At 34.7% G+C, this 144,179-nt stretch overlaps 4 protein-coding genes and 3 non-coding genes across 7 annotated transcripts in view; 2 read left to right on the top strand and 5 right to left on the bottom strand.

The window, feature by feature from the left end:
* The window catches only part of Smp_139720 (putative zinc transporter), a gene marked incomplete at its 5' end in the record, with an annotated part of 9,691 nt that extends 1,303 nt beyond the window's left edge, over positions 1 to 8,388 (top strand). Inside the window, 4 exons of the mRNA XM_018790078.1 lie at positions 1,594 to 2,072; positions 2,598 to 2,675; positions 5,220 to 5,344; positions 7,381 to 8,388. Of these exons, the coding sequence (XP_018655457.1) occupies positions 1,594 to 2,072; positions 2,598 to 2,675; positions 5,220 to 5,344; positions 7,381 to 7,731 (1,033 nt within the window). The 3' untranslated portion in view covers positions 7,732 to 8,388. The remainder of the gene's footprint in view (positions 1 to 1,593; positions 2,073 to 2,597; positions 2,676 to 5,219; positions 5,345 to 7,380) is intronic.
* Positions 8,389 to 15,236: 6,848 nt separating this feature from the next.
* Smp_139730 (putative intraflagellar transport 81 (Carnitine deficiency-associated protein expressed in ventricle 1) (CDV-1 protein)) lies at positions 15,237 to 64,552 on the bottom strand (the record flags this gene model as incomplete). The annotated part of the gene is made up of 12 exons (XM_018790077.1): positions 15,237 to 15,474; positions 17,201 to 17,466; positions 23,691 to 23,846; positions 30,236 to 30,448; positions 32,502 to 32,798; positions 37,840 to 38,003; positions 45,118 to 45,202; positions 48,266 to 48,376; positions 50,536 to 50,691; positions 50,729 to 50,909; positions 50,947 to 51,050; positions 63,974 to 64,552. 12 exons carry the CDS (start codon positions 64,550 to 64,552, stop codon positions 15,237 to 15,239), a joined length of 2,550 nt encoding a protein of 849 aa, XP_018655456.1.
* Positions 64,553 to 68,429: 3,877 nt separating this feature from the next.
* Smp_032420 (Rhomboid-7 peptidase (S54 family)) lies at positions 68,430 to 72,189 on the top strand (the record flags this gene model as incomplete). The annotated part of the gene is made up of 5 exons (XM_018790076.1): positions 68,430 to 68,504; positions 68,546 to 68,638; positions 69,620 to 69,769; positions 70,882 to 71,167; positions 72,084 to 72,189. Exons 3-5 carry the CDS (start codon positions 69,688 to 69,690, stop codon positions 72,187 to 72,189), a joined length of 474 nt encoding a protein of 157 aa, XP_018655455.1. The 5' UTR covers positions 68,430 to 68,504; positions 68,546 to 68,638; positions 69,620 to 69,687.
* A 1,310-nt stretch (positions 72,190 to 73,499) lies between these two features.
* Smp_139740 (putative rap gtpase-activating protein) lies at positions 73,500 to 133,994 on the bottom strand (the record flags this gene model as incomplete). The annotated part of the gene is made up of 16 exons (XM_018790074.1): positions 73,500 to 73,634; positions 74,008 to 74,268; positions 77,796 to 78,066; positions 79,505 to 79,839; positions 83,420 to 83,487; positions 84,963 to 85,053; positions 88,210 to 88,444; positions 92,406 to 92,703; positions 93,157 to 93,373; positions 102,959 to 103,097; positions 106,080 to 106,695; positions 108,510 to 108,641; positions 115,823 to 115,924; positions 120,060 to 120,231; positions 121,887 to 121,990; positions 133,991 to 133,994. The coding sequence occupies 16 exons, from the start codon at positions 133,992 to 133,994 to the stop codon at positions 73,500 to 73,502; spliced, it is 3,180 nt and encodes a 1,059-aa protein (XP_018655454.1).
* Smp_tRNA_01986_Pseudo_TTG.1.1 lies at positions 92,062 to 92,132 on the bottom strand. The gene has a single exon. It is a non-coding gene (tRNA).
* Positions 121,614 to 121,679, bottom strand: Smp_tRNA_01805_Gln_TTG.1.1. Its single transcript has one exon. It is a non-coding gene (tRNA).
* On the bottom strand, positions 130,220 to 130,291 carry Smp_tRNA_01591_Pseudo_TTG.1.1. Its single transcript has one exon. It is a non-coding gene (tRNA).
* Positions 133,995 to 144,179: the final 10,185 nt, after the last annotated feature.

Genomic DNA, 144,179 nt, shown 5'->3' with positions numbered 1-144,179 from the left:
CTGTACCATGGCTTTTGGGGCAAAAGTTGTGATGGAGGTGGGATCCGAATCTACGCTTTTTCGGACTGGTTATGCACGATATAATAATGACCTCGTTCCTTCCTTGCCATACCGTAGGAGGACAAAGTGCACCAGACAGCTGTCTCCCTTCGTATTCGTAATGGCAATAAAAAGGTGAACACTTCATCAAACCGGACGCTGAAAATATAAGGGTTTAGTGGTGCTAACACAACAAGTTCCATATTGATAGTAAGCAAATGTAATTGGTTTTATGCCAGTATTATTTGTTTAAACGACATTTTAGAACTAACTAGGACTTAAATTCGACATATTTGTTACTTAATTATTACAGAAATGTCATAAAATTTCAAGGAGCTCTCCGTCGTTGAAATAAGATATTTGTGAATTACCAGATATCAAGAGATCATTTGAACGACATTTCTTAAAGTCCTATTGCTCTGGAGCATAGTGGCCAAGATAATGTCACCTACGTAATAGACGTAAATGTAACTGGTCTGATATAATTTAATCTTAGTGAACACGAACTGGTGAAATCTGTACATTAGTAGACTTGGCAATTTACGTGATGTGACACTTTTGTGATTGAGATTTGCAAATGAAGTGGATGCTTTTAGTGTTGAGTTCTATGAGCTAGCTGACTTGATTGTAGAGCCTTGGATGTCGTTCTGGAGAGCATCATCGGCTTCTACTAAATGTAGGAATGACGTTTAATTTCCTCCTAATGGCCCTGTTTGTAATCGATTTTCTTTGTAAGTTTGGTTGTCTTCATTTGTCCGCGTATTCTTGTTGATTGTCTTGTTCGGTTGACCTCTAACTATTTAATCGATTGATCTTTTTCGGATAGACTGATAGATCGAATCGGCATCAATATGTTTATTGGTTGCCAAACAGTTTAATTGGCATATCTCTAGGAATTCTAAGATACTCAGAATTTTATCAATCTAAAGTTGTTACACTTTTCCAATCGAATTCGTATTCGTAGTTATCCACATGTATTTATATCGCTGATCATGTGTCGTTTCACTGGTAGTCTGTATTCGTGTACGGGCAAATGAAGGAAGCGCCCATTTTTTTCACTGTATTTCTCACAGTCGGTATAATTTCTGTTGATCATGTTGTACTTGTCTTTCTCTGTTGTGTCTTAAGATCCGCATTAAATAGAGTGAAAGGATTGTACTAATTTGTAGAAGACATTTGTTTTAGAATTCTTCAAAATCCTCCCAGTAGTTTCTGAGATGTTTTTCACATATAGTAGGATGATCCGTTTCCTGGTTCATGAGGTTAATTTCATTGTATTGAGTCGATTTGGCAGGCATCTTTTGACAGTTGCTGAGCTAACCACTTTTTGTCTAAGACAAAATGAGTTTCTTCATTTTTCGTCTAATTGTAATACTGGAGTAGGTTTCGATTCTTTTGAATAGTACTTGCCTGGTCCTACGTTGTAGCTGACTGACTGAATAGTACTTGTACCCTGTTGGCTTGTTACTGTTGTAATTTGGTATTTTATCTGTGTGACTTAGCTTCCTGTAATTTGAGAATGCACTCCTTGTATATGGTTTTGTTTTTTTCTAGGTACAAGCAGAATCATGAACGGGAAACACGTAAAGATTCCTCTGAGCAACTGTGGGTCGAAGTATTCGGAGCTGTGTTACTCATTAGTATCGCTCCTTTTATCATATTGTGCCTGATACCAGATTTGAACAAACACCGTGGCTTCCTCAAGGTTCTTCTCGCATTTGCAGCTGGCGGTTTACTGGGAGATGCATTTCTTCACTTGATTCCTCATGCACTGGAGAGTGGACATTCTAATCCTAACCACACTCACGAGGAAAATATTAAAGACGAACATGGTCACAAGCGTCACTCCTACGTTGGGCTTTATGTTGTTGGTGGAATTTTCGCGTTCTTGTGTGTCGAAAAATGTATCCGACTTTTTAGAAATGACCATTGTGGAGGGCACACTCATCATGCAGTGTCTAATGTTGATGGTGAAAATAAAGGAAAGAATAAGAAAAAAGGGGAAGATAACAAAAGTGGAGCTAAAACTAAACGTAAGTTGTGCATAGGATTACATATTAAGTCATCAGGGTTACAGTATCCATTGTAATTATTTAAGTAACTGCATTACTTTCGAATAGAAAATAGAGTCATCATCTAACATAAATAAATTTGTTGGTTGGAAATAGTATGAAGAAGCGAAGCTTTCGTTCCTTATAAAGTTAGTGATAATTAGCAATGGTTACCATTAAGACTGATATATAAATCATGATGTCTGGCTGATCACATGTACCTCAACTGAGCTGTTTCCGAAAAAAGCTTTCAGCGATAGTTAATAGGGCAGTCTTAAAAATGTGTATTATTTCAAGGAAACCTGCTACAATTTCTTATCATCAGTGGCACTAACGTAAGCATCAAGATGACACAGTAGTTGTTTAAAGATGAAATTGAATTTTGAAATATTTTCGATAATATACTGAACACTTATAATTAGATTTTCTCGTATTAAAACATATTGATCGTCTACTGAAGTGACATTATACATAGTTTATAGTTTCCATTATCATTCTTTTTTACAGCTACTGACTTCAAAGTCACTGGATATCTTAACTTGGCAGCAGATTTTACGCACAATTTTACTGATGGGTTAGCTATTGGTAAGTTTTATTTATACTACTTTTTTTACACTGTAATTGATATTACATTAAACCGCGTATTTCTTTAGTGTTTTGAAACTGTCTACATCTGGTGAGCCAAGACTATTTTTTACTAAAGCAATTGAGTATAGCTGTTGATGTGTTGCCTGACTATAGTCTCTTACACTTGTTACAAACCAGCAAGATGTCCTCCTGTCTATCATTGATAGGCGAGTTTACTGTACAACACTTGTGTGTTTAACGTACTCTATGGAATTATTCTTTAATCATACGCGTATGGTGGAATCATCAAGTGAGTTATACAAAAGTCAGGTATTAACATTAAGTTAATGAGGCTCCAAATCTTCATTAACTGTGTTGGTTGGAGAATGTTTCATGGATCTTTAATCACTACATACATCGTCGTACAATGTTAGCTAGCAAAATAGTATATCAAAATATAATAAAGGTGACCAAATCAAAGAGTTACATCATTCCAAAGTGTTGATCTGTGTCATGTCTGTAGGTGCTTGTTTCCTGGTTAAGTTCTGCGTGCTAATCGTAATCAGTGATTAGAGACGTTGGATGACTTAGTTTAAAATCAGTCGCACTAACAGAGATGCATTCGTTATGGATTTTCCTTTAAATCAAATTCATTAAATTAACTCGTTCACCGGTTGCTTGAGTATGAGCCACATCCTAAGTGTGAGGGTTAATTATGCTACCCGGTTGTCCGAGCCAGAGTAGGTGGAGCGGTGTTAGAACCAGGGACTTAATGGTTAAAAATTGAATACCTTAACCACTAGAGCATTACTCTAAGTAGGAAGGACTAACTTTGTTTCATTCCTCATATCCCCTTATTTGTCCTTTTCTAATTACGTTTTGCTGGGTTTTCACTATAATTGCCATCAGTATTGTTTTGACTAGCTTTGCTTTCTACTCGGTGCTCATGCAGAATGTAACAACTTGAACGGATGGATATTTTTGGCAGGTTTTATTTTGCTTTGCGGTTGTGATAATGTTACAACGTGTTACCCATTTATTGGCGATAAATCGTAGTGACGTGAGAAAAAGATCTATTCAGTAGCCGGTAAGGATTACCAAGCTAATTCGTTAAGTGGAGATTATTGGCATATCCTCATATATGTCTTACCTTTGGAAAATATTTGTTACCTGTTTTTCTGAACAGTTAGTCCCTTTGATAAATTTGGATATGGTGGTGAGAAGGGGAAGGTTATCAGAATTACGTGATATATTTGCGCAATACATTCTAAACAATCTGATCACACATACTTGTTACGACATTATACATGAGAAAATAGGTCTATTAGACAAATCAAAAGGTAAATCAAAACAAAGGTGATAGTAAAGTACACAAAAATGATGTGAAAAGTATGCTGTATAATAAATCAGTATCACCAGGGTAGGTTAAGGGTAAGAACAAATTGTTTGTGGACACATGAAGGGGGTTTCAGTTTTCGTATAAATAAGACTTCAACAAACATTAGTATACGCCCTTGATAACGTCTTACTAAAATAAAAAAGTTGACTTGATATAAACATTGTGACCGATATCAATCAATTGTTTCTCAATGAAGGAAGATATTTGTCCACCCGGTGATGTTATTTGACCATTGGAATTCATTTGTTTTTGTTGCTACTTAGGTATATGTTCAGCCACTCTTACTTGCAGCTCACGATTGCTCCTCTCTATGTATGTGTTTCCGTACATCTAAATTGATAGACCTGTTTTTTGTCGCTTTGCTGCCGATTTATTAACTTCAAAACTAATGGCACTCAAAATTTTGAATACCACATATTTTCATCAGTCAGTCAGTCAACTATAACATAGGACCAGGCACACATATGCATTGGTCTAAGTTGCCATACTTCGTTAACACAACAAGATGAACACCGAATTCATAGAATTAGTTAATTTAGTGGTGGTAATATATAAAAGAAAGGTTGTATGTAAGGATATAGTACAGGAAGGACGACAGATATGAAGCAATTTTAATCACAAGGTTTAAGGGAAGATAAAGAGTGTATACACCTGCGACATTGTGGTCGATTCTGAGCCATGTCACACACAGTCTCCAACCATTGGTTACGATAGTCACGCAGACCCCAACCAGGTAATCTGCATCTACCAACATGGCTCAGACTAGGAGTTAGTGACTTCAAGCTCTGATGCCATGCTTTGGTTTGGCCGCCCCTAACTCTCTTCCATCCATCCCCTTCACTAGTCAGCATAGCGCGTCGTGGTAATCGGTGTTCAGTCATACGTAACACGTGGCCCAACCATCTCAGTCGATGGAGATTCATGACATATTTTCATTGTAATTCAGTGTTTTCTTTGGTAATTATTATTGTTATATTTCACCGAAATAAACTGCAGCTCCATACTAATTCTTCTTATGAATTTGCAAAGTCGTTAGTTATAATTATCACTACCTACACTTTGCAATCTTGTTAAATATTTGCTTGAAACTTCGTTTGAAAAATCCTTCAGTTCAAATTTAAGTGGTTGTACTCAATTAAAATATTTTTTCTATACATTTTCAGGCGGATCCTTTCTGGTTAGTAGGAATGTTGGTTTTCTGACCACTTTTACAGTTCTGTTACATGAACTTCCACATGAGATCGGAGACTATGCAATACTTATACAATCCGGATTTTCTTCACGTAAAGTAAGTTTTAGCAAGGCGTTATTGTGATGTGGAATTGTATACACTCACTTTCGTTCTTGGACTTGCAAAAGTTGAAGAGTAGTGGCGAATCGAGCAAAACTGTGTGATTTGAAATATATTTCATGGAGTATTTGTCATTTGACTGAAATCTTGATGTGTTTAGACTTGTGTTTATATTAGAGCAGTGGCCTAGTGGTTAATGAGTTTGGCTTTCAGCTACTCAGTTCCTAGTTTAAACCATTCCATCTACTTCGACTTATGTGACTGGGTATCATTATTATCCCTCACAATTTGGGTGTAGTTTATGCCCATGTACCTGGTGAGAGACATTTCTTCCTGGTTATAAATTAATATTGAAACACATTATGCGGATTCTTGTAAATTGGATAATAAAAACACCAGTTACGCTGGTTTTTGCTTTTGCTAGTGTGACTGAATGTTTTACGATTTAATGGTATGAGTATTACTGAAAGATATTTGCTATAAAGTCGATGAATTTAAATCTTTCATTTGGAGGTGTAAAAATTGGCCTAACCATTGTCAGGAAATGCTAGTGGAGGAAGAAATGCAAATAAAAGGTTGGGTAAATAATAGTTCCTTAAGTCTACTTAGCAGATTTTTGATATTAATGATAAACCACTACTAAAAGGACATTTACGACATTTCAGAAACCTTCAGGTAAGAACGTTGATGTACACTGGAATGTACCCTAATAGGCATCACCTTATACACCGATGACTGGAAGACATACTGGTACCTACAAAAGTTACATTCGCCATGTTGTGATCCACAAAAAGAATTTCGTCAACCCTGGCACTAGAGTGCACACATACAGTATAGAAGCGATTTGGACAAAACTGAAAGAATTCCTCGAACTTTATCATGGCTACAAAGCTCAATTGTTGTCGAGTCACATGGTGGGGATTTCTATACCGCATGTATTATAACTCCAGAACATCAAAACCTAGTTGTAATTTTTAGAGGTTTTCTAACCATATTAAAGCCGTTTATCCATTACAGTTCTCTCAATTTTATATGATGTATAACTGCTTTATATCACCTATTATCTGGCTAGCTGAAATTTCTTAAGGTCTGCTTAGACATCTCATCACATATTTGTGTAGGCATTCGGCTCGTAATTGTTGGATTGTTGGTTGAAATCAGATCCTACCAAATGCTTAGCACACACTGTGGTCTGTGAGTTGTTGTTAGTTTAATCAATCTCATGCCTTCTGTTAAAAATTTATACATATTTTCTTCATGCACACACAAAAGTCGATGAAAAAGATATTTATATCCTGGCTGTATCACAAAAAATATTTTGTTTCACCAATAAAAAAATCATGCTCCAAGATCATTGTGAACACTCACTTTAGGGGTATGTGAATTTATGCACCTTTCTAAAACGAAAATGTTTTAAATGTTATGTTTTCATAGTTCCATGGAATTTCAGATACCTAGGGAGTTGGTTTGGCCTTAGACAAACTGAGTATACTAAATAATGTAGAAAGTAATTCAGTAGTCTGGTATAGGCTTTGTCATTAGATCGTGACAACCCAAACCGATGCACATAACTAACTAATTGATTAATCTGTGAGTCATATTTGTTATCTAAACACTACCAGTATCTGGTTGAGTGTGTAAATTTTGAGAGGAGTAAAATGTAACACATGCTTATCATTCTGATATGTAACTAGAATAATACTTAAAGCAGTACGTCTGTTAATGACCTATTACATAATTTAGGATTGCACAGGCCAGTAGGTATCTGGTCTCAGTCCGAGTCTCAGAGTGAACATCGATTCTGTGATGCAGGTACATTCAGCCGATGAGTCCCAAATAAGATGAAACGCGGGACCTGGATTTCACTACCAGCCACCATCTATCTCTGCTTATAATTTAGAAGAATTTCTTTCCAAATTTACTTTAGTTCTTACATTTTGGAAGAGGGTTTTTATTAAAGTCATTTAATTGAATCTTTTGTTTCTAAATATCCTCAATTTTTGTATGGATTTTGTTCGTTTTCTATTATCTAGGCTATGCTTCTTCAGTTGGTCACTGCTGTTGGTGCACTTCTGGGTTCATCTGTCAGCTTACTTGCTGCACGTGTTAGTATTGGTCCTATTGTTTTTGATGCTAATATACTACCAGTTGTAACAGATGATATTGTTATTGGTTGCATTTTACCATTTACTGCCGGTGGTTTTATCTACATAGCTATGACTTCTGTGTTACCCGACCTGTTGGCAGCTAATAATAACACCAGTACTACTAATACACCAAAAACACGAAACAATGGATTCAAATCATTCGTCCAAAGTTTACTTGAAATAATTTCTTTAATTGGCGGCGTTGCAATGATGGCTGCTATCGGAACATTGGAATAAAATGTGAACAAGTATATAATTTATCTCTGTAGAGAAAAAAAAACTAGGTTGATATGACTAATGTATTATAGTTCATCTTTCTGTTTGTGCATGCTGGTACTTTTTTGCTGCAATCTAGTCCTCGTATCCTGTTCTCTTTTCGTTTGTTTGTTCATATTCGTAAAAAATCTACTTGTAAGTGAGGTAATGAATTCAGAAAAGCATTTTCAGAGTAAAAACGTAACTATTAGAGTGCTATTTGAAGAAAAAAAATTATAATTCCCTTTGCTTTCATATTTTCTGTCTCCCTTCACACACACACACACACACTTTTTTTGTTCAATGTTAATTATGTTTTTCCAGTTAAGTTTGATCTTGTTTCAATCGTTTTCATTTTATTATTGTTTAATCATACTTTCATTGTCCTATTTATTGTTGTAAAATGATTAATATTTGTATAGTTTTCTTTTATTGTTCATCTTGTTGGTTGAATGGTTCTAAATAATTCTTTTCCCCTTTCATATTGTTATTGTTCTTATCATCGAACCTAATTATTCGAAAAAAAGGAACTTCTGAAGTTAACCAAAAAGTCTACATTTCTACCATCGATTTCCTTCTTCTTATTCTTTGGTATAGTATATTTGTATTTAATAATAATAATAATAATAATCGAAAGCAGTTTACCATGTAAACACCATTGTACATCGACCAGAACTTCCGTTTTGAGTTGGTATTTTTTATGATTCATAACTTTATATTAGTTTGATCATTTCATTTTGTTTTCTTTTCACCGGTATATTTGACTTATTATCTTGGTAAAATAATTTTGTTTTTTTTCTACGAACTATTGCAGTTGGATGAAGGAAAAATTTATTGTTCAATGTAGCATATAATTGTTTTATTTATTAATTAATCTCAAACATTGGGGAACCCTGGAGGGTTCCAAATTTCATTCGGATATTCAACGTAATCACAAGGCTGTATCGTATTGCTATTTAATCTAAAGGAAATGTCGACCGTAAAAGTGTCATACCTCACCTTATCCCACGGATTTCCGTATCCGGCTTTTTAAGTGCGGAGCTAACATACCAAAAAATTCCCATAAAAAAAGCCGTGCGCGACTGGCCTTGAACAGTTGTCCCTTGTGGTCTTTAGTCACGCTTCCAGGCTTCTAAGACCACTACTAATTCACCTTCCTTTTCAGGTCCCAAAAGAAGAAATATCTCTCTACAGTGTGAGCAGCCGGGAAGTACCAACTAGCGTCATACGTCTTTCAGCACCGTAGGTCATCTTGTTGACAATGAAGTCCCTCCCTCACCTCTTAATAATTTTGCCATCCTCACGAATAACCCTTCTCATTCATCTTTATCTCCATGCCCCACCAATGAAGACATGAACAGGGAGATAGGACAAGTCTATTTCCGCAAACAGCGAGTATTTTGGGTAGGAATGAAATCGTTATACCATAAAGTTCTTGATAACATTCATTCTCATGTATCGGGGATATTGGATCCGTAAATCCTACATTTAAGAAGAATTTAATTTTAAAATCCACATTATAATTTGAAGCAAATCCGATTCACTCTTTGTCAGTGTGTTTTTATTTGGATCGATTTACTTAGTATGAGGTTATTTTAGTTTATTTTCAGCACATCTTAATTGTATTCATAAGTACTCTGTCATTTTGTGTTTAACTGAAGATGAATCAGTTTGACAGACTTTGTAATTAATCGTCATCGAATCTAGCTGACATGTGACTGTTATAAATTTAATATAATCCAATCTTTCTGAAGTCTTCACCGCTAATATTATTTTCTTTTACAGGATTTCTCTTGATTTAATCGAGCGGAAGATTATCGTTGAAATATTCCTTGTTAGTCATTCGATCTATTCGATTCATATAGATTCTATTTCATATTAGAAGAATCACTCAGTCTTTTTCACCGGAAAATCACAGAACTTACGCCTGTTATCCCTCGTGGAGGGGCATAGGCCTCCCATCAGCATTTTCCATTCGACCCTGTTCTGGGCAAACCTTTTCAGTTCTTTCCAGTTAACATTCATCCTTTTCATATCTGCTTCTATTTCCCCACGTAACGTGTTCTTTGGCCTTCCACTTTTCCGCTTCCCTTCAGGAGTCCAAGTTAGGGATTGCCTCGTGATACACATTGGTGATTTCCTTAATGTATGTCCGATCCACTTCCAACGTCTTTTCCTAATTTCCTCTTCAGCTGGAAGCTGGTTTGTCAGCCAGTCAGCTACAACGTAGGACCAGGCACATATATGCATCGGTCCAAGTTGCCATACCTCGTTAGCAAAACAAGATCACCGGATTCACAGTAGTTAATTTAGTGGTGGTAGTAGTATATAAATTATAGGTTGTATATAAGGATATAGTATAGTAAGGAAGAAAGTTATGAAGCAATTTTAATCACAAGGTTTAAGGGAAGATAAAGAGTGTATACACCTGCGACATTGTGATCGATTCTGAGCCATGTCACACACAGTCTCCAACTATTGGTTACGATAGTCACGCGGACCCCAACCAAGTAGTCTGCATCTACCAACATGGCTCAGACTAGGAGTTAGTGACTTCAAGCTCTGATGCCAGGTTTTGGTTTGGCCGCCCCTAGCTCTTTTCCAACCATCGCCAATACTAGTCAGCATAGCGCGTCGTGGTAATCGGTGTTCAGTCATATGTAACACGTGGCCCAACCATCTCAGTCGATGGAGATTCATTACCTCATCAACCGATTTACCATCATTCCCTAATACCCTGTGTCTAACCTCACTATTACTTACCCGGTGATCCCAGAAGATGCGAGCAATATTTCTAAGACATCTGTGGTCAAATACTAGTAACTTGCGAGTATCTTCTACTCTTAATGGCCATGTTTCACAGCCGTAAAGTAGAACAGAGCGAACTGCTGCGCAGTATACTCTTCCCTTAATTGATAGACGGATATCTCGTCTTCGCCATAGGTGACGTAAGTTGGCAAAAGCCAAACGAGCTTTTTGAATCCGTGCTGAGATTTCGTCAGACACCAACCCATTAGGACTGATCAGACTTCCAAGATAAGTGAAGTTGTCAACGCGTTCGACTACTTCACTCCCTATCCTTAGTTCGGGTGTTGACGCAGGCCAGTCTTGGAGTAACAATTTACATTTGGATGGGGAGAAACGCATCCCAAACATCCTGGCATTATTACTGAGTTCCAACAGAAGACTCTGCATTTTGTCAGCGTCTTCACCAAACAGGACTATGTCATCTGCGTATTCTAAGTCGATAAGTGAACCTCCTGGTAGAAGATCAATTCCTGAAAATTCAGTCGACGAGAGTGTTATTTCCAGCAATAGATATATAATGAAGTTGAACAAAAATAGGGATAGTGGACAGCCTTGACGGACACCACTTGAGGTTGTAAAATCATATGACAGTTCGCCATAAGCTCTCACTCGACTGGTAGTGTTCGAGTAAGGAGCCTTCACAAGGTTTATGTACTTCTCAGGTACACCTTTCAATGATAGACACTGCCACAGAACCTCTCGGTCTACAGAGTCAAATGCTGCTTTCAAGTCAAGAAAAACTATCATTGTCGGACGCCGATAAGCATGTCTGTGCTCTAAAACTTGACGAATGGTGAATATGTGGTCGATACAGCCACGACCAGGTCTGAAGCCAGCCTGATTTCCTCGTGTTCGCAGTTCACGAGTCTTAGTTAGGTGCCCGATAATTATTGAGTCTAGTATTTTAGATGCTATGTTAGTCAGACTAATCCCTCTATGGTTATCACAGGATGATTTTGGCCCCTTCTTATATATTGGGACAATCAGAGATTGTTACCAGTCAGATGGGATTACGTCCGTCTCCCAGATTTTAGCCAGAATATTAGTCAACCTAATCGCTAAAATTGGACCACCATATTTAAAGACCTCTGGAGCCAATCCATCTGGACCAGCTGCTCTTCCTCGTTTCAGATTACTTATAGCCTTTTGAACTTCAAGTAGGGTCGGGGGGCCTACTTCAATGTTCCATTCAGGTTTTCTGGGAATAGTGGGTAGTTGTGCAGTAGCTGAAGGCCAGCTAAACTGCTCCTTAAAGTGTTCCGCCCATCGTTCTAAACGTTTGGGTTGAGAGCAGATAAGGGTTCCATCTTTTTCCGAGATTGTCTCACTTACACTTGACTTCTTAATTCCGGTTTCTTTTATTAGTCTGAATAGTTGCCTGGTGTTGCCTACAGCCGCTGCCTTTTCCATCTCTTTTGCTTTCGTTGCCCACCACTGCTCACGATCGTTCCTTAGACTTTTAGTTAACCTAGATCTAATTTGTTTACGCTCTTCGTCGTGTTCAGAGCCTGATGGGATGAGTTTACGCGAATCCATCAGTGAAATAGACTTAGAAGAAATCCACTGGTTTTTTGGAGCCCTATGGTTTAAATGACTAATAGATGTTACTGCTGTTTCCACAGCTGTTCGTATGTCTTTCCAAGCAGCATCTGGGTCAGTCTCGTTTACAGAACTGCCTAGATGTGAACTCAGTTGTTTCTGGAATTCGCATTTGGCTTTCTCGTCCTCCAGTTCAATCCTAATGGGTCTTCTTAGTGTACTTTTCCTGCGTCCATTGAGGCGCAGACAAATGCGCGCTCGTATTAAAGCGTGATCAGAGTCTAAACAAGTATTCCAATACGAGCGACAATCTTCTATTGAGCCTCTCCAACGATGACTGATGACAATATGGTCTATTTGAGTCCATCGTTGGTTTGGTGCAGGTGGTCGCCATGTTAGACGATGTCTCTCCTTATGTTTAAAATTAGCGCTTGCTAAAAATAAACGATTGTCTGAGCATAGTTGCAATAGACGATCACCATTATCGGTTCGTTGAGCCGGAATACTAAAACACCCACCTAAATGTCTTTCTGTTTGATTTAAGCTGCCTACCTGGGCATTAAAGTCACCCGCTACGACTACTATGTCTGAGCGCTTAGCTTTCTGAAGAAGCTCAGAGAGCTTTCTGTAAAAGTCATCTTTCACTTCATCATGGCTGCAGTCAGTAGGAGCGTAGGCAGAAACGACGAAAAGGCAACAACATGTGTCTCTATCCTTCCGAGTTCTTACGGATCCATTTAGCCGGACAGCACACAGGCGACTGCTAACGGGGATCCATTCTAGTAGTGCCTGTTCTGCCCTTGTACTTAATGCTATGCCTACACCTGTAAGTCCGCGAGAACTAGCCAACGGGTCGCCAGATACACGGAGGATGTATTTCGTTGGCTGTCCGTTTTGGAGAGGTGAGGTCAAGTGAATGACCACACTAGGATCCTGTATGCGTGTTTCGGAGACACAGCATACATCAATGGTACGAGATTCTAGGGTTTTAGCTAAGGAGGCCTGTTGACCGATTTGGCATACGGTGCGTACGTTGAAGGCTCCAATGTGTAGTTTGGAGCGAGGTTTTAGTAGACCTGGGACAGTGTTTCGCGCACTAGAATCGTTGGCCATGGTGACACTTGAGGAGGAAACCGGAACAGGAAGTTTAGTGTTGAAAGTCAAGGTAGAAGGAATAGTAAGAATTGAAGAAGGAGATTGATTGTGAATACAGTGGTCTTGAGTGCTGTTAGAGGTATGAGGGCAGTTATCACTTCCCGGTTGCCCACACCGTGGAAGGGTTCTTCTAGGGGTACCTGAAAAAAAGTTGGATTAGCGTTGGTCTTAACGACCTGGGAGCGTGACCGCAGTGCCCAAGGGACAACTGCTTGAGGTCGGTCACACACGACCCTTTTGTGGGTAGTTTTTGTGTTAGCTCCGTTCTTCAAAGGACCTTACCGCCGGAGACGGAAATCCGTGGGATAAAGCGAGGTGTGCATTTTTAGGGTCGACCTTTTCTAATCCCACCCCTCCTTGTGGGAAGGCAACATCGCTGTCACGCTGGTTGTCTGAAGGAAACACCTTACTGCTGTCACACCTCTGTACAGTCAGCAGTCCGACTTCGCCTTCGGACCTTGGGTTTGCTGCTTTTAGTCTCACCGCTCTTCAAACGACCTGCCTGGCATGGTAGGACCTTGAGGAACGATTGTTCCAGCCAGTATAGCTCGATTGAATCATCACGATAAGCAAGCCCGACCACCACGTCAAGGTAGCAGCAACGGTCGGGAGCTGGTTTGTCCTCTCCCATAAAACGCTGTTGCTGATAGTATCCGGCCAATGTATGTTGAGTATTTTACGTAGACAACTTTATAAATAGTTGTACGGTTTTGATGATGGTTGTAGTAGTTCTCCACGTTTCAGCTCCATGCAATAGAACTGTCTCGACGTTCGTATTGAAGATTGTGACTTTGATAATGGTTGACAAATGTTTTGGGTTCCATATGTTCTTCAATTGTAGGAATGCGGTCCTTGCTTTGCCAATCCTCGCCTGTGCATCAGATCCTCCTTGTTCATCAGTGATGCTTCGCAGGTACCTGAATGTTTCCACCCCTTTCAGAGTTTCTCCATCAAGTGTGACTGAGTTAGTGTTCTCCATGTTGTATTTGGTAATCTTGCTTTTTCCTTTGTGTATGTTGAGGTCTATTGATGAAGACCAGTCAAATAGCAAATTTAAATTCCACCTGTAGCTCTTCTAAGGCTACTGCCGGCCCCAAGCCCGGGTAAAGGAGGACGGTTGCGCATTGGGTCGGCAAGTCCATGCCGTAGAAAAAATCTTGCCAGATTTGTTTAATCTGGTTGCTAAAAAAACGCCAACTAGATTAAACAAATTAAACCATTTAAACTATTCCCTCCAAGTTGAAGGAAGAATTATGACGCCTCAGAATGTAAGCCAAGATTCTTCGGAAGTCACAAAGCTGATGTCCCTTCTAACAACCAGGGCAATAATTTTTATAGGTACATTGAACGTTCGGACAATGTAAGAGACCGGGAAGACCAATCAAATAGCAAAATTACGGAACCTAATTTATCATTCAAAATAGGCATGCTTATAGGACAGATTAAGTATTCTTGTTTGTCTGCCTGATACAATAGATTATAAAACTCTAGTCACTAATGAATATTATTATATTGGAACAATCAGACCATGAATAATATGTCACAATTTTCAAGATTAGTAAATAATACTTTTATGTTATATAGTTGAAATCATGAGTCAATTGAAGCTAGATCACTATGGAAAACCTGGAAGGAATGGATGGCCATTTCGTCCTATTGTGAGGCTTACTCCTCAGCAGTGCGCATCCACGACCTCACCTCGCGAGATTCAAACCAAGGACCTATCAGTCTCGCACGCTAGCGCTTAACCACTAGATCACTGAGCTGGTATCCAACGGTGTTAATATCTAACTTCAACCATTCCACGACATTGAGCAACCATTCACCTATGTCTTCAGTGAGTTGATATCTCCCAACAGACGTAGTTGAACTCCACTGGTTACTGCTTCTCACTAGAACTTTTATTTTTTAAAAACAACTTGTCCATAATAATATTATCAAAATTTATTTACAATTAAAGAGTTAATATATGATCTAATCCTCTTTTATAATAACATTCTATCTTTTTCAATCTTAGTAACATTTGCATATTCACCACCAAATTTTTCACGTTCATTATTCATTTCTCTTGTCATTTGTTTAATTTCTAATAGACGTAATAAATCTATCCATAAACTGACTTGTTTTAAACCAAATTTTTCATTTTCTATTAAACGTTTCTGTTCTTGTTTTAATGTTTTTGTTAAAGCTTCTTGTTCAGCTATTTTACGTGTATAAATTTCTCTAGTGATGGGAAAAAAAGAAAAGACAAGGAAATAAAAAACTGACATAAATAATATTTCTAATTTGCTGTTAGCCAATTATTTACAGTCCCGCTTATTCACAACCACTTTTACCTTATTTATATATAATTTTTATTTTCCATTTAATGGTGTGATGTGGTCTGGTCTGTTTTTGAAATATAATATAGTAGAGGTTGGCTGCTGACTTAAGGGCAGGGAAGAGAGAAGCTAGAGAATCGTCAGCCGGCAGAAACTAAACGTTAACTCAATGGTTGATAGTGCGATGAAACTGTACTTCAAGGAAGACCTTTGAGCAACTTTAAAATAACCCTGAGACGAATTATCTCTTCACTGTAGTCAAAAGAGGATTATAAGCTAGTATTAGGAATGGGGATTGGGATTTAGTTAGAATTAAGGGTTAGGAATTAAATCAAGTGTTTTCATCACAAATTGACATTAACCATGGTGCTGGTCGGATATGTATTAGCAAAAGCTGAAACGCTAAGACATAAAGGAAATAGTGAACTGTAAGTAGACCAAATTGCAATTAGGATTCTGTTAAGTGATTTGTTATGTGATATTGGTCAGCGACCACATGACATAATCTACCTGGTGTTAGTTTACGATGAAAATGATCTTTAGCTTACAGAAAATCTCTGCACATATCATTCAACTCGGAATCGATAGCTTTATGTTAAACTCTTCATATTATAGACTTTCGAAGTGTTTTGTACGATCTGTGTACAAATCTTTGTCATAACACATTCCATTGAAAGCTCTTTAGAAGTTGTTAATAATGTTGACAGTGTAAGCATTAAGAAGTTCATGGATGAAAGTGATATAGAATGCTTCTTTATTGACAATCAAGTGAACAGAGTACAATTGAACCAATAAATAAATAATAACGATCATAAATCAGACACACCTAAAATGTATATTTCATAGTAAAACAATTTCAGCTTATCTTCAGGGATTTATTTATCTTGATTGTAACGAATTATACTTGCTCTTCAAAACTTTAATAAAACTTCTAATGTAATAATATATATTCGATTGTAATCGATTAGTAGTCGTTTTAACATTCAAATAGTTTAAAACACGATATTGTTAATGTGGTTTTTCATAGTTGAAATTATGAGTCAATTGAAGCTAGACCACTATGGAAAAACTGGACAGCCGTGAGAAGCACTGACCAGTGGAGTTCAACCAGGTCTGTAGGGAGATATCAATTCACTGAAGGCAATCGGTGAACGGTTGCTCAATTTCGTGGATTGGTTGAAGTTAGACATTAACACCATCGAATGCCGGCTCAGTGGTTCTAGAGGTTAAGTGCTTGCGCGCGAGACTCATAGGTCCTGGGTTCGAGTCTCGCGAGGCGGGATCGTGGGTGTTCACTGCTGAGGAGCCCCACAATAGGACGAGGTGGCCGTCAAGTGATTCCAAGTTTTCCATGGTGGTCTACCTTCAATTGACTCATGATTTGAACTATGAAAAATACTGAAATCTCCACAAAATCCCTTCTGGTTAATGTGATTGTTATTTAGCCTGAAGGTTACAATCCACTTCTTCTAAAGTGATAGGTTTCTATGGCTACTATTGAATATACTTATTTTATAGTGATAATTTAAGTGAATCTTAAGAATATGGAGTTTTTTTATCGTTTTATAAAATTGATCGGATAATTTGACAAACATTTATACAATTCTAAAGCAAGATGAATCACTTACCTGTAACTTTTTCTTTTCTCCACAGTTTCCGTTTTACTTTCATTTTTATTAGATGATAAAGCAACATGACTACTATCAGTTACATAACCACGTATTTCATCTTGTAAACGTTTTTGTTGAATATGTAATAACTCTAGATTAGCAGTTAAATAATGAAATTTTGATTCTTCATTTTTTTCCGCTTCACGTATTGTTCTTACTTCTTGTTCTAAACGAATAGATTGAGATTCTTGACCAGCTGTTAATGCATCATAAGCGGATTTTTTCTCAATATGTATTTGACTAAGTTCCTATGTAATTTATTCAATAAAAAAATTATTAAAGGGGGGGTTTGTGGAGATTTTTAGTAATTTTTTATATAGTTGAAATCATGAGTCAATTGAAGATAGACCACCATGGAAAACCTGGAAGCACTGGACGGCCGTTTCTTCGTATTGTGGGACTCCTCAGCAGTGCGCATTCCATGATGGTCTAGCTTCAATTGACTCATTATTTCAACTATTTCAAATACAATGGGAAACTCAAATTTGTAGATTTCTGTTGACTTAAATCACTTAATATTAGTAGTCAAAGTAATTATAAGGATACTATTATAATCTTGAATAAATGATGTTTATTTATTTAATTGTATGAGCACATTTTATTCATTAAACGATAAATGTAGATTAGAATTTAGTGACTCGGTATATCTAACTCCAGTTAAATCGGATGAATGATTGTTATTGAAATAGATATATCGTCAATCTTCATACATAATTATCGGCTTAACTCGCATTAGCGTATAACGGAATTGAATAAGTTAAATACGAGAGTAGATTTCGGACACGTGATCAGAGAAGGGAAGTGAGATAACACACAGTGTAGAATGCGTGTGGACCAACTCGACTTAATCAAGCATGAATCGATATTTATAGTCACAGAAAAATAAGTTTCAAACATGTGATGAATAGAATAAGAAGTGAACACTCATGTAAAAACAGTCAAGATTCATAAGTGAATAATTAACAAGGTCAAAATGTAGCTTGAGGAGAATGGATAAATTGTCTTGTTCAAAAGCTAGAATTAAGCTATAAGGATTCGACATAATGCCAGTCACTAAATGTACAAATAGTTGAAAAGTAGAGAATCAATGACTATCCATGGATCAGTACATAAATTTAGTTTGATGACATAAGAAATTAATTCCAGCTTAGAGAATGACTTAATAGAATATAACCAATATGAAACTAAGAATAAGTTTTATTATTATTATTATAGCCTGTAGATCTAATTTAATATAGTCAGTCAGTCAGCTACAACATAGAACCAGGCACATATATGCATTGGTCCAAGTTGACATACTTCATTAGCACATCAAGATGAACACCGAATTCATGGAAGTAGTTAATTTAGTGGTGGTAGTATATGAAAGATAGGTTGTATATAAAAATATAGTATAGGAAGAAAGACAGATATGAAGCAATTTTAATCACAAGGTTTAAGGGAAGATAAAGAGTGTATACACCTGCGACATTGTGATCGATTCTGAGCCATGTCACACACAGTCTCCAACCATTGGTTACGATAGTCACACAGACCCCAACCAAGTAGTCTGCATCTACCAACATGGCTCAGACTAGAAGTTAGTGACTTCAAGCTCTGATGCCAGGTTTTGGTTTGGCCGCCCCTAGCTCTTTTCCAACCATCGTCAATACTAGTCAGCATAGCGCGTCGTGGTAATCGGTGTTCAGGCATACGTAACATGTGGCCCAACCATCTCAGTCGATGGAGATTCATTACCTCATCAACCAATTTACCATCATTCCCTAATACCCTGCGTCGAACCTCACTATTACTTACCCGGTGATCCCAGAAGATGCGAGCAATATTTCTAAGACATCTGTGGTCAAATACTAGTAACTTGCGAGTATCTTCTACTCTTAATGGCCATGTTTCACAGCCGTAAAGTAGAACAGAGCGAACTGCTGCTCAGTATACTCGTCCCTTAATTGATAGACGGATTTCTTGTCTTCGCCATAGGTGACGTAGGTTGGCAAAAGCCAAACGAGCTTTTTGAATCCGTGCTGAGATAATGAATAAAAAAACCAGTATAAAATTGTCCAACAAATTACATAAAACGCTTTTATTATTTAGTTTCATAACAGTAGCACATATTTTAATCGATAGATGTAAAAATGTAACTGTAGAGAGAGTGAGTGAGTGAGACAGAGAGAGGGAATCATACTATTTGCTTATTACATAGAAAATAAGAATGGTGTATCTATTAGGTGTACTTATTTTGTATTCTATATCTACTAACTGAAAGGTCATTTATTCATCTACTCATTAAAATTTGGAATTTCATTATTAAATACAGAAAAAAACTAAATATAATAAACGTAATTTAAAATGAACGAATTAATTATGAATATTACAAGTTTAAAATTCTATCAGAAATTATAATTCCTAAAAAAAACGATAAAGAATGAATGAAAGGGTTGTGTTAAGATTTCAGTATTTTCATAGTTGAAAGCATGAGTCAATTGAAACCAGACCATCAAGGCCGTTTCGTCCTATTGTGGGGCTCCTCAGAAGTGCGCACCCACGACCTCGCCTCGCGAGATATCAACTCACTGGGGACAATTGGTGAACGGTTGCTCAAAATTCGTGGATTGGTTGAAGTTAGACATTAAAACCGTTGGATGCCGGCCGGCTCAGTGGTCTATCGGCTAAGTGCTCTGGCACGAGACTGCTAGGTCCTGGGTTCGAATCTCGTGAGGCGAGGTCGTGGATGCACACTGCTGAGGAGTGAGTTCCACAATAGGACGAGGTGGACGTCCAGTGCTTCCAGGTTTTCTTTGGTGGTCTAGCCTCAATTGACTCATGCTTTCAACTATGAAAAGGATGAATGAAACTACTCCATTAATTCCCATCACTGTCACCTACGGTTTACAAGTATAGGATACAATTAACTAGTAGATTCCAACTAGATCAATAGGATTGTCTAATAGAATTTAGACTAATAGTTAGTGATTATGAAGTCTTCAGTTGTATCTCAATTTAAACATTCAAGCTTATTTCCGCTTATTCCAATGTTCGGTAGTACAATACTTCATTGTAAGGAGTGAATGAACATGTCTAGTATATGTTCTAGCCATCTGAGTCGACGATTGTTTACAACCTCACTAAATAATTCTCCAATTATGTATGGTATTTTACACTTAACTTCAGCATTACTGATTGACTAATATTACCACATGTGAGCGATTTTTTGTAGATGAATATGGTCAAGGACAAATCATGTGCTTCAAAGTCAACTTTTATCACTTACAAAGTGATTTAGAGCGAACGTCTACGAAATTCACTCGCCTGAGTCAAGCTGTTCTGAAAGTACTGTCACATCCAAGTACTAGAAAGTTTCAAATATTTTTGTTTCTTCATTCTGAAGCCCCTTCTTTTGCTTTGTATAGGATTTTTTGTTTCTCGTTTAATTTGCTGTAACTCATTTATCGGAATTTATGGATTATTTATGTCAATGTTTTGAAACATTCAAGGAAGCTGCAATGTTATTCATACTTAGAGGGTTACTACTGAAATATTAGGTTGTTAGAAGGTATTTGGAAGAAGCAATAAATATAAGATTTGTGCCAATCATGACTCATCAGCAAGGGATATTTATAATCTTGAAAGAATCAATGTACCTAGTAGGATTGGAACTTGCATTATCGACTTTAACAATCAACGCATTACGAATGATCTATCTAAACTTTAACAAACATGTAGGAATGGGATGTGTAGGCTAATTGATTACGTCATATTGACCAATGTGATTTTACCTAGCCTTTTGTATTGATTAATTTTTTCAAACTGGTAACAATTTGGCCAGTAGTCGAACTGACTCGACATTATATCATAAATTTTTTTTATGCTAAGTGGTTAAAAGAAGTCAGGAAGGAACGATAAGATTAACTTTCGTGCAGGTTGACTACCAAAATCATTTTTATTTAAAGTATGAAACATTTTGTTCTACGTATTTTTGTAAATATACAAACATTTATCGACAAATGCTTACAACTAGATGACAAGCGTTTTTTCGGCATAATTAAGTACTTTTCGTCTTGTTCAACATTAACTAACAACTAAATAATATAACGTTTGGTATCATTTTATATTATAGTCTGAATCCATGTATGGAACTCCTTAGCAGAACGCGACCCCATCCGTGCCAGAGAACGGACTTGAGATGGACGTTGATTAACATTTCATAATTTACATTTTTAACACTAGCTACTTAGCGATTTAATATTCTACTCATTTGTCCTATTTGAGAGTGAAACAACTATCCGATACTTCCTGATTTCAGATGATTGTGCGTATAAAGTTAGTCCCAAAACGTTGACTGTCATGAAATAAAATGATCTTCACTAACATGCTATTCTGATATACTACTTATTTGTTGTTGTTTGTCCTTAAACAAAAATCGTAAACATCCGAAGAATGTATATTTGTACTCTACTCTAACATACTGAATAGATTAAATATTTGTCTAATCAATAAAATAATGATAATTTGTACGTTTATTTTTGTACGTATACAGTGCATCAAATCGATTATTCCAGAAAAAACAAATTTTATTCTCACAAAATGAAAAAAAATAGTTTTCTATCCATGTGGGTGCACTAAAAATTATTACGTTTTAAAGGTGCATGTAATAAGTAATATGTTTTATGAGATCAGTTAAGTTGTACATAGTGACATTTTATAGTTGACGAGATTATGATTACAATTATATGTTAAATGAACTCAACATGAATCGTAAGACAATATCAGTTGAATAACTACTGTGAGTCATTATTTACTTACACCTGTTATTCCTTATGGAAGAGCATAGGCTGACCACCAGCATTGCTCATCCAACTCGGTCATGGACAATCCTTTCCAGTTGTTGATATTCATCCTTTTGGTTTCTGATTCAAATTCTTGACTCAGTGTGTGGTGATCTTCCTCTTTCTTGTTTCCTTTCAAGATTCAAGTTAGCACATACATTGTGATGTAATTTGATGATTTATGTAATGTGTGTCCTATCCAATTCCATAATCTTTCCCTAATTTTCTCTTCAGTTGTATTTTTTTAACGATGGTTGTGGTAGTAGTTCTCCGAGTCTCAGCTCCCTGCAGTAGAACTGTGTTGATGTTCGTATTGAATATTGTGACTTTGTTGTTGGTTGACAGTTGTTTTGAGTTACATACGTCGTTCAACTGCAGAAATGTTGTCCTTGCTTTGTCGATCATTGCCATTACATCTGCATCAGATCTTCCTTGTTCATCGATAATGCTACTGATCAGGTACATGAAAGTTTCGACCTCTTTCAGAGATTCTCCATGAAGTATGATGGCATTGGTGTTCTCCGTGTTTATTTGAGGATATTGCTTTTTCCCTTGTGTATGTTGAGGCGTACTGATGCAGAGGCTGCTGCTACATTGTTTGTCTTGAACTGCATTTGCTGATGTGTATTGGATCGAAGACTCAGGTCATCTTCGAAGTTCAAATTGTCTAGTTGCATCCAACCTATTTATTGTATTCCGTGCTTCACCTCAGATGTGAATCCTGGTAAACTAAAAAGCTGTTAGGTGTTATTCATGAACTACTTTCTGCATTTAATGACTATTACACAGTGTCTAATCTGCAAGCCACTTATTTTGGTATAATTGACTTCTTGGAACAACCGATGAACTGAAGTTACAGTTTTTCTTAAGTAGACCTTACTGATTCAGAAGATTTCGATAATGCAATGAGAAGACGAAGGTTGTCAGAATTATTTGATATATTTGTGTAATGCATTTCGAACAATCTGATCACACATATAGAAGAAGTCAATAGTTTGCCAAAACATGAAGTTCATCACTTCGTCATATTACTATAAGTGACATAATGATAATAATGAAGCTGACTTGAGTCATATATTTACGTGTTAGGAAGAAAACGATTACAGATTTCATTCTTTCAATTCATATATTTAAACAAAGATCTATTAACGATTTTCATAAGGTAGTCTTCGTCACAGATTGACGTCAGTTTATATGATCAATGCAAACCTGAAAATATTGAAATATGCTTCTTCCTAGTGAGAAAATTTTGATAAATTTAGACAACATGAACTAGCTAAGGTTCGAATCTACGGATGAAATAGAAGAATCATACAGAATCTAAAGGCCAGTTGGTGGAATATTTGAAAATGAAGTATTTAATGTATAGTTCTCATATTTTACGAAGATATTCTATAATTTTGTATTAAACATAAATTGGTTATCCCCCACTTGAGTGTTCGTGTATTACATGGATTTAAGACAACGTAGACAATCAGTAGACAATGAACCATTGTGTTTGCATAGACTTACCAGTATTCCCAGCTGATGTCAATCCCTAATGAATACCAATATTAAAATTTAAATAAACTCCAAAAACGTCTCAACTAAAATACTACAAGAATTATTAGTATGTATGAAATTACCTGAGCTCTTTGTCTTAAATGTCGAAGTTCTCGGATGATTGGAGCTAGTTGTGTACGTTTAGCATTGATTCGATTATTTAATTGTTGAATGATTTTTGACATCTCTTCTAGTGTAGTACCTTTATGTTCATTTAACATTGACATTTGTTCAGAAATCTTGTATAGGTAAATAAAGAAGAAAAAATCAATGAAAACTGTTGTATCCCGAAGAGAATTGTGAATGGTAACTTTTGAGGACTATTTGTGGAATAATGTAATATGTATATTTTCTATTGTATAATTGTTAAGTAACTAACCTAATCATATTCGTGTTCCTCTTATCATTAGTTTTATTTTGACCTTTGAACTGTTATTATACGATTCTTGAGTTATCATCAGTTTATTGATTACTTTCCCCCCTATTCACAGCCACATTTGGCCAATTATTGTACAAATGTTATTTTCTATTTTATGGTATGATGTGGTCTGTTTGATTGGTAATATAAACCTAGTATGTTTGTGAATAATTAATCATATTGCAGAGGCTGTTATTGGTGTTTTGGACTTAACTGGTCGTGCTAGGCAGATCTCAGGATCGGTTAGCACTCTAGACTGCTCTAGTGGTTTTTGTGTATCACTGTTCCAGTCGATAATTCGCTGCTCTCTGATTGGCGGTTTCATCAAGTCACACATTAACTAGGCATCCACTCGGCCACAAGATATAACAAAAGCAAATGGTGTAAGCTATAACAACAAAGTTGTTTCATTGTGATCTTTGATTTCTCCAAAGTATAAATGATGGTATTATTAAGATATCAAATTGCTAATGTGATTTCAACCCTTTTCTATCCTTGAAATTAATGTTAGGATGTGTTGTGAGTTAGAATAATAAAACCGTAGGGTTTTTTGGGCTAACATACTGGTTATTTGAATGAAATAATAGATCTTAATTACAGAATGTCTACCAGTTCTTTATGGGGAAAAAACTCAAACATTACTTAAATAAAACTTTCCTGCTAGGTTTAAAATAAGGAATTCGAGTAAAAACATAATTTAATGGTCGATATGTGAAAGGTTAACGTAAACGCTGAGTTAATGATATATTTATAAAAATCCGATAGTGACCACTCCTCACCTTCCCATGGTTTCCATTGGTTCCTGAGCCGATATTAGTTCTTGATAAAAATTAGCTTTCGAAAATTGTTGGTTTATACGCTTTTGAGGATACATTGTTCGGGTTAGTAAAAAAGAACAATTAAACTAGACAGCAGTTTCCTATATGCCATTTTAAAGCATGAACTACGGGCCCTGAAAGTAAAAGACTTATTTATTATTCTATCGTTACACTAGAAATATGTTTGAAGTAATGATCGTGTATGATGAATTCTCCATGAGAGTAGTGCTGATGTTAACCTTGCAGTATTGCAAGTCGGTTAATGAAGTTGTGAACCAGCATCGAGGGAAGATATTAAAATGATTATCTGTTAACACCTAGTTACTACCTATCATGATGTCCTACGTTGACCAGTATAGTAATAATACGTAATAATGCTACAAGTGCTCAGAAAAAGATATGATAGCATTCTATTGTGGTGTGGGCTACTTATGTTCACAATAGTAGTATATAATGATGGTCGGGTATTGAATGTACTTCAGTAGAAGGTGGATAATGAAAGAATACGAACGAAACGCAATTGGTATGAAAATGCATGAACAATAATCGGAGACGATAGACTGATATTTACAGAATGAACAGTCAAGATTGAGACAATTGATTGATAGTTTGCAAATTCACTATTTACTATTTACATATTATTTTAATGATATTCTGTAATTTTGTGCTAACATACATTCGATTATCCCCATTCGTCTTCTTGTTCACTACACTATGAAATAACTATCTGGTGGTCTGAATTATGAAAGGATACTTCTGTTTGTTTAAGAAATTATCATAATCTATAACATAATTAGAAACTTTAATTGACAAGGTTTACAATCAAATGTAGTGAAGCATATGAATTTAATTTTTATTCATGTTAAAAATTAAATGTTTTATTATGATCAAATAGTTTTTATTCTTTATTTTTAGTTAATATGTTAAAATTATCTTTCGTACATTTAGTTCTTCACCCATAATTCATGTTATAAACAAAGATGGATAGTGGCTAGCAGTGGAATCGAGGACGAGCGTTTCGTCCCACTTTAGACTCGTCAGCTGGATGTAACTGCATCTCAGAGTTGATGTTCATTATGAGACTCAAACCCAGTACGTTTCGCTTCAAACGTCATCGCGTTATGCACTTAGCTACTGAGTCCTGATAGCCACCTGTTTGTGCGATGGGGTGAAGCAAACGGTACTGGGTTCGAGTCCCAGAGTGAACATCAATTCTGAGATGCAGTTACATCCATCTGATGAGCCACAAATAGGACGAAACGCGCGTCGTGGATTCCACTGCTAGCCACTATCCATCTTTGCATATAAAGCTTGTGACTTCAGACTATATCGAGGCAATACACACAGTATGCACATATGACCAAGAAGTGGCTGATCAATTGCAGTCCTGAACATCAATGGGAAGATTCCACCAAACAATACCAAGCTTAATTTATATTCTTGTTTAAATATTGTTTCTTTTTTTGTTTAGTCAAACTTCTCTTCATCAGTGATAATAAAAAATTATGGTACCTTTGTCTAGTTATCATATTTTAGCCTTGTTCCATATTGTCTATAATCAATTGATCTATTTGCAAGAGTATAAAAGTAGGACTGATTTATTACAAGGTATATTTTTATCTAAATAATAATAAGACTTTAGTTAATTAACATACAAATGAAAACAAAATGGTGTAGAGATGTCAACAAAAGTTTCATATATCAACTTGGTACAAGTTTATACTTGTAAACATAATAAAAACATTGAAGTGGAAGTGTATGACACAATTAAGTTGAAAGTTATTCAAAACTTAATAAGACAGAGTAAATCATTAATAGATAACATTGTAATTATCAGAAGGGGTTTTGTAGAGATTTTAATAACTATATAGAGTTGAGATCATGAGCCAATTGAAGCTAGACCACCATAGAAAACCTGGAAGCACTGGACGACCGTTTCGTCCTATTGTGGGACTCCTCAGCAGTGCGAATACACGATCCCGCCTCGTGAGATTCGAAACCAGGACCCACCATTCTCGCTCGGTGGTCTATCGGTTAAGTTCTCTGACGCGAGACTGGCAGGTCCTGGGTTCGAATCTCGCGGGGGGGGATCGTGGAGTCCCACAATAGGACGGAACGGCCGTCCAGTGCTTCCAGGTTTTCCATAGTGGTCTAGCTTCAATTGACTCATGACCTCAACTCTATAACATTGTAATTAGTTTAGATTCATGTATGTTGTAATCTTTAATCAACGATTCTAAGTATCATAATAAGGTGGCTCTAAACATTATCTAATATTGTGACTTAATTCTAATTCATGTAGAAATCTACGTATGGGCAGATAGTTCTTAATCGTTTCTAATCAAAATATCTTCTTTATTATTGAGGATTATGTTTTAGAGCATTATAAATATAGATACTAAGAGAATAGTTAGATACCAAACTACTTATACGGAATCAAATACTTGATTGATGACTATAATTAAACTATTTTGATTATAAAATCATCAAGGATACATTAATCTGAAAGTTAGGTGATAGAAAGAAATGAATTTATAAGTAACACTCTTGTTAATTCTTAACAATGATTCAAACTGTTATATCCCGAAGAGAATCAGGAATGGTAAATTTTGAGGACTATTTATGGACCAATACTATGTGTATATTTTTATTGTATAGTTGTTATGTAACTGAACTATTCATATTCGTATCCCTCCTAATATAAACTTTGTTTTGGCCTATGAACTATTACTATACGATTTACCATTATTGAGTTATCTCTAATCTATTATTTACTGTCCCACACATTCACAGCCACATTTGGTTGAATCTTGTACAAATGTTATTTTCTATTTTATGGTACGATATGGTCTGTTTGATAGATATATAAACTCGGTATGTTTGAAATATAACGATTCATATTGTAGAGGTTGTTATTGGTGTTCTGGACTTAACAGGCTGGACTAGGCAGATCGCAGGACACGACAAGTGCTCAAGACTACTCGTTCGGGTTTCATTTGTCATTGGTCCGATCGATAAATCACTGTTCTCTAATAGGCAGGTACAAGATAATATTAATTGTTGGCACACATTATAACACAAACAACTGGAAAAGTTATCTTATATACTATGATTAGAATGTTGTATTGTATAAGAATAAAATCTATGTTGACTAATCTAGAATAAACATTTTCATATATAAACACAAGTTATAAATGAAGTGTTGGTACCATTAAAATGGTATGGCAAACAAAATATGTTCATATAAACGTATATTAGAGTGCAATCATAATAATAATACATTTTATCATATACTATCAATTACTCAATGATTACGTCAATCTACCTTGTTTTTAGAATAAACTAGAATACATTGATTTTATATGTTATTACCCATTGAATAAATTAAATTTATATTAAGCATGGTATTACTTGCTTCTGATTAAATAAATACACGAATGTTCATTAGTTTAATGGAGTTGACAAGAAATCTTGTCAGAAGGGGTTTTTTGTGAAGATTTCAGTCGTTTTATAGTTGAAATCATGAGTCAATTGAAGCTAGACTGTCATGGAAAATCTGGAAGCACTGGACGGATGCGCACTGTTGGAGTCCTCCAATAGGACGAAAGGGCTGTCCAGTGCTTAGAGGTTTTCCATGGTGGTCTAGCTTTAATTGACTCATGATTTCAACTATGAGAAATCTTGTATCAAAGTTTTGTATTAGTCGGAAGTTGTTAGCAAGATGTACCTACAATCTAATGACCAATGATAATGTCTGTGATTTAAATTGAACTCAATCAACCTGGTACTTTGGCATTAAGAACTAAACACATATAACTTTGATTATAACTCAGTGAAAGACCAATTTATATGTACAGATATTTGTCAAAAATGTACATTATTAGCGGTATACATTTTTGTTACAGCTGGAATTCGAAGCAGCAAGTTAAATCATTGATTCAAACGATTAATATAAGGTATTTCCAGAGACAGTACAAATCGAAGGACGTTTAGAACACAGACTAACTATAGCTAGGTAAAAATTAACAGAATTAGATAGCTGTTTTGTTAGACTAAGTGACTCCTTAATACTAAGGACCTACAACCCTGTCAATGGATGAATCCGAAGCTTTAAAATCTTAGATCGACTGTGTTATCGTTAGGTAGTGAATTGACATCCAATAGTCAATTTGTGATATTGTGTAACCATCTTCCATTGGTATCAGTAATAACTGCTTCTCTTCTGACCTAGCCCACTTGTATCAGTCATGACTTGTAACTGGAGCTTCTTTGGACTAAGAACAAAATTATCATTTTAGATGGGAAGTTTGCGGACGAACCAGTTGTCCAATACTTTATCGCTTTTAAGCGTTATCTATATAACATTGTTCGCTTACATATGTTGTTCTATATAACATCAGTCCGTAATGTAAACTAAAGAAGTGAGATGGTTAAAGTGATTGGTCTGTAGTTAGTATCATAATATCATAATGTCTACTATTTTCTATTGACTTCTCTCATTGTTCACACAATTCTGTAACTCACAATAACATTATATAGTTCTTCATGTTATTATTTCTTAACAATACACATGTTGTGTATGATGCCTTTTTTCACTTCATAATAAATGTTTTCAAAACAACGTATACCTACATAACTACCATTTCGTTTCAACATGGAAATGTTACAAGAATGATCTGTAATTTTAAACAATTGAGAATGCCAAACATCATGTAGTAATCAATGATTACAATTCTAACAAAAGTTAACATACATAAAGAATTCCATTATCAGGAGCAAGTATAATTCATAATTAATTTTGTTCACAATTTATCCATTTATCAATATGAGGGTTGTACAGATTGTTAAGTTTTTGATTGAGATCATAAGTCGATCGATGTTAGGCCACCATTGAAAAACCAGGAAACACTAGACGGTCATTTCGTCCTAGTATGGGACTCCTCAACAGTGAGCACTCGCGATCCCGCTCGTGCGATTCAAACCTTGAATCTTCAGACTCGCACTTGAACGCTCAACCTCTACACCAATGAGCCGACATCCAACGGTGTTAAAGTCTAACTTCAACCAATCCACGAAATTGAGCAACCGTCCATCATTGTCTTCAGTGAGTTACTATCTTACAACAGACCCGATTGACTCATGATTTCAACAAACAAACATGGAACCTAGATTTTAAATCTTATCCTAACTATTATGTATGTTTTTTTAAGGCTTTTGCCACTTATTATATGTAATACAAATATTTTTCAAATTATTTTATTAGTTGATTTGATAGTAACTGCATTTAAGTACAAAGAAATATAACATTGACTATGACCTAGTTGTCAATCAATTTACTCCAATTTCTTTGCAAGGAAATTAAAAAAATATATAACAATAGTATTTATCTTACTTTGCCTAAATCTGTTTGAGTTTCCCAATAACTACTAATGCCATGTTCAGATTCTGCATTATCCAATGATGTTTTCATTTCATTCTCTTCATTACGTAATATTTCAATAGTTCTTGACAGTATTCCTTTTTCAGCACGTAACTCACTTAATTGGGCACGTTTTTGCTTATATATGGTATTTTTACTACGAAGTTTTGCAACATATCGTTGAAACTAAGTAGGAAAAAAAATTATGGAATTAGGGAAAAAGTCAGTTTTGAAACTATAATCATTTACTACTTAAGTATTATGGCAAAAAATTTCTTATCTATAAGTCAGTAGTAAGCAAGAAAACACTATAAAAATTAATGAATAGGAAACTGTCATGTTGTGCGGTGTTCGAGTCTGATATTTGATACACAAGCTTCCTACTCGCGAGCTCAACTGGCTGCTTTAGTGAGAAGACTGAGAGTAAGGAAGGCTTTTAGTGAACAAGTGAATCGAGCAGTAACTAAACACCCATTCATATATATACCTTTAAAACTGTTAACCATATATTTCAGCCAATGGGGTGTGCTTCATTCTTTGGAAGGGAAAATCAAACTCTTGGTCGATATCTAATTGACCCACTGTATCAAAAATCTAACAGTTTTCGAGACAGTCATCCAGTGTTTCTAGTTTCCCAGTGGTTATATGACATAGATTGGTTTGTGATATTATTAAAATCCAATAATTTTCACAACTGCAAACAGTTAATCGATGAAAGGTTGCGCAAGATCATGGATAAGTTGACATTAGACATTAACACTGTTGAACGCCGGCTCAACGGTCTAGAAGTTAAGCGTTCGCGCGCGAATCCGAGGGTACTGGGCCCAAGTCCTGAGTGCGCGATCGTGGATGTACACTACTGAGTCCCATACTCGAACGAAAAGGCCATACGCTACTTTTACATTTTTAGTGGTTGTCTTGATTAAGTTGGTTCATGACTGCTATAAAATGTCTGGGAATTATTTGACCTCCTTTATCTCTTTAAAGACATTACTAAACTGTTAGCTTAACGATAAGAATATAATGTTTCTGTCATTTTAATTTGGTTACTCATTTGCTCTCTAAAAAAAACGATTTGCAAAAGGTAGCACAACGTCAGAAATCGAACTTTCTACTCATTTGGATATAGCAGGTACACTATTATTTTATTATCGTATTCTTAAGAAACGTTAGTGTCTTATAGTTAAAGGAGTCGGTAGAGATTTTCGCAACTGTTTCGTGATAGATAGCATTCGTTAAATCTATAATATTTAGAGAAGTGATGTTTCACTTAAGATTTGATTTGATCCAAAGGAATATCGCAGACAGAGACACTACTACTGAGTAATGCAAGATACTATCAACTGTAATATATGAAGACTGAAATATTTAAAATGAGTAGCGAATGATGCTATTGTTGTTGATATATTTGCGCTAATTAATCAAAATGCAAAGTAGTTCAGAGTCAAAACTTATTTGACTATGTAAGTATACAAATATAATATAAATAAGCAAAGATACTATCCAGGATAGTTAACATAGGATTTCTCAGTATGATCAATAGTTTCTCTGAACGAGAGTAAAAGTTTAAATACACGTATATACATGTTCAATCGTGTCATTTCACTATCTTTATTGATATATATATATATATATATATATATATATATACCTTGTTAAGGTTATAAATCGGCTGGTGGGATAATGAATGTTTATCGACTGAGGTGATTGAGACATATACTAAGTATATCTATCCACTTCTAACCTCAATGTTCTATGTTGGTTTTTGCATTAATAGGTTGGAAGAAAGTTAAAGGCGACCAAACCAAGACGTTATATCAGTTCATGACTATAGGACTGAGCAGAGCTGGCAGTTGCAGACTGCCAGGTTGAGGTACAGTGGTTAAAGACGTTGGTTGACTTGGCTCGGAATTGGTCTTAATTGCATAAACTGATTCAAACATTACCTCTTGAATCTCCAGTTCTAAAATTACCTTATACTTTAGTCTCAAGAATTTATATTTTCTTCTGGAATCATGTTCTCTATGCCTAATGTCATCTACTTCCACTGATAATGTTTTTAATTCTACTACTTTGATATTTATCTTGATAGTCTTATCCCGTTGTACTGATATGACGTGATAACCTCAACCGATGCATATATGTGGGTTTTGATTTGTTTATAATTGACTAACTGATTGATATACATGAAAAATCTTTATCATGAAAAGAAATTAGAATGAAATCAACTACAGCTTACTTCATCAGTCTTTAAACAAGACAGATCTAACGCCTTATTTGTTGCAATCCCATCGCCATCTTCTCCATTCTGATCAATAGTTGATGATACACCTAATTGACTTTTTATTTCTTCAAGACGATTATTCAATTCAGATAGTCTATCACGTATTGTTGTTAACGTTTCAGCTGCCGCTAATTTTTTACGTCTTACAATAGCAGCTTGTTGACGAAATAATGAAATTTTATCATCAAATGGTTCATTCGAAATCATACGTCTTTCTATTAGTTTATTTAATTCCGAATTTGCATCTCGTAGCTAAATTATATTGAACATACAGAGAAGAAGATGAAAAAAGATATGATAGTTTATCAAGTTTATTATCAGAAAGGGTTTTTTTGTGGAGATTTAGTATTCGCATAGTTGAAAGCATGAGTCAATTGAAGCTAGACCACCAAGGAAAACCTGGAAGCACTAGACGGCCGTTTTGTCCTATTGTGGGACTCCTCAGCAGTGTGCATCCATGATCTCGCCTCGCGAGATTCGAACATATGCTCACTAGTGAGTGGTTTCAAGAGATAATTCCTGGAGTTCTAGTGAAAATCAGTGACCAATGGAGTTCAAACCGCGTCTGTTGTGAGATAGGAACTCACTGAAGACGATTGGTGAACGGTTGCTCAACTTCGTGGATTGGATGAAGTTAGACATTAACACCATCGGATGCCGGCTCAGCGGTCTAGAGTTTAAGTGCTATGGCGCGAAACTGGTAAGTCCTGGGGTCGAATCTCTTGAGGCGAGATCGTGGATGCGCACTGCTGAGGAGTGCCGCAATAGGACGAAACAGCCGTCCAATATTCCTAGATTTTCCATGTTGGTCTAGCTTCGATTGACTCATGCTTTCAACTTATCGAGTTTAGTAAATTATTTGAAAGAGTAAAAATTCCAAAAACGTTTTTACGTAACTCAAGATGTTTTATTCGGTGTTGTCGAGTCTTATACTACCGGTTAACAACAATATATGTACAACAGTAACATTAAATAGATTGGTATCTGAATAACGAGTGAGTTATCTGATCGTCAACGAGCGAAACTACCTTTGCCAACGTACAGTAACAACAACTGCCTGTACGTTCAACTTTAAAATAAAGATGAATTAACTGAAAGACTGCCATGGTCAGGTAAATGTAGGTCAGCTTAGTGCTTATTTTAAACAAAAACGAAACTGATTTATCGATAAAACATAGAAAAGCACAAATAAAAAATAAGTCATTATCACTGGTAAGTCTACAATTAACGAGAAGTAGTGATGCCTCATTATCAACCTTTTTAATTACATAAGTTTACTTTAGACAAATAATTACATCATGAATACAGTTATGAATACAGTTTGTCGATTAAGTGCTCTGGCGCGAGACCGGTAGGTCCTGGGTTCGAATTTCACGAGGCGGGATCGTGGATGTGCACTGCTGAGGATTCCCACAATAAGACTAAATGGTCGTCCAGTGCTTCCAGGTTTTCCATGGTGGTCTAACTTCAATTGATTCATTATCTCAACTATATAAAAATACAGTTAAATATTTAAAAGCATAAATTAGTTGTTCTAAACAAGCTTTAGACAATAAACCAAAGTAGTAAATGACTAATCGACTATTTTATTACATTCTAGAAGAACGAAGCTAACTTGTACGAATTAAACTAAAGATATTCAATGCAAAACTTTCGATCTATCAGAATGCCAAGTCTACACAAGTTTATCAAAACTAAACCGATTAACCAACATTTTTGTACTGTAATCGATACTCGCAAAAAATAAAAACATATTCTATATATTTCTAAGATGGCTGCGCAGTATCACTAACTGTACTAAGCTAAATATTGTAAACCATTAGATGTTGGTTAGGTGGTCTAATGGTTAAGCACATACCACTAGACCTGGAGGTTCTAGGTTTGATAACTGGTGGGGTCGTGGACACTCCCTTAAGGGATCTTCTATTAGGAAGAAACAGATATCCAATGAGTCATAGTTTCTAGTGGACGCCAAACTAGAATCAGTATATAATGTTTATTATGAAAAAGGTTTAAGAAATGTTGGCTTTTTCTCAAGTTTCAAGAAAACCTGTTCATAATAAGAAATATGTTGAAGTGTTATTTTATAATCCGCTTATATATAATCACTTTTAAAGTGAGTAGTATATTTTAGTCATTTTTTTATACATTTAGTCATGCATAACTATATTTTTCATATTATATGTGTACATACCATGATCTTTTAAAAATAAAGTCACTCAGTCAATCAAGCCTTGCTGAAGTGTACTGATTGCTGATATAAAATAACTTAAAGCTTAACTAGTATTCAAAGGCTTGAACAAAGAACTTTTAAGCATACAATTAAACTGTACGTTTTTCATAAGGTCTAAATTTATTCTATTCATGTCACTGAAGTTATAATTTTATTAACCGATTAGCTATAATCAATGAGTTATTCGAAAATGAAACTATGTAGTATTTTATTTTCTTCACTATAGACACATAGTGTTATGTATTCGGAGATACGTTTAAGAAGCAGATGTTGGATGGAGAAAATGTAATAATTCCTGTAGAACCAGGTGAACTGAGAGATTCACACAGTAGTGACCAGTAGAGGACATTATTTAGCAAGTCCGATGTTTTGAGTAGCCATAAAACATAAGTGCACACACTCGTCTACTTCTATGTTACTCTATTAACTCAGTTTTGTTGAATGAAGTTCTTTGACAGTGTTCAGAGTTTAGTTTGTGAAAGCATATTCAAATAAATATCGTGTTTGTTTCATTTTGTGAGAAAATGAAGAAACACATAATCCTATTTCATATTATCTGTTTGTCTTCAAAAATTACACTGACTGAAAATAAGACTTCAGTGTCATTTATAGAATACATTTAAATCTAGTGAGCTAAACATTGTTAAAATGTAGAAAAACAACAGAAATGTCAAGATTGTATTCGTAAAATACGATTAGTATTTCATTTGTTTGAGCTATAACTTTCTGATTCCGGTTTTACAATTCAATACCACTGACAATACATTCTATCTGATTAAACTGTTGTTAGAATACTAACTATTTCTATCACAATACATAACTATATCAAAGGTAGAGAAATAATTTTTATTCTACATGATAGTTGAAAACCCAGAGACTATTCGTTCAAAGAAAGTAAACTGATTAATCCAATAGGGAAAATAACATTTTCATTTATGTATGAGACAAATAACATCGTATAATTAAAGAACAATCGATTATTCAGACATAGTTGCAAAGGTCAGCAAACCTGAAGGTTTGTAGATGTTTAAAAAAAGAATTCGATTGGTCTAATAGCTTATTTATAAAACTTAACTTGATAAATCCTTTCGTTTCTATCAAAATCTTCCCACAAAACAGGCCAGTTTCTTATCATTTAAGGAGGTACAATAACTATAATTTAAGAAGCTAACAGTTTACAGAGGTTCATCAAATGTAAACACTGATATGTACACTAATATTGTGACTAGAACAACAAATGATAGTTTGGGAACGAATCAATAAAGTTCATATTTCTTTTTATTTTATGTAAGAATTTCACCTCTTTTAGACGATATCTGTCAAGATAATGTTGACGAATTTCGGTAACAACATAATGAAATGTTATTGAAACAGTTGACATTGAGATCAGAAAGCCAAGACGCGAGCTTTGTCCTACTTAGGATTCGTCAGGTGGATGCACTTCTATTTCAGAGTTGATGTGAATTTCGGGACTGGGATCAAGTACCATTCACTTCAAACGTCATCGCGTTAGCTACTGAGTTCAGATAGCCTCTGACTTGTGCCATAGGATGAACTTTGGTTAGTATAAATTGGTTGTTTGGATTTTACATCTCCGCTTAAAATGCTTGCGACTTAATGACAAAATCGAGGAAATACTTACAGCGTGCACATATACCAAAAGAGACTGATCAATTTCAGTCCTCAACATGAATGGGAAGATTCATCCAACCAATAATAAAAGGATTATCCAAACGGTTTGTTATTTTACACTGATTTTACTCATTTTGATAAGCAACAAACAATAAATATTCATTGCTTATTGAAAAGTTGACGAAATAACGCAGATATTTTTTCGTTCACAAGTCTTATTCATGTCAAACATATGTAAGTACCAATTGCTCTATATTAATGACGAAATCAGTATAGGATTTTGGAGATTCTTAAGTTTTTAATTACCATCATGAACCGATCACTGTTAGACTATCGCTGAAAACCCGGAAGCACTGGACGATTTTCTAGTCCTAGTATGGGACTCCTTAGCAGTGCGTATCCACTATCCCTCACTCGGGACTTGAACCCAGGATCTTCGGCCTCACGCTAAAGCTTAACCTTTAGACCACAGAGCCGGTATCGAACGGTGTTGATGTCTAACTTCAATCAATCCGTGACATTGTCATTGCATCACAACAGACACCGATGGACTCCATTGGTCACGACTTCTCACTAAAACTCCAGGAAATCCATCCTGAAACTAGTCGCTAGTGCTTCCAATACTTCCAGGTTTTCAAAGGTGGTCTAACATTGAATTGGTCGACATGTGTAAGATTTAGAACATACAAAATGGAATCAATTTATTTTAACCTATAATACTAGATTATTTTTACGTTGCAAAAATTTAAAATCTGTTACGGTTTTTAAAATGAATATAAAATTAGAATTAAACAACAAAATGATCTTAATAATTGGATGGTGACTAACAGTGTAATCCAGAATGTACATTTCGTCCTACTTGGGACTTGTCAACTGGATATACCTGAATCCCAGAGTTGATGACTATCTAGACTCAGTAACTAAATGGATAACGCGATAGCTTTAGAAGCGAATGGTACTGTGTTCGATTCCTGGAGTGAAAATCAACTCTGAAATGCAAGTACATCTATCTGACAAATCTCAAATGAGATGAAACGCATATTCTGGATTTCATTACTAGCCACCATCCATCTTTACTTATAATGATTATGATATAAGGCAATATCTGAACGATCTGCACAGGATACACATATACCAATACGAAACTGATCAATTGCACTCCTAAACATAAGTAGGAAGCAAATATGGATAGTGGCTATCAGTGGAATCCAAGACACGCGTTTCGTCCTATTTGGGATTTGTCAGCTGGATGTAACTGCATCTCAGAGTTGATGTTCACTCCGGGACTCGGATCCAGTACTGTTCGTTTTAAACGCCATAGCGTTATCTACTCAGCTACTGAACAAACAATACTAATTGAATCAATCGGAAGATTTAAAAAACCAAAAAACAACAACACAAAAACTGGATTATAATCCTAATCATTACTTGTTGATTAAGTTGATCAAGAAATGATTGATTCATAGCTGGTTGTAATACAACTTTTGTTACATTTTCAATATATGTCTTTATATTTAATAATTCTTTAGGTAATTTTTCAGATAACATATATTGATTAATTTTTGTTTCTTCTTCAATACGTTGTATTAAAGCTAAAATAATTTGAGTAAAAAATAAGGAACTTAAATAATGCAAATAACAAAAAATGTAAAGTACATGTTAATCAAAAATGGAACACACACATACTTACACACACACACACACACACTCACACACACAAACATTGGACTCATTTCTATTTGGAACTGCTCAGAAAGGTGTTAATCTATATTTATTATTTTTTAAAAAAAAGTAATGTGATATTCAAATGATATTTTATAAGAAATACATTTCTGAATGATTGATTTACTTGCCAAAGTTAAGCACTATTTTAATTGACTTAGGTTACTTATATCCATATAAGTAGTATTTAACGATGGTCAGGCGTTAATTGTATTTCAGTAAAAGATCGATAATGAAAAAAAAACAGGAACGAAACGCAATTGGTATAGAAATGCATGAACAATAATGATAATAATCGGAGATGATGGACTGTTATTCGCAGAAGGAACGTTCAAGATTGAGATAACTGAATAATAGTTTGCAAATTAACTATTTACTATATCAGAAGGGGTTTTGTGGAGATTTAGTATTTCCATAGTTGAAAGTGTGAGTCAATTGAAGCTAGACCACCAGGGAAAACCTGGAAGCACTGGACGGCCGTTTCGTCCTATTGTGGAACTCCTCAGCAGTGCGCATCCACGACCTTGCCTCTCAAGATACGAACCACATTGGTAAACGGTTGCTCGACTTCGTGGATTGATTGGAGTTAGACATAAACACCATAGGATGCCGGCTCAGTGGTCTATCGGTTAAGTGCTCTGGCGCAAGACTGGTAGGTCCTGGATTCGAATCTGGCGAGGCGAGATCGTGGATGCGCACTGCTTAGGAGTCCCACAATAGGACGAAACGGCCGTCCAGTATTTACTATATGGTTCTCATATTTTACTAAAATAATCTGTATTTTGTCCCCACTCGTTGTTTTTGTTCGCTATAATTCGACCGGTTCATAGAGCAGGTATCTGTCATAAAGTAATGATACCGCCAATTAGAGAAAGGTGGTTTATCGACTGGATCAATGACGCATAAACGCGTACAAATAGTCTAGAGTGCTTATCAGTCTTTCTTTCTGCCTAGCCTTGCCTGTTGAGTCCAAAACACAAATCTCAGCCTCCGTGATATGAATCATGTATTTCAAACATACTGGATTTATATAAAAGTCAAAGAGACTAAATCATGCAATAAAATAAGAAATAAAATTTGTAAAAGATCAAACCAAAAAGTGGCTGTGGGGCACTGTAATTAGTAGACTGGGCATAACTTAAGAACAGTAAATCATATAATAATAATCTATAGGTCAAAATAAAACTTATAATAAGCGGGACATGATTATACATAGTTTAGTAACTTAACAATTATACGATAAAAATATATGTATAGTATTAGTTCAGAAATAGGTTCGAACAGTTACCATTCATTATTCTCAACGGGATATATCAAGATCTTTGTAAAGTGATGTGAAAAAGAGTATATTGCATTGTGTTTCAGTAATGAACTACGTATACAATGTTAAATTCTTATACATAGAACAGCTCATCAACGTCATAGTATCAGTAAGATCAAGAACCTTCGTAGATAACTCATTTAGATAATGGAACTTTTATCAAATTAACGTAGGCAAAAGATTTACTGAAAAATTAACTATCAGTGTGATATTCAGTTGTGTAGCTTTGAAATTGTCCATCGACAAATCGATTCACAATTTGTTCATTATGATACATATACAAAAAATTCCCCTTTGTAGATAGTATTGCTTCTAGTACTTGTGGTTCATTATTTGCCTCAGTGTACATAAACGGATGACTTAAATTTGAGTGAGTGGATTTTTTTGTTAGTTAAGTCGTATCTACTCCATCGTACCTTCGAATAATTGAAGATTACTTAGTTTTTGGAATGAATTATGATTATATACTATCTGTGAGTAACTTTCTCGGAAATATAGTTATAGGCATCTGCACTTTTGAAGTTGTATTACATGTAACTTTATTTACTAAATATCTAACAACACAAAAGCACAATATCACACAATGTTTAGCAATCGCTAACTGTTCAGAATTCTCTAGAATGACCTCATTTTCAATAAAACCAGGAATAAGATAATGCCAGATGATATTTACTTGATATATGAAATTCTTAAATCAAACAGAAAGAAATTAGTTTAGATTGAAGTTAATGTGAATAAAGGAAGTATTCAGCGTACTGTATGTTCAGAATAACAAGAACTAATCAAAATATGTAACCCTGATGGATGATCTGATTGTAAAGCCTTCATTTCCATTTGACATAGCAGCATAAACAATTGTTTCACAGGGAAATGAGTAATTCAATATTATTTAACAAAGGCCAAACAAGTCATTTCTGATGACTTTGTGTATGATTAGTTGTTATCAGGTACTGTGTTATTATTAAGTACATTAATATTCTCATTTACTATAATGTGGATGCGCACTGCTGAGAAGTCTCACACTTGAATGAAACGGTTCTCCAGTGCTTCCAGGTTTTCCGTGGTGGTCTAGCTTCAATTTACTCATGAATTCAACCATAAAATACATTTCTATTTGACTAAATTTTGTTTTGTACATCAGTAGATTGAAGTTGTAATGATAAGAAGTCTATCGGCAAATTTTCTCAAATCAGCATTGCGATAATTTAAAAATTTCTAGACATTCAGGTTAATCGACAATTAACTAATACATCCACATAAAAATTGATCTACCAACTTGTGATCCAAAGATCACTCAATCACATGATCATAGATCAATTTAAGAGAATTAGTCAATAAGAATGTAAATGTTTTTGCTAATAACTAATCACAACCAAAGTTATCAAAATGGACTGATTTTGGCAATTATTAATAAATTCTCAGTGGCCGAGTGGATAACGCGATGGCGTTTGAAGCGAAAGGTACTGGGTTCGAGTCCCAGAGGGAACATCAATTCCGAGATGCAGGAACATCTAGTTGACGAGTCCCAAATAGGACGAAACGTGTGTCCTGGATTCCACTGCTAGCCACTATTCATTTTCATCCAATAACATTACTTTGTTAAAGCCCCCAAATGACGGGAGAGTCCACTCTCCCTCTGCAAATGCTCTCACATGGCCATGCGAATATAGCCTCTGACAGGGAAGTCCTACTCACTGCCTTCTCATAGCATTACTGTTGTTTACGAAATTGTGAGGACGAAAGGCGAATGTCCGGCGCTTTAACCGGGTTGGTGGATATGGAGGATCAACCTAGGGGAGTTGGAAAACCCTCATTCCAAACCAATGGTGCACATGAGCTCCATTATCCAGAGGGAACAAATGGCGTATGAACCAATTGTTGGTCACCGGCTACCATGAGAATGCATCTCCTCACGATGCTCCACTGCCTTGTGGATCAGACCTTTAGGTCAAAGGCTCGGGGTGTGGCCCCCTAAGAAAACCATCTGCTTCAGTTTGGGCACCTGAGCAGTATCACAGCCCTCACACAAATAAATGAAATGATGACTCTAAATTGTTTCATTCTATTTTAAGTCTGTACTGACAATCAATTTTATTTGAATAGACATTGATAAGCCTTTAAAATAATTCATCCTGTTCAGATATAAAGCAGAATATAAGATCAGATCAACTACATTCCTAGTTTCTTTACAAATCAGAAATACTGAATATAAGTCATTAATATATAGTTCTAAACATGACATACAGTAAGCATTAATAACAAAAAGAGAAGGAAGGAATTATTAATAAATATATTATTGTTATATCCCAACGAGTAAGAAAAATTGTATTTCCGGTATTTCGTGACCTAATATAAGCCATTTCTTCAGAGTAAATAAATAACCAACAATTAAATTAATTCAAGTTTTAATAGTACAAAGGAAATAATGCAGAATACTCTGACACATAAATTAATACAGTGACAGGTCATACAAAGTCATTTTGATCAAGAAGAATTTGACATTGACATATTCAGACCTGTTATGATTTTGATTTTTTCAAAAATATTCAGTATTGTTTCCTTTATACTATTTAAACTTGTGTTAATTTAATGTTGGTTGTTGATTTACTCTGAAGAAGTGGCCTACATTCAGTTACGAAACATCAGAAATACAATCTTTCTACTTATTGAGATATAACAAAAATATATATTTATTATTCAGTCTCATTCTCTCTACCCAAAGCTCAATTTATTTGGATTGGTTGAAGTTAAACATTAACACCGTTGAATGCCAGCCGGCTCAGTGGTCTATCGGTTAAGTGCTCCGGCGCGAGACTGTTAGGTCCTGGGTTCGAATCTCGCGAAGCGGGATCGTGGATGCGCACTGCTGAGGAGTCCCACAATAGGACAAAACGGCCGTCTAGTGCTTCCAGGTTCTCCATGGTGGTCTACCTTCAATTGACTCATGATTACAACTATGAAAATTATTTGAAATTATCAAGTTCAACATTGTTATGCATATCAATAAAAGAAGGACTTAATCAAATACAAAATTTTATGATACATTATTGTCCATTCAGTAACATTTGACTATTCATTCTATTAACTAACAAGATATAATTAATTCTGTGTTTGTTTGTTTGTTTTTCATCGAAGTGAACTTTCAAACTTAATTTTTCTAATCAATTTTGTTTACTAAACATAAATTGAATTTGAAAAATATTTATGATCAATAGATGTAAATTTATAAGCAAAGATGGATAGTGGCTAACAGTGGAATCCAGGAGGCGCGTTTCGTCCCATTTGGGACTCGTCAACTGGATGTACGTGTATCTCAGAGTTGGTGTTCACTCTGAGACTCGAACCCAGTACCGTCCGCTTCAAACGCCATCGCGTTATTCACTCAGCTACTGAGTCCTGATAGCCACTTGCTTGTGCAATAGGGTGAAGCGAAAGGTACTTGGCTCGAGTCCCAGAGTGAACATCAATTCTGAGATGCAGTTACATCCAGTTGACGAGTCCCAAAGGGAACGAAACGCGCACCCTGGATTTCACTGCTATCCACTATCCATCTTTACTTGTAAAGCTTGTGGCTTCAGACTATATCGAAGCAATACTCACAGTATGCACATATGCCAATAAGAGACTGATCAATTGCAGTCTTAAACGTCAATGGGAAGATTCAATCAAACAATAGCAAGTGAATTCGCAGATGTAGATTTAGTTCCAAATTGATGTTGAATAAGTTCAATTACTATACAATGAAGTAAACATTCCATTTTACGTAGATACGTAAGCATATTTCATATCCGTATTATTTGAAGAATTTTAGAGTGTTCAATCATAAAGATATATAACATTGTTGTTGAAGAGTAGTAAGTATGGAATGTTTGAGATTTACAGGTAACAGATCTTTTCTATGGAGAAATAAAATGACATTTATGGTGAATCATTTACTGAAGTTCTAAATCTTCCTAAGTGATTATGGGTTTTGAATTTGTCTTTTATGAATAACCACCCAGATATTGAAAAATAATTGAAGATAGTGACGATAGTCATTTCCTTGATAAAAACATGAGAGTTACTAGAACTAAAAAAATCAAAGGTTTTTGTTTATAGAAAGTATTTTCATATGCCTTGGAATTCAAAACTGATCAGTTATCTGGCGTACTTAAAAATTGTCTATATGGAAAGATTAGGAGAATACTTAACGCATATAAACCTCAACACACTATTACAAACTAAAATTTGTTTTCCGTATGCGTACAAGATAAGCTTTATCGTACGGTCACTTGTACGTATGTCTTCCAGTTCACTTATTCTCCATGAGCGACGTATATTATATGGTGAGATAAGATGGTGGTTGGAGGTGGTCAACAGGAAACTCTGGACCCGGGTTTCGTGCTACTTGGCACTCCTCAGCAAGGCGTACCTGTACCATCTTATCTCATAATAGTGCACGCATTGTCGAGCCACCTAGACTGATGGACACATTGCGACTTGATCGATAGCATTCGGTCAGCACTAAGAAGGACTTGACACGCATGACATTGATCACCACCCAGTGATCAATCAATTGTGAGTATATTATATGTAATTATTGCTCTACTTCAACAAGTATAAGCGAAAAAAATTCTTTTTCCTACATGTATTAGTTTAAAATGGTTCTTGGACATTTAACTGACTTTGATTCATCAACTAAACGGTAAATTGATTTTACGGTTTTTTGCTGAATCTGTTCAAACAAAAACAACTCCCTAAAACTCAGTATTACTTGTTTGAATCTTCACATTGATGTTTAGGACTGCAACTGGTCAGTCTCTAATTGGTATATTTGCTAACTGTGCGTATTGCCTCTATACAGCCTTATTTCACAAGCATGGTAAGCAAAGATGGATAGTGACTAGCAGTGGAATTCAGGACACGCATTTCGTCCCATTTGGGACTCGTCAGCTGGATGTACCTAAATCTCAGAATTGATGTTCACTCTGGGACTCGACCCAGTACCTCAACAGTTGCAGTCCTAAACATCGATGTGAAGATGCAAACAAGTAATACTAAGTGAATTTAAACTTCACCCCATTGCACAAGCAAGTGGCTATCAGGACTCAGTAGCTGAGTGGATAATGCGATGGCGTTTGAAGCGAAAGGTACTTAGTTAGAGTCCCGGAGTGAACATCAACTACGAGATGCAGTTACATCCAGCTGACGAGTCCCGAATAGGACTAAACGCGCGTCTTGGATTCCACTGCTAGCCACTATCCACCTTTGCTTACAACTCCCTGAAACGTCTGTAGATGTATAACTAATCATAAGATAGAAACCGAACCCTTTCGTTATCGTAACTTGAATATACTACTATCATGAATCTTCTTCTACATAGTTTTGTACCTTTAAATGCACATCCTACAATATTTTTACGTCTTCTGAGTCTACTCACTAATAACTATTTCCACTATCATTCCACCTGTTAAAGTTCTGATTTTCTGGTGTAAAAAAGTTATTCAGAAAGAAATTAAGGTTGTTTATTTCATTTAAACTTTTTGCCTATCTACAACGATCACAGAAACTTAACAGCAGAAAATCTCATTATTTGTGTAATAAACTTAAAAGATTAATTTGTACACAACAGCTGAATTACCAGAATATAATAAAAACAATGTCATATTTTCATGAATTCCTACCTGTTGCTGTCGACCCAGTTGTAGCTTTTCTTAATTCTTTAAGTTGTTGTTGAGTTATTTGAATACGTTGATCTATGTTTGCTATCTTGAAAGCGATTGCAAATAAAATATAAATTTTGATAATAATATTTCAGTAGACAATAACTAATCAACTACAGAAGCAGTTGAGTCGGTTTGATTGATTTGTTTTCATTTTAGAAAAAAAAACAATATTTTTAGGTAGCTACTTATATAAATAATAAGTAGTGTGAATCAATAGAGTTAATTTTGTGACATATGTTCTGTACTTAATTTCTTGAACTCATTTAACACAATGCTACATTTCTCAGTATAGTTTACTGTAAAACCGGATGAACATAAGTGGTGGTAAATACAATGTTTCAGCGCTGCACACAAACTGATGAGCGCTAAGTACTGTCACGCTATAGTTTATTTGAGATCTGACAGTAATATTAGTGGTACGGGCAGAACAAGCGAATTAGCTCTGATAGTCACGTGATTTTCTTCTCTTCAAATATTTTGAAAATTTAAAAATAAATGGACACAGGTAGTTAATGTCAGTTTTTCAAGATTGTTGTTGTGACTGACAATTGAATAACCAAGAGGGAATACATAGAAAGTTTCTCAGTGTCATCTTTTTCATTTCGCACATCTTTCATGTCAGTTTTTTAAGAACTTCTTAATCCTAAGGATTAAACAATCTGTCTTAGCCTTTCTGTTCTCTGATAGATCGCTATTTGTTCACATCAAAAGGTGAGACACAGAAACAATCTAAATTTGTAATGTCTTCTTAATTAATTAGGTTTGCATTCATTCAAAATTGCTCAACAACGATGAAACATTTTTTGAGAAGCTTAAACAACCAACATATTTTAAGTCTTTTTCCGTTAACCAATCAAGATTTTCTACAGGAAACTGCGGCCAGATAATAATTTGAAACTAATAACACTACCGAGCTTTATTAGGTGTAGTCCGACTCACTCCTTGTATTTATCCTTTTGAAGATGTCTTTCAACCACATTCTTTTTGAATACATCTGAACAAATGAGCACTGAAATTTAGGTTGATAAGTGGCATTCAATTAGCGACATACTATATGGTGGGTAGAAACCATTTTTTGAATCGTTCAAAGCGAACAGTTTGGCAGTATCAATGCCGAGACTGGACTTGATGGTTTCAAAAATTGAGCGTTGGGTAAAAAGCTAACAATAAATATATTTTTTGTGATATCCCAATCAGTAGAAAGTTGTATTTCTGACGTTTCGTGACTTAATGTAAGCCATTTTTCAGAGTAAACAATTAATCGAATTAAGATTAACGCAAGTTTGTCCCAAACTTTTCTACTCATCGGAATATCATAAAAGACATATCTATTACAAGCAGTAGATAAAAACTAATACTTTGGAGAGCTGATTTATGAAAAATGGTTCGTTTATTCCAGGAGTAAAACTCATATGATTTTGTACACTGGTGCACAGCATACACAAGTTGTACAATTATGTACAGTGTTATAAAAAAGCAATAATAAATATATTTTTTGTGATATCCCAATCAGTAGAAAAGTTGTATTTCTGGCGTTTTGTGGTCTAATGTAAGCCACTTCTTCAGGGTATTTTGTTTGCTTCTTGCTGTGTGTGTGTCATGTCAATCTTTTGAATAATCCTCGACAAATTGCAGCAAAGCAAAAGACAGAAAAACGGTTCGAACTGGATTCCAGTTGAGAAGTGATACAATCAAATAGTGGGAAAAGGCTTTTTTGACAGTTCAGAGAAAATTTGACAACTTCCTTCTTAACTCAATTAGATTTTGGGGATTGATAACTACAGCCTTAGAAAATTTGATAAAGATGCAGCTGACTTTTTAACAATGTAGGTTAAAAGCGTTTTATGTATCACTGGTATACATGTGATTTTTTCAGACTATGTTTTGATTAGTTGGTTGGTAGAAATAGTCATTTTCTTTGTGCCTCATATTTAATATGATAGTTTCATACTGTGAATGTGTTCATCTGAGTTTGTAGTGATTTCAATAAGAGTTTATTTATCGATATCTAGTTCCTGATTAAATGACTGTATAAGAGTGTTTGTTGTCACGTGATTACACATATTTCAAGTCACAGCAATTTTGAATCAGTCAAACGCCAAGAGGTTTTATCGGTAACCGAATTTATTCCCATGGAATGAAAATATTTCAAAACACACTCAATCTTATCCCATCATTGTGACTGTTGTAACAAATAGATAAATTGATACGAATATGGCAGTAATACCCATCAACTTTCGATCAGTTTAATGTAAGGGTTTTATACAATAGTAATTTAACCCCAAGATAGTCTCTAGGTAATCCTAGCTATATATGTCAAACGAAACCTGTGTTATGTATTTAAAGGGAACGAGTTATTAATTTCGATTTGTTTCTTGCAACAGTAATGGTTGCTTTTTGTTTTCATTACACTGGATCACTTTTCAGTTAAAATATCCATCAGATAATTGTTATTCTTATAACTGATGGATAGAATAGAGTAGATTATTAACCAGTAGTCAGACATCCAATAGAATACGACTCAGAATAAGTGAAATTTGTGTATATTTAGCTGATAGAATATACAAAAGTGCCGTTTCGTAAGTTAAATTTCCAAAGACAATAAACAAACCTTGGGCAAATAAAAGCTTTAACGCCGTTATCTGTAGTGTTATTATTTGGAAATGTATTCCCTCGAGAAAAACTAACGATTTCCCACTTCAGTCACTCCAATAGTCTCACCGAATTGGCAAGTCCACCAATGAAAATCCCCAGCATTTACCTTTCTTCATACCTTGGAGATTTTTATTTAAAACGAAGCAAATAAATATCGTACACTTATATAAAATTCAAATGGTGTTAGATAGAATTCATATAAAGATATCATCAAAGAAACGGTTGTTGTCTTCATCAATTTAGTCTGGTTTAATATAGTAGAGGTGACTTATAGTTTAGGCGGATGCTAAGCTTCAACCAGAAGTTGAAGCCGATGATGTCGTCCGAAAAGAAAACAAAAGATTCGCAACTGTCCATCTTGAAAAATGCAACATGCTAAATGGATATTTATCCATTAAAAACAGTTATGAAATTATTGCACTGAAAAATTGTATCTATAGTTAAAACTCACTAGTGACTTTTGTTCTCTCATTTGTTTAGATATTTTCGTCTCCTTTTCTCGTTCTAGCCGCAACCTTTTCGCCATTTCAAGCATTGTATTACTGGTAGGAAAAGCTTCCAGCTATGGAAACGAACTTGTATTTACTCACAGCATTATTAATGGAAGAAAAAGTAATTCGTTATGTATTTCGAGCGAGTGATTCTTTACTGGACGGTGTTACTGAGAATTAGTTCTTAACTCAGATGCAAGAAGCAACTACTGTGGAAACATTTATTATTAGTTCTGAGGTCATCATTTATTGTCGATAACTGTTATATCAAGTTGATTCACTCCTAGAACAGTAGCATGTAGTGATTGGCAGCAAACACACTTTGTCTTATTTGGGGCTTATCAACTGTATATATATATATATATATATTAGACGTAGGAAAAAGCATCGTAATATGCGCATCTCTACTGGCTTAGAACATCATAGATACAGTTTTTGTAAAACTAGGAATGCTTGTAAAGCGTTGGTAAGTAAAACTAGACAGTCGTATGAAACACAGTTGTTTAGGGATTGTAAAAATAGTCTGAAACGGTTATTCTCGTATATAAAAAGGCGAACTCAGAGAAGTGATGGAATTCCATCACTTTTGGTACAAGAAAATCCCTTAATATTGGAAGAGATGATGCCGAAAAAGCTGAGGTGTTATCGGAATACTTCGGTAAATTGTTTTCTATCAGCAATGAGGAACGACCACTGATTAATTGTGATTGACGTGGCTTTTTGATAGATCCTACAGTTATTGAGTAAAGTACTGTCTTAAGACTAATTCGGCATCTCAAACCTGATGAGTTCAGTGGTCCTGACGATATTCGTCCTAGGATTATGAAAGCCTTGTCGAATGTAATTGCTGAACCTATAGCCATACTGTTTGATATGCCTCTGCGGCAGTTCAGACTGCCAAGAGACTGGAAGGACGCAGTAATTAGTTCGGTGGATAGGAAGAGAGGCAGAAACTTAGTTAGTAGCTATCGACCCTTTAGTCTTACCAGTGAAGTTGTATAAATAATGGAAAATATTATTTGGATGACTTTTATAAACTACCTGGAATGGCGTAATCTTTTATCCATAGAACAACATGGTTTTTGGGAAAGGCCTATCATGCTTGACAAATCTGCTTATTGCAAGAGAAGATTGGGGCGCAGCAAAAGATCGAACTATTCACGTAGATTTAATTTTCATAGAGCCAAGTAAAGCCTTTGATAAGGTCTTCCATTGGGTTCTTAAATTAAAACTGGAAAGTTTTGGAATCCTTTATAAGGTCATGGACTGAATAAATGACTTTCTCAGTGACAGGAGATGGAGGGTAAGGGTAAATGGAGCTCCCTTAGTGTGAGAACCTGTAAAAAGTGGAGTTCCTCAAGGTAAAATCCTCAGTTCTCTTCTCTTTTTACTTTGTGTAAATTAATTGCCAACTGTAACAAAGTCATCCGTTTTACTCTTCGTCTATGACTTAAGGATTTGGAAGCCCACACACAGTGTGCCAGATAGAACAGTATCACAGGATGATCTCAACTTACTGGTGACACGGATGGGTGCATATTCACTAGAAGTAAAATCCAACAAGAGTTTGGTGATGCAATTAACTAACCATGATGATTCATATCACTACACAATACGTGGAGTTGTGTTGCCCCAAAGTGATAGACTATAAAGACTTAGAAGTCATAGTAAGCAACGATCTCAAAACTACAAGCAACTTTAAGGCTGCTTCTGCCAAATACTATAGAATATTATGGGCTATTCGCATATATTTTCATCATAAAGGAACTGAAATAATTTAAAGCTTTTTTTGAGAACAAAGACTGGGATGGTTGATTCGAACGTACATAGCTTCAAGAAACTAAAAGTTGAGATAAAGTTCTACACGTCAAAATCTGACGAGAACTTAAAGTTTGCTACCATAGTACCTATTTTTTATCTATTTCGAACGACTATGAAATCCGAATTATTGTTATCAGTGAATAGCAAACCGCTTAGATTTGTATAGTGTTCCATATATATGTATATAATTTTAACCTCAAATAAAAGCCAAGTCGGAACCTAGAAGGAAGCAATGACACTCGATTATCTAATTTGCAAATTTCTGATACATTGGACTGATATATGGGCTAAATTAATAGATAGAGAATAAACATCTGCACGTAAAAATTAGCAGCATGCACTTAATTAACGGCCTCGATAAGTATATGGTGGGTTTCGGCAATTATAGTAGCCATATTTTCCAGCTCACCTTCTTTTTCATTCTCTCTACTCGTCTGAGTAATTGGTCCTTTTCCTCCTGCATCGCTGATATATCTTTCTTCACTTCTGTAGTTGTTAGTCCGCCATTTTTAACACTTTCAAGCTTTTTGTGAGATTCTTTAAAGTTTTCAATCAAGTTTTCATACTTTAGATGCACTAGCGAGATTTTGTATACAACTTACTAGTTGATAAAGTCCTGATATTTCCTCATCCTGCATAAAATCCACGGGAATAGTTATTTTAACGAGGAATTGTGCTAAATATGCACGCTTTTTCAACTCAGATATTCTACTAAGAAGCCACTCCAAAAGAGGGTATATGATAACCTTATCTCCAGTCACCAAACCCTGGCGAAATAAGCTCCTTTTTAAAAAAGTGACTCATCTATATATAGACCTACAGCTTTTCTGAATCGGCTGGCAATTTATACCTAAATACCCTAAAAGCTTCGAACATTCTTACAGCCATCTTATCAGGTGGCTCTTCCCTGATATCGATTTTGTGCTAGAGAAAAAGTTTAGTAATATGAAAATGCTCAGTACTTTATTATCTATTTCGCCAAGAACATCGTTCAAAACCTGTAGAAGGTGAACAGGTTCAAGTGAATCGAAAGATATCAGGTTAAAAGTCCTGTTAAAAGGCTCGTTATTCAGCTTTTGAATGATTGATCGTAATAGTTCACTCATAATGAGGGTTTCTATGCATTTAAAAATGTCAGTTATTTGCTGTGAGAAACTGGTACGGTTAAACAAGTTTTGAGGTAGAAAAGATATCAGTGGCGAGAGTTCTCCAGTAGCCCATATTCTTGTGACAAATTATCTGAAATAACTCCGCCTCTTGATTCTTAATTGAGCGTAGGAGTTTCAGATCATGGAAAGCACCAATCTATACTATCACAACAGTTTTGATACGGTAAGGGTTGACGTGTTTTAAAGGTAAGCCAAACCTCCTCTAATTTGGTTTACGCCGTCTGTTTGGTATTTTCATGAATACCCTTGACATAGAATATCAGATTCGTTCTCACGTTTTGGGCCCTTACGCACGCACGAGTGTATTTCAACATGATTCTGCACTTCCGTTTTTTATATTCCCGGACATATGAAAAACTGACGAATAATACAATGAATATAGATTTTTTGTACACTTTTTTAATCGATATATTATACTATATCAGTGAAAAGCGGCTGTATGTTGCAGAACTTAGCATGTTATCAGAAGAGTGTGAAGATACTACCAGTATTGTAGTTTGACAACTATTAACCAGTAACACCTTTAAACGAATCGTCCCCCATTCGGTTAAAATCAAAAGTCAGAGGCGAAAAGGTTGGAAAGATAAATTTGATGAGTTATCTATATGTCGAAAAGCGGTTGATCTATTCTGCCTAATGAACGTAGGAGATGTTTCTCACGCTGAGTCGTAACGTGAACTGGTGCGGATGCGTGATCGAACGCCTTCAGTTAAACAAGTCCACCAAAATTATGTGGCCAGCATCCAATGTCGAACACTTAAAAAGCTATTGATTTTGGGGAATTATTTACAGCTACAAGTGTTTACCAAAGACAAGCTCGTTGATTTAAACATCTGACTAGACACGTTTTAGAGTTATTACTACCCCACAAGGGTATGAGTGAACTGTAGAGGTAAATATATTGCCAAAACAAATAGTTCTGTAAGTCTTCCTCATTGATGCTGCCCACATTGGTTTTACACACTCTGGTTGAAGGCGTTCTGTCACTTATCCACACCAGATCACAAGCAGGTACTCTGTGCCACGAACCTACTACAACCATTAGCCAGCTTGGATGAAACCTTTTCTGATATATCGATAACCTTCCATATATATTTCCAAACTACTTCGAATCACTCCAGTTGGCTGTGTTGGAGTACTTCGATTGTAAAGGTGTTTCGAGAAAAGGTGTTGTCAAACTCCAAATAACTGTAGTTTATATAAAATTTAAATATTTCCTCGAAATCCCCCTTTCTTGATCTCAATTAATCTTCCCAAACCAGCCATTGCCGAGCTTGATGAGCTAAAGTTTATCACTCGACTTTAATTGATCACCTTCAGTGAAGTATTCATAAGCATTAATCCATTGCTCTCGAGGGAAGGAAGTAAACGTTATCGAAACGAGATAATGGAATTTTAAGCCAATGCGAGTAGCTTTTCATGTTTTTAGTCACCTTGGGTTCCGGCATGGTAAACAGAATTCCGCTTTTCTATTCGTCTTAAACTGACATAATAGTTGTGCGTTGAATGTTTGGTCATGTTGATAGACAGATCGATCATACGCCAGTAATTATCCACCCAGTTCTAAAGAGCTTCTTCATTTTGTACGGTGATGATAATAAGAGTTTACTGAGTCAAATGAGCCATCGTGGCTGCTGGCTTAAGTAAGTATCAAACATAGTCCGTTGGACAAAAGCACTTAAGAACCACTTATCAGTAGTAACACATAAATGCGTAAGATGTAACTTCACCGAACACGCCACTAGCACAAGTCATGCAATCAAGCGTCCGGACAAGATCACGTTTCGGCCCATCGTGTGACATATCGCTGATGTCTGACCAGCATGGCATTTATATGATACTATAACTCTGTCTGTAAACCAGATGTATTTTTATACTCAATCATTGAGTCTGACGTGACCTCTTTAAGCCCTTATCAAGATCCCGTTTCCATTGCCAGGTTGAAGTATTTTATCATTTCGGGGGACATAAATTCAGTCTTTCCCTGTTGTTGGACAATCATAACGAGGAACCTAGCAATTACAATCCTACCGAGGTGGAACCACCGTGCCGTAGGTCTAGCTGTTTCTATTAACTGGCCTTACTCGCTACAAAAACACACTCATACTCTCATGAATACTTGACTTGCGGATTGAATACACGGGAAGTCGCTTCGTAGGACGGTCAGCTGAACCATCACCCATACGACATTACCAAGGCCCTAGAACCGTAGCGATGCTACGACAGGTGAGCGCAAATAAGTCAGTCGGTTTATATAAACTTGTTACGAGGATGCTGAGCCTACACACTTCTTTTTTTATGTTTCCACTTTGCGAAAGTATCGCTCTCATCCACTGTAATGCAATCCGCTTTGACTTTCCCCCTATTTTTGTCTTATGTCATAAGGGAGTAAAAAAAATAAAGCACAAACTATTAACCAAACAACCAAAGACTGGTTCTAAAACCTGTAATGAGTGTAATCGTTTGTAAAAAAAGTCATTTCGAAGTCAACGTAATTGGATACGGCCGGACTTTAAAACACTGAACCAGGCTCTCTTCTGTCGTGGTGTTTTGGGAACATAAAAAAAGAAGTTGTAGGCTCAGCATCCTCGTAACAAGTTTATATAAACCGACTGACTTATTTGCGCTCACCTGTCGTTGCATCGCTACGGTTCTAGGGCCTTGGTAATGTCGTATGGGTGATGGTTCAGCTGACCGTCCTACGAAGCGACTTCCCGTGTATTCAATCCGCAAGTCAAGTATTCACGAGAGTATGAGTGTGTCTCTGTCGCGACTAAGGGCAGTTAATAGAAACAGCTAGACGTATTGATTTTCCTCAGTACATACATCAAATGGTAGATAGGAAACGAAGAATAACTATCTGATGTGATTTATGAATTCAATCGTGCTTCACTTACAGTTTTGTGTTAATTGTTTTCGACCCTTTTAGAAGTGTATAAATCAGGGTTAGCCAAAAGATAAAAACTAAGAGAAAAAAGGGCATTTTTAAAGACCCCTCATAAAACATAAGGTTAATAGTAACATAAAAGTGAACGAAGTAATAGACATCTGACATAGAGATTAGGACAGATCTTCGCGTTTTCAATTCTTTACGAACGGAAAGTTCAGTCATAATTTGATTTTGATTTTCCAAACTTTTGCTGTGCCCCTACGCAACAAAAGTACGATTACTTATTTACTTACTTACTTACGCCTGTTACTCCCAATGGAGTATAGGCCACCGACCAGCATTCTCCAAACCACTCTGTCCTGGGCCTTCATTCTTCTCATGTCTATCTCCATTTCTCGGCGTAATGTGTTCTTTGGTCTTCCTCTTCTCCTTTGACCTTCAGGATTCCATGTGAGGGCTTGTCTTGTGACACATTTGGGTGATTTCCTCAAAGTGTGCCCACTCCACTTCCAGCGCTTCTTCCTGATTTCCTCCTCCGCTGGAATCTGGTTTGTTGTCTCCCACAGTAACTTGTTGCTGATAGTGTCTGGCCATCTGATCCGAAGTATCTTGCGTAGACGGCTGTTGATAAACACTTGTATCTTCTGGATAATGGCTTTCGTAGTTCTCCGAGTTTTCGCCCCACACAGTAGAACTGTCTTGACATTTGTATTGAAAATTCTAACCTTGGTGTTGGTTGACAATTGTTTTGAGTTCCAGATGTTCTTCAGTTGCAGATATGCTGATCTTGCTTTGCCGATCCGCTCCCTCACATCTGCATCTGATCCACCGTGTTCATCAATGATGCTGTCCAGGTATGTAAAGGTTTCCACATCCTCCAAAGCTTCTCCGTCAAGTGTGATTTGATTGGTGTATTTTGTATTGTATCGGAGAGTCTTGCTTTTCCCTTTGTTTATATTGAGACCTACTGCTGCTGAGGCTGTTGCTACACTGGTTGTCTTCTCCCGCATTCGTTGTTGCGTTTGTGATAGAAGAGCCAGATCATCCGCGAAGTTTAAATCGTCCAGCTTCATCCTACCTGTCTATTATATCCCGTGATTTCCTCCAGATGTTTACCTCTTCACTATCCAGTCAATCACCAGGAGAAAGAGAAAGGGTGAGAGTAAGCAACCTTGCCTTACACCGGTCTTTACTTCAAACGAGTTAGTGAGTTGTTCTCCATGGACGATTTGGCAGTTTAGTCCATCATAGGAGTTCCGTATGATATTGACTATCTTCTCAGGCACGCCGTAGTGTCGAAGAAGCCTCCATAGTGTTGTCCTGTTCACGCTATCAAATGCCTTTTCGTAGTCAATGAAGTTGATGTAGAGTGATGAATTCCATTCGATTGATTGTTCCACAATGATACATAGAGTTGCGATTTGGTCTGTACACGATCTATCCTTACGAAATCCAGCTTGTTGATCTCGAAGTTGGGCGTCTACGGAATCCTTCATCCTGTTTAACAATACTCTGTTGAAGACTTTTCCTGGTATTGAGAGAAGAGTGATGCCCCTGTAGTTATCACGCTTGCTGAGATCGTCTTTCTTTGGTATCTTGATCAGAAGTCCCTTGGCAGTTGCTGTTACATTTGCTTTCAGTGCCTCTGCCGGGATGTTGTCTGGTCCCGCTGCTTTGCCGCTCTCGACTTGTCTAATGGCCATGCTGATCTCCTCAATTGTTGGTGGACCAACATCGATTGTGAGGTCCGTGGGTGCCGCTTCGATGTTGGGTGGGTTCAGTGGAGCTGGTCAATTTAAGAGTTCTTTGAAGTGTTCTACCCACCTGTTTCGTTGTTCTTCAATGTCGGTGATTGCTCTGCCTTCCTTGCTTTTCACTGGCCTTTCTGGCTTACGGTAATTTCCAGCAAGTTTCTTTGTTGTATCATACAGTTGTCTCATGTTTCCCTCTCCTGCAGCCTTTTCCGCTGTCATTGCTAAATCTTCCACATATTTACGTTTGTCGGTTCTGATGCTCCTCTTCACTTGCTTGTTTGCCTCTGTGTATTCGGCTGATATTGATTGCTGCCTTCTTGTTCCTCCGTTCTTCAATTTTATCCAGTGTACCAACAGTGATCCATCCCTTGTGATGGTGCTTCTTTTGGCCCAGAACTTCCTGACATGTTGAAACGACTGCCTCTTTGATACCTTTCCAGTTGCTCTCCATGGTCGTTCCCTCTCCATTGAGTAGATCATGAAAGGCCTGGAACCTGTTTCTGAGGGCTATGTTGAATTTGTTGAGTTTGTCAGCATCTCGAAGAAAGGCCGTATTAAACTTTTGTGATGTTGTCCGCGCCGTTGTCCAGTGCTTCTTGAGTTTTTGTTTCATCTTGGTGACCAGCAAATGATGATCGGATGCTATATCAGCTCCTCTTCTGGTTCTCACATCCTCCATCGTCCTCCTGAACTTTTTGTTGATGCAGATATGGTCGATCTGATTCTGTGTAGTGTGATCCGGTGAAATCCAAGTGGCTTTGTGTATGTTTTTGTGTGGGAATATGGTGCTACCTATGACCAGTTTATTGAAGGCACATAGGTTTGCAAATATCTTACCATTTTCGTCCCTTTCTCCCAGTCCATGTCGTCCCATGACGTCTTCGTATCCAGTGTTGTCCTTTCCAACCTTGGCATTGAAATCTCCCATCAGAATGGTCAGGTCCTTGGTTGGGCACTTCTCGAAGATCGACTGCAGCCTATCGTAGAATTGGTCTTTAGCGTCTTCATCGTAGTCGTTGGTAGGCGCATAACATTGGATGAAGTTCATTGTAATGCCTTCTCTCTTTGTTTTGAAGGAGGCTTTGATGATCCTTGGTCCATGAGATTCCCATCCAATAAGTGCATTTTGTGCTTTTCTGGACAGCATCAATGCAACTCCTTGTGTATGTGGGGCATTTTCTTCTTCATGACCGGAGTATAACAGAAGTTCTCCTGAAGATAGTCGTTGTTGTCCAACCTGCGTCCAATGTGTCTCACTGATTCCAAGCACCTCCAGGTTGTATTTTCTCATTTCTGCAGCAATTTGGAAGACTCTTCCGGTCTCCCACATTGTTCGGACATTCCATGTACCTATAAAAATTGTCGCCTTTTTTGTAAGAAGTACGATATATGACACAAATAATCTTTTCTGAGCTTAAAATTTGATTCATTACCTTGCTTTTTGAGTTTTATACGAGTTAATAGTTAATTGTGGTTTTGCCTCAACTTACTGTTCATATTTTACTGTTTTTCACGTTAAACTTGGTTCTAGTTTATCCTATCGTTTTACGCTACCCGTTTTTATCCGCTTTATTCGTGTTAGGTGTATTGTTTTTTTACGAACGTAAAATTTTGCTTGGGTTTGTTAACAGCTCATGCTTCACCATGGTCCCCACAACCACATGCAGGCTGCTACAATGCCGTCTTGCTGCCAGCTGTGGTATCCTGACAAGCCTATGGAAAAAAGTTTTGACAACCTTGTAAAAAGAGTCTTGAAACGGATAATCAAATAAAGGCGTACAGTGAGGCAAAAAAGAGGGTCTTCAACAACATATGTCTTGATGGAACAAGCATCAACACTAGTGAGGATATGCTGAAACGGCGAGACTAAACTACATGGACGACCTTTGAACGAATCTTAAATGACCTTGAAAAATATTAGCCAATCAGAAGACAATTAGTGTACAGTAAAAATTTATTATACAAAACCAAATAATTAAAGTGGATACACTTCTTTTACATGAGTCAAAAACTTCTCAAGGTCAGATATAGGTTCAGAAGTTCTAAAATCATAGTGCATACGGTACAGGAACACATCCATATGGCTCCATAGTAGTCGACCTCTGAAACCATGATAAAGTCTCAAAAATTCTATTAGCCTCGACCACACAGCTTCAATGTTGTTGGTACATTGGTATGGTTTAGGGTTTAAGGTTAGAGTTAGGGTTTAGGGTTAAGGATGAAACTATATATCATGGACGACCTGTGAGCGACGCTAGAGTGACTCTGAGAGTGTCAACATAATAACTAAGACTAAATGAGGGTTATAAACCTGGGTGAAGAGTTCAAATTATGATTTACAGCTCACGTTTAAGGTTAGGAATTATACTTAAGGTTTTCATCACGAACTGACATCAGCTATAATGCCAAAACTCTATTTATACAAATGGATAATTGAATTTCGCGCCGAAATCTTATGATCACTTCTCTTGTAGACGCTGAATTATCACGTATTCTCTAAAATCCGTTGTAAACCGACCGTATGCAAGCATCAAGTACCGAACTTAGCGCCGTGACCTTGAAAACCCGCGAAAGCTTCCGATTAACTCGTCCATATAGTTTAGTCTCGCCTCTGAAACTTAGTCCCGCCATAATACTTTCATCGACAGAGCTGAAAAGGATCGAGTGTCACCTGGAAAAAAGTTGAACAGCCAAGTCAATGCGTGTAAAAATCGGCCAGTCAACTAGCCACTCAGCTCACCACTAAAATTGCCGAACCAGTTGAAAAAGAGCGTTGGAAACCAAAATTCAGTCCAACTATCAAATAAGAAGACTTCAACCTTAACGTACCCGAAGACCTGGAAAAACGACCATGATTCAAGATGATTCTTTCATAATCATGAACCTGAAGGTCAGCTCTGACCTTTGTCACAGTCTGTATAACGAAAATGTCAGGGTGCTCTTGGAAGAGTTGAACAGGAAAACACAGACTTCTCGAAATCGATGTACTGACGATTAAATGGCCCAAACGAGGAAGGGATTTTAGGCATCAAAATCATCCAAGACTCTTACGTGTAACGTTCACCAACATAATGGATGTTCTGCTAACCAGTTACCTCCCGCGATCAGAAGGGGATGTGGGAATACTGCCTGATATATTATATTTTGAGAGCGATCTCATCAGGAACATCCGTGAAGAATCTCACGAAAGAAATATCGTTGTGCAAGGTGTGGCATACATAGTGTTTAACTTTGCTTTTTCTGAAGTTAGGGAATGTCCTAAAGCAATCCCCCAAGGTTCAATGTTAGGACCTCTTGTTTTCTTAATTTATACAAGCAACCTTCCTTAGCAGTTATTGTCTGATTTATTCCTTTTCGTTGATAGTGTGAAGCTTTGGAGATAGATTTGCAGCCAAAGTGATAATCTGAGACTTCAGAAGGATGTGGATGGGTCTCAAAGTTGGGTGGACAACAACTGGTTTACATTTAACATATTAATGTGTAAAGTAGTATGTCTGAGACATGCTGCTGACTGAGAATACAAATAAAGTGACTCCCCCAGTAAAGGTATTTTCGTGCCTATAGGTAACCCTCGTGCTATTGATAGAAGAAACCAGAGAAGTAGTGAATAGGTCTTTATTTCGATCTTCGCGCAGTCACAGTGGAGCGTGGGATTATCTGTTCAGACAAACAAAGGCTCTCAACATTCCATATAAGATAGTAGGGAATATAACGCTTACAAAAGGTAAGGAAGTGAATGAATACTTGAACAATACTGTTTTAGCATATGCCTGGTTGTTTGGGGTCAACTCTTAACCAACCAACCTGAGCTGTTACATTAGCTTCCCCCTAGAATCGACTTCCGTAGGAACGTCGGTTCGATTAACCTATCTATCGATAACACCTTCGTTCTATTTCTCATCCCAAGGCGAAATTATCAACTCGCTCACTATTTGACTTACAATCAGTTACGACTAACGCTTTCAATGATAGTCCATGGATGTCTCTTCATTTACCAGCTTGTCATCTTTGTAGCATGTGATCTTTTCTACAACTATCGCTGACGGTTTGCTGCGTGCTTTCAAGAGAAAGTGTGAGAATGTGGAATAAGAATATCTGAGGAAGTGCCGCGAGCGGGCTACCCAACACCATGTTGGTGAGGTACGATTTTTCCATGCTCAGACCGGCTATCAGGTGTTTACTCACCTGCCTCTTGAGTCGCCCTCAAGTAAAAAGTAAAGAAGAGTCTACTTCAAAGGTAATGGTGAAAATCAAGCAAACCTGAAGAACTGCTCCACTGCCTGCCTAAAATAATAAGATACAAAATGGAAATACATAAATGCAATTGATAATTGTTCCGTTCATGTAAGTGCTTGGCCTCCAGAACGGATTGGTATTCTGGAAGGAAATAAACATAGTGTAGATATCTTGTGCACGAATAACCATGAAAACAGCAACAAAAAAAAACTCTTTTGTAATGCGTATATGTAAAAGGGTGAACTTGCTAGAAGTTGGGCTCTTTAACAAAATCGATCAAGTGCATGACCTTGAGCCAGTGATGACCGCTTTCTACAACTAGGTGCGTAACCAAGGGTGCATCAGAGTAATCCACAAAACGGAAACGAATATACGGTTAAGAAGCAAAAAAATTGTGTTGAGTATGCGGATCAAGTGCAGTTGTGTCAAATACTCTTTTTACGTTATTATTAAACCGAGAAAAAAAGTATATATATAAGCTATTGACATAACATGTCTTTTTTATAACGCTAGTGTTAAGTTCCAGGGTTTTGTATGGGCCACTAATAATAATTGGTTTAACGTTAACATAGCTACGATAGTCATATCGTCAGTTCAATGTTATGATTACTTAACAGTTCTTTTATACGTTGTGTTTAAAATTAGGTATGTGGAATCAACGCGGCTAAGATAGTATCCTTACAGTAACGTACTGTACCATATCTTCACGGTTATTGATTCTTCAATGTCAGAAATTTAAAAAAAATGAGAACTTTAATAAGTACTTGACCATAGTAATTGTATCAAGCTACTAAACATATCTTCGACCGAAAACTTTTAGAATTAGTTCATATGGTATATATGTATAGCCAGTATAGTTAATTAACCAGAAAAAGAAATTATAAAACTCGCCTGGGTTGCTTTTTGAATTCGTTGTATTTGCCAGTGTAAGTTGTACGAGTTTGAATAAAATCCTCAGCCATCGTTTCGGAATACCTAGCTTATGTGTCCAGTATTTAAAAAAAATATTTAACATAACACTTATATATCAAAGGTAAAAGTTCTGGGGAGTTGTATGTGAGGCGGAATGAAGAAAACAAAATATTTTTAAGTAGATGCAGGGTCTGATTAGCTACGTGGTTAGATTTATCCTGCAGTCGAAACTGTCAACATCCTTGACTGACTAATCGGATGTGCCCAGCGAACCGTTTTAGTCATTTGTAAAGATTTATCATCTTTATATTTTGATTCCGTAATGGATTTGTCAGTTAAACGATCTAACAACACGTATGGTGGTTCATGATCTAGATAAGCCGGCTTTAGCCTATCAATACTTACTGTGTCGATGTTTCCATGTTTTTCTATCACGAAATATTTAGATTTTCTTGAGACGACTTTGAAAGGACCTTCAAATGGAGGGCTGAGTGGTGCTTTTATTTTGTCACATCTTATCCATACGTGCGTGCAATTGCTTAGGTCTTTAGGTATATATACGGCGCGCGATTGTTCACGAGTATTAATCGGCTTAAGTTTAGACATGTGATCTCGTAGTTGATCTACATAATTTTCTATATTAAGTTTTTGACTGTTAGTATTAGGGTTAATAAATTCACCTGGTAGTCTCAGAGTTGTTCCGAAAACCAGTTCCGCAGCTGAACACTGTGCGTCAGTTTTGACAGATGTTCGTATTCCCAACATAACTAACGGTAGGAATTCTGTCCACTGATTGGGGTTTGAGTGAGATATAAGAGCGGTTTTTAGCTGACGGTGAAAACGTTCTACCATCCCATTAGCCTGAGGATGATATGCAGTGCAGCGTATCCTATTGGAGCCTAGAAGTTTAGCCAAGTTATTAAATAGTTCGGATTCGAATTGCGCTCCTCTATCCGTCGTTATTGTTATAGGTGTACCAAAAATGGTTACCCAGTTCTGCATGAAAACTTTGGCTACTGTTTCCGCTGTGATGTCCGCTATCGGGATGGCTATAGGGAATCTGGTAAATCGATCTATGCATGTAAAAAGATAATTAAAACCGTTTGAACGTGGTAAAGGACCTACCAAGTCGATATGCACATGGGCAAAACGTGCATCTGGTTGCGAGAAAACACCTATGGGTGAATTTGTGTGACGATTTATCTTTGATTGTTGACATGCTGAACACTCTCTAACCCATTTGTGTACATTCTTCTGTAAATTCGGCCATATATATCTGGCATTGATTAGTTTTGTTGAAGCTTTTGCGCCAGGATGAGACAAAGAATGAAAGTTATTATATATCAACTTTCGCATACTTTTGGGAACGAAAGGTCGCGGCATTGCCTTGGTCGTGTCACAGTAGATTAGAATACCATCGACAGGTGATGGGAACTGTTTTAAATTAAGACTTGAATTGTTTGTTTTAAGCAGGTTTTGTAATTCTAGATCCTGCTCTTGTTCGTTTCTCAACGTCTCGAAGTTTACTGTAGACTGCTGTAGCACGTTTATTTCTAGCCTAGATAAAGCATCTGCCGCCTGATTGTCCTGACCTTTGACATGTCGGATATCGCTTGTGAACTGTGATATATAGTCAAGGTGTCGGACTTCTCGAGGTGAGTATTTATCAGCTCTTGCTTTTAGTGCATTCGTTAGTGGTTTGTGATCCGTAAAGACTATAAATTCCCTGCCTTCTAACATGTGTCGGAAGTGTTTAATGGTTAGGTAGATTGCAAGAAGTTCTCGCCCGAAGGTAGAATACCTTGTCTCTGCTGGAGCGAGTCTTTTTGAGAAGAAAGCAATTGGTTTCCAGGCGTTTTTAACCAGTTGGTTAAGGGTACCGCCTACTGCCTTATCAGAAGCATCCACCATCAAAGCAAGTGGGGAAAGAGAATTCGGATACATCAACGTAGTTGCTTGAGCTAATTTATCTTTAAGCTGTTTAATAGCTTCGACAGCGTCAGAAGACAGTTTGAATTCTTTTGGTTTTCCTTTTAGTGAATCTGTCAAAGGTTGCATTAATTGTGCACAACCTGGTATGAATCTGCGATAAAAGTTAATTAGACCTAGAAAACTTCTCAGTTGTGTTAGAGAACTAGGTATGGGATATTGTTTAATGGTGTCTACTTCTTTTTTGATCGGTTTAATCCCTTCTGGGCTTATTGTGTGACCGAGAAATTCTAAAGTTTGAACACCGAAAACACACTTACTTTGATGCATGTTTATTCCATGTTCATCCAGTCTTTTTAACACTGTTTTTACATGCTGTTCGTGTGATTGCAAATCGGGGCTGGCAATTAACAAGTCGTCTATATACCCCTGCGAAAATGGCATATCTCGAAGTAGATTGTCTATGAATCTTTGAAATGTCTGTGCCGCATTTCTCAGGCCGAATGGCATGCGTATAAACTCGAATAAGCCAAAGGGTGTTGTAATAGCTGTCTTGGGGATATCTTCATCCGCCACTGGGATATTGTGATATGCCCTGACTAAGTCAATTTTAGTGAATATGTTCATACCCTGTAAACCGTTTGTGAAATCTTGGATATGCGGTATTGGGTACCTATCTGGTACGGTTTGACGGTTGAGGGCTCTGTAATCCCCGCACGGTCGCCAGTCACCTTCATTTTTCTTTGGGACCATATGCAAAGGGGATGCCCATTGGCTATCAGAGGGACGGATAATACCCAGTTGTAGCATTTGTGACCTGTTTTGTGACTTGGATCGTGGTCGTTGTGGTGACCTGCTCCTGTTTCTATGACCCATTTGCATTCTGGTGACAGCCTCAGTGAGACTCTTAACACTCGCAATGAGTCCTTCTATGACGGGGTCTTTTGCTGATTCTACTTTTTGTGTGTGATTTATTGTGCCTGGTCCAGTTGGAGGACCTCTCTCCATTATTCTATCGGCTATACGCGCTAAATGAGATAATGAGGTTTCAGGATCTTGTGCATCCAAACAGTGTCGGACGTAGCATGGGAGAGCTTGTATCCATCCTTGTTTTAGGACTGCTTCACCCACCGTGTTATCACCCATTAACACTTGGAGGTGACGCAAAAACTGTGACGGCGACCGATCACCTAGTGTTTCACCTTGAAAAAGTCTTTGGATTCTTTGACTATCTGATAATGATAAACGGTTTATTATCTCTCGTCTTAAGATGGTGTATGGTTGTGGTGATGGTGGATCTAAAATCAAGTCACGGACTTCTTTGGCAACTGAAGGAGGAAGGATAGAACACAAGTCTCTATAGCGAATCCCTTCAGATTTGATATTGTGTCTTGTGAAATAATGCTCTAGTTGAGCAAACCACAACTCAGGATCACTACGATCAAATTCTGGAAGTAGGGATTTCGTAGTTATAACAGTGTCTATCACCACTGGTGACAAATCCTCCAGATTATGGGTTTCTATTGAGTCTGACATGAGGTATGTGACAAATATAGCAATAAAGTTAGCACGAAAAATGGTTACTATAACACGAATAACTTAAGATAATACGGAATAAACTAGTTATATACTCAACTTAGTTTACGGATAATCCGGTCTACTTTTACGATTAAGTAAAAAAAAAAAAATTAATAACAGAAATGAGGTTAAATTGTGTTCAAAAAGGGCTCACCACTTTCGTGCCTATAGGTAACCCTCGTGCTATTGATAGAAGAAACCAGAGAAGTAGTGAATAGGTCTTTATTTCGATCTTCGCGCAGTCACAGTGGAGCGTGGGATTATCTGTTCAGACAAACAAAGGCTCTCAACATTCCATATAAGATAGTAGGGAATATAACGCTTACAAAAGGTAAGGAAGTGAATGAATACTTGAACAATACTGTTTTAGCATATGCCTGGTTGTTTGGGGTCAACTCTTAACCAACCAACCTGAGCTGTTACAGTATCACAGTTTGAAAAGGATCTGAGAGTGGCAGTTTCGGCTAGTTTGACAGTAGAACTTTCGAATTAATCTTCAACAGTTTTATTCTACCCCGTTTGGAGTATGGAAATATAGTGTTTCCTTCCTCACTCCAAGAAGATAGGATACATCTAAAAGTATCCAACAGCGGGCCACGAACTCGAATTCAAGTCTTATGAAGAGAGCTTTCAATAACTGAACATTTCCTCATCAGAGTACGGGCGTCTTAGAAGTGGTCTAATGACTTACAGAATTCTAAACACTTCTGGATATCCTCTTAAGTATCTGGTTAAGCTCAGCCCCAACAGAAACCGTAAGGGCAACACCCGAAAGCTGGAGACACAATATAGCAGAACGGACCATGGGTACACCTTGTAGGGTAGTTAGATGTTGTAATTTGATGCCTGCTGAACTAGTCCATGTAACTTTCAAAAAAGCCCTTTATGGGAAAAATTGACATATTCTTCTAGATCAAGGCCAGCATCTAGCTATAACTTACTAAATTTTTCTCTTTAATCGTTATATATACCTAGTTTCCTACCTCATGGCACTAGTGATACACTGCAACTTGATGCGGAAGCCAGCTAAGCGAAAGCTTCTTCTATTCAGTCCAGGACCATTTGAAACACTTCCTAATCAGTAAACTGGGATTTTATTACGGAGACACATTCAGTCTTGAGTCGAAAGACGTCACAGGTATTGTAGTTTGACAACACCTTAACCAGCGACACCTATAATTGAATCGTGCTCACCCAGTAGAATCAAAAGTCAGAAGCGAGGAGGTTGGAAGATATATTTCATAGGTTATCAATATATCGAGAAGTGACTGGCTAGTGATCGCAGGAGAAGTTGAGCACGGCGTTCCCACTCGTGATCTGGTGCGGATGAATGACCGAGCGCCTTCAGCTGGGTGAGTCCACTGAAACTAATGTGGTCAACACCCGATGTCGAACACTTACAGAGCCTTTGATCTTACGGATTTATTTACCGCTACAGAGTATTTCACTTTCTAAGAATATATCATGAATCATACTTTTCCATAAGTAAGAGCTTACTCAGACACCCAGATGGTTCAGTAATTGTACCGGACAAGGTTGTAATTCATGTCAGCATTATCCTTGAGATATGTTCCGGACGACCTTGAAGCCTGTACATGATTTATTCGTGCATAAGGTTTTCTCAAAGGATTCGTCCTATATTACGGAGTATGTAAAGATTAAATCTCGGTGTAATATTTAAAAGTATCGTCACACTCTTCTACGTTTGTATAATCTCACAAATTCCAGTTTTAATTGTCCAAAAATTGACATATTTGATTCAACAAGCTATAATTTAACCTATCTTATCTTTGTAAGGGGCACCACACACTTGCTCCCCTGCAATTTTTCGCTTTGTATAGTCAATTAAAAGGATTTTGTAAGGAGGTTTTCGCTACAGTTATTTCGATTGATGCTGATAGTTCAACTACCAGTTTATTCTCTGTAAGCTTTTGAAGTTCGTCTACTTTTAAGGCCCTTACCAACGAACGATTCTACTCACAGTGGTATGTTGTAACGAAGTGGATATATCATGGTAACACTTATTATTGACATATTCCGTCAATTATGTTGATTGTGGATTTCCATAGTGATTGACGTTGAAGTGAACAAACTAAGCCTCTTAGCTTTAATACTAGAAGGTAGATTTGGACCTTAGTCTTGTCAAACATGCCTTCATCTCGCATCGTAAACTCGTGGATCAATAGTGGTCTTTTTCTTATATGCCTTTATGCTTTTTCCACTATGGATATTCCCTTTTGTTTGGAGTTAGCTGTGCTTTCATAGATCCTGGTTTGGTGTCTGACTGAAACGGTAGTCAAACTAACAACGTTTTAAGTATGGATTCTTAGACACAAAAGGTCCGGTTTTAACGTTGTGGAAGAATAGTTTTGGTGTTTGGGGAGTATTTTGAAGGTTATATCGGTCTTATGTTCTTTTCCGTACACACGTCATATCTTAGCCACAGGCTTTTGTCCTAAGCCCTTAATAACTTTTTAATGGTCTACCAGTCACAGCTTAGAACCTGATACATTCGTCTATCCAAGTCACCATTTTATTTGTCTAAATATATTAACATTGGCACAAGGAGGTACCAATAATAAATGCGCCACGCTTCGTCATTCGATTCATGTGAGGACTGGGATACTGCCCGGGCGCCCAAGCCGAAGCAAGTTATCATACTGCGTTGACACAGCGAAATGAAACTATTAAGACACCTCAGATTAGTGAATCAGTAATAAAATCAGTAGTAGAGAATAGACGTAGAAAGAAGGTATAAAGTGATCTTGGGACCCAATTTCTAAAGTCAGACAGTGTGAGTGTACACTTTCCATCGGAAACGGTCTTGAGCCTTGTCACTCAAAGTCATTAACCACTGATTGCGATAATCATGCGGTCCCCGACCAAGTAGTCTACACATTACTATTGCTCATCCCAACAGTCAGTGACTTCACAAACATGCTAAAATTTGGTTTGGGAGCCCCTTTCCTACTCCTGCACAAGAAAACAGTCGCCAATTTAGACAGTAGTTGGGGACGCGCTGCCTATATCTCGACCACCTCAGTTGGTAAAGATTTACTATCCCCACCTTTTCGTGGACTAGGAATATTAGTGTTTTGCCCATATCAGACTCATGATGCAATCTTAGTGTTGGAGTCAACTATTGTATGCACTGTTTTGTCGAAATCAACATAGGGACTTTTAAGTTCACGTTTCGAATTATTCCAAAGTCTCCCTGATGTAAAAGACCTTTCGTTCCCTTCAAACATGATTGGACCACAAAATACTGGTGAGATTACTAAATGTATATTTATATAAGTAGCACTGTTGTCATATGTAAAACCAATCGCCTTAAGTGCACCAGCCATACAATAACAGTCGATTGAGATTTCGTTTGTTTTGTCATTTACGGCAAGAAGTCGCGACAGTATCACTACTGTCTTGGGTTTTGATTAATATCTTTTCGTAGACAGATAGATTTTGTTAAGGCACAATGAACTATTCAGATTGGCACGTAACTTACTTTGTGTCCTGTAAGAGAATCAAATTCTTCATAGCTATGTCTACGTTTCTACTGTTTTGTTTTCGCAATAGATTTTAAATCATCTGCTTTTGGGAAAGTCAATTACTCACGAGAAAACTCACAACTTCGGACACGGGTATCCACCGATGCGGTGCTTAAACCTGGATTAAAATTGGCCTTGAAGTGCGGAGTTTTCACTGTCATATCTACGAATGCAGTTTTTCTGGGATCGCTTATTTTGGGCTTCGAGACTTGGCAAGCTCGTTATTCCAAAGCAAAAAGTGATTACGCCATTAGAAATTTCATTTCCAAGGTATTATAATACAGTAGAGTAACTTGTTTTACAGGTTCGTGGTTGCATAGAGAAGATTTTAGGCAGACCTCTGAAAGCCTTTGATGTTTACTGGGGTAGATTTAAGTTTCTGTACTAAAATTTCTGATTATTTTAGCTATTGTAGCGTGCAATATCCTGGTCTTTCTTGGTCTTAATAGTAAATTTTCCTCCACTCTTCTACCTTATTTCTGCAGCAGTCCATATGGGCGTAAGTATTTCTTTCGTGCCAAGCAGTCACGTTTTATGTATGTGCTGCTTGTCGTTATTTTAAATGCAAACTTTATGCTTATGTTGTATGTAAAGAATTAAGTGATGTAGTATTGGATTGGATTACCACATTAAAATTCGAAAGTCTTTCCTTAATTTTTAGTTCTGAAAATCTGTAAGGTCAATAAGATTCACTTTCATTTCTGATAACTCGTAAACCAAGAAATGGCAACTTAGCACAAATCTTTCACCTTTCGTTGCTTTTCCCTGCAATTAATGCCACCATCAGTTAGCGTTACTTAATGTGAAAGCTATCATGATAATACATGGAAGATCCTGTTACTTCATAGACTGCTGTTCAGTATCTGCTGCCAAACCACATAGTCGTAAGTTGGCATAATTCAGGGTAACATTTCTGACTGATATTGGGCAAAGTTGATTGGAGACTCACAGGAAACATAAGTTGCCCCAGGAATACAGACATTTCCCACTGATGACTACTGAGTAGCACGTGTTCTGTTCCCTGGGCTTCACACTGTTTCATTGAATCATTTGACACTTATTTTTTCAAGACTTGCAAATTCGGTCGGTCGCACCGACATCTATTAGTATCCGGTGATCGAATAGTACTTTTATATGACGGTTATTTTGAAAGATAATTAATTATTGGGTAAGTTAGCAGCTGTCACTTTTCCATTTTGCTAACTTGTCTTGTAAAGGACTTAGATTTTCTCAAGTTTACTGATATATTTTCCCATTAAGTTTGGCCTGGCCAAAACGTAGTCCTTAAAATCTTCAACTACTTGATTACAAGGACAGTATTAAGTCCTGTTCACATTAGTTTTATAGTTATTGGCAATGAGAGATATGAGTTTACTTTTTCAGGATCAAATAGACTACATCTTAATCATGCCACGAGTTTTTTCTACATACATTATTTTCTACCTCATGTTTTTAAAATCCAAAATGTTTTCCTCCCTAGCCACTCCTGTATTATCACTGGTGCTTAGTTTGTTTTCGCACAAAAGTCTATTCCATTTGGGTATCAATATGTATGTTTTGCACAGTTTCGCATCATCAGTTATATCGCTTGTCGGTGTTGAGGATTTTTTCAGTGTTTTTATTGCTGGTGGTGAGTAAGAGCTCATTATTTAATTGATCTATCCAAATATAAACGACTGTAATCATTTTTTATATCCTTTCTACACACTTTTCTTCTCCAACTATACAGTCATGATCACAAGATAATGCTCCTTGTACCTTTTTTAAATCAAAATATTTATAGTTTATAAATGATGAAAGAGATTCTTTGGGAGTATAATGTAAGAGACTATACGAAACTTAAGAAAGTGTATTTTTTTACAAGAATATTATTTCATGTTCTTTAATTCTCTCTAAAAATGTATTTTAGTAACAGCGTACAGATTTACGTGTTAAACTTTAGGCCAGAATTCATGTAATCAGGCTACTATTACTACCCATGTTTCCAAGTAAAGATATAGAAGTCAGGGTTCAAACCTGCTGTTAAGTGGCTTCACAATGAATACCTTATCATAAAAGTGTCTGAAAAAGTTGGTTATGAAGCAAGAATTTTAGGAACCTGATCTATTTTGAGATTACTGGTTTTAAGGTCGTTTTATTTTCTGACTTTGAAGCTGCTGACAAATTGGTTTTTCCCTCCCTACATTTAGGGGTTTAGTCAAAGTAATTCCAAATACTTCATGAGAGGATATGGTTCATTTAAACATATGATCTGTGCTATTTAGTACTGTAGATCGAGTTTTCCCTTTCGTCCGCCAATTAATTAATTAATAGTTTAAAAGTTTCATGTGACTAAAAATTACAATAGATTTAGCGGATTTTCGCCTCGCAGTTAGTCAAGATAGTATTTAACTGGAGGTTTTTTGAGAATGAAGCAAAGCAACTAGTAATTGGGTTTCTACCGTGAAGACTTTACTAATTTTTTGAAATACATAAATTACTGAAATATCTGAACTGTTAATTTGTCTAATTAATCGGTCCCTAAATTCAAACTGGAAGACGTAATGACTAATTATAGTCTTCTAAGTATGTGTGAATATAGATTGTGAAATATAAAAAAGGATTTGTTCTAGGGAAAACTATGTATATAGTCTTTTAGTTTTGTGATATAGGGATATATGATGAAGTGTATAAAATTTCGATCTACTATATTTTTAATTATTGCTATTTACTGTGATATTCTCTTTGGTTTTCTGTATGAAGGAATCTTCTCAAGTTATATCAGTTTGCTGAATAAATTACTGCGGAGATCTACATTTCCATCATTAGGTGCCAGTGGTGGTATATGCGCTATTATTGGTGCACTTTCTATGCTTCAACCAAATGCTAGGTTATGCGTACCATTTGTTGTTGACATTATACCTCATTCATTTCAAGCGAATAGTGCAGTTTGGATTATTCTTAGCATTGAAATATTTGGGCTTGTATTCTTAAGTCGTCGTAGTGCATTAGATCACGCTGCACATGCTGGTGGTTTGGTCTTTGGCATGTAAGTTATAAATGGTGTTACTAAAGTCAATTTCGCACTTTATATTAGTGTTTATTAAATTTTATACTCTTTTGATATTAACTAAAGAAAGTACAAAGATCATGCTAGGTTCAATGTATAGCGTTCGCCAGAGTGATAAGTATACAATTCATTGAATATTGTCGATTTATATTATTTCATGGTGTCTCTTGAACCAAAAAAGTCTGAAATCCAGAAGGAATTGATACAATAAAGATCCACATCCTTTTGCTGAGCGGATGAAAAGTGTTCACATTGTATTTGGTTATTCATTCTCTGAAGAAGTGGCTTACGCTGAGTCACGAAACGTCAGAAAATCTAATTTTTCTACTCATCGGAATATCACAACTATACTATTTATTTATTTATAACAATCTACCCAATGCTCAACTTATTCAAAATTATCAAATCAAAACTGGGTAATGATACATACAAATAACCACCTTACATTTTTCAGGAAACTAATTGATGGTTATCCATTAGTGCCTGTATACTGACCAACTCTTCATTTCGTTTATACATCGCATATGGCAAATATTTTAATGTAATTAAGATATTTTACACTTCATTGCATATACAATAGTGTTAGTGCTGAGTACTTGAACTACGTGGATAAGACTATGTAAATGATATTAATGAACCAATGGTCAGTCACATATAGAATTTAAACACCAAATGTACCACCTGTTCGTTCTTATGGAGGTAGATATGACCATCATCCTACACTAATACTTCATATGTATTAGTTCTATCATACTTATTATGTGTCGGTAAACTATCTTTTTCTGTTGAATTAGTATTCCACAACAGAAGAGTACATATTTGTCTAAATGATGTTTGTTTTTTGTTTTTGAAAATCTCAATTATATTTTATAATTTTATTCAAAAAACAAATTAGGCTGTATGGTATGAATGGTGTCGAATCAATTTGGAAACGACACCGTGATGTATTATCTTGGTGGAAGAGTATTCGTGATCAAAAATTAAAAAAAAGATTACAATGATATCTTTAGGATATTCTCTATAGTTGTAATTCCATAGTAAACATTCAATAAAAAAGATGATTGTATTCTTTGAAGATTATTACGTGTTGTACAGTGAGTATATATATGTATCGTTTGTTTCAGTTATGTACAATATTATTATATTTATATAAAAGCCTTTTACCTACTTGAATTTGTATTCTCATTGATTAGTTAGCTGTTGGGATTATAGTAAAGATGGCTTTTATTTTGTCATTTTTGAAACAATTAGTCGCTTTTATAAATTTCCATAGAACAATGAGATCATTTATCGTGTCGTTTCGCTTTATTTTCACTGGGGTTTTACCTTAATAAGTCCAGTTTTTCTTCTGAGTAATCACACCAGTTACTTACAATCCCTAGTCTTACAACTTTCCACTGTAATACTTCATGACTAAGTTGTATAACTTGTTTGATAGACACTGGACAAAGTGAAACCAGATCACAATATTTATCAACACTTTATGAATTTATTTACATAATATCACTGTCAAGAGGTACATTTGTAGGGAAAAGACTATAACTAAAAGACCTACCACTCTAACCTCTTCACTGACGAGTTTTCGAATTTCAGTGAATGCATATATTTCCTTGTCGTTAAAAATACACGGTTGGTGATAATTATTTCAACGTACTCCAACAGTTCCGAAGGAAGTTTTGTTCTTGGGCATTAAATTCAAATGAGATACAGCAGCTGACGTGTTGAAAATAAGACTATCTAGATCCCTGAGAAAGATGTTTTGTTCAGTAGAGCTCTGAACTGTCTTCTCCATCAAGAAACCCATTCAGGTGTCAAGGAGAAATTGCCACTCTGGGTCACCTCAGTTTACACTTATCAATTTACTTGCTCTTGTGGAACAGTTTATATTGGCCGTAAAAAGAGTGCATTTAGTAGTTGAATATCTGAGCATTACCTTGCATGACCGTCTAAAAGGGAATGCAAATCGATCAACAGCTCAATCCTTGAACATAGTGTCAATTCTGGTCACGCGCCACTACAAGAATTATCGCTTACGATCGTCTACAAAGTGTAAAGAAGTGGCTCAAAAAAGGTTTAGATGAGGGATTCTTCGCACAGCTGAGGCTATAGCGATTCACCATTTTTAACCAGACTTTTATGTACAAAATAGTCATGTTCAATCCCTTATTCTCTCATGGTCTTAGGATCTCTTTGAATTAGATCATCATTAGATTTCTTATCTTTTATTAAAGGAGACAGTTATCTTTCACTTTTATTCTATAAATTATTACTTCCAAAACTATTACATAACCTTAGTCCTTGATAATTTTTATTACTTTGATAAGTGATACGGCTTTAATTTATGCGTCACTTCCTTTTCATCAACTTCCACTTGAATAACTTTGACCATCTTTGAAAATTTTATTCGCTGAAATGTCTTCATCCTTTTCAATGATTCCTTGGGCTCCTGTCGTTGTTTGGAGTTGTGAAAAACAGGGTATTATGCAGACATCTAAAAGTTTAAGTGAACTAACTGACTGGATCTATACTGTGTATTGTTACCGTTTGAATATAATGCTTCCATCGAAATTGTAGATGCACATTTCTGATTCCAGTCATCAGATGAAGATCAATCAACGATTAGGCTGTGGTTAACTGCTTTTATTGGTATATGGTCAATAGTTTATATCTTTGTACATGAAGATAGTGCATAAAGAAGTATGTATATAAATATGTATATTTATTACAGAAAAATACTTTGAATAATTATATGTACATGTATGGTGTGATATATATATCATCTACAAATCTATCTCGTTATTAAAACTATGAGATTTTACCTTAGATTTCCTCCATATGTTTGGATTACTACTTATCTGTTTAATTTTCCCATTGATAAAACTTAACTTGGCTTTCTTACTGTTGTAATTCTTGTAAATCGTTTCATTTGGCTGATTCATCAGTGAAGTAGAAGTATTAGTGGTTACAGTTTGGTGTTCTATTTGCTTATTCATACTGTCCGATTGACCGTTACGAAGTTTACGATTTTCCTCCAGTAGATCAGCACACATATTTGCCAAATGATTTCGACGGGATTGTTCCTAATCGGTAGAAGATTTTCATTATTATTACGATCTGAACATTGATATTTCTAAGTAAAATGATCATTAAGAATAATGTATATAAATTTTGTAGCAGTGAATTGCTCTATGGAGAAGCGAAAGTGATTTAAGAGTTATCGAACTTGGGAATATTTCCTGACTTTCAGTGTTTATATGGCTGAGGTCACTCCATGAGGCTGAGTATCTTCGCAGATTACGCGATATTTACGATACCTTCCCATGTTTTCCCATAATTTCCATTCGACTATTCACAGAATGTAGTGTGCTTGATTTTTTTCTTCATCGTACTTGTTATTTGAAGCAAATAGGTCATAATCAGAGACTAGTAGTCCTACATTGATGCTATCTTCTGGTCTGACTTAATAAAAGTGAGCTTAAAACGACGAATAGCTTTGACCTACAATATGTCGTCTAAGCAGCTATTATACCCGCTTATCTAAAATGTTTGAGCAAGGGTTTTGAAAACTTTGATCATTAACTTATTTTTTTACCAATTGGGTGTTATTTTTCCTTTGATTGTTTCCTTATTAATTCGTGGCATGATATGATTTGTTTGATCATTATTATTATATGATTTTAATTATTTTTGTTGTGTTTGCTTATCTTACCTTGATTTCTTACTTCTCGATAACATATTTGCCGAATTGTACTACTTCAGTAGTGAATTTCACTCTTCATTTTAAGCATATGGTGCATCATATTCCTCTATCGTTAAATGGCGTTACTAAATATTTACATAAATTTGCTACTAATAATTGTAAATTTCTAGCATTTATAACAGTTATTTACAATTTTGACGCATTTACAACGGATCAAAGTTTACTTAAAGCATGTACTTTGTGGATCATAGCTTACAACATCAATGATAGATGTATTTTTATTGAGTTTTTGTTTACTGAACACAGACTGGAGATAAGTAGTATGAATATTTTAACTGTATTTATAATCTTTCTTGTCATTGATTAGTAAGGTATTTCTGTATCTTCATTCAGTTCCCGTTATTTAGTGTTCCCTTTAAAATTATCACTGTTGATATGTCCATTTCACCGCATGTCATGATGCTTTATTAATAGGTTACAATCTTAATTCATTAGTAACAGGATGTTAATTACTGTTATCAATCAACTTTTTGTATTGATACTTTGAAGGATATTTGGTGGTAGTTGTGTTTCTTATAGTTTAACAAGAGGGTTGGTACAGAAATCGCATGTCAATGGTTTATCTTGTCTTGCTTATTCTATAAAATAACCGTGTCTAATATTTTCGACAATCAAAATTCATAACATTAAGTGTTATTGAAATTTGTACAAATATAGACAGGAATGATCAATGCTGTTAAATAAAAATACTTTATCATGTTTTTAGGGCTACTATCCTAAACATAATTGATACGAAGATAAGTGAGTAGTTATTGATCGGCTTGTGGCCTTGACTTTCGTCTTTAATTATTCATTTGTTAGCTGACAAATGAGTTGTAGAAACAATATTGTAGCTGTTTTTTTATATAAATAGCGGTTTCAATTCCTGGAGATTTCGTTTTCTGAACTCTATTCACTTTAAATGTTGATGTTTTTTAGTTTGGACGTTATTATCTCAGAAGTCCAACCATCCTATCATGTCGATTAGGTTGTCACATCAGGAGTCATCAGTGTAAACCTACCGATTGCTATGAATTAACTACATGGAATTATTGTTTGTCTTTCTTCTTGAGGTTGATGTTTATTTGCTGTCTGAATACCTAGAACCACTAAGCGGCTGTTTTGTCCTGGCTTGGGGTTTCTCACAAGTGCTCACTCACAACCCCCACCGGGGGTCAAACCGAGGAGCTTTGGGTCTTACATTGAAGTCCTAACCGTTAGATCTACTGGAGTAGGATTCAGTAGTACAGTTTAATCCTTAAAAAATTTACCATGCGTGTTAACAATTGTGTGAAATCCACTAGTTCAGTGCTCCCTGGCCTTGAAGAAAATCTCATCTGAGATCAACTTGTGGTGAAAGAGACGTACAAATTAAACTACTCTCCATAAAATCTCTTCATATGAACAGGCGAATATGGTTTCGCTCTAAAAAAATGTTTATCATCTCAATTTTTTAAGAAATCTTGAGCAGTCGTCTTTTAATTTGCTTAGGATTAATGAAACAGCACTACCATATGCATAAAATGATTGTTAAAACCATCATTATTTAGATGTCATGCTGTATGAATGTAGTTTTAAACTTCAATACTAGAACCTCAAAAGCGAGGATAGACAATTGCGTCTTTTTAATTATAAATCTTTAATGCCTATACTGAAAAGTTTGAAGACTGAGGATATAAATGAACATATTTTGATGTCATAGAGAAAATAAAATATTGTTTAGTACTGAAGTTGAACACAGTATTTTAGAATACACATAATTTTCATAGTTGAAATCATGAGTCAATTGAAGCTAGACCACCATGGAAAACCTGCAAGTAACGAATTCATGGGACCCCTGGAGCACGATGAATAGCTGTAGCACCCAAGATAAACATTGTAATAAAAAAAAAAAAGAATCAACAAAAAATAAAAAAAAATAAAAAAAAAAACAGAAAATAACAAAAAAAACAAAAAAAAAAACAAAAAAAAAGCGTAAAAAATGTGAAAAAAAAAAAAAAAAGGAGATGAAAAAAAATACAAAAAAAAACCAACAAAAATAAAAAAAAAAAAACAAAAGAAAAAAAAAAAATGAAAAAAGAAAAAAAAAAAAAAAGGGCTAAAAAAAAAAATCAAAAATCTAAAAAAAAAAAAAGTCTAAGAAAAACACAAAATAAAAAAGGAAAAAACAAGGAAAAATCAAAAAAAGGTTAAAAAAGTAAAACACCAATTCGTCATTTGCTCGGGTATGGAAGAAGCCCAGCGAATTCTCATATTATATGAGTAAGACTAATCAATTTTGAAGAGTGGTGTGAGTTATAATCTTACATTTTGTCTGTCATCAAAATTAGGCACGAAATGGAGAATACATACTAAATACCATTTGAGAAAATGTCTATTAATGACTCATTGCTAGTAAGGACGAACGGAATATAAGTACATACTGACCAGATTAGACTAAATAAGACGTGCCGAATAATGATAATAACACAAGTACACAACCAGTTTCCGTCGTAGTACAAACCTGTCGTATCTTCCTACTAAAGGAACTCAAGAACAAGCCTTTTCACGGTTTCTCCTTGGGTGATATCAAGTCCTGAAGACATTAGTGAACGGTTGCTCACTTTGTGGATTGATTGAAGTTAGACATTAACACCATTGCATGCCGGCTCAGTGGTCTATCGGTTAAGCGCTCTGGCGCGAAACTGGTAGGTCCTGGGTTCGAATCTCGCGAGACGAGATCGTGAATGCGCACTGCTGAGGAGTGAGTCCCACAATACGAAGAAACGGCCGTCCAGTGTTTCCAGGTTTCCCATGGTGGTCTAGCTTTAATTGACTCATGATTTCAACTATGAAAATACACATCATTACCATTAAGAGTTAACTTACCATCAATAGTTCCTCATTTATTCTTCTTAAATGATTTCGAAGTTGATTTTCATTTAATTCTGTTAAATCATACAATTGATTCTTTGTTAAATTTTGTTCAATTTCTGTATTATATTTATCCATTGTATCATTATTCAATTCATATATATTTTGAGATTGTGTAAATGTTTCTCTAGTTATTTTTAATCTACTTTTTTGTTTTATTGGTGGTATATAATCTATTGAAGAATTTTTGAATTTCATATTGGTATTCACTGTTAAATGAGTTGGTCTTTAATGAAAACAAACAAACAAACAAAACAGTGATTTACTAAGAATTGTTTATGTTAAGAATGGTTTTTTGGGTTATAGATTGATAAAAAACATGGGAAAAGTTTAATAATATTGGATATGTATTTTATTCTAGTTTGAAGTCAGTCTTTTGAAGGTATCTTAAAAAAAGATATTGGGTTAGAAGTGATCTTGTTGACCTGGGAACAGTTTATCAGAGCTCAAGTAACAACTTCTAGAGGCCAGTAACATAATGTCTTTTTGTAAGTCGTTTTCTCTGTACTTTAAATGTCTTACCGCCAATGATGGAAATCTATGGGGCAAGGTGAGATGTGCTGTTTTTAGAGCTGATACTTTTTAACTCTCTCCTTTCGGTTCAGGAAGGCAGTTTCACTGCATATACTGATTGTCCGAGGAGAATACATTATTGATGTCACATTGTAATATCATCAGTTGCTTTCAATGTTAATATCTCTCTAACATATCAGTTCTTGACAAAGATATCTTTAGCTATATATTCTTACTTAAGACTATCAGTCAATCATAGAGAGTGACCATCTGAAATTGATAAATTCTATATTCATCAACGAATTAATAGAATGACAGCAAACTATGTAATGATTATATTCCCAGCACTTATTCATTGGTCTCGATGTAGAACTATAACAATACAGTGCTACAATAGACAATGAATTGCTTTGTGTTATATCTAGAACCTTGATTCTTAATATGCCGCGAACTACTTGACTACTTGAACGATAGAACCCGCAAACGTCGCAAAAGAGAGAAGACAAAGACTGGTAAGCAGGAAGTTTATTGCCCCAAACAGTGTCAAAATATAGCACAGAAATCTCGTGTATTTATAGTTTTTGGCTGAAAGTAAATTATCATTTAGGTCAACCAATAAGCACATAGGTATCAAACTAATCCATCCAATGGAGAAGCTCCACGTTGGCATTTCCAGAACATTCCCCTAGCCGTGATTGGATGGAATGTCTGCGGCTCTTCCTGGGCTTCTTAGGGCTTCCGAGAGTCTACCGACGGGCCGTCCTTACACTTCGTACATGCTTTTATGTTTCCCACACTGGATATATTAACTAAATAAACGAATGTGGAATCTGATGTACACATTCTAAGATTAGTTTATTTAATTGCTGCAACCCATGATAACTCCTGAGTTTGATACTTAGTGATTAAGACATTTGAATTTTACGGATTCGAATTCTTCATCTAATTCTGTTTGAACAATTGAATGGAATCACTCAGACTCCCACTCACAAACACTGTATCTCTAAAATTGAGTAAATTTAGATCATGTTTGGTTAATCAATTATATTATACTCATATATGTTATAGTCAAATATTTTAGTTTATCAGTTCTCTTATTCATTAGATTGTTATTCTAAGTAGAACTCAATCATAAAATTGTAAAAACTTACCGACTTTGTTCCAATTTACTGGATGTAATATTTTCATGTAATTTCGTATTCCATGTATTTGTTCCAGTTGATTGTAATCGACGACGTATTGTAATAATTCTAGCATCCGTATTATAATGTGAATTAGTTTTTTCAGTTTTAGCTCGTCTCCATTTTACTGGTATATGAGTTGTTGTATCGGCATTTGAATTTGATGAATTATTTATTGATAAATCATTAGTTTTATTCGAATCCGGATTTAATGTAGATAACGAAGATTCACTTAAATTATTTTGGTTTATAGTAGATATTTTAGTGACTTGTATTTTGTCATTTTCTAGAGTTGGAGAGTTATTCTGAAATGATTTAAGGTAGTTCATTTTAGGGAAAAAAAAGAAAAGAAAGATTGTCTGTGAAAATAGATGGAAATTATTTGATTGTTCATTGGATTGAACATTACCCTGTTTTTTTAATGGAAACGATGTAATCATTTTATTTATAAATGATACTGTTGTGTAATAAGTATGTAGTACTGTGATGTGGTCTACTTATATCTATATAAGTAGTATATGGCGATAGTCAGACATAGAATGTATTTTGGCAGAAGACCGATAAGGAAAGAACTGAAATGAAACGCAATTAGCAGGAATATGCACAAACTATGAAATTGAAGAAGATGGATTGATATTTACAGACGTAACCGTGAAGATTGAGACAATGGATTGTTATTTTGCAAATTAACTGTTTGTTGTATGGTTATCAGAATTTAGTGAGATAGTCTGTAATTTGTGCTCAAATGCATTCGATTGTCCCAACCAGTGTTTTGTACACTATAGTACCACTCTAATAATGATTACAAATTCTGTTATGAAATTCATATTACTTTTATAACTGATAAAGATTATTCTTCTCGAGGAATTTACCCCTTAGAACTGATAATTACAACAGTGCCGACTTCTGACTACATTAAAATGCTGTAAACTTCAAGGAGGATAGCATTGTTATATGGAATTAACACATAGATGAACCTTTTGGCACGAAAGGAGCTATTGAACAAACGTCAATATACCTTTATATGCTTATGTCTGTTTATAAATACATTATTTAATCTTTAAGTAGTTCTTATTACTGATCGAATTGACACTAGTTTAAGTCACTCTATAATTCTGTACTATGTGTTGATGTCACGTGGCTGAACGAAGTTAGCAACAAGCCATGGACCTATGTTTCACGCTATTTGGCACTAGTTGAAGAAACATATCTAGAATTGTAGGGGGATTATGGATACACATTGGAAGATGGTTATGAAATATTGTCAGTTAATTGAAGTTAGAAATATAAACTGTTGGAGGCCGATTCAGTACTCTGAAGTTTAAGTGCCTGCTGTAGGACCTGAAGGTTCCGGTTTGGTCTCAAGTGATTGGGGATGAGATCGGCACTATTGAGAAGTGCAATACTAGTATGAAACAACTGTCTGGTTATTTCTATTCTTCTGTGATTGGTTAGCTAAGACCAGTTAATGATGTAAACCATGAAGCTATAGTTTCAAGTTACTCAAATTAGTTTTAAAAGTTGGTTAGACGTAGAGAGAATGATTGTTGAATGATAACCTTGTAATTTTTGAACTAGATGGTCATAAATCCTGTTAAATATGTTATAGTTTCTGATTATATTTATATCAATTATTCTATGATGACAAAATATTTTAAACTATACAATGACGATGTAGTTGATCGTTAACTTGCTATAAATAACAACGATAAAGCGGTGACCTATCTGTTAAAGCAGTTAATATTTATCAAGTAGGTTGTTCCATCTTGAGGGAATGCAAGTAGTGTTATATGATTTCCATCCGAACTATGTGACAAAAAACGAATACTTTAACCTACATTTGATGAATGAATTACTGTTTTGTCTAAAATAGTCCTGAGATAAGTATTGATAACAATGATAAGTTTGGTTAGTTTCCTTCGGTTTGATAGTTATAGTTTAAAACAAGCTAGTAAGTTTGCAATATATATCCCAACACAAATAAATGATCTGAGTCTAATAGAAACAAATATGTATAAAAGCATGCGGTGAAACCCTACACACGAAAGTAAACTCAAATATCAAATAATCATCTTTATAACTGGTTATTTTGTTAAATATCGAATTTTCATTTCTTTTCGATATATAACTTCTGTTCTCCCACTAATTTGAAAATGAACTTATTCAAAATAAAAGGAATATATTAAAGCTTCCATTTTAAATGTTCGTACTATTATCTAAAAAGAGATTGTAGTGGCTTAGCTTCGTTAATCAATCATCTTGATAACCGTTATTATATAAATCCCAACGGTGTTTGAATTCAGAAGGCAATAAGAAACAGCGACTACAATTTATTAGCGGATAGCACAGATAACAAAGTTACAAGTACATCGAGCTAATTTGAATCGGAGAGGCGAATATGTGTATGCGAGCAAATACAGAGGCGAATTTATATTCAAATCGAATAAGATGCAGCTAGGCAAGGCAAATGTAACTAAGAGGATTCGAGTACATATAGACATGCGGAGGAGAAAGATTCATCGAGCGATATTTAAGCTAGAGAGATATGTGAGTAGGCTTTTACATGTGATTAAGCGTACACGTTTATACAGACAAAATAGTGATCATAATAGTAAAAGAAGTATGCAAATTGTTACTGTTCAAATAACACAGTCTGTTAAATAAGTTAATAAAATGGCATGAAGAAAGCTAACCATAATCGAAATTGATTGTAGGAGAGTTGCTATAAGACGGTTTTTAATAGAGAATAGAATTCTTTTTATTAAATGTTCGTATGCTTTCTCTGTTGTTACTCAACTCATTTAGGATATTTTATACTTACAGAATAGTAGAATTTATAGCTTATAGGTAAATCATTCACTGGAAAACGAACACTGTTCTGTTGTCCAATTCTTGATATGAATCACATTTTAACTATCCTGTATCACTGAGTGTTAGTAGCTTGGATCTTTAAGGCAGTAAACGTTTGTTTAAGCTTGTATATAAGCCTTGTTGTTGAATGCTCACAAGTTTATGAAATCGTCACTGGTGTTTTTTGACTGTGTAATTTCTAAGATGATAGCCTATCAAATATAAGACATCGATAAACCAATCTAAAGCACTACAGTAGTTTAGTCATTAATGACGCGACTATTGTTTATTCACCTTAGAATGATGTTAAATTGTAAGAGCGATTTGGGTAAATATGGATTCAAGTTAGGTCAAATAACCTGTGATAAATAATTGTAAAAAATAGGATATTATCACTTCCTTTGAGGTTAGATTGAAAATAATGACTACCATTTTATTTTTTATTTATACACATAAATATTGGTACAAGGGGTACCAGATACATATGCACCGCACAAATCTCATTCGATTTGTGTAAGGGCTGTGATACTGCCCAGGTGCCCAAACTGAAACAGGTCGTTTTCTTAGGAGGCCACACTTGGAGCCTTCGACCTATAGGTCTGATCCACAAGGCAGTGGAGCATCGTAAGGAGATGCAGTCCCATGGTAGCCGGTAAGCAACAATTGATTCATATGCCATTTATTTCCTCAGAATACTGGAGCTCATGTGCACCATTGGTTTGGAATCAGGGTTTTCCAACTCCCCTAGGTGGATTTTCCGTATCCACCAACTCGGTTAAAGCGCCGGACATTCGCTTTTCGTCCTCTCAATTTCGTAAGCAACACCCCCGCCACAAGAAGGCAGTGAGTAGGACTTCCCTGTCAGAGGCTGTATACGCGTGGCCATGTGAGAGCATTTGGAGATGGAGAGCGGACTCTCCCCACTCTCGGCCGTACCAGAGCATATCATTTGAATGGTAACCGTCATCTATCCAAAATTGTTTTTTTCCAGGTATTAATAAAAATTTGCTTAAAGAAATGCTAAGGAAAAATTACCTGATCATTCACGCTCCTTGCATATGTTCCAGATTGATTAGAGATTTCACTGTTAGTTTCATTTTTATCTGAAGACAAAATAGGAACAAAATGTTTGTTAGGGGCTCGTTTTTTGTTTTAGAATTAAATTGATGATTATTACTTAGATACCCCGAAATAACCTCGATTGATCAAAATTTTCTGCATATAGGGATAATAACTATTTGAATAATTAGATCAGTGTAAGGCACAATCTAACTTAATATCTTATATATAGACAATAATTAAGTTTAGCGCTTGATAAATTATAATTGACCATTAGACTGAGTTAGCTATTACGCTTTATAGTTGGAAACGCAGAACATCTCACAGATAATGAATATTTATTAAGATTCTATCACAAACTCGTTTATATTTTTAGTCCTACATTGAATGGAATGAGCAATAAATGAAACCTCCTACTTGAGAGATTAATGTTTCATTTAATAATCTTTTTGAAGATCAACACTAAATTTTTTTTATATGTAAGGCTTTGTTGGTATACAAAAATATGTTTGACCAGTCTCTGTTAGTAACTACATATCCTGAGCTAATACTGCTTTTAGTTACATGATTTTAACAAAGTTAGGTCCTTACATCATACCAGTTGAATACGTTTGTGGAAATCTAGATGTGAGGGCATTACGAGGTTTGAGTTTTGTTGTGAACACCAATACTGGTATGGAGATATACCCAACTAATGAGGCCCAAATAACACGAAACTTTTGTCCTAGATTTCACTGCTAGCTACAATCCCACCTCATTCAATACCTTTCTTCGTTTCTCAAGGTCAAAGAATTACTGGTTAACCTTGATTTTTTTAGCCCTTCTCTACAAAGTATTTCCTAGTTAGTTACTTTTATAGCTGGAGATCTTTTCCCTTCGACTGATCATTTCAAACTTATGTTAAATATATGTTTGCGTACTTTAACTGTTGTTAAGGATATTTAAAATGAAACCATTCTACCCGATTAGTTTCTGTCTAATGCACTGTAATCAAGAATGATTATATCAATAGGAATTATACTGAGACTAACTGTAAGCCAGTTATTTTTGTCTGTAAATCAATTTTATTATCGCAACTGATAATTATTAAGTACATAAAGTTGAATTTTGTAAACTATTCCTGAAATTAGGCATTAGTGTAATTTTTCTGACGAGACTATAATTTACGGACGAACCAATCAGATTTAAGATAGCAGGTTTCAGATTTTGGCGCAAGATTCATCCACTCATTTGGCTAAATACCATTTTGGCATTATAGCTGATATTAGTTCGTGATGAAAACACTAAACATAATTTCTAACCCTAACGTTTAATTAAAAATCCTAATCCTAATTCCTCGTACTAATTCATAATCCTCAGTTAACCCTAGAAAGTAGATGACATTTTCAAGGTTATTTTGCTCAAAGGTCGTCCATAAATTATAATCTCACCATTTTTCTTTTAAAAATAATATTTAAATTGCAAACGACTTTTAGCTGTTTATTAGTAGTATATACATATATGTAAAAAAATTTACTACCTTGATGATTACTGTTGGATATTCTTATTACTGTTTCTTTATTCAAGCATAGTTCTTCGTTTTTTGGTGGACTAACAGTTGATGAATCCATCTGTGATGTGATTAGATCAAAATAGAGGAATAATTTTAATAGTGAATTAGAAATGAATCCATAAAAAATTGTGTTATATCATCTATTTCTTAGGATAACTAAAATATCTCAGTGAATTTTCTTATTTTAGGAATAGATATCCCAGTAACAATTAGAAGTTAATTTTTGTTTGTCAAGTTGTTATGCCCCGATAACAATAGTGAATGGTAATTATGGGATCCATTTATGGATCGTATATTTTCTAAATAATTAAACTACTCATATTCATGTTCCTTTCATTGTGAGCTTTATTTTGACCCTTGAATTATTATTGTACGATTTACCATTCCTGAGTTATACCCAGTCTATTAATTACTGCTCCCCTATTCACAGCCACATTTGGCTAAATCTTGTACAAATGTTATTTTCTATTTTATTGGTACGATGTGGTCAGTCTGTTTGGTATATAAACTCAGTATGTTTGAAATACAATAATTCATATCACAGAGGCTGTTATTGGTGTTCTGGACATAACTGGCTGGGCTAGGTAGAAGCAGGTTCGATAAGCACTCTAGACTGCTCGTACGGTTTTCGTGTGTCACTGTTGCAATCGATAATTCGCTGCTCCCTGATTGGCGGTCTTATGACGCCACACATTAACTGGGCATCCACTTGGCCACAAGATATAACACAGGTCCAAACTATATCTTATCGTTTTTAATTATAATTAATGGGTTTATCAAGAATAATCAAGTTGTCAAATAAATTAATGTATAAGTGAAGTATTTAAGATGGTGGAGAAGATTTGTAACTCAGCTGCATAGTTTGATTGTGAAGCTTTAATTGTCTTTCTAAACAACATCAGCAGAACTCAGTCAGTTAGCAATCAACAAGCATATAAATCGATTCAAATTATCAACCAATCAGAAAAATTATGGACAAATATGTGACCAACAATCAACTCAATGAGAGATACAATCAAAATGAAGAAGTAGGCAAAGGTCAACAATAACCAATAAAGATTGGGGTCGATAGGACAAGTTATGAGTCATATGTGGAGAAATTCGAATGCTTCTCTTTTACCTAAAGTTTGTGCTGATGATATTGTTTAGTAGAACAACCAAAGCTGGACGACCAAACCATTTCGTTCAGAGGAGAAAACTTCACCTAAGTGAAGTATTTAAGATGACTCTATTTCCTAGTTAGTGTGTTTATGAAAGAAATGTATGCATTTAGATACTAATTGACATTGAATTAGAAGTTTTTAAATCCCATTTGAATTAGTTAATTTGAAATGGTATGTTACATTTCATAAATCTATGTATGAACAAAAACCCAACAAGTTGAGTTAAACCATCGTCTGCGAATGCGTCGGTAAATTAAGACGACATCAGCACATAAAGCCATCGAGTTTTAGGATATGCAGACTTCCTGGTTGAGAATCAAACAGTACTCGTGACAAGTGGTTGAAAATCTTCAGTGACATGCTTGAAAACTAGTCACGGTTCTTTATTTAGATTGGATCTCTATCCTTTCCTAAATTTTGATATAACCATCATGGCTAAGAACGCAAACTCCGAATGCACTAGTTCCTTCTAAACTCTCTCTTATGTTCAATCTTCCTTTACGTCCACCATTATTTCTTACAATAAGCCATTTATAATGTTATTTTCCTGTAACATTACTGACATGAATTGTGCGAATTCGGACAGAACGACATTTATCCAAAGTCTCACGTTAATAATGGCTGAAATGTTGGCATACGCTTCATTTATTATCAACAATGAAATAAATAGTAATACAGCAAAATAACTTTTTTCTTTCTCAGCTTCAGAATCAAGATATGACATTGTGATTATAAAAGATAAATTCTCTCAAACATAGAGTACCTTCGGAAATCAAGTATATATAAATTCATGGGATATTTTTTCTAAAATCTCTTTGAATAATAACAAGTCGATCACCAAGAAAGTACCATGTACTTAATTTATTGGCAATGACGAAAACTAGATTCATTTGAGGAGACATATCTGACAAACTTATTTTGTAAATAGTTTTTGATGTTATTTGTATTTATTCTGTCAATTTTTCACTGCATGTACATTTATCATTAAATGATTGTACGTGTTGTTTAAGTGTATGACCTTGAACACCTCCTTCCTTCCGTTTTTGAATCCCACATAGTACGACATTGTTAACTGCTCATAAATAAATACACTCCTACACATACACCTCTCGTACTATCATGCTTGTGGAGATGATAAGCGAACTATTAATTAACTATCATCTATATTTATAGACTGTTGTGACATTCCCATTGTATTCTACGTTTGGTTAACTTACTGGAGCCATCTCAATCTCTAGCCAGCTGTTTTAAGTAACCTCCCTGAATTTTATTTGTGTTAATAACTTATAAGTTGTTTATTATTACATTAACTTTTGGACGTAATAACTTTATTGCTATTTTTGGATTAATATACTTTTTGGTCCTCCACAATCATCTGATGAGCCTCGTGTTCATTCTGATCGTTGTATTGCTTATTTTTCTTTACACGAAACATTGGATTATTTTCCATGTAATGTATTCCCCAAATAAGCTAATCGATATCGATTTTCCTCCAGTAACCACTCTTAATTCATCATCAAACCCTGCTGACAACATTTTAAGTTCAGTCAATGTTATCTCTGAATTTAGACTCCCAACATATGAAGCAAACAACCCAAGAGTCTGGTTTATAAATATAGATGATAGTTAATTAATAGTTCGCTTATCATCTCCACAAGCATGATAGTATGAGAGGTGTATGTGTAGGAGACAGTTTAGAAACAGGCCACTAATTATTGTCAATTTCTTCTACGTTGTTTACTTTCATAAAATTTAATTCCATACTTAGACTTGACATCATTATGGATAGTGCCATAGAAGTTAATCTTTCGCACACTAGGCCGAGGGTCCTGGGTTTGTGTCCCGCGTGCGGGATTGTAGATTCTCACCAGTGAGGACTTCTATACTAGGACGAAACGCCCTCTTATTGCTTCTACATTTTCAGTGGTGGTCTAGATTGGGTCGTCTTGTGATTTTTATTTTAAAAGTACTGCAATCTCCACAAATCCATATCAATTAAGTTTTATTCAGAAAAAAACAATTCCCGGTTTGTATAAAAATAAAAAACATACATGATTTGACTGCTTCATGAAAATTAGCTCAGGTTTACGTGTTCTTCTTCTTGATTGAACACAATTAGCTGTTTCAATTAAATTTATTGTTGGTAAACCATTTGAAGTGAAATCAATAGAAGTTTCATTGTCACTTTTTGTTACTAATTTGTCATCAGTTTTTTGTTGACATTGTGAATTTGTGTACAACTCATTTGAAAGGATTTGTTGAACATCTAATGAATGATACTTTCGACTGGTGTAAAAATGAAAAGTTTATAAAAGCCGATTAATTGATATATGCTTAAAAACCAATACTATTATTAAAAAAAATTCAGTATAAATAAGGCACTGGACGGCCGTTTCGTCCTATTATGGGACTCCTCAGCAGTGCGTATCCACGATCCCGCCTTGCGAGATTTGAACTCAGTGCTTCCAGGTTTTCTATGGTGGTCTAGCTTCAATTGACTCATGATTTCAACTATGAAAATACTGAAATCTCCACAAAACCTCTTCTGATTTATAAATAAAGCGTTTAAAATACTGCTGTTCTTTCCAGAGTTAAAAGTAGAGAGCTGGCTTAGTGACTAAATAGTTTGACATTCAGTCACTGAGTGGCAGGTTTGAACCTTGCTTCATTTACTCAAGTTTCTGAGAGTGGGAGCATCATCAAACCTCATACGTAAGTTGTGATTTGAAATCAAGCACAATAATTTATATCTATTGATGAGTCAATAGTGAAAATAATAAAATTAATGAAAATACAATCACTTTGTAAATAGGTCAGTGGATTTATTTTCTATGAAGATTTTAACTTGCATTTTTCTGCAAAGTTCTTCACTTTACGCGCAGCGGAGAAGGTATATCAGCCAACTCGATTTAATCAAGCGTTAACCGATATCCATCGTCACACAAAAATAAGATACAGACATTTGATGAGTAAGATAAGTTATACACACACATAAGTCCATATAAAGGCAGTCAGGATTGATAAGTGAATAATTAACAAAGTTAAAACGTGACTCAAGAAGAATGGATAAACTGGCCTGTTCAGAAGCTAGAATAAGTTATGTGGGCTTAACACAGTAACTGACGCTACAGATTCTAGGTTAATATTCTGCGTTAACTAATAACAACTCACGACTGAAGGGCCTAACTGGATAATACGCTTACTAAATTAAGTCTGGCGGAAAAAGTTTAACTATGATCCTTATCTTATGAGATGTTATTCATAACGGAACGAAATTTAATGTTAATTTAAACAATGAACTGAATCAATGTGGGGAGTGCAGTCAATGGATAGTGAATCACGAAGACCTCAATGAAAAGATGTTAAAAAAACAAGACAACCAACAATGAAAGACAACTTCCTCCGCAATATGAAATATTTGACGCAGATTGGAATCTTCTAAGGAGCATCATTTCCCTATAGATTGCAGATAACAACTAACACAGAACCTAGGTCTGGGGTTTCTTGTTGACTATCTCCAACCACCCGACATATTTCATGTCAGTTTATACACATAAAAGTTAATCAATTGATAATTTGACCAGAAAAACATCTTAAAGGTTTACTCAGTGTTAAATATATCGGAAGATACTAGCTAGTGTTAATTTTCACCTGTCTATTATCACATTTTTAATATGAATAAATTACTAATTTTACAACTTCATTGTGTAAAGTTGTTAATTTAATTGAAAAAAAATACTAGTCATTCGTTTAGACCTTTCATATAAAGCTGAATGTTCGGGTTGTTATTGGTCAAAGATTGGATCTTTGAAGATAAATGAAGTCTTACATACAACACAAGATATTATTTCCAGAAATTATTGGACTTTTCAAATTGTATAGGAATTTCAAACCTTTATGTGCAAGATTCACTGTAATTTAATGTTATGGCTCAAATCACGGATTTTTCTTGATTAGTCAGCCACTGAAAAATAGGAGGCTTGAACAGCTCTTCCACTTTAGTGTAGGACTCCTCGGTGGTGCTCATTCACATTCTGACTATGGATTGAACCCAGTGGCTTCGGGTCATGTGACTGGTGCTTAATATTTAGACCCCTACTCCGGTATTCGGTAGTTTGCATCCATAACTTCAATCATTTCGCAATCTTACTCACGGATCTTCCAATATCACTCATAAGCAACTATCTCACAGTCGACATAGCTGAGCTGCACAATCCTCGGAAGATCGTGGATCGTGGATGCTCACTTCTATGGAGTCCAGAACAAGAATGAAATAGTTATCGATTCCTTCCAAGGTATTAATGGTTATCTAAATAAGGTCAGTCTGTGATGTAAAATTTGAAATTCAACCACCTCCATGTTACCTTCAGAGTAGTGTGTTGGAAGGCTACTTATTATACATCTGTTAGACTTCTAAAGTACTCCGCTCAATGAAGTCAAATGATGATGTAGAGTAATACAGTTTTTGTCAAAATTAAAAGTCGTAACTTTTTCGGAACCCATTTATTTGAGAAGAATCTGATCATGGAATCCTTTTGTTTCATGTACCAAGGTCAATTGTGTAATTTCAGAAATTTGAATAGACAGTCGATGAGATATATCTATTCATAGAAAATGTTTTGTTGATTAGATTAGTCGACTTTAACACGTATTTTTTTTAAAATATTTAATAATACGAGGAAGTAGTTTTACTTAGATCTACGGAACTGTTGTTCTGGTTATTTCGACCTAGAATACTGAGATACATTTAAGGACCTCAGGTACTCATTTATGTTTTAATAGGTGAGGGTTTTTCTACAAAGAGTAAAATATGACTATTTAGTCGCAAATTTTACTTGAAGTTCGATAGTGGCTAATAATAGAACACCGGACATGTGTTTCTTCTTATTTGCTATTTGTTGGCAAGATATACTTTCATCAAAGTGTTGGTGTTCATATAGGGAGGCATGAAAGTGAAGGTAACGAGTTAAAACGAAGAAAAAAGTGCTCCTTATTGATTCCATTATTAGCCATTATTTAACTTGAACTGAATTGACGATTATTATTTATGTTCCTATTTGAAGATGATTCACTATAAAGGTGATATTATATAAGCTACTTTTGATCTTGATAACTGTTCGTAATTAAATATTTAAAAAAAAGAACAGAAATTCTATATGCAATATGACATTTCAGTAAATTATGATTACTTTTTTTAGTTCTCACCTGATTCATAAATATATAAGTTAGCTTCTTTAGGAGCATGATATTTAAAGTACATTAGACTGTAACATCCAACATAATTCTAGTATGTCTCCAGTTGATACTTGAGAATTAGTAAGGGTTATAATGAAAGGATTTGATTTATAAAAAAAAGATAAGACTTGTTAATTGAACGCTATATTCGGATCTTAAGCTGATCTCGTAACCCCCAAGCTAAATCTAGGACTTCAAATTTATTGATTCACAAAAAGTTTATATGGATATACAAATAATAACTTTTTATATCTTTACATATATTTTCATAAAAAGTAATCTTTATTATTCTTTCACTTTACAAATCTCAAAAGTCGATCTCAAAGACATCATAAAAAAGGTATTGTAACCTCTTAAAATAAATTTAACGTTTGTACATATATGTTATGTTTAATCAGCAGTACATATTTCAACTATTTATGTATACAGAATGGTTAGTTTCATCAAAATTTGCAATTAATGAAAATTAAATAACGAGTTAAAGTTAATTTTAATACAAATCTACCATTGAAACTTAATATTAAGATTTCTAAATTTAGAGTATATAAAAACTGGATTAAAAGTATTTCTAAGCAAAAATGGATAGTGACTAGCAATGAAATCTAGGACGCACGTTTCGTCCTATTTGGGACTCGTCAGCTGGATGTACTTGCATCTCAGAGTTGATATTCACTCTGGGACTCGAACCCCGTACCTATCGCTTCAAACGCCATCGCCTTATCCACATAGCTACTGAGTCCTGATAGCTACCTGTTTGTGCAATTGATCAGTCTCTTGTTGGCATATGTGCATCCTATGCGGACTGCCTCGATATTACCTGAAGTCACAAACTTTAAAAGCAAAGAGACTGATCAATTACAGTCCGAAATAACAATGAGAAGATACAAGTAAACAACAAGTGAATAAAAGTATTTCTGTTTACTTAGTTCATTATATCCCTAGTAACTAAAATGTGTCAAAATGATGAATATTCAATAAAATATTTTTATAATTTTTTATACTTTCTACTTACTTTAACTGTTTCATTTCATCAAAATTTAAAAAATCTTGTGAATTTCTTTTTATTTCTATTTTTCGATTTGAATATACATTTGATACATTAATAATATATGGTAAACTAATTATTGGTAATGATGAATTATCTTTATTTGTTTCATCAAATCTATCATCATGATATTGATGATGGTGATTGATAGGATAGAGTGTTACAGGATATGAAAAACGTATCTCATTTCGACCATTATTATGATTATGTTTAACATATTGATTATGACGGCATCTTATACGTGCACGATTGAATATTTCAATTTCTGGTAAATCACATAAAATTATTTTAATTATATTTTTATTAAATTTTAATTGATTAATTAATGTTAATAAATGTGTTGTAAATTGTATATCATATATTATAGGAAAATAAATATTATAAAATGGTGATATAATATTTAATTTTTGTAAACACCATATTGATTTTTTACTTTGTATTATACGTATTAATTCTGGTAAATGATATGTATTGATTTGTAATAAAATTTGTTTATTGATTTGTTGTTGTTGTTGATTGAATTGAAAATCAATAATATTTTGTAATTTTTTTGAAAAATTGATTATATATGGAAATGGATTTAAACTAAATGATGATAAATTTAAATTAGATAATAATGATAATGAAGATGGTGAAGATGGTGATGATAAGGATAATGAATAAGATGAATTTATATTATTATAATTATCAATAGGACTTAAACAAGATAAACTTAAACCTATATCTGATATGGAATAATAATTATCATTCATTGTTGAATATTTATGATTATTATTAAGATGATGAATGGTTTCCTTGGTTTCTTTTAATTGGTCATTATCATTAGTTTTATGTATATTATCCATATTATGAATAAGAAACTTTTCATTATCATTTATATGATAATCATTATGATGAATTGAATTATTTTTAATTTTCATTATAATTTGACTACACTGAAAATATAAAAAAAAATGGAAAGATTAAATTACAATTGATTGATCACTGGGTGGTGATCAATGTCATGCGTCCTTCTTACTGCTGATCAAATGCTATCGATTAAGTTGCAATGTTGCCACTAGTCTAGGTCGCTCGACATTGCGTGCACTATGTTGAGATAAGATGGTGTTTGGAAGTGGTGAAAGAAATTATTCGATTTGTAGGTTTATACTTATATCGAAATAAGTAGTATATATCGTGAGTCAGGAGTAGAATATCTGACAGCGGAAGATTGAGAAGATCCAGAAGGAAAGAACAGAAACAGAAAGTAATGGGTATGGAAATGAAGGAACAGTGAAGTTTGAGATGAATGATTTGACATTTGCGAAGGAACAGTCAAGTTTGATTAATATTTTGCAAATTAAGTATTTACTGGTTGTTTCTGAGATTTTACTAAGATGTTTTGTAATTTTGTTTAGAAACGTATTCGATCGTCCTCACTGGTGTTTGTATTCACTATATTACTTACTAATCATTGGTGCTAGAGATGTTTTTTTTGAGACAAACTGAAACTTAGCAAGGTGTAGAAGTTTTATCAATCATTATCCATCTTAATATCATCTTTATATTTAAATCATGGATGCGTACTGCTGAGGAGTCCCACAATAGGACGAGGTGGCTGCCCAGTGTTTTCAGGTTTTCCACGGTGGTCTAGCTTTAAATGACTCATGATTTCAACTATATATAAAAAAGTTACTAAAAATCTCCACAAAAACCCCTCATATTTATATGTTTATGTATATGTGAGTCTATGTATTTGTTGTTGTCACAGTTCGTATTCTTATGTGTATATGTAGTATGTTAGCTTTTGTGTGACTTCTAATAATACAATAACCGGAAATGTACTGTTTTCTCTGTGGTCAGAAAAGAGTAAATTGTGGTGTAGTTTGGTAAGTGTGATTAAGTTGATATAAGAGGAAACATATTGCGTAACCATGAAGTGATGTTGTTACTTGAAGTCAGGTAACATAGCTTATAAAGGATAAATTTACTTGAATGAAAGTATTCTTAAGAATTGGTTACTAGAAGATTAATCTTGTACAATTAACAGTTTCTATATATATATATGACAAGATCATAATAAGTAGATTAAAACAAACAACAAGGCAGGAATGAAAACTAAAGGTTTGAAGCCTATTTGGGTAATAAATTTCTCAGAAAGTATATTTTGACTTTTCAAATACATATACTACTTACCATCGTGATTATGATATTTCCTCTAATTGTTTCCCTTATTATAGTTAACTAAACTAAGGATATCAGCATTTAGACAATAAAGTTAATTTACTACAGATTGTATTATTTTCTACAGTGATTATCAAGTTAAAAGAAATAAAACTTTTCACTAAATATTAATATACTCATGAATTAAGAAATGACCTATCGATCAGAGAACAGCAGACAGAAGATGAAATACTAGTGTTATTTATAATATACTTTTAAACGCTTAAAAACTTTCAACATTCATTATGATATTAGATAAGTTTGTCAACTCCTCGATAAGTCGATTTGGTTAATAGTTCACAAAAAGAAGGTTTATTTCAGTTATGTGATTTAAGTTACTAGTCTTTAGGTAGCTTTATTTGTAGAATGTATGATTTAACCTGAACTTACGTTTCGTGCAAATTGATACTCTTTGAAAAGGTGAATGAGGAATCATTAGGGAACTGGTATTCACAAGTGGAACTCAAACTTGTGCTATTCAACATCAAACATATTACTGCTGAGCTAGTTGAGTTTCATTTGATTTTCAGTGGAACTGAATAATCATTACGTAGTTACTAACATAATTTCTATTTAGCCTTTAATGGTAATTGAATTATATCTGGCAAGATTAATTGTGATCACTGCTTGAATTGTAGCGCAAAGACTTCAGGCAACATGCTGACGACTGTTCCAGAAGTTAATGAATGACAAAAACAGATTAGCGGAAAGCTGCAAAAGATGGCTCTCGTTATCTGATATGCTATTGTCTAGTACCGAGTGGGCACCATCGTGACCCTCCTCTATCCTTAGTTTGAATCCAGTGTTTTTTTACATAATTAGGTGAACTCTTCGTACCCATCAACCTGATCTAACTTCCGAACATCCTCATGGGTTCCCTTACATCTTCAAATTGCTGTACGACGTAAAGATAGTGAGCTGAGCTTGTCGAGTAGAGCCCATAAGTGTTTTATCACCTGAGGAAATATGAGTGTGGAGAGCGGGTTCTTCTCTACATCTGCTGTAGTAAAGTATTTAAGAAATGATATATTTACTTGAAACCTAATGAATAATAAAAACCCAGAATTTTGTCATTGAATTACATTAAAGTTCGAAAGAAATGTCTATTAACTGGTTGTGTACAGAAGTTTCAGTTTGCATTTAACTAAATCTTTTTGCTGTAAAATAAAACATTATTGACATTGTGGATAATATAATTTTTGTCCAAAACTCTGTCTCGTAAAATTTGTAAAAGTCTTAGGGTTTTTTAAAGGAGAAAATTGTGCTGGATAGTCACAAAAATCGACAGTTAACGTTTTTAAACAAAGAATTTTATATGAATGCATGAATTTCTGGTTACTACAACAGAAATGAACAATTGAAGAGGTAGTAGTAGACAAAGTAAGGTTTGAAAATAGATGATTGGACAAGACATAAAAAAGTGTCAAATGTAACTGGTATCTAAATGAAGTAGACTAGATGACATTTAATGACAGCTTATTATTTGAATTTTTTTATATAGGAAAGTATATTTTCGAAACGGAGAATTTTAAATGTCACTTACTACTAATTTAAATGGAAATAAAATTAATGGCAGTTGCGATGAGACACTATAGTTGTCTATAACACCACGAAATTTTGGTCTGAGTTGTCTGGGTAAACATGAGATTTAAATTCACTTGGTATTGTTTGGTTGAATCTTCCTATTGATGTTTAGGACTGCAATTGATCTGTCTCTTATTGGCATATGTGCATACTGTGCGTATTGCATCAATATTGCCTTGAAGTAAACAATACCAAGTGAATTTAAACTCCACCTCATTGCAAAAGCAAGTGACTAACAGAACTTAGCAGCTGAGTGGATAATGAGATAGCCTTTGAAGCAAACAGTACTGGATCGGAGTCCAAGAGTGAACCTCAACTCTAAGATGCAGGTACACCCAGCTGATGAGTCTCAAACAGGGCGAAACGCGCGTCCTGGATTCCACTGATAGACACTAAACATGTTTGCTTAAAACGTGTGATTTGTATCCAAGGTCGTTGAACTGATATAGAATATTAATTTGAAGATTAAAATTACATAGCTAAGGATCAAATGAAATGTAACATAGACATTCGTCTTTGGATTTCCTTAGTTTCTCAGCGTATTTATTTATTAGTTATTTTCTAAGTTTATTAGATAAGTGTTCTATCAGCATAGCATACCTGCAATCTTCTGGGAACTGAAATGTTTTGGTGAATTGGAGTATGTATTACTCAAATGTACGGTCTGTGAAGTTGCTACTATGTTATTCGAACTCCGACTGATCTCACATAAAACTGAGGTGTTTACACTTACAGGATATAACTCGGTAATCAATCTTATAGATTCAAAACACTTCCAGCTTAATACTCCTTTATTCAAAAGAAGAATAAGACTTAAAAAAAAACTAAAAAAAAGTCTCATTTGGGAAAATTTATTTTAATAGCGATCAAAATCATTATCCTTAAGCTAAGCCTGGCGGTATTTGATTTCCAGCCGGGCCCTAGTAGAGATCAAATAGTACAAATGGGTTTTAATATAAAGCCTGAATATTAAAATGTCTGAAAATAGGGAATTATACACAAAGTACTTATGTCGTGTTTGTAATATACTTCCTCATCAATTCAACCCTATACTGCATAGTGAATTTCGCTTGTAAGACGGGAATTATCACCATATTTTATCATATACTCTAAACCTACAATTTTATGGCTTCCTGTAAATGACGTAACAATTTAATATCCAAGTAAGTACAGTGGGATGTCAGATCAATAAAAACCCCTACAATCTTATTGATGAAACTAGGCTAACATGAAGGACAAAATAATTAAACCCAAGTTATTCATTCATGATAAGTGAATATGCAGAATAAAAAAATATATTCTTGTTTAATTTTTAAGAATATGTGTTGACTATAAAGTGTGTTAAATGTGACTAATTCTATAAAGTCAAAAAAAAGATGAAATTCTAAATTTATAAGTATCAACACCAAGATTGAACTTGATGACTTCTCAAATAAATTTGAGTATTAGGTAGATAATTATTAATAAATATATTTTTCATAGTTGAAATCATGAGTCAATTGAAGTTAAACCACAATGGAAAACCTGGATGGTCGTTTCGTCCTATTATGGGACTCCTCAGCAGTGCGCATCCACGATCTCGCCTCGTGAGATTCGAACCCAGGACCTACCAGTCTCGCATGCGAGCTCTTAACCACTAGACCACTGAGCCGGCCGGCATCCAATGGTGTTAATATCTAACTTCAAACAATCCACGAAGTTGAGCAACCGTTCACCAATTGCGTTCAGTGAGTTGATATCTCACAACAGACGTGGTTTGAACTCCACTGGTCACCGCTTCTCCACAAAAACCCCTTCTGATAAATATATTTTTGTATTCCTGACATTTCGTGACTTAATGTAAGTTACTTCTTCAGAGTAAATAAAACATTGAATTATGTGTAAATCCTGAAGATTGAGGTTTCTGTTTTTTTTTATTTTTCAAATAACAAAGCAGCTTTATACAAAATTACAATTGAATATTGATAACATTTCAATAAACAAAATTTTCAATATCAGATTATATAAAATCAATTTGAAAACATTTACTCAATTCAACTTTTATTTATGCGGGTTGCATTTGAATGTCTTGAATAGAAACATATAACCTTGAAGTGAGATGACCTATTTTAAATTACACGTACATAGACTTTATGATGAATTAAATTATCTTAATCTTTTTATATATGAACTATGTAATATTCTTGAGTTGTTCCTTGATACTATTTTAAAGGTGGATTAATTTTAATTTGGTTATTTATGCTTTAAAGAAGTGGCTTACATCGAGTCATGAAACATTAGAAAATTTAGTTTTTTTTTTCGAACGCTATCGCGTTATCTACTTAGCTACTGAGTTCTGATAGTCACATGTTTGTACTGGGTTCGAGTCTCGGAGTGACCACCAACTCAGAGATGCAGCTTCATTCGGCTGACGATTCCTAAATAGGATGAAACGTGTATCCTGGATTCCACAGCTAGTCACTATCCATCTTTGCTTATGAAGCTTGTGACGTCAGGCAATATCGAGGCAGTCCGCGAAGGATGCACATATGCCAACTAGAGACTGATCAATTTCAGTTCTAAATAATAATGAGAAGATACAAGTAAACAACACCAAGTGAATATTCAACAGTGTACTTCTTAAATACCAATTAAACCTGAAGTCTAAAATATTCAGTTCTGTTTATTCGTATTGTATTAGTACAGTAGTTAAAAGCAATAACTTTCATCTTGTAGTTAAAAATAGTCATTAGAAATTCTTGGAAGGCAATCCTTTAGTAATTATTCGTTTGCTATTTATTTACTCACTGTTCGGATTTGCATTTCTAATTGGTATCAAATCATTTTAAGACTATTAGAGCAATTTCATACTCTTGGTGAGTAAGGAAATTAAAACAATCAAAAATACTTTAATTCCCCTTAAAATAACTGTAAACTAAGAATCGAAACCATCTTAAACATAATTTCATCTGAGTTTGTTGGTGTCATTACCAAGGTTTGACTTGATAATTTCAAATGAATTTAGCATTAGGTAGATTGTCAATAAGGAATGTAATGTATTTGTGATGTTTCGATGAGTTGAAAAATTAAATTTTTTCGTTTCGTGACTCATTGTATACAACTTCTTCAGAGAATACATTTTTGAAAAAAAGTGGCTTATACTGAGTCACGAAACGTCAGAAAATTTCATTTTTCTACTCTTTGGAATATTATGAGAACAATAGTTTCGCTAAAATTTCAACCGTTTTGTTTCTAAATCTTTCAGTTTTGACGACGTGCTCCTCATTTGTAAAATATTCTCTAAATTAAACTTTCAATTGTTTGATGAAAACCGTTTTTATGAGGTCGACAGTACACTTGAATGTAATTTAGTTGGTTATATTCTCATAAACAGGCTGATAACATCAAAGAATTAATCTTGATTCTCTACTGGTTCTTCATAATTGACACTATCTTGATATCAAATTATTGGACAGAGTAAGAAGTTTGGTTTAATTGATATCACTGAGAGTTTTCTAAGGATTCACATCAAATATTTACCTTTCATCACAGTGATCATATGTGTTTCATGAATAAAATAGATTCTAATTTATTAAAAATACCCTGGTACGGCCGAGAGTGGGGAGATTCCACCCTCCTTCTCGAAATGTTCTCACATGGCAACGCGTAAACAGCCTCCGCCAGAGAAGTCCTACTCACTGCCTTCTCATGGCGTTACTGTTGTTTACGAAATTGAGAGAACGAAAAGCGAATGTCAGGAGCTTTAACCGGGTTGGTGGATACAGAAAGTCCACCTAGAGGATTTGGAAAACCCTGATTCCAAACCAATGGTGTACATGGGCTGTAGTATCCCGAGGGAACAAATGGTGTATGAATCAGTCGTTGGTCACTGGCTACAGTGGGACTGCATCTCCTCACGATGCTCCACTGCCTTGTGGATCAGACTTTAGGTCAAAGGCTCCAGGTTTGGCCCCTTAAGAAAACCAATTGTTTCAGTTTGGGCACCCGGGCAGTATCACAGCCCTGACACAAATCAAATGAGATTTGTGCGGCGCATACATATCTGATGCCCCTTTGTACCAACATTTATGTGTTCAAATGAATAAATAAATAAACAATAATATGATGGTACTTATATAATAGAATGACGATATTACAAACATGATAAATACTTAAATATAGTCGATAGGAAATTTAAAACGTCATTTGCTAATATTTGAGAAGTGTTAAAGGAAATATTATACTTAATGGGATTCAAATCCATGTCATCCAGCGTCATAGACAATGACAGTTTATGTGGTTAAACACTTAAATAATCAATATTTAGAAAACCTGAATTTATTGTATGTTACCAACTCTTAATGAATACTTTTCTGCCTATGCTAATCCAACAAATCTGAACCGGAATTTCTTTTTTCCGTTTGTTTGCATTATCGTTTTACTAAAAAATGATAAGTGGATTAAAGAGTGCATCGTCAATTAAGCGAATCCAAAGTGTTTACAATCTACTTTCATAGCTTTAAAAATAAACATAGAAATTATAAATAAACAGTCCTATGAATGCTTTCATAATTTAGTCACAAAGATTGTCTTTTTATTAAACTTAATCTATATGTCGAATTCGACTCTATTCAATACTTTCCTAACATAAAGGATAAATACTTATCTTTATTTATTAGTTGGATTCATTAGTCGACTAAAGCTATACCGCCATGGAAAGCCTGGAATCAGTGGATGGCTTTTTCATCCTGGTACGAGACTCCTTAGCGGTGCACATTAACGATCCCGACCGCGGGCTTCGAGTTCAGGATCTTGGGTCTCACGCGCAAACGCCGTCCAATGGTTCCAGGTTTTCCAAAGTGGTCTAGCTTCAATCAAATCATGAACTCAAGTAATAAATTACTACAATTTCAACAACAACCCATATACCTCTAGTTTTCTTAATTATTACTGTTTTTAGGCTATATGCAACTTTATTATTATTTATAATGATAAAGTAATATATTCGTATTATCTTAATGAATCGAAAAGAAAAGTGGATTCAATTTTCTTCTCATAGGTATATTGAAATATATATTTTTTATTATCATAAACAATGTACTAAATAGTTATTTTATTTGAAATGTTTGAGTTAAACCTTAGTGGGTTTTATGGCGGTGTGTGTTACTTATGTTTGCAGATAAAAGTAGTAGGTAACACCAGTTGGAATTCGAATGTCTGAGAGAAGAAGGTTGATAAGATTGAAGAGAAGAGATAATGAAACTGAAAGCAATCAAGATAACAAGGATGAAGGAACAATGAAGCTTGTAAGAGACAATTCAAAAATGTGTAAATGATGTGCTTGATGTATGATATTCACATTTTACTAAACCACTGTATGATTGTATAGTATATAATAAATTGGTTCTCCCCACCTGAGTGTTCATTCAAGACACAATGAAAAAGAATTATACAAAGCATAGTCAACTTTGTACAATACCCTTAGTATTGTTTGTTTGAATCTTCCCATCGATGTGTTAGGACTGCAACTGGTCAGTCTCTAATTGGCATATGTACATACTGTGCGTATTGCCTCGATATAGCCTAAATTCACAAGCATGGTAAGCAAAGATAGATCGTAGCTAGCAGTGGAATCCAGGAGGCGCGTTTCGTCCTATTTGGGACTCGTCGGCTGCATGTACCTGCATCTCAGAGTCGATTTCACTCTGGGACTCGAACCCAGTACTGTTCACTTCAAACTCCATCGTGTTATCCACTCGGCCACTGAGTCCTGATAGCTACTTGCTTGTACAATGAGGTGAAGTTTAAATTCACTTAGTATTACTTGTTTGCATCTTCACATTGATGTTTAGGACTGCAACTGGTCAGTCTCTAATTGGCATATAAGACGAAACGCGTGTCCTGAATTCCACTGCTAGCCACTATCCATCTATGCTTACAATGTTTGTACAATACGGTTTCGATATTTGAAAAACATTGAGTTGGTTTTTCTATGCTAGATACTGTATACCAATATATATTTATCAATAAGTTCAGTAAGAGCTTAAAAACATTGGGTATTTAAAAACTCTAATATAAACACTTTTATTGAGTATATCGATAATTGAAACTCATATATAACACTCCCACGGTTGGTTGTTAAAACAAACAAATTGAAGGTTTATTTGATACTTGAAGTAGAATAAAATGAATTCATTCACCTTCTTACTTATAGTAACGAAAAAAAATGACATAAAAATATACAGAAGCTTAATGAATTAAAAACAATGAGAGCTATTCAGAAAAACCAAAGGTTATGTGAAAAAATACAAACAAAAAAATATTTAACATCATTACCAGAATCTGAGTTACCTTACGAGGATTATATCACTTTCATTAAAGTAAACGAAAATCAAGTACAATTAATCAATATGAATATTAATGTAAAAATAATACTTTAGAAATAATGTAATAATTATATATAGTTGAGATCATGAGTCAATTGAAGCTAGACCACCATGGAAAACTTGGAAGCACTAAACTGTCGTTTCGTCCTATTGTGGGACTCCTCGGCAGTGAGCATCCATGATCCTGACTAGCAAGATTCGAACCCAGGACCTATCAGTCTCGCGCGCGAGCGCTTAACCTCTAGACCACTGAGCAGGCATCCAACGATGGTAATGTCTAACTTCAATTGACTCATGATCACAACTACAAATAATTACTAAAATCTTCACAAAACCCTCCTTCTGATAATATAATAAATAAAAGTTTACCTTTTGTAATACTTTTGGATATATACAATAAGAAATAAAGTTGATTAGCTGTTCTAATGTATTTTGTTCATTTGAATGATATGAATTATATATATCTTGTATTTGTACATATTGTCCACAATCAAAATAGATACGTAATCTTTAAATAAATAAACAGAAAAAAGAGAGATTTCTAATGAAGTATGTGTTTTTTTAAATTATTTACTAATCATCATATTTATCGGTTCTAATCTAAATTTCAATAGTATAGTAAGAAGACAAAGATTATCAGAACTATGTGACATATTAACGTAATACATGGTTCAGTAATACCTATTGTAGCCTTGGCGGAATAAGAAGCATATCTTCATCACCTTACCATTTAGAGGTGATTCAAACAGCCATTTATTGAAACAAAGGCTTAAATCAGTCATTAACAAAACGTATTGTGCATCAAAGGTCATTAACAAAGGAACAACAAGGTTCATGGTTCACGCAAAACCTAAAAGACATGAAAACGATTGTGTCACATCCCACAGTCTTTACCAGTTTAAATGTGTGTGATCACACATACATAGGGAGTAGTGATGTGGCTCAGAACCGTTTGCAATGGCGAAGGTGCATCCACTCTTTGTGTTCTACCAAATTCTAATCTTCTGAATTCTTCATGTCTTTATCATTTTTCTCTTTCCAAATTTATTTCACTGGATTATACTCCTTCAATAACATCTTCAAACCCTAATCTTTCGGATTACTGCTTATAATCTTACTACTTCTACCACGATGGGATTTGAATCAACAAAAGCATCTCTGTGGTATGGCAACTCGAACTGATGTAGGTACGTTCGAAGTTCTACGTTGTGACTGACTGACTGACATAGGGAGGAGCAATCATGATCTCACAATTAGGGTGTGTGATCATGTATCAAAATGGTTGCAGAAACAATTAAAATCAGATGATGCAATAAGAGTAGAGGATAAACATGCATCATCCTCTATTGTCAAACACATAATTGAAACAGGTCATAAGATTGATCTTAACTCGGCTTTCGTGGTGTTGTACAGAAGTGTAAAAGGGCATATACTAAGGTATATAGAAGCCTTATACATACGAAAATTCAAACCCCCTTTGTGTATTGAACAACAGTTTGTTCTTACCTTAAACCTACCCTAGTATTATTAGTTTATTATCCACAATGATCAGGTTTCAAATTGCTTTCACATTATTTTCTCTATTATCTTTGTCTCCTCTTACCCGCCATTTCTTGTCTAGTTGACCTTTTATCTTTATTATCATTATTGTTATTATTAGTTTTATATATAAATGTTCTCAACTAGTATATGTGTGATCAGATTGTTCGAAATGTATTGCGCTAATATATCACATATTTCTGATAATCTTCGTCATTTTATTACACCATCGAAATTTATCAAAGGGACTAACTGCTTTAAATTTCTTAAAAGAAGACTCCCGGTACATTCCAATCTAAATTTCTTTAATGTTCGTGTAAGACTATTTCGTTTTTAGAAATGATAATAGTGTAATAAGCAAATGACTGATTACATTTCATTCTTGAATATTAACAATGAGATAATTCAAGCTCTTACTAATAATGTTATAGACAGTACAGATGTTGAGTAACTTAGTGGATATCTAGATACAATAACCTAATGCATAAGTAGTTGCTGTTTAAAATGGGAAGTATTGAATTTGAATTATACTGTGAACATAAACACTAGGATGAAAGTACATCTACCTGACAAGTTTTATCAAATAAGCAGTCAGTAAAATAAATTTAATCGGGAAAGCAACCTAGAGATTACTATCAATGAAGAATGTTAAGGTTTGTATCAGCCGGAATAACAGAAGTACAGATAGACTGAATTTTTAACCATATTGTTAGTAATGGTTCGATAATTCAAACAACGAACTAATTAAATATATAAGAACTCTCGTCTAAATTAGAGCGAATAGTTTCACAGTATTTGAACTAATTAAATATTTGAAATAAAATTTCTACTTCCATTTCAACCGAAATTCACTAATACTTCACAATGCCTTTCACCATCCCTGGAAACATGTTATCTTTCTGTTGGATTGATTAATTTTACAGAGAGTACACCATCGGTTTAAGGTCTTAGTTCATTACTCAATAATTACTAAACTACTCAACTGGGTAATACTCCTAAAAGTTATATATTTACTTCGTATGCAAGAATATCAGTTGAAGAAATGTTATTTTAAAAGTGATTTCATATAACCTTTTGTAATATACTATTGTATCCCGTGGAGAATTATGAATGGTAACTTCAAGGATTATTTATGGACCAATATGATATGTATATTTCCTACCATATAATTTTTAGTAACTAAACTATTCTCATTCGTGTCCTTATTATAAGCTTTATTTCGACCTATGGATTATTATTATACGATTTACCATTCTTGAGTTATTCTTAGTCTATTAATTACTGTTCCCCCTATTCACAGCCACATTTGGCTAAATCTTGTACAAATATTATTTTCTATTTTATGGTACGATGTGGTCAGTTTGATTGGTATATACACCCAGTATGTTTGAGAATAATGATTCATATCACAGAGGCCGTTATTGGTGTTCTGGACTTAACTGACTGGGCTAGGCAGAAAGCAGGGCCGATACGCACTCTAGACTGCTCGTACGGTTTTCGTGTGTCACTATTCCAATCGATAATTCGCTGCTCTCTGTTTGGCCTGCCTAATTTCCACTTCCAGCTAAAGAGGAAATTAGTAAAAGATATTGGAAGTGGATCGGACATACATTAAGGAAATCACCAAACTGCATCACGAGGCAAGCGCTAACTTGGAATCCTGAAGGGAAGCGGAAAAGAGAAAAGCCAAAGAACACATTACGTCGGGAAATAGAAGCAGATATGAAAAGGATGAATGTTAAATGGAAAGAACTGGAAAAGATTGCCCAGGACAGAGTTGGATGGAGAATGCTGGTGGGCGGCCTTTGCTCCTCCACAAGGCGTAACAGGCGTAAGTAAGTAAGTCTGATTGGTGTTCTTATCACGTTCATATATAAAACAGGGCACACACACTCCCATACGTTATAACATATACATAGCAATTTACAATTTAAATCCAAAAACAACTTACACTTTTCTATTATGTTCAAATAAACAACCAAATATTGAATTCAATGGAATAGCTAACAAAATTTTATTGGCTAAAGCTGTTGATATAGTATATGGTGCAAATATTACTAACCAATTTCGATTAATACCAATTTGAGTTTCAAAATAATGATTATTAGATGAATGTCTATGTACAGAATCATCGGTTGAATATATATTACTATTATTATTATTATTAGTAGTAGTAGTACTATTATTATAATTATTCATTAATAATGAATTAGGTAATAATTCCATCACTGAATGCCATCCATCTAATTTTTGCCATCTTTTTAAACCAACATATAAACATTGACCAAAATCAAATAAATTATGAAATGTATTTGATAGATGTATATATTCATTCTTATTTAATTTAAATATATCCGAATGATTACGTTTAACACGTTGATTTATTTTACATAAATCATCAAATGATTTAAGATTTTGATTATGAAATGGGATTATTCTATCAAAATGATATTTTATTGGCATGGATTCATGTTCTATTGATGAAGTTACATGGATACGAAATTTAATTGAATTTTTAAGTTGTTTTAATTTATCTTGTGAATGTCTTCTATATAAATGTATTTTACCTGAAATAAAAACAATTAAAATATAAGAGAAGAGAAAACATTTTATGAATATCAATGATAAGTTCTTTTATTTTTTAAACCCATAACCTACCAGTCTCGCGCCAAAGCGTTTAACCTCTAGACCACTGAGCCGGTATCCGATGGTGTTAATGTGTAACTTCAACCAATCTACGAAGTTGAGCAACCGTTCACCAATTGTCTTCAATGAGTTCCTATCTTATAACAGACCTGGTTGAACTCCACTGGTCACTACTTCTCACTAGAACTCTAGGAAATATCGCTTGAAGTCAGTTGCTTGGCGCGAGACTGGGAGGTAATGGGTTCGAATCTCGCGAGGCGAGATCGTGGATGTGCACTGCTGAGGAGTGAGTCCCACAATAGGATGAAACGGCCGTCCAGTGCTTCTAGGTTTTCCATGGTGGTCTAGCTTCAATCAACTTACGCTTTCAACTATGAAAATACTAAAATCTCCACAAAACCCGTTCTTTTATTTTTTTTGTCAGACATTAATAGAATCTAAAGAATCAGTATAAATTAGACAGTCTTGTAAAGCATGAAACTCCTCAATTTGGTGTATACTCATAGAAAACGTTGAATGAAAACTAAGCTTTTTTGAAAGTCAAATAAAACTAAAGGTGCGTACGCCCCCAAATGTACTGGTACGGTTGAGGGTCGGGAGAGTCAGCTCTCCCTCTCGAAATGCTCTCACGTGGTCACGCGGATACAGCCACTAACAAGGAAGTTCCCCTCATTGACTTCTCAAGACATTATTGTTGTTTACGAAATTAAGAGAATGGAAAGTGAATGTCTGACACATAAATCGGGCTGGTGGATATTGAGGATCCACATAAAAGAGTCGGAAAACCTTAATTCCAAACCGATGGTGCATATGGACTCCAAGATCTTGAGGGAACACGTAGTGTATGAACTGATTGTTTGTCATCGGCTACTATTGGACTGTATTTCCTCAAGTTGCTCCACTGTCTTGCGGATCAGACCTATAAGAGGAAGGCTCAATGTGTGGCCCACCACCCGAGCAGTAACACAGCTCACACACAAATCAAGTAATTTGTGTAGCGCATATGTATTCGGTGCCCTTATCGTACCAATAATTATGTGTTCAAATAAATAAATAAAAGGTGCAGATTTACGAGCATTTAGATTTTTAAATTTATCTTTGATTAAGTTACAATGAGCACTTATGAGGAGTGTTTAACTAAGATGAAATATTATTGATTGGAACCCATTAACTCCGGCTTCGTGTGTAAATCCTTAATTTCATGACCTTTGACTTAGGATCCCATGATGTGTTTAACAATAGCTACTTATATTCTCTTCAGAGGCGCATCTTATTACCGACTAAATAATAACGACACTATCTCTATATGACTTGTATTAAAAAAGATTGAAAAACAGCCTGTCATGTTCACTCCGAGACTCGAACCCAGTTTCATTCGCTTCGAACGCTTTTGCGTCATCCACTTGGCTATTGAGTTCAAATCTCTTCTAGCTTGTGTTTATAATGCTTGTGACTTAAGACAATATCAAGGCGATCCGCACAGGATGCACATATATCAATAAGTGACCGATCAATTTCAGTCTTAAAGACTAATAGGAAGACTCAAACAATCAGTACTAAATCAGGAACATGGTTGTTTGAAAAATATAATTTTGACAAATTACTTTGTAGTTTCGAATGATCAATAAGCGGTAGCAACCCATTCATAGTTCATATTTGTATACAAATATACAATATAGATTATTGCCAAGAGACAATTGAATGTTTCAATTGACTAAATATAATTTCTTCTTACCATGTTTTAAATTCTCATTCTCTGTATTAATTGTATGTTCATTACAAAATTGATGTAGATAGTCTCTTCTTGAACGTTGCATAATTTCACGAAATTTTGAATATTTCAATACAGCATAAGCCGCATTAATAGCTGAAAAAAAATAGAAATCCATTGAGATAAAAGATAATTATTACAGATTAGATGTAATAATATTGTGGTGTATGCTACTTATGTCGACAAACTTAAGTAGTATGTAACACCAATCAGAAGAGGAATACATGACAGTAGAGTGCTATGAAAGTCGACCCGAAGAAAACGGATACGCAGATAGAAAGAAATTGTGGAGTGAACGAATCATACGGAATATAAAGGACTAATGATGGAATTTTGTAATTGAAGTATTCAATGTATAGTTCTTATCATTTTTCAGTTATTACGAAGCTGAAATCAGCTTGTTGTTGTTCAATACTTTTACATAAACAGTTTTTGTAAGTATCTTACCTCAGTCAGTAGATTTCTACCTATTTTGTTGAGTAGTCAGGAAGTTAACTTGTAGATTAGATGAATATTTCAGATTATTTACTAATCTATACCGTCATATATATAATTGATAAACAAAATTTACAGTTGGTAGATTGAAAGTAGGTTGTAAAATGATACGAATAGTGGACATGATTAAAGTTTAAGCTTTCTTATAATAAATACTTTCTAATGGAATTGATTTGTCAGTCAGGTACTATGAAATGTTGTATCAGAATGTAAACAGATTTTTATAGATTATAAACAGTTAAAACGATTGTATATAATTACTGTAGCTTTGAAGAGCGTGATTTTGTTTATAAATGGTATGTTTTGTTCATGTATATAGCATTAAAATACATGTTTATGAGTTGGCAACAACTTAGGTGGATAATAACGTTGATAACATAGTTTTGCATATACCTGGCTTATAAAGGTGAAATTTGATTAATCAAAGTCGTATTATAATAACCACTCGCTCAGTAACAATCAGTGTCATGTTATTAAGTATTTAGAACTGATTAAACTCTATAAGTTTGATTAAACTATTCCCTCACCGGCTACCTTGGGACTGCATCTCTTCACGATGCTCCACTGCCTTGTGGGTTAGACCTTTAGGTCAAAGGCTCCGAGTGTGGCCTCCTAAGAAAACGACCTGTTTCGGTTTGGGCACCTGGGCAGTATCACAGCCCTCACACAAATCAAATGAGATTTGTGTGGCGCATATTTATCTGGTGCTTCTTTGTATCAATATTTATGTTTTTAAATAAATAAATAAACTAGTTTAAATGATCTAATAGTGTGGTGAGCTTTGTTTGAAGGTAATCGAAAAATATTAACTAGCATAAAACTTTAATTCTGGTCTTTATTCAGCGAAATATACTACGATAGTAAGTCACTTAATAGTACCAAGTACTAGTCATTTACCATATTTGTCTGAGTCCCACTAGAAATCAGTTTCGAGTTGAGTTGCATGTTGGTAAAGTCTGTGATTGTAAAACTAGATATTATGAGCTTAAACATTACCAACAAACCAGCATTCCATTAAACATCTTCGTTACGACGTAAATCTAAATAATAGGATGTTGTGTACACTAACTTTGAAGATATTTACCCATAATATTGTTGGATTTACTTGAGAATCGGTAAACTAATATTGACATTGAAAGCAAAGTGATTTATAATATCTTAATAATCTAGAGTCCATTGACAGACAAACAGTAGATTATAACATTTATAAATAATGTGAGTATAGATAATGTGTAAAACATCCAATATACAGATTAAATATATCATCACTATCGTATAATATGAAATTTATCATGTAATACTGTTGGGGAGACCCTGAAAATTTCTCGAAAAAGGCCCAGTGGTGCCCTGCAAAAGCAGAGAAACATCTTACCTAATCAACATTCAACAGAAGTTTACCAGAAATATTTAGGAAGCGAGAAGTCACATTTCTCATTGGATGATTACCTATTCTGCAGCTATGTTTAGAAGACTACCAGGACTTTCCAGAAACCCATGGCCATCTAAAATGCTATAAATACCCTAGATTTTCTGTACATAAAAGAACCTTAGAATAAAGCATTCTTCTCATACATTTCGCGCCTTTTCCCTCATTTTCAAGTTGCCGTGTACATTTAGCTTGAAGGTTACTAGAAGAGCTTAAGAAACCAAATCAAGCGTTCAAATGAGAAAATTTATCAAATAAATCCTGATTTCAGTACGAGTTTTTGATCTATTTCCACATATTCTATCGTGATACAAAACAAGAAAAATAGTTATTAACTGTAACAGGTATTCAGTGTGACTTACTTATACATATTCTTGCTTTTAAATATTTAAGAGCTTATCCAATAGAACATAATAGGAATTAATAACTTCAAACTGGCCTAACAATCATTTGAATTATATATATATTGTCATATCCCAATGAGTAGAAAAATTGTATTTCTGATGTTTCGGAACTTAATGTAAGTCACTTCTTCAGAGTACATAAACAACCGACATTTAATTTGCACAAGTTTAAATAGTACATTGGGAACAATACAGAATACTCTGACACACAAATTAATACAGTGACAGGTCATACAAATTCACTTTGATGAAGAACAACTTGACATTGACATACTCAGACCTGTTATAACTTTGATTTTACCAAAATATTCTGTATTGTATCCTTTTAAGCTATTTAAACTTGTGTTAATTTAATGTCGGTCAATTATTTACTCTGAAGAAGTAGCTTACATTAAGTAACGAAACACAATTTTCCTACTCATTCTGAGATAACAAAAAAATGTATTATTCAACCTCTTCATTGACACCTATGACAATTATCTTCATTTCAAGTTGTTTACTTTCTATATGAAGAAATAAAATTACATTACATTCTTTTTTTAAAACGTATATACGACAGTTAAAGTATAACAAAGTATACAATAAGATGGATGATGGCTAGCAGTGGAATCCAGGAGGTGCATTTCATCCTATTTCGGATAGGTCAGCTAAATATATCTGCATCTCAGAGTTGATGTTCACTCGGGGGCTCGAACCCAGTTTCATTTGCCTCAAACATCTTCGCGTCATCCACTTAGATACTGAGTCCAAATATCCACTTGCTTGTGCAACAGAGTGAAGTTGGTTTGAATATTTCCTTTGATGTGGACATCAACTCTGGGATGCAGTTACATCCAGCTGATGAGTTCCAAATAAGACGGAACGAGAATCCTGGATTACACTGTTAGACACCATCCATCTTAGCTTATGATGCAATATCCATACAATCCGTACAGAATGCTCATATGTCAATGAGAGACTGATCAAATACGGTCCTCAACGTCAATGGGAAGATTCAAACAACCAATACAAAAATGAATTGAGCTAATATACTTTGTTTATAAGTTATACTTGTAAATTCATTGCATGATCTCAAATATACAGAAAACCGTCTGTCAGTTAACTACTATACATTATGTTACATTCTTACAGTTTAATGTCTAAGTACCATTTGGACATGTAACTCTGTAAGGTGAATGTAATAACGTTATGTCTGGAAGTACTATTTAATGTTTGATAAATTTGTGGGTTTGTTTTTAACCTTCCTAACATGTATCATTCCATTAACTGCAATTAAGCCCATGTTGTATCGATATCTTTTGTTATTCTTTAATCCATGTTGTAACCAGGTGCTATACATTGTTCTCGTTTGTAGTTAGTATTTAGTCAAGTTAATAAATAAATTGTTACTTAAAAAACAAATAATAAATAACTTCAGGTTGTATGTAACTAGTTTCTCCATAAAGTATTTCATCTAAATATTATGTTATTTACTGTAAATAAAGGAAGTAAATGAATTTATTCCGTTGAAAAGTCTCAAATGAAATATTTTATTTATCTGAAAAACATAAAGTACTGTGATTGGTATAATCAAATATTGATTAATACGGGGTACTATGTAGTCTGCCTCCAAATGCCGTGGTACGGCCGAGAGTGGGGAGAGTCCGCTCTCCCTCTCCAAATGCTCTCACATGGCTACGCGTGAATAGCCTCTGACAGGGAAGTCCTACTCACTGCCTTCTCACAGTGGACGGAAAGCGAATGTCCGGTGCTTTAACCGGGTTGGTGGACACGGAAAGTCCACCTAGGGGAGTTGGAAAACCCTGATTCCAAATCAATGGTGCATATGAGCTCCAGTATCCTGAGGAAATAAATGGCGTATGAATCAATTGTTGGTTACCAGCTACCATGGAACTACATCTCCTTAAGATGCACCACTGCCTTGTGGATCAGACCTATAAGTGGAAGACTCCGGGTGTGGCCCCTTAAAAAAACCACCTGTTTCGGCTTGGGCACCTGGGCAGTATCACAGCCCTCACACAAATCAAATGAGATTTGTATGGCACATATGTATCTGGTGCCCCCTTGTATCAATATTTATGTGTTTAAATAATAATAATGAATAAGAACTATGTTATCTGAATTCAATAGTGAAAATTTCGAAAAAAAATATATGATGGAGATTGAACAGTAGTAAAAACACTTGTCCATGATCAACTTAATCATATATTGATGGTATGAAAAACTCTGTTAAATTATTTTTCAAGTTGTACTTTATAACCCTCGTTTTCAATAACATACTACCAAGATGTAGTTTTTCATATCGGAAAAGTTTCCATGTTATAAAACACATGATATGATCGTAAAAATGGCATTGTTGTATAAATGTCACACTGTAACATAATCAAACATAATTCAGTATATTCTTTCAGTTTAATAAAAAAAGTGTAATATGCTGAAAAGAACTTATAATAATCCATATTTAGAATTATAGTTGTCAATGATGTGTGAGGGGGGGCATTACATTAACATTATCATATTCTTTACATGATTCCTTTTAATTCAATCTTTTTTTTAGCATAATAACCATTTTAACTCGATACATTTGTCATAATCCTTCAAATAGTTCGGTAAAATATGACAGATACTTAATTAATAAACTCATGAAAGTTTCTAGGTCTCTAGATTGAAAATAAATTTTTTTTTAAATGTTTTCGAGAGAGTTATCGGTAAACTGTAACGTCTTAGTATAAACGTATAAATTTCGAACGAGTGTAAATTAAGCTGTATTTGTGTTTGAAAAATATATGACACTGATTTAACGTATTGAATAGCACTGTATCAAATTATCAAACTGTATCACGAGACAAGATCTAACTTGGAATCCAGAAGGGAAAAGCAAAAAAAAGAAGGCTACTAAGAAACATATTGAGTCGGAAGTTAGAGTTAGAGATGGAAAGGATGAATAGTAACTGGGAACAACTGGGAAAGATTGTCCAGGAAGTGTTCAATGGAGAATCCTGGTAGGCGGTCTCTAAGAGAAGTAACAGGCATAAGTAAGAAATGTAAGTAACGACACTGTATCGTATCCTTTTGACATAATTGTAAATGAAAATGATTAAAAAACGTTTTATAAAGTTACAAATAAGTGTCAGAATAATGATTATAAATATTACATCAGTTATGATTGTGCAATATAGAACTTTCACAGTTATTTTCTAATTTTAATATTCTTTATTACTTTAAATGGTAATTGTTAAGATTCAGTTTTCCATCCTGTTTTATTCAAAATTTGTTTTTCGCTTTCGTTTCTCATCTTCAAAAAAACATTAACATCTAACCGTTCATTAAATAGATTAAATAGAAATAATTGCATTATAATATGATGGGAATAGATGAATTATTGATATCAGTTTAATGATTTAATGAATTATTTCAATTACATAGTTAAATCTTTATGTTACCATCTAGTAATTCATGATCTTTTTCATTTTCAGTGACATTTTTTAAAAGACATTCATTTTATGTAGTTGAGATCATGAGTAAATTGAAGCTAAACCACCATGGAAAACCTGGAAGCACTGGACGGGCATTTCGTCCTACTGTGGGACTCCTCAGCAGTGCGCATCCACGATTCCGCCTCGCAAGATTCGAACCAAGGATCTACTAGTCTCGCGCGCGAGTGCTTAACCTCTAGATCACTTAGCCGGCATCTATTTTATTTAAAAAGATTTTTGGGTATTTTTAAAATTCTGTTTTTATATTTTTTAGATAAAGTTATTTTATGTGATAGTTTAAATGGAGTCGTATCATTGTTTTGATCAAGTCATGTGATTGACGTAATATAATTGGGATTAATGTTGGTATTTTATTTCCTATACTGACCTAAGAAGTAAGGATGGTACTCTACTAGATTCCTAAGAATAATAATAATAAAAGGATGCTTAGTGAAACCATATTCCATAGTGGGGTATAGAGGATCAGAGAGATGATAAGATATATATATATATTGAAGAGTAATATAGATTATAGATACAACTACAGTTGTTCAACAAAGCTTATACAATTGAATCTAAAATATATTGAGTCTATAAATGTTTAAAAAAACACGAAGTTAGTTACTTGTCAGTGGAAAAATGTGTCTTAGACGAACATGGGATGTATTTATACAAGACTACTCGATCATGAATGAGTAAACAACCAATAAATTACTTAAACCTTGCGCAATCACAGCGTAAAACATTAGGTGATTAAATCTTTAAAGAAATATAAACTAGTTACTTATCGATACACCTCAAACAATCTAGGAACATATTTGTCATGGTCGAATGATAGCCTCCTGCAAGCAATTCTAGCAGCAACAGTCTGAATTGAAAAAAGGAATATGATAGAATACAGAAAGGAAGCGATTGAGTAAAACTAAATTATGAGGGTCAGTGGAGACTAAATAACGAAAGTGATATATCAAAAAAACCGAAATTGTATGTAAAATAAATCATAACAGTTTCATGTGAAACAATATAGTAAAAAAGAACACATAAATGAAAGTATTGAGGATAACAACTTTACATTTAAGGGCAAGGCAAACGGTTATTGTTGAATAAAATGTATACATAGAAAAATAATCATACATTCAAATACAAAAACGATCTTACAATAGTAAGGTATCGTTCTTATTTGACTGTGAATGATGTTTTATATCCCCTTTTTCTATTCGTCAAGTTACTTATACCAAAAAAAACAGAATTTCGTGAATACTAGAAAATTAGGGTTTATAGAAAAAACTGGGTCTTTCAAAAGTAATGACCTGTAATTCAATAACTCAATACTGGTTAATTAGCCAAAGTAAAATCGTTAACCAACTAGATGAAAAAAGGGAGTAGTTAAGTTTACCTACAGTTTGTCATTAATATGGCTATCACTGTACTTCACAATAAATCTATTCTTCATTAAAACGTTCAATGTTAGATTACCTTTAGTTAATAAAAGATTGCCGAACGATAGATTATGTTCAAATAAATAATCGCTTGATATAATTGGTCCAAATTGTGGTACATCTTTCGCTCGACAAACAGCTACACTGTTTGATTTAAAATAAGAAGGAAAAGAGAAAATATAAACAGGAATTATTTTATATCATTTCTCCAAACATTACATTTGTAAAGAAAATAGGTAACAGTAGCCAGTGGAATCAGTGATATATTTATTATTAGTATAGGGTTGCGGAGATTGTTGAGTTTTAATTGAGATCATGAACTGAACATTGTTAGACCATCATTGAAAACCTGGAAGCACTGGATGGCCGTTTTATCCTAGTGTTCGATAATTTTCACACACACAAAATTTATTAAAGTGAGACAAGGGAACTTTAGCATTTTCAATCAGTGATCTCTGGAAGATGTGAGAAGTATTGGTTTGCTTTTGTAAGATATTGTGCTAAAGCAAATGTAAGAAGTTTAAAACTGTTATAATTGTTTTTTGCTAAAAAGCAACCCAGCTCCTCCTATTGCTAGTATTCCTATACAATGACATTCGACAAGACCTCAAAAATGAGAACACTTTGAACAGGAACAAAATTGTATTCAAAATAACAAGTGTAGGTGAACAGCGATCGATGGTTAGAAAAATGTTCATATATTTATAGTATATGCATAAGAAACTTCTAGATGCTTCTCCAATAATCTGCCAAAGCTGATTGTTTAAGAATTAGCCAATCAGCATGCGCCATCACGATCATGCATATAACGTGCCTTAATCCGATTTATTTCCCGTTAATAGGAACTAAGAAAAAACAGTTATTAAGCGTCTCCACTTTTTTCAGCTATTCTTTAGTTAGAACAACATATGTAAGCGAACAATTGTTTTCAATTAGATCGTCATCAGGCTTTACTCTAATATACATGAATATTTATATGAAAATGTTAGACCAATCAAGGCTATTTGAGTCAATAATAATCACAATGAAATAGAATACGTTACCAAGCATAATAATAGTTAAAAGTACAAGTTGATAGTGGGAAGACAGGTGTACTGATAGTAGTAAGAATAGTAAATTACGATAACAAAAGTCTTATCAATAATTAAACATAAGAATTAAGAGGTCAAACGTGGGTAAATAGACTGGAATAGTAATCACAAAACATTAAAATCATTACGTAATAAGAAGTATGTAAGTAAATAGATAGTGAAGAATACAAACGGAAAGAGGTAGAAAATTACAAAAAAATGATAACCAAAATAAATTTTTTTTTTATACAAATAATAATAATGTCATTTATTAAGTTATGTCCGGCCATGGAAGGGATAGGGGGGTTACGAATTTCTTCTGTACACATAAATTGGGATGGAATGTACGAATTCCTATGGCTTCTGCTATATGAAGTAGACGGGAGCGAACTCCGTTGGGAAACGATGGAGGTATACGATAGATCACTTGAAATGATTTCAATTTATCGACAATATGACCACTATCAATTAGATGTGCCAAGATAGAACTGCGTATTGTTTTTATTTGGCCCTTTCCAAACCATGCTGGTAGATGTTCACTCATTCGTTGGTTAAGTTGCCTAGTAGTACGCCCAATGTAGCTATCTCCACAGGAGCAGCTGAACTTATAAATGCACATGGAGGAGGCCAACTCAGGTAACTTATCCTTTGTTTGAGTAGACATCACTGGTCGACTCGAGAAAGTCAATGCAAGATAAGCTGCGTAGAAAGTTCTACTAATTACTTTTGTTAACCTATCTTTCAGAGTTTCACTAGCTACATCCCCGTTGAATGGTAATTTCATGTATAGAGGCTTCTTACGAACAGTTAAAATCTCCGACTTCTTCCTTGTATCATACATGTACTTTTTGATGAACGCAGCAGGGTAGCCGATCTCAGTCAGTGAGTTATAGATAAATTCCAGGTCCTGACTTAAAGTATCAACAGAACAGATCTTATTTGCTCTACTAGTGAGGCATCTAACCAAGTTTCTCTTATATTGGATAGGTGTAAAGCTATAGAAGTGAGTGTATTGGCAGGCAGAGGGTCTTTTTCTATACACGCTTCTACTTAACGAGCCATCACTTCGCCTGCTTAGTGTAACGTCAAGGAAATTCAGCTTCATGTCACACTCGCCTTTAGTTGATTTGTTTTTATTATAAAAAAGCCTTGACCATTACTGTTGATCAGCTATTAGGTTAATCTACAACTGCTTTATTCAAAATTGAAGATATTTAGTCTTTTCATATATGAATGGTAATTCCATATTACAGATCTAATTTTCTATGCCGATCATTAATCACATACACATGTTCATTGCCAAAGGTTAATGAAAAATATTACATAAAAACTATATGGACAAATTCTATGATAGAATTACAGATAGTTTGGTGAACTAATATTGAATACCTTATTTCAAATATTAGAAATTGTCTCATTAATTAATTATCAATGTTTTATTTCACTCTCTCTCTATATATTTTTTGATATTTTAGAGATTTTCAAGGTCAATCTTGTTTATAACATTTTAAAGAGTAAATTATGTTTAGCGTTTTTTAGCGAGTTAGTTTTCTACGGGATGAGGTCGCTAACCCCATGTTCAACCCTCCTCCTTTACCCGGGCTCGGGACCAGCAGTACCCCCGAAGGGACTACAGGCGGAGAAGTACGAAGGCCATCATCCAGAAGATACAGGTGTTTATTAACGATTGTCTACACAAAATACTTCAGATCTGTTGACCAGACAATATCAGCAACAACCAACTGTGAGAGAGAACAAACCAGATTCCAGCGGAGGAAGAAATCAGAAAGAAGTGCTGGAAGCGGATAGGACACAGATTGAAGAAATCATTAACTGGGTGACAAGACAAGCCCTCACATAGAATCCTGAAGATCAAGGGTGGAGAGAAAAACCAAAGAACACATTACGCCGAGATGAATAAACAAAAACTGGGTAGAACTAGAAAGGAAGGCTCTGGACAGAGTGGGTTGGAGAATGCTAATCGGTAGCCTATGCTCCATTGGAAGTAACATGTGTAAGTAAATTAGTAAAGAGTAAATTCGACCTGACAATATTTTTTTGGTTTTTAAATTGTCTAATTGAGTTAAATTTTACGTTGAAGAGTTACACCATATCATATTATGATCTCATATTATTCACTTTAACTTCTACTGAACACAGATATAAAAATAAAAATAGTACTCGTACAAATAAGGTTTTTTTTTAATTGACCAGTCTTCAATTCATAAAACAGTAAACGTATAGTATTGTGTTAAGTTTTTTTATTATTTGTTTCGATCTTTTGCGACTTCTATGTAATTATTTATGATTATATTAAAGAAAACTGTTGAGATAATATCTAATAAAGATTTATGTATCATAGTAGAATATTAATTATATACGTACATATATATTAAATTGTTTATTATGGTCAGCGTTTTTTAGTAAGATTGTTTCCTACGGGATGGATTTGCAAACCCCATGTCTGACCATACATTTTAACCTGGGCTTGGGACTTCCAGTAACCCTAGGAAAGTTGCAGGCGGAGAACACTAACCCAATCACACTTGATGGAGAACCTCTGGAAGAGGTGAAACGTTTCTCTTACCTAGACAGCATAATCAATGAAGGTGGAGGATCTGATTCAGACATAAAGGCGAGGATTGGAAAAGCAAGGACAGTATTCCTACAGATGAACAACATATGCAACTCAAAACAACTGTCAACCAACTTCAAAGTGAGAATATTCAATACGAGCGTCAAGACAGTCCTTCTGTACGGAGCTGAAACGTGGAGATCTACTACAACCATCATCAAAATGGCACAAGTATTTATAAACAATTGTCTACGTAAGATACTATACGTTGGCCGGATACCATCAACAATAACATAATGTGGGAAAAAACAAACCAGCTTCCAGCTGAGGAAGAAATCAGGAAAAGACGTTGGAAGTTGAAAGAACACACGAGTCAAGTGCTAACTTCGGATCGTGAAGAGAAACGGAAAAGTAGGACGAAGAACACACTGCGTTGAAAACTAGAAGCGGACATAAAAAGGACGAATAAAAACTAGAACGACTTGGAAAGGATTGTGCAGGACAGAGTTGGATGGAGAATGCTGGTGGGCGGGATATGTTACATCACGAGGCGTAAAAGGCGTATGTAATATATTTGTATATATATAAAGTACACATAGCATACTTATATAATTAAACTTACCGATAACCAAATTTAAAATCATTCTTATCATCAATATCATTATTTAAACGAATGTATTTGACTAAAATGAATACTTTTTGAAATCCTGAAATTATTGTATCCGGTTGAAATGGCATAGCATCTTCTTCAACAAATATAAATGTGACAGATGAATTACCAATATGTCGTTTTCTAGCTAACTATATATAAACAAAATCATTTATTAGAAATGGAACCAAATAATTAAATAACTAACATACAACTATTTGGAATTGAATGCGATAAACAAATAAATAAACAGTTTTTAATATATAAGTTACTATTCATTACCAGCCATTCGAGCTGTTAAACGGGAACTGAATAAAAAGCTTTTATCGGCTAACCAAGTCAAAAGTGTGATAATAACTAAATCAGTCACTAGGTATTTGGGTATGGACTACACTTTAAGTATGAGTGATAATGGCACTACCTGTTGTCCAGATACACAATGACTTAGGAGTCATCGTTAGTCAAGACTTAAAGATTACTGCACACTGCCGTGCAATGGCCGTCAAAGGTTCTAGAACTTTATGGTCCATACGCAGGGCTTTAATCATCTCAACGCTAAAACGTTTCTGACTTTGTATACAGTGTTCGTACGTCCTAAACTTGAGTACTGCATACAAGCAGCTAGCCCCTGCCTTAAAAAGACAGTGAGCTCTTGGAAAGGGTTCAGAGAACAGCAACTAAGCTGATTCCCGGAATAGCGAAGCTCCCGTATGGTACTAGACTGACCAAGCTAAATCTATTCCCGCTGTCATATAGAAGAACCAGAGGCGACTTGATTACAGTTTTCAAACTGCTTAGTGATAAATCTGCACCTGATATGCCCTCATTTTTCTTGTCTCCCAAAACAGAAAATTTACGAGGACACTCCAAAAAAATTCACAAGCCCAGAACGAATTACTTGTCAGCTGACTACCGACTTTCCCATCGAATTATCAATGAGTGGAATTCATTACCTCAACACGTGGTTGAGGCTCCATCCGTCGACTCTTTCAAAAGAAAGCTGGATCAGCTGAGAGACCATCATTGCCAGGACTAACACAGGCCATCAAGCCTCTTGTTCTTTCCAAACTGAAACTGAAAACCTGGTTACCCCGAATCGAAGTATGTGAATCCGAATTTCAACATGGGACTTGGTGGCTGAAAGTAGAACGCTGTAACCAGTAAGCCCCCGCTCATCCATAAATATAGATATATGTTCCTCAGAAAATAAAACAACATTTTCAAATAATATTACACTACATTTTCTGTACAAAGCTAGGACAAATGTCAACAAATAACGTGGGCCCTTCATCATCTGTTGTTTATGATTTGTCCTAAGCTTGGTTGACCTAGCACATCATTTAGCAAAATCATCTGGTTAGGATATTCTAAACTTATACTCCAGTGTGATAGATTTTCCATATTTCAATTTTTTCAGTCTTTAATATTACACGGTAAGCAGAGATAGATAGTGGCTAGCAGTGGAATCCAGGAAGCGCGTTTCGTCCTATTTGGGACTCGTCAGCTGCATGTACCTGCATCTCAGAGTTGATGTTCATTCTGGGACTCGAACCCAGTACCCTTGCTTCAAACGCCATCGCGTTATCCACTCGGCCACTGAGTCCTGATAGCCACTTGCTTGTGAGATGGGGTGAATTTTAAATTCATTTAGTGAATTTAATGAATTTAATATTACAGATTCAATAAAAGTGAAACCATTACTGACTTTCAATTTGATAGAATAATAAATTTCACGTTTAATCTTGAATTGTGAATTAAAAAATAAAATAAATAGTTCAACTTTTTTACAAATAGTTGTTTTTATTACCTGTTCTGTTTTATTAGGTTCATATGGTAGAAGTGTAGATACAAGGAATACAATATTTGTTCCACGAAATTCAGTAACATATGTCTCCAATCCAGTTGAGTCATCTAAAAAAGTAGATAGAATTACATTTTATAAAAAAAAACCCGTGTACTTAGATACATGTTCAAACATATATATGTATAATATAGAATACCATGGTTCTGACTTAACAACTAAAATGCAACTATGCAAAAATGTTTACTTATTGATTGATTTTTATTTTCTTTAATTTATGATATGGATCCTTTAGTTTCTTTACACTAAACATTCTCTTTTTACTTTAGCATTTATTCATTTTGTAGCTTAAAGCGTAACTCTAATTATTAGTAAGTCCTGATTCTCTATGCCCCCAAATGCCCTGGTACGGTCGAGAGTGGGGAGAGTCCGCTCTCCCTCTCCAAATGCTCTCACATGGTCACGCAAATATAAAGCCTCTGCCAGGAATGTCCTACTCACTGCATTCTTGTAGCATTACTGTTGTTTACGAAATTGAGAGGACGAAAAGCGAATGTCTGGCGCTCTAACCGGGTTGGTGGACACGGAAAGTTCACCTAGGGGAGTTAGAAAACCCTGATTCCAAACCAATGGTGCACATGGGCTCCAGTATCGTGAAGGAACAAATGGCGTACGAACCAATCGTTGGTCACCGGCTACCATGGGAATACATCTCCTCATGATGCTCCACTGCCTTGCGGAATAGACCTTCAGGTTAAAGGCTCGGGGTGTGGCCCCCTAAGATAACCACCTGCTTCGGTCTGGGCACCTGGGCAGTATCACAGCCCTTACACAAATCAAATGAGATGTGCGAGGCGCATATGTATTTGGTGCTTTTTTTGTACCAATATTTATGTGTTTAAATAAAAAAAATAAAATTCCTGATTTTCTATAATGAAGCAGTTATATCATTACCAGATTCTTAACCTTATAAATTGATTATTATGTTGTATTGTATTATATTTTCTTCAAAGAAGGTCAAAATGAATCATAAAATTTAGTCTCATAAAGTGAAAATAACATATTGAGCTCTGGCTTAGAGATTGAATAGTATAGAGATATAATGAATGAAAGTTACTCACACATTACCTATATTTTAAATAATAATCAGTTATCCACTTGAATCTCGGGGGATATTTTCTAAGTCGACAAGATTTTCAATAGCAATTCAATTATATTGTTTAATGTAATCAGTAGAAAATTATTTCAATAGTTAAGATCATGAGTCAGTTGAAGCTCGACCACTATGGAAAACCTGACGCACTGGATGGTCGTTTCGTCCTATTTTGGGACTCCTCAGTAGCGCGCATCCATGATCCCGCCTCGCGAGATTTGAACCCAGAACCTATTAGTCCCTGTCGCAAGTTTAATCGGACATTCGCTCTTCACTACCACTAAATACAGTCGAATTCAACAAGTTATAAATAATATACCAGCTTGAACAATACAAACTTATTAAGTCAATATGTAGCCTTCAGAATATGTTCAAGATAAAGAATGCTTTCAAAGTAGAAAAGTTTAATTAATCGCTGTTTTTAAACCAAGAGATAATCAAAACTTTCTTTGTCTACTTATAATTGTGAGATAAAGCACGCTTTTTAGATGTTCGGTAATATAATATCTAGTATTTTCAAGTATTTTCCTCTCGATAAGTGTATCAGTACTGTGAAGAGAAGTGCCATTTTTATTATAATTATTTGAAGATATCTACTTATGTTTCCTATGAACACGCCACTGTCAAAAATTCCAATTTAACAGATCAAAAAATGAAACAAAATGAAAGTTGTAGGTTTAAATGAAATCCTCATAGAAATTTAGGTTCTTACAATCAGTATACATTCACTCATTGAACGGAAAAATGGTAAATATTGCACGCTTATTAAATATTAGGAAATGGATGAGCTATAAACTAACGGATGCGTATCCTATACTACTAATAGCGACATCAATAGTTATTTTTAGTAGTATATATATATATAACTTTAATGTCAGCTGAAACTCAGTTTTGTAGAGCTTGACAGTCCCATTTTATTGCAATTCTCATACTATTTGTGAATGATAATCAGTATTTATTAGAGAAAATAATTTCTCTATAGTAACCATAGTTCTGCATACATAACCGGATATTAAAAGAAATGGTTCACAGTTGAAAATCTTTTTTCTGTTTATAACTATACAAATACCAAATTTATTATTGAACGACTAGCAGCTGAAAATTTTCTGAAAAGCCTTTTCCTTTAATAAAACTTATAATAAATTAGATTATTTTAATTGAGATTGTGAACCGATCAATGTTAGATCGCCAATGAAAATCTGGAGGTACTGGAAGGTCGTTTCATCCTAGTATGATATGCACCGACTAATAATAGAAATGACGACGATAAAGATCAGTTCTACGAAAGGCTCCAGTCGGTCAAAGCGAAGTGCCCAGGAAAGAACTTTACAATCCTGATGGGAGATCTAAACGCCAAAGTTGGGATGGATAACAACGTTTATGAAAATATCATAGGAAGACATGCACTGATTTGGCGAAAGGAACGAGAGTGGCAAGAGATTCTCGAACCTATGTACATTCAATAGATTGTTCATGGGCGTCACAATATTCCCACACAAGGCTGCATGAGTCTCATCGGATCACACTATACAGAACCAGACGGATCATGTTTGGATGAACAAAAAATTCCGAAGGTCACTGGAAGATGTGAGAAACGACACATCTTAAGATCACCACCTGTTTGTGGCCAAGATGAAACTGAAGCTAAAGAAACACTGGACACCTGGAAAAACAGCATTACAAAAGTTCAATACGGCCCTCCCGAGATACTAACAGACTCAACGAACTCAAGATAACTCTCAATAACAGGTTCCAAGATTTACAGGATCTACTGAAAGGACAAGAAACTACGATGGAGGACAATTCGAAAGGGATCAAAGAAGTATCAGGGAGGTTTCTGAGTCGCAAGAAAGGACAAAGAACACATTACGCCGAGAAATAGAAGCAGATATGAAAAGGGTGAATGTTAACCGGAAATAACTGGGAAGGATTGCCCAGGACAGGGTTGGATGGAGAATGCTTGTGTGCGACCTATGCTCCTCCACGAGGAGTAACAGGCATAAGGTAGTAAATTTGTGAGACGCTAAAGTAAACTTGAGAATATTCACCTACTAACTAGAACGAAATGATGGTTATAAACAATTCACACCTTTGATAGTGTAATGTGTCAAAGATTATCAGATTACTTGAAATGTATTAGGGTAATAAATTGTATAGTTCTGATAACCTTCACCCCCTTATTACATCATCCAAAATCACAGGATATATATATATATATATATATATATATATTACAATCGAAAGTATTTATTGTTCACTGAACAAAACAAGGTACGCTAAAGTCAATTTTAAAAAATATTCATTTGCAATATTTCGTGTATTTATGAGTAAAGATGGATGGTGGCTATCAGTGGAACCCAGGATGCGCGTTTCGTCCTATTCGGGACTCGTCAGCCAGATATACCTGTATCTCAGAATTGATGTACACCCCAGGATTCGAACCCAGTATCATTCGCTTCAAATGCTATCGCATTATCGAATCAACTACTGATCCCTGACAGCCATCTCGGGGTGAACATCAACTTTGAGATGCAGATACATCCATCTGACGAGTCCCAAACAGGACAAAACGCGCGTCCTGGATTCCACTGCTAGCCACTATCCATCTCCGCTTATAATGTTTGGGATTCAAGGCAATATTGAGACAATCCACACATTATACACATATACCAACAAGAGACTGATCAATTGCAATGGTAAACAACAATGAGAAGATACAAGCAAACAATACCAAGTGAATTGGGGTTTTTCTAATGTCTAATATATGGTGTTTTGGTAAATTATTTATTTGAGATGACCATTTGAATAAATACAGAATGTTTTGACATGATTTAGTCAGGAATTATAATCATCGCCTTAAAAGATTAATTTCAATGAAGAACAATTAGAAGAATGAAAGTTTAATACAATATTAGCCAAAAATGTTTCATTCTATATCATCCATACATAATACATATCAACAGCCTTCAGAATACTAATGTTTACAGTGATATTCGGACGGTGTCATGTAAAGGTGTAAACGTAATGATTATCACCGGACTACTGTTGCATCAAATAAGTTCATTTGACATTGATAATCAGTCAATAGACAATATTACTTAGGGATTTAGCAGTAAGCATATCTGCTGAAACCATATGTGCAGAATTCGAAATTGTAGTGTGAAGTTATTAGAGTTGAAACAAAATTATCAAAGAGAAAACTAACTTCGATAGTCCAATCCTCCAATATATCCTGAATAGTTACGAAGACGAACTTTACGACCTAAAAGCTTTAAAAATTCTTCAAATTCTGGTGTTGAATGTTCTGAAATAAATATATGTAAAAAAAGTAAATAATTATTTGTATATTTATTATTAAATTTAAAGATATCAAAATGATAATGACTGAATAGAAAGTTTTTCTGACAAAATCTGAAATTGATTTTATAATAAAGAGTTATTCCAATTCTTAATACTATCATAGCTAATGAGTGGTATATATCGAATGTTAGAATCAGATCCTACATGAAGCTACTATTTCTTCAACATATATTTTCAATACATATCAATTAGCATACAATATAGATCAAGGACATTAATCTGACTGTGTTTAAACTTAAATCTTTGAATATATAGGCTTTTTTATGTCTACTGAGTGTGTCATCAAAATACAATGACACTGCTGGATGCCGGCTCAGTGGTCTAAAGGTTAAGCGCTTGCGTGCCACACATAAGGTCCAGGGTTTGAGCCTTGTATGCAGGATTGTGGATGCACACTGCTGAGGAGTCTCATACTTGGATGAAACAGTTGTCCAGTGCTTCCAAGTTTTTCATGGTGGTCGGCTATTGAAATCAACTACTACAATACTACAATCTCCACAAACCCCTATTCTGACAATATAATATTATCAAATGTCCATACAATATGTTAACACATTATTTATAGATCCTGATAGTTACCTATGGTTTGCAAAACGCCGTCTAAAGTTTATTTATTCAGTACACCTTACTTCATCAATTTGTATTAAAACCGGTATAAATAAAAAACAATCCGGTTATGTTGTTTTTCGTTGTGAAAATACAGTTAAATTATACGTAAAAGATGTCGACATTACGACTTTCACCTTTTGACCAGTTGAAGCTTAGACTATCCGTTTAAGATTTTCATCCATTTATTGTACAACATATTTAATAATCAGTAAATACATAAACATATAATGCTATACTTCCCTATTTTGAAATATTCCCTCATATTCAGTACTTCAGAGCAAAGCGAATCCGAATGAAAATACAGTAATTAGTTTGTGCTATTTACAGAGAAAAAAATTAATTTTCGTTTTCAAATTGGAAAACAAAAAGTTTATAACAGTGACACTTAGATGAAAGTGGTTAACCCCATTTATTAAGCAGTAATTCATGTGCATACAAATGACTTATATGCTGAGATAAATTCAATTACATTGAACTACTATCGATTTACTGAACGTAGAATGTATAGAGGAAAATAGCCGAGGAATACAATAGTTTAGTAATATTTGTCAATGAACTTATACTCTTTGATGAATTATTTCATGAATGTAATAATACTGATAGTAAAATGATACGGAATGTTTGTAATTTGGGATGAGGATGTCAGTGTTTTGGTCTAGAAGCTGGATAGTTTAGTTTCGAGACTCTTAATGTCCTTTTGAACAACGTTATGAGCACATGCTTTAAAGAGAAATGAGATATAAGAATCAGTCTTAGATTGACTAACAGTTCGTTCCACTGATCTAGAATTCGGGAGATTGTTATTCGTAAATCTATGGTTGTTGTTTGTAAACATTGTTTGGTTATTTTCTCTCCTGACCTGAACTCTGACTTAACACTTGTTATTTCTTTTTCTTATTGCTTGACAGGCTTAGTAAATTTCGATGTATCTGTTGAATGATGTTTCATTTGAGTGACAAGATTTTAAACATTTTCTAGCTTTCTTTGGGTTTTTTCTATCCAGTAATTCGATGATTTCCCAGTTGAATTCATTTCCACAGTTGTCAAGATGGACTGATATGAGGGCAGATATGTCGTGTCGTTTAACGTGGTAGCCGCTCACTTTGTCTACATCTACAAGAACACAAGTTAGCTGTCATGGATAACGAAATCAACGACACGAACTGTTAGTCGATTGAAGGGCGATTGAAAAGACTCATTTCACTTTCAAGTATGTGCTGATGATAACTATAAAGATAACTAATGAAATTGGAAAGATATACAAATAAAACTGAGAAAGACGAACTTGAGATTATCTAAAAGTACAGAAAACAACCACATTATGACCCAATAGATAGTACTAGTTCATGAAGTAATCGATCTTGATTTCAAGTTATAATAGAAATAAAATCTTTTACTGAACAGATCTTCATTAGATGACAAAGATCACTAATTCTATAACGTAGATAAAAGCAACCAAAATCGGTAAAAAAAAAGAAGTCAAAGACGTATTCACATTATATCTATATCTTTTACATCTTGTTATTTATTGGATAGTTCATCTAAAGCTAACCTGCATTCTTGATGTTTATCTGAATATCGATTGAAATGAAACTGAACTTCTACGTTGTTATGTTAGTATGTTTTACAATTATGTTTATTATCAGTATTTTAGACAAAAAATAAATTTTATATTCCTATCCTAATTATGAAAGAAAAATAAAACCGGTACTGTCGATGTTTTAAGTGAGTTTTAGTCATAATGTTCAAAACTGAAATTATGAACCGATCAATGTTAGACCACCATTGAGAACCTTAAAGCATTGGATGGTCATTACATCTTAGTGTGGGAGTCCTGTGCAGTGCACATCCACGATCCCGCATACGGGATTCAAACACAATACCTTCGGTCTCGTGCGCGAACGCCTAACCTCTAGACCACTGAGTCGAGATCCAACCGTGTTAATGTCTAACATCGACCAGTTCACAAGATCATGTGACCATCTATCGTCTTTGGTGGGTAATTGCCTCATATTTGACACGGTTGAACACCACTGGTCATGGCTTCTAACTCCGAGAATTTCCTCTCAAAGCTAGTCACTGTTTGTTTCATGATTTCAACGAAATTCAACAATGTCCACAATCTCAAGCTGACAATGTTTTTAGCCAAATTCTTAAAAATATCAGAATATCATTGGGGCAAACTAATTGTCTTTTGTTTTGACATTGGTTTCACTGTGTAGTGGTGGAAATCGAATGTATTTGAGTACAAAACCACAGAAGATCTTAGTAAAGTCTGAGATTTATACAGTAAATACTTCATTTCCAAAATATCAATCAATTGTCTCAGACATCATTGTTCTTTCGTTCCCACACCAATCATTCACTTTTCTTCGATATTCTTAACTTTATGACTCTAGGCATTTCACTGTCGTTTGATGATACATACTACTTATATCTGTCGACATCAGTAGCACTTACCACAACTGTAGCTTTAGTTTAACAATCATGTCCGTTATTTTTCATAATCATAAAATTTTCATGTATTACATAAGTTATTACACTGATTACGCCTATTTTTGTTATTCGGTTCAGCTGAATTTTTAAAATAACTTTATTTATGATATTCCAATTTTTTCCCCCTGATGTAGTGTGGTCTACTTATATCCCTCATAAGTAGTATATGGTAATGGTCAGACGTAGAATGTATTTTGGCAGAAGACCGGTGAGGAAAGAACTGAAATGAAGCGCAAATGGTAGGAAAATGCACGAACAATGAAATTAGAGTAGATGAACTGATATTTACAGAAGAAACAGTGAAGATTGAGACAATTGGTTGTTATTTTGCAAATTCACTGTTTGCTGTATGGTTATCAGAATTTAGTGAGATAGTCTGTAAGTTGTGCTTAAATACATTCGATCGTCCCAACCGGTGTTCTGTTCACTACAGTACTACTTAGATATTGTGACGTTTAGATATGGTGTTGACATGAAAAACAAAGAAAATATCGGTGGGTGAATAGAAGATTCGAGTAGACTACATTATTGAAAAATGTTTTATGTCAATACATTAACAAAATCACGAAACAATACACAAAACTATTTGGTATATTTTAGATAAAACTGTAAACAATGTTTTATAAGCAAAGGTGGATAGTGGATAGCAGTGGAATCCAGGACGCGCGTTTCATCCTATTCGGGACTTGTCAGCTGGATGTACCTGTATCTCGGTGTTGATGTTTATTCTGGGACTCGAACCCAGTATCATTCGCTTCAAACGCTATCGCGTTATCCACTTAGTTACTGAGACCTGAAAGCCACTTGCTTGTGCGATGGTATATATATATATATATGTACATGTACAGTTACCTATTCGATTGGTGATAATGAGTAATTCACTCGCATATGCATATACACATAGATATATATTTATATATTACTAATTATGAAACGATACATAAATATTTACGTTTGTTGTAAACTATCTGATAATGTATGAAATATTTGTGAATGAGTGATAATTAATTTAAAAGGTACTAATTTGAATCATGCCTACACTAACCATTTTCGACATGAAATGAACTACATTTGATTGTCTATATTAAGAATATAAGATAAATATACATAGATTGTTAATGTAAACATTATGCACTGGTTTGTATAAGTAACTTACAGATGGTTAACATTGGTTAGTATAAATGACTAGGTACAAATAATTATCAGTGGTCATTTGTTATGTAAGTAGGTAATCGTCTCATTTCTTCCAAACAGTCTACCACACATAAAATATAATGGTGTGATGGTACACAACACAATATCACTTGTCATACTCTTTTATTATTGTTTATGATCATGATGGTGAGTGGCTGGTTGGTAGATTACTTACACTTGATATGGGTGGACTTCACTAGTCAAGGGAAACTAACTGAAGTTCGACTCAGTGCTCTAGAGGTTACATGACTTCTTCAAAGATAAATTTTGTAAGTTGTGTATGCATACTTCTAAGTAGTCATATTCTAGAGTGATACAGCTGTCGAATGCTTTCTCGTTTTAATGGTAGAAAAAAGATTATCGACCTTGTGGTTCATAATAATTCAGGTAAAATAATACAATTTATATTCAAATAGTCGCAACCCATTTGACATTATTCTATTGAAAGTCATATTCATCATAGAAACCTACGCCAAATACATATAAATATTTATCAGTTATATCATTTTACTGTTTATACCAAAATAATAGATTTACAATGTTTATTCTGGTTAGCGTTTTTAAGAAAAGTTGTTTTCTATGGGATGTTGTTGCTGGCTTCATGTACAACCCTCCCTTTTAACTGAGCACAGAAGCGGCAGTAACCTTAGAAGAGCTACAGTGGGAGAGAACAACCCAGCTTCTAGCTAAAGAGGAAATTGGAAAATGATGTTTGAGGTGGATAGGACATAAATTAAGGAAATCGTCACACCGAATCACAAGTTTCTGTTAATTCCAAAACGATATAAAAATTTATCCAGTTTTTCACAACTTTCATGAGTTGGTTAGATGTAAGTCGTAATCTTTTGTGGAAAAAGTAAACAAATTTACTAAATTCAAAAATGCATACCATTCAATTCAGACTCTGTGGCCTATGGGTAACAAACTTCATTCCTATTTTTGATCGATAGCTACAGAGGACTCCAAGCCAAATATTAAGGTTATCTGATGCTACACACCTTCAATATTTCACCAATTTGTCAGTCTATAACGAGAACTATCACAAAAGTAGATTGAAATCGAATTTTTGACTTAGAAACGTTGATCTTTAGTTGGAAGTATACTTTCATTTTTCTCAACTCAAAACAATTCCAAATAGGTGAATGTTAAATATATTTTGTTAAACAAAATGAAATAGAGTTTAAAAATGTTATTTTTTTAAAATTTTTATAAAAAGGAACCAGTCTATTCGCGAATTTCTGCGTATATAAAAAATCACATTTTCCTGGGTGTTTGGTTCATAATTTCATGTTAAAATGAATATCTATCTAGAAGGCTGAATGAGAAGAGAAGAAATTTATTTTGAAAAAGAGGGTTTTCAGGAGTTAGTAGTAAGTTAATAGTTGAGTTCATGATTCGACTTAAGCTAGACCACCATAGGAAACCTGGAATCACTGAACGGCCGTTTCGTTCTAGTATGGGACTTTTCAGAAGTGCGAATCCACGATCCCGCCACGCGAAATTCGAACCTAGGACCTTTGGTCTCGTGTGTGAACGCTTAACCTCTAGACCGTCGAACCAGCATCCAACGGTGTTAAAGCCTAACTTCAACCAATCCACGAAATTGAGCGATACATCCACCATTGTCTTCAGTGAATCGCTGCCTCAAAAAAGACACGGTTGAACTCCACTAGTCACGGCTTCTCACTAGAACTCCAGGAAATACATATTGAAGGCAATCATTAGTGAGTACATGAGTATTATTATCAGTAAGGGGTTTTGCCAAGATTGTGATAATGTAATAGTTGAATTTTTGAGTCAAGACCGAAGGTCCTTGGTTTGAATCCTGCAAGCACGATCGTGGATGCACACTGCCGGGGAGTCCCATACTAGGACGAAACGACCGTCCAGTGCTTCCAGGTTTTCCATGTCGGTCTAGCTTTAATCGACTCATGAATTCAACTATTAAATAAATTTATTTAACAATGGAAAAGAATAATTCCCACCTACCTTTTTTATATGATAATTAATTAATTACTTATTTAATGTATAATTATCATTTCAAATAAAAATTACCAACGTTTCGGAAATTATTGTTTATACAGTCTCACTAAATTAACACAGTTTGACTAGATATGTAATCATTCAACGTTATTCTGGCATATAAAATGTATCATAACTTCGTCAAAGTATAAACATGTATAGCTTCAATTGACTCATGATTTCAACTATATAAAATTACTAAAATCTCTACAAAACCCTCTTTTGACATGTATAAATATTAATTATGATGAATAAGTAACACAAGAAAGATGTTTCATTGGTTGATCAACAACAAAATTCTACTTGAAGATGTAAGCAAACGTTTGGAGACACAATTTACATGCTGAAATATGTGGAGACATTTAGGGAGGAAATTTGTTCACCATATCAACTGAGCTAAGCAAAAATTGAATTCAATTCAATCACTGAGTTTGTCCACCAAAAATCATTCTTATAAATAATATTATAATAAGGGAGTAGTTATCTTAACTTTACACTTGAATTTGAACATTCTATTTAGTGTTGCAACCAGCATTATTTGATAAAATGGAACGGATCACTTATTTGTAACGTATATCCCAATAGTATACAAAATATGATGGGAAATAATCGTGAAGAACCCACGTATAACCAGTTGACGAGTAGCAGAGTGCACGTAACCCAATTTTTTTAAGAAATTTCAAGAATCTCATTCGACCGGTAAACCTTTAAACATGCTTTAAAGAGCACTAATTACCTCAAGATAGTGATCTTTTGTCATATGCTGACGAAGAATAAATGAGTGGTGACTGCTAAAAATTATTTATGGTCTATTATTGCACATATTCTGATTGGATAACTATTAGGTACCTACATGTGTATTCATATTTTTTTCATCATAATTTTTCATTTGACCTATTGACCAATTATTATACGATTTACTATTTTCAAATTATTCTCAACCCATTAGTTTCAGCATTTCACACTCACAGCCACTTTTTGCTTGACTCTAGGCTACCCGTATTGTTTAGTGGTCATTGGTTTGACACAGTGGCAAGGTCATATAAGTCGGTGTTTTAATTGGCGGTTAAGTCACATGATAATTAACAAGACATAAGAATATAACACCTTTATTACAGAATAACAGACAGAATTCAATCAGAAATAAACTTGCTAAGCCAACATGATATATGTTACTTTGAAGAGATTAATTAATGTTATTCATCTCAACATTTTCGGTCAGTTGAAATTTAACCATGTCTTGAAAATTATTACGAATTCGGTTGGAATAAATTACCCATATTATCTTAAGCGAGATCAAAGTCTATGTATTAATCAATTAGCCTAATTTTATCATCATTAAATATAGTAATTCTACAAATGTTTTTCTTAGTAAAATTATATAACTGAGATCATGGACCGATTGGTGTTAGATCACTATTGAAAATCTGGAAGCACTGGAGGGTCTTTTCTTCCTAGTGTGGTTGTGAAGCCATTACCCACCGAAGACAATAGAAGATGGCCGCGCAATATCGTGAACTGGTTGAAGTTAGACGTTAACACTACTAGATCCCGATTCAATAGTCTAGAGGTTAAGCGTTCGTGCGCGAGACCAAAGTCCTTAGGTTTGAGTCCCGAGTGCGGGATCATGGTTGTTCACTACTGAGGAGTCCAACACAGGGACGAGACAACCGTCCAGTGCTTCCAGGTTTTCGATGGTGGTCTAACATTCGTCGGTTCATGATCTCAGTTAAAAATAAAGAATCTCCACAATTTTATACCGGAAATTACATAAAATAAACCATTGAAAAATAATAGTAACAAATTATCATTGTTTGTGGCATAAATTGTGGAAAAAAATTGGTCCAAGAAGCAACGGTTACTATGTATAGAAATCTGTTGATTAATCAAGATTTTATGGTTGTGTACCACCTAAAATGGAACGACTAAAATCTATGAAAATAAATTTTAACATTTTTTATCTGTATTATGACTTTTAATTGTCTACTTAAGTACTACTTATACTAAATAGTTCACTTCCTCTCTGTATTATCCGAGTTACGCTACCAAAATTACACATATATAAATTAAGACATTAAACAATCAATTTCTTTTTTATAATTAAATAACGTGATAGTAACTCAAATAGCCCGGGAGGGGGTGACAGGATGTATTTGTCGGTATCTAGTCAAATAGAAATGTAGACAGATTATACAATTCCATTATTATCCTATATGTGTATTTATATATGTGACTGAACAATAAAAAAGTGATTGCTTGAGGAATATAAATGTACAAACGTTTTAGTGTACAAGAAACCCTGGTAAGTTTATACCTTCTATAATAAACATATTTTTAAATTCCACAAAGAACAATTTTATTTTAGACTGTAGTTTTCTGTTTCACTCTATCCATGTTCCGTTAAGTCATATGTTCTATTCGATGTTCATTCATTTAGGTGACAGCCGATGTTTCACTTTCATCTTGAATTGGTTTCAACAGATACGTTTAGATATCTAGTTTATCTAAATTTTTAAGGGTTAGTTATATCTGTATGAAATAATTTGTGATATTATAGTTTTAATCACTAAATGCGTAACTTTTAAAATATTTATGTTAATTTTCCAATTATTTGTTTAATAATGTGTACAAGATCTCATGAACATTGAAATGACAAAGAGTTTACCCGGGTTTATCGACTTTCATCATCAAATATTTATGTTTATTCATTTGAACACATAAATATTGCTACCATGGGGAACCGAATACATATGCGCTACACAAGTCACATGATTTGTGAGTGGGCTGTGATACTACCCGGGTAACTAAACCGAAACTGGTGGTTTTCTTAGAAGGCCACACCCGAAGCCTTCAACCTATACGTCTCATCCACAAGGTGGTAGAGTAACGTCAGGAGATGCAGTCCCATGGTAGCCGATGACCAATGATTGGTTCATACGCCATTCGTTTCCCCAGGATCTTGAAGCTCATGTACACCATTAGTTTGAAATCAGGGTTTTCTAACTCTCCTATGAGAACCCTCCATACCCACAAACCCGGTTGAAGCCCCAGACATTCGATTTTCGTCCTCTCGACTTCATAAACAACAGTAATGCCACAAGAAGGCAGTAAGTAGAACTTCCCTGACAGTGACTATATACGCGTGACCATATGAGAGCATTTCGAGAGGGAGGGCGGACTATCCCCACGCTCCGCTGTACCAGAGCATTCGGGGTCTCAAATGGAAAGTACTGATACCAAAAGTGCTTAAACTTATCCAAAATTATGTAGCTGAGATTCGTAGAAATGCTTTAAGGTCTGTAGAATAACTAATAATAACTTACGTAATAAATCTCACAAAAAAAGTATTCTGAAGACGTTCAGTATTCCCTATAAATCTATCATAACCTTTTTAATGAATATCAACTAAATATGTTTAAAAAGACAGCTAACTTATTTGATATTCTAACTTTTTTTATCATGTTGAAAAAGGCCCATTGATAGTATCATTTTTCCAAAATCAATAAAAATAAAACACAATTGTACTAAGATGAAAGGTTTACCCTACCTAGTTATAAAGTACTTTAGTAAGTTATTTTATTATGTTCACAAAATGTCTTGTTACATGAAAATTACTTCAAATTATGCTTATTACAGTAGTGACAAAATATGTTACTTAAATATCATTTTATTCTTTGGTGAAGGGTGGCCTGCTTGAACATCTGGGCTACCTGGTCCTGCTATCTAGATGTTTCAATAAGTTATCCAATTTTGTTTATTTTACTACATTATTATGGCTATTAATCGCATAACCTATTCAGGTGAGTTTCTAAAATGTGTACAAATTATCGTTGTAAAAGTTACAAAGACTCAATCAAAGATATCGTGGTTGATGACAATATGCAGCGAAAATAATTTACATTATTTGGATGTCGATTGATCGGACTGCAAACTTCCAACTGGCGATCACTCAATATTTGTCGTCAGCATCGAACAAGAAGTAGGAAACGGAAACTTATTGAAATACATTGTTCTGAAAATTCTATATTGTACTAAAAATGTAATATTGAATAAAGTTAATAATAACAATAACTCTAAAAGGAATAAAAATGGTAAATGATAGTGATTAAACTGATAAATATTGAATGATAATTTAGAAATGAAACTAATTTCATTGATAGTGTGGTGTATGCTACCTATATCGACAAACATAAATAGTATGTAACACCAATCTAAAGTGGATTGTATGGCAGCAGAAGGCTAGGCAGATCAAGTTGAAGAAAACAGAAAGGGAAAGTGAATTGGAGGAATCATGAAGAACGTGAAGGATAATTAATGGAAGATTAATGAAAGTATTTAGTGTTTGGTTCTCATATTTTGTGAACGTATGCACTCTTTATCTTCCCTTAAACCTTGAGATTTAAATTGCTTCATAACTTTCTTCCTATACTATATCCCTATATACAACCTTTCTTTTATTTACTACCACCACTAAATTAACTACTTCTATGAATCCTGTGTTTATCTTGTTGTGCTAACGAGGTATGGTAACTTGGACCGATGCATATATGTGCCTGGTCCTACGTTGTAGCTAACTGACTGACTGACTGAACTTATTCTGTAATTTTGTATTATACAAAGAGAAAGACCGTGTCAGCGATGGGAAGCAGACATGAAAACGATGATTAGCAACTGGAAACAACTGGGACAGATAACCCGGGACAGATCTCGATAGAGAATGGTAGTGTACGACTTATGCTCCCCCACGAGAAGAGGTAACAGACGTAAGTAAGGATACAAAAGATCATTGAAGTTTTTTGTTTGCCTAGTTAAATAAATCGAAGTCTGATTAGCAAAGAAACATTACAACATAAGCAACATACAATGATATGTAATTCATTTGGTAAGAGTTCTTCATGAGAAATCATAGTGTAGTGAACGAGAACACAAGTGTGGACAATCGAATGTATCTGAATACAAAATTACAGAATGTCTTAGTAAAATCTGAGATTCATAAAGTAAATGCTTCATTTGCTAAATGTTCATCAATTGTCTCAGATTTCACTGTTTATTTATTCCCATATCAATCACTCTCTATTGCCGTTGTCTCCTCTTCGATCTTCTTAACCTTCTACTGTCAAGCATTTCAGTTTCGATTGATGATACATATTACTTATATCTGTCGAAATCAGTAGCATACACTGAAACAGGAATTCAAAACCTAATGTCCTATCAATGAGATTTCGCAATAATGACAATTACAAATATACTTGTTTTTTTGTTTTTCTGTTAACAAAGTAAAAGTTTGTAGGTCTTGCACAGGTTATTACATCAGAATACTGAATATTATGTGCATCTAGTGAATTCACACTGTCAATACAGTACGTTTTAATTTTCGTTTAATACAGGTGGCTTATTTTTGTTGTCAGTGTATTCAATCAATATACATAAGCACACTCTTTTAGTTCTACCTACTAACTAAATAAATAGTTTGGTTGTGTTTAAGAGTGACACTTTATTATTAACCAGGGTATTGCATAAACCATAAGAATTACAAGAAAAGAAAAATTCGAATAGATTAGTGTTTATTTACGACCAACAGAGACAAAGATTTTATGTTGATTATAGGTATTAATTACCGCTAGTTTTTGTTTTCGATTAATGAAACACTTTGACACAATTTCATTGATCTAACTACTGGACTTAGATAATGTTCAGTAAATAAAACAGTAAAGCAATGTAATGTTTAAAGGTAATATTTAAATACATACAGGTAAATGGAAGTGGATAGGACATACATTGAAGAAATCACCAAACTGTATCATGAGGCAATCCTTAAATTGGAATCCAGAAGGAAATAGCAAAAGAGGAAGGCCAAAGAACACATTACGCCGGGAAATAGAAGCAGATATGAAAAGGATGAATGTTTACTGTAAAAAACTGGAAAGGATTGTCCAGGACAGGGTTAAATGAAGAATGCTGGTGTGCGGCCTATGCTCCTCCATGATGGGTAACAGGCGTAAGTAAGTAAATAGAATACGTTTCATGAATTGAATTACTGAATAATACTATGTAGATAATAGTATAGTCGAAGACAACACACGGTTTTCTTAAATCAGATAATTATATTAGGAAATAACTTTGGAGTCTTTATTAAATTCAATAGGATAAATATTATATTTTCATCGTTTGAAGCTGTATGACTAAAAGATATTCTATAAGATTGTTATTATTTATTTGAATTCCCTGCGTCCATATTTATTGACAAAAGAGTCTTCATAATATTGAAGCTATTCTTTGGCTCATTAAAAAAGAACAGTATTTTGCATATAATGAAAGATTTAAGATTCTTTTCATAAAACGTTTTTTTCGATAATAACAGTTATATTGGATAATCTCTAGATCACTGAGTCGAACTTCAGTCAGTTTCCCTTGACTAGTGAAGTCCAATCAATTCATGTGACATATACAGGAAACAAATGATGAATATTCTAACATTAAACTAAAATTTGAATTTTTATATAGTTGAAATCATGAATCAATAGAAGCTAGACCACCATGGAAAACCTGGAAGCACTGGACGGCCGTTTCGTTCTATTGTGGGAATCCTAAGCAGTGCGCATCCACGATACCGCCTCGAGAGATTAGAATTCACGACCTATCAGTCTCGCGCGCGAACGCCTAACCACTAGACCGTCGGATGCCGGCTCATGGGTCTAGGGGTTAGGCGCTCGTAAGCGAGACTGATAGGTCGCGGGTTCGAAGTTCGCGAGGTGGGATCGTGGATGCGCACTTCTGACGAGTCCCACAATAGAATGAAACGGCCGTCCGGTGCTTCCAGGTTTTTCATGGTGGTCTAGCTTCAATTGACTCATGATTTCAACTATATAAAATTACTAAAATCTCCACAACCCCCCCACTTCTAAAATTTGAAACTTATGTTTCCATTGAGACACTTTTCCATATAAAAAAATCTACATTTCACATAACTATTTATTGAACAATTAATAAACATCTGTATTCTTTCAATTGGCTAATGGTAATTCATTTATTATTTCTTTTAACTAATTAATTACATAACCAATTACCCAAAGTAATTGACAAGTCAATATTCTAATGAGTATAAAAAGAATTTACCTGATCACAAGAATTACGAGGGGTAGCAGGCATAAGTAAGTAATTACAAGAACTACCTAATGTCTTAATAAAATTTCCATTATTAATATAAAACGTTCACAAAATCTTCAGTTAATTTACTAACGGGTTAAATGGTGTTTTTGTTTGTTTAAATAGTGACTCCTTGTATTTATTCATTTGTGTTCGGTTAATTTTTGTCCAGAAATTGGACACTTCATTTGACTTGTTTTTTTATGATTTCAAATGTAATTATGACTAACAATCAAATATATAATATATTTCGAATGATTTACTATGGTTTGTGCTGATGATGTCGTTCAGAAGGACGATGAAAAATCCACGACTAAACCATCCAGCTCAGAGAACAAAACTCCATCAAAATGTTACTAGGAGTATTTTGTTTACATTGAAAACACTAAGGTGTATCATTGAGATAGAAGGATCAAAACCAGGTAGCTAAGGCTTAAGAAACAAAGAGATATTATCAATAATGGTTTCTTTTACTTTTTTCCAAATATAATAAAACTAATTTCGATGAATCAAATTGTTTAGGACAATTGCCTGTAACATGAATCAATTTAGTAACATTTTAAAGATTATATCACATATCAACTTTAGACAATCACTGAAAAACCAATAGACTGGATAGTATTAGTATGGTATACCTCATCTATGTGCGACTATGACTCGACCAAGGATAGAACCAAAGACTTTCAATTTTTTCACCTAACGTTTCACCTTCAGATTCAGTAATTTACATTTTAATTTAGGTACGTAATTGTCATATGAACCATAAGGTTGAATTTCACTGGTCTCAGTGAGACTTCAGTGTCTACATGATTATCATTAGTAGTATAAAGGGTTTATGAAAATCACTGGATACATATAGTTGCATCACGAAATGACCTTAGATAACCAATAGGTCTGCTTGACTGTAGAGAAATCTGGTCCAAATACTTTCATCTGACCACTGTTAATATATCACAAAATACTTTCTAATTTTTTTTTCTTTCTGAAAACATTTATACTAAATTCTGTATATAACTATTGAGTGGTCAGATAAAATTATTGACTACAGTATCCTAACGAAGTACCTTGAAAAAAAAGTGAAACTTTATAAACTGCAGATTGTTTTTAGAAGACAAGTTTCATAAAGTAACTTTTAATGTAGAGAGTAATTACATTGGTACATAACCAAAAAGCCCTTAAACTCAATAATAAGTAATTGAACTCAGTTTATCAGTGTTTAGCTTTCTACATAGGTTTTAAGTACCATTCGAAAGACTAAAATATCTTATGACTAACTACTTTCGTCTACATTCCTTTATTAGGTATGTACTTGACATAAACTAAACAAATACTGTACTGCTGAGGAGTTCCACAATAGTACAAAACGACCATCCAGTGCTTCCAGGTTTTGCACGGTGGTCTAGCTTCAATTGACTCATGATTTTAACTATATATAAAAAAAACTGTAATAATTCACCATATTATGGACCCACTACACTGCTCCTGTTGCAAACATCTCTTTTTAACAATGTGATTCTACGTGAATGCATATTGATTACAAATTGCATCAAGAATACGAGTAAACATAAATGTATATGGCCATAGTTACTGTAAAATACAGTTTTACAAACAATAAAATATCTTTTATACAATAGGCCACTAGTAGATTAATATAAGAAAATTATATTTCAGAAATCTCACATATCACAATTTACATAATTTCAAAGCTTTACCCGGCAAACTGATCTAATCTTCATGATGGAATTAATCGTAATCAAAACTATTTGCATTAAAATCATTTTGTGGAGATTTTGAAGTTTTCCGAACTTAAATAATGAATTGATTTTAGCCAGACTACAAATGGAAACCTGGAAGTACTGGAAAGCCGTTTCATCCTTGTAAGAAGCTCTTCAGGAATGTACACTCACGATCTAGAACTCAGCAACAGAACCAAGGGCCCTTTATCCTGCACACAAACACTTAACCTTTCAACCATATCAGGTGTAGTGAAGTTATCAATAGAAGAGAGTAGAAAATGTGCACTTCTGAGGAGTTTCTTACTAGGACGAAACGGCCGTCTAGAGGTTTCAGGTTTCAGGTAGTTATCTTAGATTGGTTCATGATATCACTAACGTTTTCGCTTTCTCAATGTTATGTTGTCCGACAACCATTTGAAATGTACAGCTATACTCGATCACAAATTACATTCATTTATTTCCCTTGATATGCTTTTGTAAAGCGAAAACAATCAAAATATTGTAGAATGAAATAAATTTGTTTCATTCTACATGATTTAACTCTTCAGGCATATGTATGAATAAACAGAATATATTACAAATGTAATTTTGTACCTAATAAGTATCAATGAGGAATAATTATAATCGTAATCAACAATTACACAAAGTTAATTTATGAAAAAACGAAATAATTGAAATCATGAGTCAATTGAAGCTAGACCACCATGGAAAACCTGGAAGCACTGGACGACCGTTTCGTCTAATTGTGGGACTCCTCATCAGCGTGCATCCATGATCTTTCCTCGCCAGATTCGAACCAAGGACCTATCAGTTTCGCGCGCGAGCACTCAGCCTCTAAACCTCTGAGTCGGCATCGAACGGTGTTAATGTCTAACTCCAACCATTCACCAATGTCTTTAGTGAGTTGATATCTTACAACAGACCTGGTTGAACTCCACTGGTCACTGCTTCTCACTAGAACTTCAGGAAATACCTCATGGAGCTAATCACCAGTGATTTCAATTATATGAAATAACTAAAATCTTCACAAAACCCTCTTTTAAAACGAAATAAGCAAAAAAAGATTATGATGTAGTTGATTGCGAGAAACACTTCTTAAATGTTATGTTTATGGTAGGTGTAACAACAAAATTAATGATAATTAACAAAACACACATTCGCAAATTAGTCATAATAATAGTGATACTTTCAAAGTTGAATTCACAAGTCAATCTAAGCTAGAACAGCACCAATGAATGAAAGAAAATTTGGAAATGCGGTGGAAGAATGTTCGTGAAGATTATGGATCGAAAAAACAAAAAAAAGATTTAGATGATTTTGTATAACGTGAAGAAATTAGGAGAAGAATGATAGTGAATCAATTATAATGATAGTACAAGATAAACTATAAATTTCATTTTTCGCACATACATTAAGGTTGAGATGACAAATATCCATCATTTCCGTTTAATGTATAAATCTCACTGATCAACTAAGTGACTTTATACTTTTTACGTACAAAGAACCCTATCCATCACACTATAACCAAGCTCTAACATTGATTAATGCAAGAGAAGTTTAAATGTGAATAAATGAACCACGTTTAGTTATGATCACTCACTTTTGACCCATTTCTAGATATCGAGTTTAGTTAGAATTTTAATACTCGAACATTAAAAACTTGTTCTTACGTCTAATATATATTCAAGTGGTAAAAATTATAAGCTTCTATCACACTATCATTGCTCATTTTCGTCTTTCTTTTTAACAGAAACATTAAACCTATAATTCTTAATTCAAAGAAAAATATACTGTAAATCATTTCCATTTGCTGCCATAACTAAAAGATTGTTTCGCTTGAAAGACAAACGATTAAGAATATTGTTTATGATTCATCATAGTGAAAATTTTCAATACAAATATCAAGACAGTTCTACTGTATCAGGCGGAAACATGGAGAAATACGAAAGCCATCATCCAGAAGATACAAGTGTTTATTAACAGATGTCTACGCAAAATACTTCAGATCCGTTGGCCAAACACTATCAGCAATAAACTACTGTGGAAGACAACAAAACAAGATTCCGGCGGACGAATAAACCAGGAAGAAGTGTTTGAAGTGGATAGGACACACATTGAATAAATCACCCAATTGTGTCACAAGACAAGCCCTCACATGGAATCCTGAAGACCAAAGGAGAAGAGGAAGACCATAGAACACATTAAGCCAAGAAATGGGGACAGATATGAGAAGCATGAACAAGAACTGGATAGAACTAGAAAGAAAGACTCAAAACAGTGTGGGTTAGAGAATACTGGTTGGAGGCTTATGCTCCATTGGGGGTAACTAGAGTAAGTAAGTAAGTAATGATTCATTATGACTAAAACAATTAAGCATTAGTTCACTGAATACATCTATACTTTTAAAATAAACAACAACGAAAAAAAACATTTGAAACTAACTTACCATTATTGTACATTTCTTCTTCAGTTGACTGATTTTTTCGGCACAATAATACACCGAATTTGTGATTGTTCAATAACTACAGTACAGAAAACAAAAGAAATGAAAAAACAAAACGCTGATAAATGAAGAATTCAAAC

The sequence above is a fragment of the Schistosoma mansoni genome, chromosome W (assembly GCF_000237925.1).
Source record: "Schistosoma mansoni strain Puerto Rico chromosome W, complete genome".
In the NCBI taxonomy this organism is placed as follows: domain Eukaryota; kingdom Metazoa; phylum Platyhelminthes; class Trematoda; order Strigeidida; family Schistosomatidae; genus Schistosoma; species Schistosoma mansoni.
This window is presented reverse-complemented; position numbering and strand designations above follow the sequence as displayed.